The sequence below is a fragment of the Rhinopithecus roxellana genome, chromosome 12 (genome assembly GCF_007565055.1).
Source record: "Rhinopithecus roxellana isolate Shanxi Qingling chromosome 12, ASM756505v1, whole genome shotgun sequence".
In the NCBI taxonomy this organism is placed as follows: domain Eukaryota; kingdom Metazoa; phylum Chordata; class Mammalia; order Primates; family Cercopithecidae; genus Rhinopithecus; species Rhinopithecus roxellana.
In genome coordinates this window covers 96,076,568-96,191,861 of record NC_044560.1, presented here as the reverse complement: position 1 = coordinate 96,191,861, position 115,294 = coordinate 96,076,568, and the positions used below count along the sequence as shown (strand labels likewise).

Here is a 115,294-nt window from a genome sequence, read left to right as displayed (position 1 = left end):
ACCATCCATGCTCACCATTCACTCCCTCACCTCCCAGCCTCTAGCCATTTTCCCCAGTTCAACTAATATCCCTTGAAGACTCTGAACAGAAGCAGGGGCAGCCCCTGCCTAGCCAACAAGTCTATTCCCACAGGTTTTAGTAGAGATAAGAACATGAAGAGCCATGGTTTGAGCCAAGCCAGACCCCGCTGCACCTCACCTCACTGAGGTTTGCCCAACCTGGGAAGGAAGAGCCAGAAACCTGTATCATGACTTGAAATTCCTTCTGACTGTCCTCCACCTGCACTCCTTTATATCCTAATTCTGCAGACTCTCCTGCTTCAGATAATTGAGGAATGAAATTTCCATATTCACAGCCCTTCTAGAGGCATATCCACCTTCCCTCCACCACCCCTGCTTCCAAACACACATTCACTCTGCTCTCTCCCTGAATTGCTTTTACAACGTGCAGGTGTTTGGTGGAAGATAAAAGTGGTTCCTGGGGTGAGATTTCACCTCCTAGAATTATCAAAGTAAAGGTTTCTCTTGATGTCTTCACTGTGGGTGGCAGTAATTAGAAAGAATTATTTGAAATACTGGTTTCTGCATTGCTTCAAAAACCTCAAGGCTCTCAAGTTTACTTGAGTAATCTTGCCTATCTTAGTCACAGAACTTGTGAGAGACTCGATGAGTATTTCTACCCTGGGGGATCTCCACCTCTGTCAGCCTTCTTGAGAGCCCTGGAGCTCCACATTCCTCCCACTGGTCAGAACAGGGCTCCTGAAAGTTTGCCCTAATCAGGGAGGAGCTGAAATGGCCCGGCAGAAGTGGTTGAAACCACTAGGGCTGAGGGGGATGTGGGGATAAAGAGCTGTGGTGGTGCCCAGCATGGTCCCCTTTGGAACCAAAATTAAATTGGTGGGGCCTAGATGGTGCTGGAGACAGAGTCCTGGCCTGGGTGGAAGAAAATCTGTCCTCTGTAATGTTGTTTGGTTTGGGTCAAATCACTCTCTCCTCTCTGACCTTGAGTGTTTCCATCTGCAAAATGAGAAAGTTAGACTGCTTGACTGTTAAAGGCCCTTCTGGTTCTCAGGTTTTGTCCTCTTTCCCAGAACTTTCTTCCCCTTAGGGCCTGGGTCTCCCAAGGAGCCCTTGACCACAGAAAAGGGTTGGGAGGGAAAGTGGGGTGGAGGAGTAAAGGGCATTGATTACACTGTCTCAGAGCCCTCCTCTACACTCTTTCCTGTCCTTCCCCACAGAGGCCTTAGAACCCCTGACAGTGACACAGAGGAAAAACCTCTCCTGTGCCTTCCCTCTGCATCAAGGAAAGGAAGGAGCTGGAGAAAACAAAAGGTAAAAGCTTTCCCAGAGGAAGGCGTTGTTGAGTTTGAGTCCCAGCTGGGAGCAGCCCCCAGCTCAGGACACTGCTGCTATTGTCTGACAATTTCAGGACTGGCTGGGTGCCCAAGACGCTTTGATTTGATTTTTCTTCTCTTTGCTCTGTTTGTCTGCCAGAAGGCAGGGACAGTTTTTGTTTTCTTTTGGTAGCAGCTACAGAGGGGTTGAGTATGTCTGAAACATAATGAGCAACTGAATGTCCACTGGCCGGCCACCTTTCCATGGACAGAAATCAGAAAAGCCAGGCAGACAGAAGAGTTAATAGAGCCTGCCCTGCCCCTCCCAGTGATGCTCAATGAGGGGAGTAGAGGAAGAGGAGAAAGGGGACCTCGAATGCTGAATCAGGGAGGGCCCTGGGGATGTGCTGAGAAACAGGGTTCCGGGAGCTTGCCATCTCAGACAAAACTCGACAGCTGCTACTCCAGGAATCCATCCCCCAGTTACAACTCATCCTTCCCTGCTGGCAAGAGTTCCTTGAGCCGAGAAGACTGCTGCTACCCAGGATGATGGCATCAGGGGCCTTCTGCCATGGATAAATGGGGAGCTGCTGCATTGGTTCTTAGCCTCTTCCCTTTCCCCATACTTGAAGTGAGGGGCCATAAGCTCCTATGAGCCTATAAGACTGCCAAGATTGCCCTCCAAGCTGTTTCCCAAGGCCAAAGGTCAAACTTCTTCCCAGTTCTTAACTACATTACTATTACTACATTATTATTACCATCCTACTTCCATAACCAATGGAGGGAGGGAAATTGTGTTTAGCTGAAGCCCCAACAGGAATCTAGGGCCTTCGTGGCCTAGTTGAGAAGTTGTTTCTATTTCCAGAGAATTGCAGGGGATACACTGTCTTTATCCATAGCTATCCCTACTCCTAAGGAGGCACATAAACCAGGCCTTTGTATGCAGCTTTCTAAGTAGTTAAATATGTCTGAAGAAGGGGGAGGCCCATGGAAAGGACCACCCAGACAGAAAGTCTAGAAAGCTCTGCTCTAATGAAGCGGACCCAGAGGGAGAGAGACTGGGCAGGAGAACACATTCTATTGGAAGCCAGTATGACCTGTCCCTGGCCTGAGCCATCTGCCACTACCCAGGATGATTGCATCAGGGGGCTTTCTGCCATGGATAAATGGAGAGAGGCTGCATTTGTTCTTAGCCTCTCTCCTTCCCCCACACTTAAAGTGAAGGACCATTCCCTAATCTCTGCTTGTAGCCCTGGTACCAAATACTTGATAGGTGCGCCAGGCACGGTGGCTCACGCCTGTAATCCCTGCACTTTGGGACGCCAAAGCGGGTGGATCACCTGAGGTCAGGAGTTCAAGACCAGCCTGGCCAACATGATGAAACTCTATCTCTACTAAAAATACAAAAAATGGCCGGGCGCGGTGGCTCAAGCCTGTAATCCCAGCACTTTGGGAGGCCGAGACGGGCGGATCACGAGGTCAGGAGATGGAGACCATCCTGGCTAACACGGTGAAACCCCGTCTCTACTAAAAACTACAAAAAACTAGCCGGGTGACGTGGCGGCGCCTGTAGTCCCAGCTACCCGGGAGGCTGAGGCAGGAGAATGGCATGAACCCGGGAGATGGAGCTTGCAGTGAGCTGAGATCCGGCCACAGCACTCCAGCCTGGGTGACAGAGCGAGACTCTGTCTCAAAAAATAAAATAAAATAAAATAAAATAAAATAAAATAAAATAAAATAAAAATACAAAAAATTAGCCCGACATGGTGACAGGTGCCTGTAATCCCAGCTATTCAGGAGGCTGAGGCAGGAGAATCGCTTGAACCCAGGAGGTGAAGGTTACAGTTAGCCAAGATCACACCACCGCACTCCAGCATGGGCAACAAGAGCAAAACTCCATCTCAGACACACAAATACTTGATAGATGCTATTGGCCTCAGCCTGCCCACAGGGAAGGAGCATACATACCCAGGCTTGGCCCCTAAATGTAACAGGTGGTGATGGGGCTGCCCAGGACCCCCACTTCCCTCCTCCACATCTCAGGGTCATTGACTCTGCTTGGCCTAGATAACAGAAGCAGCCAAAAGCTGGTGAGTGAGAAGCCTAGAGGAATGCCAGAGAAAGAAAGCCTGCCTTGCGTCCACCATGAATTAACTCCCACATGAACCCACCCCTGAAGCCACACTGGTCACTTTACCCAGCACTGTGTGTGTGTGAGTGTGGTCCACCTCACTTTTCCTGGCACTGTTCCTCAGCCATATGGATTATCTCATTTAATCCTTATGTTAATGTCAGAGATTATGTGACTTCCCCAAGATCTCACAACCAGCAAACGAAAGATCCAGACCATGAGCCATTCCTTTTCATTTTAGATTCTGTCATCCTCCCACCTCTCCCATCCAGTTCCTTTCACTTCTGGAAACATCGCTGAGTACCCCCAACTCAGTGGTTTCCCCTGTGGTCCCTGTGCTCCCCCCCAGGCTATGAACTTCTAAAAAGCAGGTACCCTGCAACACCAGAGCCCAGCAAAGGAATGGACATAAGAGATCCCAAGGCCGGGCGCGGTGGCTCACACCTGTAATCCCAGCACTTTGGGAGGCCGAGGTGGGCGGATTGCCTGAGCTCAGAGTTCAAGACCAGCTTGGGCAAAATGGTGAAACTCTGTCTCTACTAAAATACAAAAAATTAGCTAGGCATGGTGTCACGTGCCTGTGGTCCCAGCTACTTGGGAGGCTGAGATGGGAGGATCACTTGAGCCTGGGCGGTGGAGGTTGCAGCACACCAAGATCGTGCCACTGCACTGCAGCCTGGGTGACAGAGTAAGACCCCGTCTCATTAAAAAAATTTTAAAAAGAGATCCCAAGACATGTTTGTCTCATGAGTCAGTAATGAGATTTAATTAGATTGCTTTTCTCCTGTTATTTGGAGAATATCTCTAGTTTAGGCCCAAAACACATTCCCAGGACCAGTGGAAGTGACAGTGAAACAAGCTGTTCTATCATAAAGGAGGCTGCTTGCAGAAAGAGAAGCCTCTTTATCCCTTCCTATTCCTAGGGTCTATGGCTTTGGTTCTGGCTGAGCTTCGCTGGGCTCAGGAAACCATTTTGTTTGGGAGAAGAGAAGTCATTTTGTAGCTTGGAGCAGCCAGACAGCACTAGGCCCTAGGTTGGAAAGGCTGGAAACTGTAGACCCATTTCTCCCACCCTAGTCTTTCAATTATAAGGCAAGAGGTTTCCTTAATAACAGGCTTTGCCTTGGAAGCATCCATAGAATGATCAACTTTGCCACAATTGTTAGCAGTGATGGGCCTATGATGAAAGCAGAGTCCCAAGGCCCAAGTGGTTACAAATTTATTTCTCCATGGACCTTATGTCTTGCAGAGTCTGGTAAAAAAGGAAGGAGATCAAGAGCTACTTAAAGCATAGCATCAGGAGTTGCACTCCTGATGACAACCAGTGCTGATTCCAGGCTTCTCCCTGTCTTCAGCTGTTGCCCCAAGAGCAAACTATGGGCCCATACAGACTAAGTTAGAGGCTGTTTCTATTTCAGAGACTTGCTAGGGATACACTTTTTTTTTAACCTTAAATTTTTTATGTTATCATTATTATTGTTTTTTGAGGCAGGGTCTCACTCTGTCGCCCAGGCTGGAGTGCAATGGCACAATCACAGCTCGCTGCAGCCTCTACCTTCTGGATTCAATCAACCCTCCTGCCTGAGCCTCCCAAGTAGCTGGAACTACAGGTGTGCGCCACCACACCCAGCTAATTTTTTATTTTTGTAGAGATGGGGTCTCACTATGTTGCCAGGGCTTGAACTCCTGGCCTCAAGCAATCCTCCTACCTCAGCCTCCTGCCTCAGCCTCCCAAAGTGCTAGGATTACAAGTGTGAGCTACCATGCCACTTTATCCTCAGCAGGACACACTCTATAACAGGGAGAAGAAAGTACTATTCAGGTAGGCTGCTTTTCATGTGCAGTTACTATTTGGCCAATAGCATCATACATATATTAGTTCCTCCATAGGCATTTTTCTGCGTGAATGGACAAATGGAAATGGCAAACCCCTTAGGTGTTCACCCCCTCAACCTAAATGTTCCTCTTCCCCAGAACTGAGGCACTGGAGATGATGTTAATTTGCACAAGCTTTCAAAAATCAGTTGAGCAGTGTGTAGCAAGAGCCATAAAAATGTACATACTCTTTGACCCAAACAACCCCACTTCTGGGAATCTGTCCTGAGGATATTCTCCAAATGATTGATTACAAAAACTATGTAGTGGCCGGGCACAGTGGCTCAAGCCTGTAATCCCAGCACTTTGGGAGGCCAAGACGGGTGGATCACGAGATCAGGAGATCAAGACCATCCTGGCTAACACGGTGAAACCCCGTCTCTACTAAAAAAAAATACAAAAAACTAGCCGGGCGAGGTGGCGGGTGCCTGTAGTCCCAGCTACTCGGGAGGCTGAGGCAGGAGAATGGCGTAAACCCAGGAGGCGGAGCTTGCAGTGAGCTGAGATCCGGCCACTGCACTCCAGCCTGGGCGACAGAGCAAGACTCGCCTCAAAAAAAAAAAAAAAAAACAGCTATGTAGTAACACGAAATATTTATGATGTAATGATTTTTTTTTTTTAAGTCTGGAAGAACTGACCAAGAAATTGGCCAGAGATAATAGTAGTTGTGTTAGAAAAATGACCTTATTGTAGATTATTTTCCTCTTTCCCAAACTTTACATATTGGAATATTGATTTTACCCTACTCTGCCACTTGGGGTTTATCAGTCAGGAACCCAATAGAAACAGCACACTCAAATAGGATAGTTGAAAGTTTAATAGAGGGACTATTGCCTCTATTCTTCCCTGTTTCCAATCCTTTGCACCCTGAATTCTGCAACTCTTAGTGACTCACTCAACAATTATTAAGCACCTATTTATTGTCTGGTGAAGAAGGCAGACTTTCAAGTACATAAGTTATTGTGTCATAAATGCAATTATACATATATAAATTGAGTTGTTATAGAGAGCACAAATAAGCAATTATCTGCCAGGAGAGAGACATGAATCAAGGAAGGTTTCAAAGAGGGTGTAGGCTGGGTACAGTGGCTCACACCTATAATTTCAGCACTTTGGAAGGTCCAGGTGGGAAAATGACCTGAGCCCAGGAGTTCGAGACCAACCTGGGCAACATGGCAAAACCCTGTCTATACAAAATTACAAAAATTAGCCGGGTGTGGTGGTGCACACCTATAGTCCCAGCCGTTTGGGAGGTTGAGGTGGGAGGATCCTTTGAGACTGGGAGCTCAAGGCTGCAGTGTGCTGTGAAGGCGCCACTGCACTCCTACCTGGGCAACAGAGGGAGATCCTGCCTCAGAAAAAAAAAAAAGCGGGGAAGGGGAGCAGTGATTCAAATTCAGTTTTTGAAGATTATCTGCCAAGACAAAAGGGCCAAAACATGTGCAAAGGTAGGAACGAGGGAACACTGATGTGAGGGAACTATGGGAGAGAAGGCTTTAGCTAGCTAGATCACACGGGGCCCTGTGCTCCAAGTGGGTCTTGTGCTTTGGAGCTATCAGATTTGCATGTTAGAGAAATGACTCTGGTCTCAGTGGAGAGAGTGGACTGAAGAGGGCAAGAATGGAGGCCGGAAAGAGTGAACAGAAATCTTGGGCTTTGATTGGGTCGGAAAGAAAGTGTGACCCTCGCGCTTTGATGCCATCTCTAAGACCTACAGCTACCTGACCCCCGACCTCTGGAAGGAGACTGTATTCACCAAGTCTCCCTATCAGGAATTCACTGACCACCTCGTCAAGACCCACACCAGAGTCTCCGTGCAGAGGATCCAGGCTCCAGCTGTGGCTACAACATAGGGTTTTTATACAAGAAAAATAAAGTGAATTAAGCCTGAAGAAAAAAGAAAGAAAAAGAAAGTGTGGCCCTAGGCCAGGCGCGGTGGCTCACTCTTGTCATCCCAACACTTCGGGAGGCTGAGGTGGGCTGACAGCCTGAGCTCGGGAGTCTGAGACCAGCCTGGGCAACATGGCGGAAACCCGTTCTCCACCAAAAATACAAAAAGCCGGGCGTGGTGGTGCACGCCTGTGGTCCCAGCTACTCGGGAGGCTGAGGTGGGAGGATGGCTTGAGCCCGGAAGGCGGAGGCTGCAAGCCGAGATGGAGCCACGGCACTCCAGCTTAGGTGACAGAGTGAGACCCCGTCTTACAAAAAAGAAAAAAAAAGTGTGGCCCTAACAAGAGCCCGCAAACGCCCTTTCTCAGCGTCAGCCTCTGGACTTACACTTGGCCAGCGCTGCGCCTCTCCGGGATCTCCCTCCCTCCTCCTCCCTGTGGCCCCGCGGGCGGGAGGGAGGCGCAGGGTGGGCCAGCTTGGGTGGTCTCCTGCCCCGCCCCCTGCGGCGCCGTTACCTAGCAGCGGGCCCGGCCGCACGCCTAGGGTAATTTGCGGGCCCCTCAGCCAATGGGAGGGCGTCGCCCCGGCCAGCTCCCTTTTCTGGCGCTCCAGCCGCCTCCCGGGCACTGCAGTCGCCACTTCGAACCCTGCTGTGCGTCTCGGGACAGCAATTCCGCCTGCGCGCGGAACCCATGCCTCCTCCAGCCGCGGCGGCCCACGGCCCACAGAGCGGGTGAATCCCGGCGCCTCGCCCCGGGCCCGCAGCTCCCTGCACTCCTCCCTCGCAGCCGCCTTAACACCGGCACCCCACAGTCTCTCCCACGCCCGCGCCTTGGCGGCCCCACTGAATCCCCACGCGGGGCCCAGCGGTACTGGGAGACCGGGCTAGCCTATGGGAGCGCCCAGATAACGCGGGTTGGGGGCGCCCGCGCCCCCCATCCCAGCCAGCATGACTCGATCGCCGCCCCTCAGAGAGCTGCCCCCGAGTTACACACCCCCAGCTCGAACCGCAGCACCCCAGGTGAGTAGAGGGGGAGATGGAAGAAGGAAAAGTGGGGCCAGGTCTGTCACTCGGGCCTCTGCAAGGTTTGTGATGTCTTCAAGTGCCGTGTGTCATTGGGTGTCTGACACTAGCGAGAGCTAGCACGGCAAGCAAGTTGTGCGTGTGTGTCCGTGTGTCTGTGCTTGTGTCTCCCCCTTGTCTGGCCAGTGAGAATAAATGTCTATGGGTTTACCTCTGTCCACCCGACGACAGGTGTGTGTACATATGTATTCTGCTCTCAGAAAATGGGCCTATGCCTGCCGGGCGTGGTGGCTCACACCTGTAATCTCAACACTGGAAGGCTGAGGCAGGCGGATCACCTGAGGTCAGGAGTTCGAGACCAGCCAGGCCAACATGGTGGAACCCTGTCTCTACTAAAAATAAAAAATTACCAGGGCATGGGTGGCAGGCGCCTGTAGTCCCATCTACTTGGGAGGCTGAGGTAGGAGAATCTCTTGAACCTGGAAGGCGGAGGTTGCAGTCAGCCGAGATCACACCACTGCACTCCAGCCAGGGCTACAGAGCAAGACTCCATCTCAAAAAAAAAAAAGAAAGAAAGAAAGAGAGAAAAACGAAAAAAAAAAAGAAAATAGGCCTATGCCTTCCTCAGGTGTGTGCTGGAGGTGGTGGGTGTTACATCTTCCAAGTGTGGGCCTGTGTCTGTGTTGGTGCTCCCTGTCCCACATCCAGAAATCAAGAAGCTAGGGCTGGGCAGCAGATATATAGGGTGAGAAGGGAAGGATTTCATGCATTGTTGCAGTGATGCCTGGCTGACCCTTCTCTTTCCATCCCAGATCCTAGCTGGGAGCCTGAAGGCTCCACTCTGGCTTCGTGCTTACTTCCAGGGCCTGCTCTTTTCTCTGGGCTGCGGGATCCAGAGACACTGTGGCAAAGTGCTCTTTCTGGGACTGTTGGCCTTTGGGGCCCTGGCATTAGGTCTCCGCGTGGCCATTATTGAGACAAACTTGGAACAGCTCTGGGTAGAAGGTAAGTTGTGGCCACTGGCCATAGCTGCTCAGGTATGGTGAGCCCAAGACAAGAACGGGGTGAGGAGCTTGGCTACTGAGCTCTAGTAGGCCTGGCCCTGGGGCTGGCGGGGCACCTGCTGGCCAGAGTCTGTACACCTGGGCATCTAGGAACACTATTCCCTTCCACAACCATAAATGGACATCTGCAGATGGTAGACCCTATGAATTGGCTGTATAGAATATTTGTCTGTGATTTTGTATGTGTTTATTTAGCATTTATTGTTAACTTTCTATGTGTGTTTTTGACAATGCATCAGGGTTTGCAAAAGCAGCTAAAACAAGATTCATTTTTCAGTAGCAAGGAAAGTAAAATATGTGCTGGAATAACTAAAATACAATACAGAGCATCCTGTGATTATGCTGTATAAGAGAAGGCAGGGAGAAATCACTTATGACCAGGAGTATCAGAAAAGTTAAAACTAGAAGGCTGGGGAAACTGAGTAAATCATCTGGCCAAGCCTCCAGGGAGAGGGCTTAGGCACCCAGGCCCATTTAATGGAAAAGCAATACAGAATCCACACTTTGAGGCAATAGCCAGGGTCAGATGGGATCAAATCCTCACTTTCTTAAGGAAGCATAAAAGAATGATTTTCTTGGGATTTTTTTTTGCGGGGCAGGGGCCGGTTTTGTTTTTTGTTTTGTTTTGTTTTGAGATGGAGTCTCACTCCGTCGCCCAGGCTAGAGTGCAGTGGCACGATTCTAGATCACTACAACCTCCGCTTCCCGGATTCAAGTGATTTTCGTGCCTCAGCCTCCCAAGTAGCTGGGATTACAGGTGCCCACCACCACGCCTGGCTAATTTTTGTATTTTTAGTAGAGACAGCCTAGACCTCCAGGGCTCAGGTCCTCCCACCTCAGCCTCCCAAGTAGCTGGGATTACAGGTGGGCGCCACCATGCCTGGATAATTTTTGTATTATTAGTAGAGACCAGGTTTCACCATGTAGGCCAGACTGGTCTTGAACTCCTGGCCTCAAGTAATCCACTCACCTCAGCCTCCCAAAGTGCTGGGATTACAGGTGTGAGCCACCGTGCCTGGCCAGAATGATTTCTTATAATAATTTCAGCAGGCCAGGCGCAGTGGCTCCCGCCTGTAATCCCAGCACTTTGGGAGGTCGAGGAGGACAGATCACAAGGTCAGGAGTTCAAGACCACCCTGACCAACATAGTGAAACCTCATCTCTACTAAAAATACAAAAATTAGCCAGGTGTGGTGGCGGGCCTGTAGTCCCAGCTACTTGGGAGGCTGAGGCAGGAGAATCGCTTGAACCTGGGAGGCGGAGGTTGCAGTGAGCCGAGATTGTGCCACTGCATTCCAGCCTGGGCGACAGAGGGAGACTCCGTCCCAAAAAAAGAATTTTTTTTTTAATTAAAAAAATTTTTTTTCAGCATGACTCTTCTTTACTGAGGGCTGGTTTCATATAGCAGCCCTTTGATAGGAGTCAAACTCCAGTCTGTTTTTCCCTGGGAAGTTTGCGTTTTGTAGGCTCCCTCAGCCCTGGCCCATACCCAAAGGCAGAGCCCACGTTGGAGTCTCACACCCTTGAGTTATTTCAAATACTGGCAAGTCCTAGGATCCAGAGCAGATGTTTCTCAGAGCTTGCCTGCCTGTTGGGCTCTCACACGCCGTCCCCACCCTATCTACCCACAGCCCTGCAGACTCTCACATCCATACACACTCTAGGCCAGCCCTGGGGTCCAGAGCAGATGTTTCGCTCTGCCTGCCTGCCCCCAGCCCCAGAACACAGATGTGCATACATGCACATACACATACCCCCACCCACACCACTGCTGCCTGGGTGGTCCCAGATGACTCTTGGATTTCCTGCCATAACAGAGGCAGTCTCCCTTCCCTTCCTCCCTCTCCATTCCCCACATTTTCCCCATCTAAACACTGCTTGAACCTCCATGTTTCCTCATCTCTCCTACACTCCAGCATAGGATAAGCTAGACCCCAGCAGTTTTTTGCTGTTGTTCGGGGGAAGGTTTTATAAGAGGGTGGTAGCCAATTCCTAGGCTTTTTTCTTTTATTTCAGAATATCATTCTTGTCCTGTATTGGCTGGAGGTGAGGTAAAAGCAGTGATCATTTTTTTCTTTCTTTTTTTTTTTTGTTTGAGAATGAGTCTTGCTCTGTTGCCCAGGCTGTAGTGTAATGACGCGATCTCGGCTCACTGCAACTTCTGCCTCCCAGATTCAAGCGATTCTCCTGCCTGAGCCTTCAGAGTAGCTGACACTATAGGCCTGCGCCACCATACCCCGCTAATTTTTTTGTATTTTTAGTACAGACAGGGTGTCATCATGTTGGCCATGCTGGTCTTGATCTCCTGACCTTGTGATCCGCCCACCTCGGCCCCGCAAAGTGCTGGGATTACGGGCCTGAGCCACCGCGCCTGGCCAATTTTTTTTTCATAGAGATGAAGTCTCACTATGAGACCCAGTCTCAAAGAAAGAGTAAGCAGGCAGGGTGCAGTGGCTCACATCTGTAATCCCAGCACTTTAGGAGGCCGAAGTGGGTGTATCACCTGAGGTCAGGAGTTCAACACCAGCCTGGCTTACTTGGGGAAACTCCATCTCTACTAAAAATACAAAAATTATCCAAGTGCGGTGGTTTGCGCCTATAGTCCCAGCTACTCTGGAGGCCGAGGCAGGAGAATCGCTTGAACCCAGGAGGCGGAGGTTGCAGTGAGCCAAGATTGCGCCACTGCGCTCCAGCCTGGTGACAGAGCGAGACTTTATCTCAGAAAAAAAAAAAGAGAGAGAAAAGGAAAGGAAAGGGAGGAGGAGGAGGAGGAGGAGGAGGAGGAGGAGGAGGAGAAGGAGAAGGAGAAGGAGAAGGAGAAGGAGAAGGAGAAGGAGAAGGAGAAGGAGAAAGCAGAGGAAGAAACCAAACACTGGCTATCAGTGTTCCAGACTGGTGTTCCAGACCTCCTTAACTTTGCCATGGTGAGACTTGGAATGCGACTTGTTTGACTTTCCTGGCCAACTGTAAAGTCAAGGGTTCAGAGGTAGATTGTTCTCTAAAATGAAAATTACAAAGGCCAGGCATGGAGGCTCACGCCTGTAATCCTACCACTTTGGGAGGCCGAAGTATGTGGATCACCTGAGGTCCAGAGTTTGAGACAAGCCTGACCAACATGTTGAAACACTGCTTCTACTCCAAATACAAAATTAACCGGGCGTGGTGATGCATGCCTGTAATGCCAGCTACTCGGGAGACTGAGGCAGGAGAATCGCTTGAATCCGGGAGGCAGAAGTTGCAGTGAGCCGAGATCGCACCATTGTACTCCAGCCTGCGCAACAAGAGTTGCCATTCTATGTAGAAGACGGAGGATGGCCTTATATCAGTTGGTAGAATCACCACCCACTTAAATATCTAAAGCTAAAACCTTAGGAGTCATCTTCAGTTCTTGTTTACCCAATTGTTTTATTTATTTATTTTTGAGACAGAGTCCCGCTCTGTCGCCCAGGCTGGAGTGCAGTGGCACGATCTCGGCTCACTGCAAGCTCTGCCTCCTGTGTTCACGCCATTCTCCTGCCTCAGCCTCCCGAGTAGCTGGGACTACTCAGGAGCTCCTGCCACCATGCCTGGCTAATTTTTTGTGTTTTTAGTAGAGACGAGGTTTCACCGTGTTAGCCAGGATGGTCTCGATCTCCTGACCTCGTGATCTGCCTGCCTTGGCCTCCCAAGTGCTGGGATTACAGGCGTGAGCCACCGCGCCCGGCCCGTTCACCCACTTGTTTAGTAAATTAGTAAATCCTTGCTTCTTAACCTCTCTCATAACAGACCCATCCTTTCTACCTTGTGTTTACTGCTTTAGTTGAGGTCTTGTTCCATCCCTGGCAATACACTCCTGATTGTATCATTTAGAATGATTTTAGGCCAGGCGTGGTGGCTCATGCTTGTAATCCTAGCACTTTGGGAGGCCAAGGTGGGAAGCTTGACTGAGCCCAGGAATTCAAGACCAGCCTGGGCAACATGGCAAAACCCCATCTCTACTTCTAAAAAACTTAAAAATTAAAAAATAAGGCTGGCGCAGTGGCTCACACCTGTAATCCCAGCATTTTGGGAGTCCAGGGTGGGGTGGATCACCTGAGGTCAAGAGTTCAAGACCAGCCTGGCCAACATGGCAAAACCTTGTCTCTACTAAAAATACAAAATTTGGCCAGGCGTGATGGCATGTGCCTGTTATCCCAGCTACTCGGGAGGCTGAAGCAGGAGAATCACTTGAACCTGGGAGGCGGAGTCTGCAGTGAACAGAGATCGCGTCACTGCACTCCAGGCTGGGTAACAGCAAGACTCTGTCTCAAAAATATATATAAATAAATAAAATAAAATAATAGAATGCTTTTAGCAACATGAAAGAGAAAAAAAAGGAAAGGAAGGAGGGAAGAAGATTGATTTATTATTCTCTGTAACAGGAAGCCTAGTTGATTTTGTTAATTCAGCAGCCCAAGGACATTAGCAAGGACCCAGTTTCTTTCTTTCTCCTCTGCCATCTTCAACATGTTGGACTTTTGTCCTCAGGCTTATCTCAAAGTGGCTGCTGCAGTGTCAGGAAAAAGGTCATTCTTGTCTTGCATGTCTTTTTGTTTTTGTTTTGTTTTATAGAGACAGGGTCTCACTCTTTCACCCAGGCTGGAGTGAGGTGACACAATCACATCTTACTGCAGCCTCGAACTCCTAGGTTCACACAGTCCTCCTGCCTCTTTCTCCATAGTGTCTGGGACTACAGGCACATGTTACCATGCGCAGCTAATTTTTTTGTTTGTTTGTTTTTTGTAGAGACGCAGTCCCACTATGTTGCCCAGGCTGGTCTTTTTTCTTTTTTTTTTTTTTCCATCCCCTGAGATGAAGTCTTGCTCTGTCATCCAGGCTGGAGTGCAGTGGATCAGTCTCAGCTCACTGCAACCTCTGTCTCCCAGGTTCATGCGATTCTTCTGCCTCAGCCTCCTCAGTAGCTGGGATTACAGGTGCGCACCACACCTGACTAGTTTTTGTATTTTTAGTAAAGACAGGGTTTCACCATGTTGGCCAAGCTAGTCTCAACGTCCTGACCTCGTGATCCACCCACCTCGGCCTCCCAAAGTGCTAGGATTACAGGTATGAGCCATGAGTTCAACCCCTAGGCTGGTCTTGAACTCCTGGTCTCAAGCGATCCTCCTGCCTTGGCCTCCTGAAGTGCTGGGATTACAGGCATGAGCCACTATGCCTGGTCTTGCATCTCTTTTTGAAAGTGAGGAAAAATTAATTAGTAGCCTCCCAGCCAACTTCTCATTTGTTCTTTTTGGCAAGAACTGTGTAGCATCCTATGCCGAAATCCTTCACGTGGCAAAGGCAATGGAATTACTGATTGGCTTCTTAAACTAATCAAGTTTCACCTTCTGATGCTGGGGAGGAGCCCAGCTGTCCCTAATCGCTAGGCCTTTCCGAGGATGGCCACCGAAATCAGGGTCTGTTAGAAAGGAGGAAGGTGCCGACAGCCTCACCTTCAAATCTGCCTCCACAGCACCACCCTGTGGCCAATCTCCATCTGGCCAAGTCAGTCCCCTTCTTAGTGCCCTTCCACCAATTTCCACCAGATTCTGTAAAATCAAATATAAACTCCATAGCACACACTCTAGGCCCTCCATAATTGGACTTGATTGCTTCTCCAGCATTGCCGCTGGCTCCTCCCTGGCTCACTCTTAGCAGTACCGAAACACGGAGTCTTTGACAGTTCCCTGCACACACTTCGTCCAGGACACCTTTCCTGACTTCTTCTCGTGGGCACCTATTATCATTCACAACTTACAACCGTGTATTCACAAAAATACATTGTTAGGTGATGAAAACGTCAGATCCTCTCTGCCCAAAATCTCCCATGACTCCCATTTCACCCAGAGAAAGCTTAAGTCCCTACAATGGTATATAGGCCCTTACACGTGAAACTTCTGGACCAAAGATTATGGAACCTACATATTGCAATGATGCTTTCCCCCAAAGAGTATACCATGTTACACTCCCATAGTGGGTTAGAGTGTACTCCTGTAAACCAGCAATGAGTGCTATCAATTTTAAAATGTTTGCTAAATTGTTAGATAGTAACTTATTGATGTTTTTATTTGCATTTAGAGGATTACTTATAAGGTAGACTCTTTTTCCATATTGGTTAACCAGTTATATTTTCTCATTGGTAAAGACATAAAAGTTTAGCTGAGCACAGTGACTCACACCTGTAATCCCAGCCCTTTCAGAGGCTGAGGCGGGAGGATCACTTGAGCCCAGGAGTTCGAGAATAGCCTGGGCAACAGAGGGAGACCATGTCTCTACAAAAAATACAAACATTAGCTGGGCATGGTGGCACACACCTGTAGTTCCAGCTACTTGGGAGGATTGTTTGAGCCAGGAGGTCAACGCTACAGTGAGCTGTGATCGCACCACTGCACTCCAGCCTTGGTCACAAAGCAAGACCCTGTCTCAAAAAAAAAAAAGGGACGAGCTTTTTTTAATGTATCAATCTTTTATTTTTTATTTTTTATTTATTTATTTATTTATTTTTGAGACGGAGTTTCACTCTGTCACCCAGGCTGGAGTGCAGTGGTGCAATCTTGGCTCACTGCAAGCTCCGCCTCCTAGGTTCATGCCATTCTCCTGCCTCAGCCTCCCAAGTAGCTGGGACTACAGGCGCCCGCCACCACGCCCGGCTAATTTTTTGTATTTTCTTTTAGTAGAGACGGGGTTTCACCGTGTTTGCCAGGCTGGTCGTGAACTCCTGACCTCGTGATCCACCCGCCTCGGGTTCCCAAAGTGCTAGGATTACAGGCGTGAAACACCACGCCTGGCCTAATGTATCAATCTTGATATTCTCCCTCCTCTGTCCTATTTCCTCCCCTGTCACCTGCAGTCTTTCTTTCCTTCAGTTCCTTCTCATTTTTCTGTCACATCATTTCTCTACCAGCAACCATTGAAAAATAACTCCACATCTGTACCTACTGTGTGCCATGCAATTTCCTAAGTACTTTGCCTGCATTGATGCTAATTCTACCAAGGTAGTCACTGTTGCCATTTGACAGATGAGGAGCTGGAGACCCAGAGAGAATAAGTAATTAGCCCAAGGAACAGACTAAGCATTATCGTCTCTTCCTTCCTGCATCACAATGCATCCCAGTTCATCTGTCCATATCTATCTTTGTCAACTAAGGTTTATCTTTTTCTCTTCCCCATTTTCTCCCCTGAGGAGTCTTTATTGTCTTTGATGCTCCATTTTAAATTATCCATGTTTCTTTCTCTTGCTTTCTTGTCAGATCTCTCTGGGTTCCTTCCTCTTCCCATGCCTCCTTCCTCTCAGCAAACCCACTTACTATGGAAAGCTTATCTCTGTCCTCCTCTTCCCCTACATGCGGCAGTCTTTGGCCTAATCCTGGTGAAATAAACACTGCAGTACAGGCCTGGCAAAGGAGTGGGGAGTAAGGAAGAGTCAGAGAAGGAGAGGCCAGGCATGGTGGCTCATGCCTGTAATCCCAGCACTTTGGGAGGCCGAGGCTGGCGGATCACCTCGGGTCAGGAGTTCAAGATCAGCCTGGCCAACAGGGTGAAACCCCATCTCTACTAATAATACAAAAATTAGCCGGGCATACTGGCAGGCACCTGTAATCCCAGCTACTCAGGAGGCTGAGGCAGGAGAATCGCTTGAACCCGGGAGGCAGAGGTTGCAGTGAGCCGAGATTGCACCATTGCACTCCAGCCTGGGCAACAAGAGTGAAACTCTGTCTCAAAAAAAAAGGGAAGGAACTGGCAGTGTGGGGAGCAGGACAGGAAGACTGTTTTCGTGAGGTGAAGGCCGGGAATGTGACTTTTGGGGCACGAGGGCACATGTGAGCATATGGGTAAGTATGTGTTGGGGGCTACCAAGGATTTGGGGCTTTTGTGAGTGAGAAGATTACATGGGTTTGAAAAAGAGATTGGAGGGGCCAGGCACAGTGACTCACACCTGTAATCCTAGCACTTTAGGAGGCTGGGGTGGGAGGATCGCTTGAGCCCAGGAATTTAAGACCAGCTTGGGGCCAGGAGCAGTGGCTCACGCATGTAATCCCAGCACTTTGGGAGGCCAAGGAGGGCCTCCCAAAAGGGAAGTCAGGAGTTCAAGACCAGCCTGGCCAACATAGTGAAACCCCGTCTCTACTCAAAATGCAAAAAATTAGCTAGGCACAGTGATGGGCGCCTGTAATCCCAGCTACTTGGGAGGCTGAGGCAGAACGTTGCAGTGAGCCAAAAAAAAAAAAGACCAGCTTGGGCAACACAGTGATGAGACCGTCTCTCTACAAAAAATTTAAAAATTAGCCAGGCACGATGGCGGGTGCCTGTGGTCATAGCCACTCAGGAGGCTGAGGTGGGAAGATCACCTGAGCCCAGGAAGTCAAAGCTATAGTGAGCTGTGATCAGGCCACTGCACTCCAGCCTGGGCAACAAAGCAAGACCCTGTCTAAAAAAAAGGAAGGAAGAGAAAAAGGAAAAGAGATTGGGAAACATGACGATCTCAGAAGGGACTTGAGTCTCAGAGAAGCAGTACGTGTGGGTCCCAGCAGGCAGCAAAGACTAACAGGAGGAGACCCCCAGACAGGTGGAAACAGCGCAGGGTCTGAGATCAGACCAAATCCACAAAGCCTCCAGAGGTAGATTTGGCCCTCACTCTCCCCCACATCATAGTTAAGTGCTATCCCCTCACAATGTCCCCACCTCCCCCAGGTCCCAGTTACACAGCAGGAGCCTGTGGCCAGCATAACGCAGGACTGGAGGGGTGCTAAGATCCAGGACACTAAGGCAGGCCTGGCACCGGGACTCCCTGTGGTCTGGACAGTGAGGGCGGTGAAAGGGATCTGGACACCTCCCTCCCCTGGGCTCACTTTGATTTCACCCCTGCCAGGGTTTGTGAGCTGATTCCATGCACTTCCTGCCTGAGCAGGAGCAGCACACTGAATGACTGTCCCATCCCCCACCTTCCCCACACCAACACAGGGCCCACTACCATCACCCATTATTATCAGACACTCCTATCCCTGCCCTCTCCCCAGGACACTTTGCAGAAAGGTGTGTGGATATAAATCACTGCCCAGCGCAACCTGAACTAAGAACCAGCCTCAGCCCTACACCTGTTCTTTCAGGAAACCCTCCCAGCAGCAGCCTCCCTATTGGCCCTCCTTGTCCTCCCTACCAGAGTAGAGAGGGACTGAGTGAGGGTTCCCTTACCAAGATGCCTCTACAACCCCCCCAGCCCACGGCCAGCTCATGTTGATTGTCATTTTTAAGTTTATGCCCAAAACCCAGCCAACCTGGTTCATGCTTAAACCCTAGACCACACAGGAAATCCACAGAGCCGAACAACTGAGGCCTCTCCACTTGCCTAGCAGAGCTCTAGGACCCAGAAGCCTGGGGAGTCAGCCTGGGCCATGACCAGGCCCTCGGGGATAAGGCAGGGGCTACTCTCTGCTCCCCCTCTCCCACTTGTCTGGGGAGGCCTCAGAGTTTGAAGCCCCCTTCCCAAGTTCTGACGCACCTAGGCCCTTTCCCCCCAGCTTTCTCTCTTTGCTCCTGCAGTGGGCAGCCGGGTGAGCCAGGAGCTGCATTACACCAAGGAGAAGCTAGGAGAGGAGGCTGCATACACCTCTCAGATGCTGATACAGACCGCACGGCAGGAGGGAGAGAACATCCTCACGCCCGAAGCACTTGGCCTCCACCTCCAGGCAGCCCTCACTGCCAGTAAAGTCCAAGTATCACTCTATGGGAAGTGAGTCTGGCTGAGCCCCTGAGCAGCTGGGGTTGAGGCGTGCTGTGGGGTTCTGGAGTGGGAATCCCCCTCTTCTGCTGATCTCCTATGCCCCTGGCTATTGCAGGTCCTGGGATTTGAACAAAATCTGCTACAAGTCAGGAGTTCCCCTTATTGAAAATGGAATGATTGAGCGGGTAAGTGTCCTGAGAGGGAGTAGAGGCAGAACCTCTTCTGTGGCGTGGAAGGACTCAGAGAGACCGAGCAAGCCCCACAGCCTGCAATCCGCCCCCTTAAAACTAAGGAGGGGATTGCAGAGGGCATCCTACAAAGGTTGTGGGGCAGGACTGATGTGGCCCGGGGTATCCCTGGCAGATGATTGAGAAGCTGTTTCCGTGCGTGATCCTCACTCCCCTCGACTGCTTCTGGGAGGGAGCCAAACTCCAAGGGGGCTCCGCCTACCTGCCGTGAGTGCTACTCCCGGGCCCTGCTGCATCTCCCGCTGGGGACTCTCCCAGCAGAAAGGAGGGGTTGGGGGAATGAGAATGATCAAAACCTTACCAAGGTCCTAAGTACCTCCCAGGCCAGCAACAGAGAGCACAGGCTTCCCCAGGGCTCTCTCAATATCCCCCTTCTCCTTCCCTCTGAAGGAAGGAAGACCTGACTTATTTACACAAAACTAAACACAAAGATCTGTTAAGATCTGAGTAAAGGAGAAAAAGATCCCCAGAAAGAGGCTTTGCTGGGGTGAATTACCTAGGTGTTTGCTAAGCTGTTGCCCAGGTCAGAAAAAAAACCTGCTACAGGCGTGTGCCTGCTGGTTATATATTAGAACCAAGCACACAGCTTGGTAAGGGACTCAGTGGGGCCTTTCTAGGCCCTTTCTATGTATTAGGTAACCCTGCCCTGATATCCGTCTCAGCCCGTTGTAGTCATCTACCGCTCACTGTAGCACCCTGGTGGGCCCATGCTGCCTGGCAGTTCTGAGAAGCTGAGGCTTGCACACCCTCCATATGGAGGGACAAATGGGCAGATAAGAGGAGAGTGGGGTACAGCATGGGACCCCAGCAGCAGTTTGGAGCCTGGGTTTTCATCCCTGTGTTCCCTCACCAACTATGGGCTTTTCCCTCAGTGGCCGTCCGGATATCCAGTGGACCAACCTGGATCCAGAACAGCTGCTGGAGGAGCTGGGTCCCTTTGCCTCCCTTGAGGGCTTCCGGGAGCTGCTAGACAAGGCACAGGTGGGCCAGGCCTATGTGGGGCGGCCCTGTCTACACCCTGATGACCTCCACTGCCCACCTAGTGCCCCCAACCATCACAGCAGGCAGGTGGGTTCCAACCAGGTCTGCCAGGGACTGTTTTCCTTCCCTCATACACTCCTATGTTCTGGAGGAGCTGACTGCTCTGTGCCCTGACCCTCACTTCCTGGCATTACCCTGCTCCCACAGTGCCAGGCCCCCAGTTCCATTCCCATTCAGTTATCCTACGGAGCCCTGGAGTGGTATATGAATCCCCTTTTCTTTTTCTGAGCCTAGATGAGGCTGGACTTTTTTTTAATTTTATTTATTTATTTATTTTTTGAGTCTCACTCTGTCGCCCAGGCTGGAATGCAGTAGCTCAATCTTAGTTCAAGCAATTCTCCTGCCTCAGCCTCCTGAGTAGCTGGGATTACAGGTGCCCGCCACCATGCCTGGCTAATTTTTGTTAGCCCTCTGGAAGTGCTGGGATTACAGGCGTGAGCCACTGCGCCTGGCCAAGGCTGGACTTTTTGTCAAAATAGACTAATACAGGGAAACTAAGAACACAGTAGGTAAGCATGAATATCATACCTGGTCTCCCTGGTTTCTTTATGGCCCTGCCAATGTGGTACTTTTCCCAGAATCCGCCAGTTACACCAGTTCCTCCCAGAAGCCTACTTCCAGGCCTCTGCTCCCCCTTCAGGCTTCCTGTCTTCGGGATACTAGCTGTTCACTTCTGCAGAGCAGTCAAGAGGCTCAGAATAGTTACCTACACTCCAGGCCCACTGAGCTCCATGGTGGCTTGGTTCCTGGAGGTGGAAGCCCAGGGACACTCAGTTATCCGCAGCCAGGGCCTTGAGCATTAACCCCTCCTATTCCCCTCCAGGCTCCCAATGTGGCTCACGAGCTGAGCGGGGGCTGCCATGGCTTCTCCCACAAATTCATGCACTGGCAGGAGGAACTGCTGCTGGGAGGCATGGCCAGAGACCCCCAGGGACAGCTGCTGAGGTACAGTCTCCTCTGGGAGTTGATGAGGGGACTCCGTGCGTGAGAACCCGTACTGTAATGCCAGGCAGCTCTGGCAAAAGGCCCTGCACATCCCTCACCAGGTGTTTGGGCCAGCTCTGACCCCTGGTTCTCCCGTACCCCCACCAGGGCAGAGGCCCTGCAGAGCACCTTCTTGCTGATGAGTCCCCGCCAACTGTACGAGCATTTCCGGGGTGACTATCAGACGCATGACATTGGCTGGAGTGAGGAGCAGGCTGGCACAGTGCTACAAGCCTGGCAGCGGCGCTTTGTGCAGGTCGGTATGGACAAGGACAAGGTGGGTGCCCTGAGGCCACTCCCTCCTCCTGCCCCCCCCCAATCCACCCTGTTTCTCCAGCTGGCCCAGGAGGCTCTGCCTGAGAACACTTCCCAGCAGATCCACGCCTTCTCCTCCACCACCCTGGACGACATCCTGCATGCGTTCTCTGAAGTCAGCGCTGCCCGTGTGGTGGGAGGCTATCTGCTCATGGTGGGTTTTGCACCTGGCACCTTGCCCCACTCCACCTCCAGCCAGTGCCCACCCTGGGAGCCCCTGTCTGAGACTGCCCTTTCTCCCCACAGCTGGCCTATGCCTGTGTGACGATGCTACGATGGGACTGCGCCCAGTCCCAGGGTGCTGTGGGCCTTGCCGGGGTACTGCTGGTGGCCCTGGCGGTGGCCTCAGGCCTTGGGCTCTGTGCCCTGCTTGGCATCACCTTCAATGCTGCCACTACCCAGGTACGCCTGGACTGCAGGGCAGATTCGGTGCCAGTCACCAGGCTTCACAGGTCCTCAGATGCCCGCTCCTCTGCCCCTCTAGGTGCTGCCCTTCTTGGCTCTGGGAATCGGCGTGGATGACGTATTCCTGCTGGCGCACGCCTTCACAGAGGCTCTGCCTGGCACCCCTCTCCAGGTGGGACCTTGTCCCCCAGGGCTCATCTGAGGCAGCTCAGCTTACTGGTTAAGAGCCTCTTGGTTCAAGTGACCCTGGGCTGCTAATGAACCTCAGTGCCTCTTGTCCCCATCTGTAAACAGGGGAAATAATAGTGCTGTGTCCTAAGGGTTGTGTTTGGATCAGTGAGGTAACTCAAGCTGAATGCTTAGAACAGCCCATCACACGTACATGGTAAATGCTAGCTGCTGTGTTATGACTGCCCCACCTCTGTACCCCAAGTTCCTGAGCCTCCCCTTCACTCCACCTTGACACAGCCCCTCCTTTGTGACCTGAGGGCAGGTCCCCACTCTGTCCTGGCAGGAGCGCATGGGCGAGTGTCTGCAGCGCACAGGCACCAGTGTTGTACTCACATCCATCAACAACATGGCTGCCTTCCTCATGGCTGCCCTCATTCCCATCCCTGCGCTGCGAGCCTTCTCCCTACAGGTGAGGCCTCTTACATGGGCGGCTCAGGGTGGGTGTGGGGCTGAGGCCAAGCTTCATCCAGCCTTCATGCCCCTCCTGTCCGTCCCCCAGGCGGCCATAGTGGTTGGCTGCACCTTTGTAGCCGTGATGCTTGTCTTCCCAGCCATCCTCAGCCTGGACCTACGGCGGCGCCACTGCCAGCGCCTCGATGTGCTCTGCTGCTTCTCCAGGTACTGCCTGCACCCCAGCCCCTTCCTCCCGTGACCCACGCCAGCCTGTCCCCTCACCAGCATTTCAAGGCACAGACCTGTCATCCACTCTCTACCTCTTCCAGTCCCTGCTCTGCTCGGGTGATTCAGATCCTGCCCCAGGAGCTGGGGGATGAGACGGTTCCAGTGGGCATTGCCCACCTCACTGCCACAGTTCAAGCCTTTACACACTGTGAAGCCAGCAGCCAGCATGTGGTCACCATCCTGCCTCCCCAAGCCCACCTGGTGCCCCCACCTTCTGACCCACTGGGCTCTGAGGTCTTCAGCCCTGGAGGGTCCACACGGGACCTTCTAGGCCAGGAGGAGGAGCCAAGGCAGAAGGCAGCCTGCAAGTCCCTGCCCTGTGCCCACTGGAATCTTGCCCATTTTGCCCGCTACCAGTTTGCCCCCTTGCTGCTGCAGTCACATGCCAAGGTAAGACTGGGCCGAGCAGGGCAGAGACTTAGCATCTGTGGGCCCAGAAGGGCAGAGGGCTCAGTCCACCCCTGAGGGGCTGGGGGCAGCCCTGGGGCCTCCAGCTTAGTTGCCACTTCCCACAGGCCATTGTGCTGGTGCTCTTTGGCGCTCTTCTGGGCCTGAGCCTCTATGGAGCCACCTTGGTGCAAGACGGCCTGGCCCTGACGGATGTAGTGCCCCGGGGCACCAAGGAGCATGCCTTCCTGAGCGCCCAGCTCAGGTACTTCTCCCTGTACGAGGTGGCCCTGGTGACCCAGGGTGGCTTTGACTACGCCCACTCCCAACGCGCCCTCTTTGATCTGCACCAGCGCTTCAGTTCCCTCAAGGCAGTGCTGCCCCCACCGGCCGCCCAGGCACCCCGCACCTGGCTGCACTATTACCGCAGCTGGCTACAGGGTGAGAGGCGAGGGGACCGGCAGGGAGGGTGCTGCAGGGAGAAACACCCTGGCGCCACCAGCCAACAGAGCCCTCCCCTGGTCTCCCCTAGGAATCCAGGCTGCCTTTGACCAGGACTGGGCTTCTGGGCGCATCACCCGCCACTCGTACCGCAATGGCTCTGAGGATGGGGCCCTGGCCTACAAGCTGCTCATCCAGACTGGAGACGCCCAGGAGCCTCTGGATTTCAGCCAGGTTGGGAGAGGGCTGGAGGGGTGGAGTAGCACAGGCGCTGCAGGCCTCCTGGGCCCAGGCCTTCAGCCCTCTCTGCCTCTGCAGCTGACCACAAAGAAGCTGGTAGACAGAGAGGGACTGATTCCACCCGAGCTCTTCTACATGGGGCTGACCGTGTGGGTGAGCAGTGACCCCCTGGGTCTGGCAGCCTCACAGGCCAACTTCTACCCCCCACCTCCTGAATGGCTGCATGACAAATACGACACCACGGGGGAGAACCTTCGCAGTGAGTCCTGGGGGGAGCTCAGCAAGAGCCTCAGCCTCACCCACACAAGCCCTGAGCCTGAGGCCCTGCCCGCTCTGCCCCGTGCTCACCGCCCCGTCCCTCTCCCTCTTCTCCCTTCCCCTCCCCTCTGCAGTCCCACCAGCTCAGCCCTTGGAGTTTGCCCAGTTCCCCTTCCTGCTGCGTGGCCTCCAGAAGACTGCAGACTTTGTGGAGGCCATTGAGGGGGCCCGGGCAGCATGTGCAGAGGCCAGCCAGGCTGGGGTGCACGCCTATCCCAGTGGCTCCCCGTTCCTCTTCTGGGAGCAGTATCTGGGCCTGCGGCGCTGCTTCCTTCTGGCTGTCTGCATCCTGCTGGTGTGCACATTCCTCGTCTGTGCCCTGCTGCTCCTCAACCCCTGGACGGCTGGCCTCATAGTGAGTGCTTGCAGGAGTGGGGACAGAGAGACCCAGCGGCACCCGTACCCTTCCCTGCCCAGCCTGTCTTCCCTCCTGCCAGGAGCCCTCTGTGAGCCTTGTCTCCCCCAGGTGCTGGTCCTGGCGATGATGACGGTGGAGCTCTTTGGTATCATGGGTTTCCTTGGCATCAAGCTGAGTGCCATCCCCGTGGTGATCCTCGTGGCCTCTGTAGGCATCGGTGTTGAGTTCACAGTCCATGTGGCTCTGGTGAGCACAGGCACCCCGGGGAGGGACCAGTCAGCTGATTCAGTATTCAACACATATTGTTCAAGCGCCTACTATGTGCTAGGTACTGTTTAAGAATTTGGGGCCAGGCACGGTGGCTCATGCCTGTAATCCCAGCACTTTGGGAGGCCGAGGCGGGAAGATCATGAGGTCAGGATATCAAGACCATCCTGGCTAACATGGTGAAACCCTGTCTCTACTAAAAATACAAAAAATTAGCCGGGCATGGTGGTGGGCGCCTGTAGTCCCAGCTACTTGGAAGGCTGAGGCAGGAGAATGGTGTGAACCCAGGAGGCGCTGCTTGCAGTGAGTCAAGATTGCGCTACTGCACTCCAGCCTGGGTGACAGAGCTCGCTCCATCTCAAAAAAAAAAAAAATTTGGGCTGGCCGGACGTGGTGGCTCACGCCTGTAATCCCAGCACTTTGGGAGGCCAAGGCAGGTGGATCACCTGAGGTCAGAAGTTTGAAACCAGTCCGGCCAACATGGTAAAACCCTGTCTCTACTAAAAATACAAAAAATTAGCCAGGCGTGGTGGCACATGCCAGTAATCCCAGCTACTTTGGAGACTGAGGCAGGAGACTTGCTTGAACCTGGGAGGTAGAGGTTGCAGTGAGCTGAGATTGAGCCATTGCACTCCAGCCTGGGCAACAAGAGTGAAACTCTCCGTCTCAAAAAAAAAAAAGAAGAAGAAGAATTTGGGCTGGGCACGATGGCTCATGCCTGTAATTGGAATAATGATGCTGGGGCATTTTGGGAGGCCAAGGCAGGAGGATCCCCTCAAGTCAGGAGTTCAAGACGGGCTGGCCAACATGGCAAAACCCCGTCTCTACTGAAAATACAAAAATTAGCTGGGCGTGGTGGTGCATACCCGTGATCCCAGCTACTCAGGAGGCTGAGGCAGGAGAATCGCTTGAACCCAGGAGGCGGAGCCAAATTGCATCACTGCACACTCCAGCCTGAGCAAAAGAGCAAGATTCAATCTCAAAAAGGAAAAGAATTTGGAAAATAAAAATAAAAAAGAATACGAGATATAATAGCAATACAGGTTTTACCTCCAAGGAACTTATATTCTAGGGATTGAGACGGACAATAAGGGCTGGGTGCGGTGGCTCATGCCTGTAATCCCAGCACTTTGGGATGCCGAGGTGGGCACATCACTTGAAGTCAGGGGTTCGAGACCAGCCTGGCTGACATGGTGAAACCCCGTCTCTACTAAAAATACAAAAAAATTAGCCAGGCGCGGTGGCGGGTGCCTGTAGTCCCAGCTACTCAGGAGGCTGAGGCAGGAGAATGGCGTGAACCCGGGAGGCGGAGCTTGCAGTGAGCCCAGATCGCGCCACTGCACTCCAGCCTGGGCGACAGAGCGAGACTCTGCCTCAAAAAAAAAAAAAAAAGAAAAGAAAATTAGCGGGGTGTGCGGGTGAACACCTGTAATCTCAGCTACTTGGGGAGGCTGAGGCAGGAGAATCACTTGAACCTGGGAGGGCGGAGGTTGCCATGAGCCAAGACCACGCCACTGCACTCCAACCTGGGCTGCAGAGCAAAACTCCATCTCAAAAAAAAAAGAGAGAGACAATAAATAAGTAGACAAATAAATAAGCAGCCATTTCAGTAGAGAGGAGTAGACAAAATCCTGTCTGGAATGTGTTAAAGACAGAATGGAAGATGAGAAAATGGGAATCAATGATTCTTTTGAATGGTTTCACTGTGAACCATTGTGGGATGGGCTAGGCATGGTGACTCACACCTATAATCCCAGCACTTTGGGAGGCTAAAGCTGGTGGATTGCTTGAGCCAGGAGTTCAAGACCAGCCTGGGCAACATGGTGAAACCCTGTCTCTAATAAAAATACAAAAATTAGCCAGGCATAGTGGTGGGTGCCTGTAATCCCAGCTACTCAGGAGGCTGAGGCAGGAGAATCGCTTGAACCTGGGAGGCAGAGGCTGCAGTAAGCCAAGATTGCACCACTGCACTCCAACCTGGGCAACAGAGCAGAACTGTCTCAAAAAAAAAAAAAAAAAAAAAACAGAAAAAGTAAATAATTAGCTGGGCATGGTGGCGCATGCCTGTAGTCCCAGCCAGTTGGGAGGTTGAGGCAGGAGGATCACTTGAACCTCAGAGTTTGAGGCTGCAGTGAGCCATGATTACACCACTGCACTCCAGCCTGGGCAACACAGTAAGATCCTGTCTCAAAAAAAAAAAAAAAGGGATAGTAGCGGGATGGCAATGTGGGCTTAATGGAGGGGTTCTACAGAGATACCAGAGATACAGAGATGCCGGAACCAAGGAGGGCCTCACCCAGGGCTGCATATTCTCTGACAGAGGAAAGGGGGGACCCACAGACCAGCCAGACTCCACAAACCACTCCCTTCCCTTCCCCCCACCAAATATCTCTATTATTATTCTGATTGTAAGAACAATATATGGTCCTTGAAAACAAAGTCAGTATGCAGAAAGGTACAAAAGAATAATAATTAGAAATCCTCTGAAACACTACTCTGAGAAATACCTGTTATCACTTTGGCATCCCTCTTCTAGATGGACTAGTGGTTGGCAAACTTCTTCTATTTATAGGACCAGATAGTAACCATTTCAGGCTTGGTAGGCCATAAAGTCTCTGCTGCAACTCTGCCATAGAAACACAAAATTGTCTAGATAATACATTAACCAATGTATATGGCTGTTTCAACAAAATTTCATTTACAAAACAAGTAACAGGCTGTAGTCTGCCCAACCTATTTTTGTTGTTTGTTTGTTTGAAACAGAGTTTCACTCTGTGGTACAGGCTGGAGTGTAGCAGTGCAATCTCAGTTCACTGTGACCTCCACCTCCCTAGCCAAGCCATCCTCCCACCTCAGCCTCCCAAGTAGCTGAAACTACAGGCACAAACAACCACACCCAGATAATTTTTGTATTTGTTATAGAGACAGGGTTTCGCCATGTTTCCCAGGCTGGTCTCGAACTCCCAACCTCAGGTGATCCACCCACCTCAGCCTGGGATAACAGGCATGAGCCACCGCGCCCAGCCTTGTTTGTTTTTAGACAGAGTCTCACTCTGTTACCCAGGCTGTACCCTATTTTCTACACGTCTCTGTGTCTAAGCTCACCAAACCCATCCATACAGTGTTACCTAAAAGGGCTCATGCATGCTCCCTGTACAGTTCCCATGAACTTAGTTCACCACCTGGCCTTAGGTGGGCCAAGGTATTGTTGAGCTCTGAAGACAGATACAGCTGGGGACATGGCTGAGCTGGCCATGACTGGCAGAGGAGCAGCTCCAGGGCCACTCTATTTTCCCAGGGCTTTCTGACCACCCAGGGCAGCCGGAACCTGCGGGCCGCCCGTGCCCTCGAGCACACATTTGCCCCCGTGACTGATGGGGCCATCTCCACATTGCTGGGTCTGCTCATGCTTGCTGGTTCCCACTTTGACTTCATTGTAAGGTAGGGAGGGCTCGGGGCGGGGAGGCAGGGCTCAGGGCAGGCCTGGGCTGACTCCCCCCGCCCCCAGGTACTTCTTTGCGGCACTGACGGTGCTCACGCTCCTGGGCCTCCTCCATGGACTTGTGCTGCTGCCTGTGCTGCTGTCCATCCTGGGCCCGCCACCAGAGGTGACCACACCCTCGGCACCATCCCTCTGCTCCCAGCCCAGGGGATGGGGTAGGGACAGGCAAGGGAAGGGACAGAGCCCTGTGACCCACAGACAGGTGCCTCCCCAACAAGTGCCACCAGCTGAAGGTGGCGGCCTCCTTCTTTCCCCAGACACCATGTTCCTGCCCCTCAGCCCTCCTGGTTTCTTCATGGGACCCACCTTAGCCTTTTAGGATCCAGAGCAAGGTGCAGGGTTTGCCCCAGGCCTCAACGTCCTGTCACCTGCCAGCTCTCATATCCTGCTGGAGACCAACAAGGACCCCCGCTTCCCAACAGTCATGATGATCCCCAGGGAGATGCTGAAGGGGACGGGAGCCCCAGGGGCCCGTGTGCTTACTGTGGCTGGTGTCTCCCCACAGGTGATACAGATATACAAGGAAAGCCCAGAGGTCCTGAGTCCACCAGCTCCACAGGGAGGCGGGCTTAGGTGGGGGCCATCCCCCTCCCTGCCCCAGAGCTTTGCCAGAGTGACTACCTCCATGACCGTGGCCATCCACCCACCCCCCCTGCCTGGTGCCTACATCCATTCAGCCTCTGATGAGCATCCTTGGTCCCCTGCTGCCACCAGCTCTGGCAACCTCAGTTCCAGGGGACCAGGTCCAGCCACTGGGTGAAAAGAGCAGCTGAAGCACAGAGACCGTATGTGGGCCACGTGGGGTCACCGGGAAGCACTGGATCAGGTGTTAGATGCAGGATGGACCCCTGGAGGGCCTTGCTGCTGCTACACCCCCTCTCCCGACCCAGCTGTCATGGGCCTCCCTGATATCCATACAGAACAGCCAGCACCTTGCACACCCAGGCCTGTGTGAGCCTATGTCTGTGTCACTTGAGAGTGAAAGCCAGCACTTAAGGCTGCAGTGCAGCCATGTCCCCTTTCCCACCCCACACCGCTGCCCGCTCAGCTGACCAAGCCTGAGAGACCCTCCAGCACCCTTCCTCAGTCCTGGCCCCACCGCCTGGTGACTCCTGGGCAGGCTCTTCATATCCCTGCCCACCTCCTACCACGTCCATTATTTATATGAAAATGTCTATTTTTGTAGTGTACATAGATGTTAGCTATGTTGAAAGTTTTATTTTTTAAAGAATGAAATATATTCTATGTGAACTCATCTCAAATGACTTCAGTGCTTTTTTTTTGGACAGTGGGGAGTTTGCAAGTGAACATTCGCTATTGGAAGGGGCTTTGGTGCCAGGACCTGAGGTATTAGCTTCTCTAGTTCTGGGTGGAAAAGACCCCAGATTCTGGATTTTTGTCATATACTTGGTAACATCATCTGGATTAAGTGCTTAGTATACAAAACGATAACAAACTTTGTTGGTGTGAAATCCTACTGGGTTCAATCTGGAGACCGGGAGCAGGAAAAAAAAGCCCCACCATGTGGCTTTCCAAGCCACCATATTCCAGCCCGCCCACCTCTGCAGACTCACCTCCATCTACCTGCTTCACCCGCACGGGAAATGGCAAGGCGGAGGGGCAAGGCCATGCAGCAGCTGGAAGGTGAGGTGGAGGCAGATCAGGAAAGCGGTCAGTTGAAGCAGAGAGAGGGCAACAGGGTCTGGGGAGCTTCTCAGGAGGTTTGTGGACCGAGGGAAAGGAGCCAGTTCCCAGAGCAACCTCCAAGGCAAAGGCCTCTGCAAGTTGGTGGTTGGCCTGACAGCCGAGAGGCATCTTTGGCCAGTCAGCCAGTGGATCAGTTGCGGCAACTGCCCAGAAACGAAGTGCTAGCAGCTAGTGAGGACACAATTTAAGCTGTTTGTTCCGTGAAGGTTGAACAGCCCCATTGAGCACAGGCCTTGAAGAGTGGCCACAGCCCTGGAATACAGCACAGAGCCTCACCCAGAGGTGTGGGGAGGTTTGCAACTGCCCTTTCCCAGCCATAGCTTAGGACCCATAGTCTAGTTCGCATAGACCCTGGGCTCCAATCACCCACTCACCAGGAATGATCCCACCCCACCAACAATGCCTTCTCACATCCCACCCCACCTGGACAAAGGCCAGGAAATCATGTTCTGACCAAAAGATACAAAAAAAAGGAAACGCCTATTGCAATTGAATCCACACTAACATGCCTAAAAAGCTCAAGAGAAGCGGGTAGCTGGCAGAGAACCTACAGTAGGGGGTGCAACCAGCAGGCCCAAGGGAGGGAGGCTGGATTTGGGTCCAGCAGTGTTTGGGTCACCAAGGAGGGCCTTCTAGGCGGAGCAGAGAGAGCTCACCAGGTTAGAATAGTGCAAAGGGCTTCAGCCCTCTGTGCCACTTACCAGCGGAGTAACCCTGGGCAAGTTAGCCAGCCTCACTAAGCCTCCTCATCTTCATCTTCCCAGGCCCGAGGAGATCTAGCCTGTGCCTCCCACCCTAGCACCCCTTCATCAGACACACGGAGCGCCACTGTCTGGACAGGCTGAACTGGTCTTCGGGTCCATAATTTCTCATACGCCATTCCCTCTGCCTAGAACACTTTCCCACATCCCCTTGACGTGACTTCTTATCACCCTTCGAGGTGAAATGGATCGGATGCCATCTCCTCCAGGAGAGATAGTGTCGTGCCTCCTGTGAGTTCCCACTGCCCCTGAGTGTCTGTGCCCGTCTGTTTCCCCGTCCCTCTCCCTAAGCCCGGAGGCTTACTGCGGGTAAGGACGGCGGGACAGGACCTTAACCCCTGGGACAAACACCAGCTCCGCAAGGGACTCGGCACCCACGGGGTGCGGGTCCCAGGAGGACCAGCAGAGAGGAGAATAGGAGAGCAAAGGAGACCACTGATCCGCGGGTCCCCAGGGTGCCGCCCCGGAGACCCAGTCCCTGTGGTGCGGAACAGCCCGGAGTCGCCTGTGATTTGCATACCCATGGTGCACCACGAAAAGATCCCCTCACGATGCTTGCACTCCCTCCGTGCGGGCGTTTCCGCACTATTTTAGGGCATGATCCCTCTTACACACATCTTTGTGCATAAACCATATGCAGGGAGTGCGTACCACGCAAGCATCCAACAACCATAAGTGTGTTAAGTGTTAGCTCTCCCCGCGAGGTTCGTAAGCCAAGGTTACTAGCATACTCTGGTTTCTCTTCAAATCGTATAAATCTTTCGCCTTTTACTAAAGATTTCCGTGGAGAGAAACACTTTTGAGTCTTACATCAAATTTTTTGTAGGCCTTGTGTTACGCGAGGCTAAATTTTTTAGTGTTGAAAATTAGACTATGGTTAATCAACTGATAAAATCTAGTTTTTGCCATGCGTCTCGAAGACTACACGGTTGTGATAATGCAAGTCTGTAATATCAATTGTTCAAAAGACTACTGCAGGAAAGTCTCATGAATCCCAGAACGGAGGTTGCAATGATCCGAGATCACTCCACTGCACTCCAGCCAGGGCGACGGAGACCCCGTCTCAAATAAAAGCAAAAAAGTAGACGTTTGCGTGACACCTGGTTTTGAGCTGCATTTGGGGTTTTATTGGCTTGTGCAGTGTGTAGTAAGACTGGCTTCTATTGTTTATTTTTCGCGTTTCTGTTGCATTTCGTTGCAGATTTAAAAGATAAACAGTGGAAGGCACTTTCAAGTCGTCCGGTCATTAATTAAGCCTTAGTTAGTGTGGCTAGAGGTTCAGGAACGGCATATCTCACCAACCAAACTCCTTGTTCTATCCCCAGAGATAGGAGCTGGTTTGGTGTGACTCTTCCAGACTGATTTTTTTTTCCCCAACTCGACTGCGAATCCAAACACAGTTTATGTGGTGAAGATACAAGGTTCCTTCTCCTACAAAGCTGTTTTTTTGTTTGTTTGGTTGGTTTTTTTTTTTTTTTTTTTTTTGTGAGATAGAGTCTGTCTCCCAGGCTGGAGTGCAGTGGCACAATCTCGGCTTACTACAACCTCCGCCTCTCGGATTCAAGCGATTCTCCTGCCTCACCCTCCCGAGTACCTGGGACTACAGGAGTGCTCCACCATACCCAACTAATTTTTGTATTTTTAGTAGAGACGGCGTTTCACCATTTTGGCCAGGCTGGTCTCAAACTCCTGACCTCAGGTAATTCGCCCGCCTCGGCCTTCCAAAGTGTTGGGATTACAGGCATAAGCCAACGCGCCCGGCCCCTATGGAGCTTTTCTAATGGAACCAAACACAAAAAAAATTGAATAAATAACATAAATCCCAGATGAATAATATCTCAGTGAGAAGTGTCCTGTAGAAAGAGAATTTTGATAGAATGGTCTACCTCCTTCCTATTCCCTCTCCATAAGGCAGCTCATCTACTTCCATGGCTTTAAGTAAATGCCATCTGATAGCTAGTGACCCCCCAGTTTACAGCCATCAGCTGGTCCTGTTGACTCCCTTCCATCAGCTGGTCCTGTTGACTCCCTTCCATCAGCTGGTCCTGTTGATACCTTCAAAGCTTATGCTTCATCCAACCACATTTTACCACCTCCACTGCTGCCATCCTGGTCCAAGATCTCTTGCTGGATAATTGCAATGGCCCCTAACCATTCTCCCTAGACGACTCTTCTACCTCGCTCTTGCTCTTCTTTATCCCAGTCCTCCACATAACAGCCAAACTTTTTTTTTCCCCTGACAGGGTCTTGCTGGAGTGCAGTGGCACAATATCAGTTCACTGCAAACTTCACCTCCCAGATTCAAGCAATTCTCTCACCTCAGCCTCCCAAGTAGCTGGGACTGCAGGCGCATGCCACCACACTGGCTAATTTTTGTATTTTTTTTTTTTTTTTTTTTTGAGACGGAGTCTCGCTTTGTCGCCCAGGCTGGAGTGCAGTGGCCGGATCTCAGCTCACTGCAAGCTCCGCCTCCCGGGTTTACGCCATTCTCCTGCCTCAGCCTCCTGAGTAGCTGGGACTACAGGCGCCCGCCACATCGCCCGGCTAATTTTTTTTTTTATTAGTAGAGACAGGGTTTCACCGTGTTAGCCAGGATGGTCTCGATCTCCTGACCTCGTGATCCGCCCGTCTCGGCCTCCCAAAGTGCTGGGATTACAGGCTTGAGCCACCGCGCCCGGCCTAATTTTTGTATTTTTTGTAGAGATGAGATTTCGCCATGTTGCCCAAGCTGGTATCAAACTCCCGGACTCAAGTGATTCACCCACCTCACCCTCCCAAAGTGCTGGGATTACCACACAGGAGCCACTATGCCCAGCCGAAATTATTCTTTTAAAGTAAATCTGATCACACATTATTGTCCTGCACAAAACCCTCCAATGCCTTTCCCCATGACACATGGCTCCCTGCAGATCTCTCATCAAATGTTATCTCATCAGAGGTCTACAATCACTGCCCTGTATAAAATAGTCCCACTCCCACCACATAGCTATTTTTTAACCAAAACAGGTGCTTTTCTTCATAGCACAAACTACTCCCTGAATAGATCATACATTTCTTTACTTGTTTACTGCATGTTTCTCCTCTTAGAATGTTAGCTCCATGAGGCAAAGACTTGACTTGTTCTCTGATGTATTTATTCCATGACCCTAAATCAATGTCTAGTGTGTGGGCACTCAGTGAATAGTTGGGGAACAAATGAATGAATATGTTTCTAAACACATATACAGAATTTAATCTGTAATACTACAATTCTAAGTATTTTATAAAATTAATTTCATCTTCCTAAAAACTCCACTAAATAGGTTCCATTACCTCCATTTTATAAACAAGGAAACTGAGGCAAAGAAAGGTTAATCACAAAGACAATATGTGGCGGAGCTGGGATTCATAGGCAAGCATTCTGGCTCCAGGAGACACGCTCTTAATCATTATGCTACCTTTTTTCTTTTAACAAGAGGAATCATGCTGTAATTGGTCTATTCTGTCCTTTTTTTCACCAAAGATCATGGATTTTTAAAATATTATAGGAATATACCATAGTTAACATAACTAGTCCTCTGGTAATGGACATATAGATGATTTTCAATTTCCACTATCCAACCAATGCTGTCATGACATGGTACTACTGAGTAAGCACATTTTCTGTCTTGAGAGATAATGCTAAATAACTATTTTTAATCCCTGTGCAATATATATACACACACGTGTGTGTGTATATATACATATATATACATATATATATATATATATATATTTTTTTTTTTTTTTTTTTTTTGAGACAGTCTCACTCTGTTGCCCAGGCTGAGTGCAGTGGCACAATCTCAGCTCACTGCAACCTCCGCCTCCCAGATTCAAGCAATTCTCGTGCCTCAGCCTCCCAAGTAGCTGGAATTACAGGCATGTGCCACCACACCTGGCTAGTTTTTTGTGTTTTAGAGACAGGGTTTTGCCATGTTGCCCAGGCTGATCCCAAACTCCTGAGCTCAGGCGATCCACCCACCTTGGCCCCCCAAAGTTCTAGGATTACAGGTGGGAGCCACAGTGCCTGGCCTCCTCCTGTACGGCATATTTTTGTATGAAGTCCCTGAGACAGAAATCTAACTTTATTTTCTTCTAAATAGTCAACTGTCTCTCATTTTAGATTGACAGTATCTTGCTTTGCAGCACCTTTAAAACTCTTTATGGAATAAAGTGGCATTTAAATGAGGAAATAGGCTGGGTGTGGTGGTGCTTCATGTAATCCCAGCACTTTGGGAGGACAGAGTGGGACGATGCTTGAGCCCAGGAGTTTGAGACCAGCCTGGACAACGTAGGGAGACCTCATCTCTACAAAAAGAAGAAAAAAAATTAGCCGAATGTGATGGAACATGCCTGTAGTCCCAGCTGTTAGGCAGGCTGAAGTGGGAGGATCGCTTGAGCCCAGGAGGCTGAGGCTGCAGTGAGCTGAGATCACACCACTGCACTCTAGCCTGGGTGAGAATAAGGTTGTGTCATAAATAAATAAATAAATAAATAAATAAATAAATAAAATCATTTACTTAACATTTACGTAACACTGTTTATCTGACAGAGACTGAGGAAGCAGAAACCAGTAAGACACCACTCCAGGCCCCAGGGATCTTTCTTGAGGGAGATTCACATCCTCGGGAAAACAAGATGTATGGTGAATGAAGAAGGTGGCAGAGGGGTCTGCAGTAACTGAGTAAGTATGGAGCTAGAGGCCGGGTGCGGTGGCTCAAGCCTGTAATCCTAGCACTTTGGGAGGCCAAGACGGATGGATCACGAGGTCAGGAGATCGAGACCATCCTGGCTAACACGGTGAAACCCCGTCTCTACTTAAAAATACAAAAAACTAGCCGGGCGACGTGGCGGGTGCCTGTAGTCCCAGCTACTCGGGAGGCTGAGGCAGGAGAATGGCGTAAACCCGGAAGGCGGAGCTTGCAGTGAGCTGAGATCCGGCCACTGCACTCCAGCCTGGGTGGCAGAGCAAGACTCTGTCTCAAAAAAAAAAAAAAAAAAAAAAAAAAAAAAAAAAAAAAAAGGTATGGAGCTAGAGGACTAATACCTCCAGGATAAGTGAATTTATGCAAAGATCGTATTTGAGAGAAGAGGTGAGGAACCACTCACTAGTAGTTTTGAGTGCCCTGAAAGTGAAATAGATTGAATTTTGTCCTGGAGGTCAATGGGATGTTCCAGGACTTAAGTCCCATAGGACTGACAATCAAAGACTGGTCTGGTTGCACTGTGGGAAATGGATTGAGGGGGCGCTGGAGTGAAGGCAGGAAGGCTGTGAGACGTGTCAGACAGGACAGGTTGAACCTGGGGCTGTGAGAACTGAACCAACTGGAAAGGTCTCCTACAAGGTAAAAGAGACCTAAGGCAGGTGTGAGGAAGAGGGATAAGGCAAGGATGAGATCCAGATTTCTGGCGTGTGCACCCACGGAAATGAGAAACACGATGAGGTAAAGCTGGGGAAAGCTGGGGAGATCAATTTCACACCGAGCCTGTGGTGTCTGAGGGGCATTCAGGGAGCGATCTCCAGTGGGGCAGGAATGTAATGAAAGAAGGAGCTGAAGCCGGGCGCAGTGGCTCACACCTGTAATCCCAGCACTTTGGGAGGCTGAGGCCAGCGGATCACATGAAGTCAGGAGATCCAAACCAGCTGGCCAACATGGTGAAACCCCGTCTCTACTAAAAACACAAAAATCAGCAGGGCATTGTGGTGCACGTCTGTAATCCCAGCTACTCAGGAGGCTGAGGCACAAGAATCGCTTGAATCAGGGAGGCAGAGGTTGAAGTGAGCCGAAATCGCACCACTACACTGCAGCATCGCAACAGAGCAAGACTGTCTCAAAAAAAAGGAAAGAGAGGCAGAGGGAGAGAGAGAGAGAGGGAGAGAGGGAGAGGGAGCGAGGGAGCGAGGGAGAGGGAGAGAGAGCGAGAGAGGGAGAGAGAGAGAGAGAGAAGAAAAGAAAGGAAGAAAAAGAAAGAAAGGAAAGAAGAAAGAAAGAAAGAGAGACAGAAAGAAAGAAAGAAAGACAGACAGACAGACAGAAAGAAAGAAAGAAAGAAAGAAAGAAAGAAAGAAAGAAAGAAAAGAAAAGAAAAGAAAAGAAAAGAAAAGAAAAGAAAAGAAAAGAAAGAAAGAAAGAAAAAAAAAAAAAAAAAAAGAGGGAGTCGGCCGGGCGCGGTGGCTCAAGCCTGTAATCCCAGCACTTTGGGAGGCCGAGGCGGGCGGATCACGAGGTCAGGAGATCGAGACCATCCTGGCTAACACGGTGAAACCCCGTCCCTACTAAAAATACAAAAAAACTAGCCGGGCGAGGTGGCGGGCGCCTGTAGTCCCAGCTACTCGGGAGGCTGAGGCAGGAGAATGGCGTGAACCTGGGAGGCGGAGCTTGCAGTGAGCTAAGATCCGGCCACTGCACTCCAGCCTGGGCAGCAGAGCGAGACTCCGTCTCAAAAAAAAAAAAAAAAAAAAAAAAAAAAAAAAAAAAAGAGGGAGTTGAGCTGAACAGATAGATATGTGGGAGTCATCAGAATAGACTAGTAGAGGACAATGCCCAGGGGCAGGGCGTAGAGTGAGAGCGTGGAGCGACGGAAATCCTCGTTTTCGAGTTTCGCCCCCCGCAGAGAGGCCCAGCCCAAGCCCTGCCCGACCCTGCCCCGACCCACCTCGCCCACTCGGGTTTGACCCCGCACAAGAGGCTGCGCGTGGCAGACAACGATTCTTCCGGCGCCCGGCTCACTGGGCACGCTGGGAACGGAAGCCCGCTCCAAACGCCGAGCACTTCGGGAGCTGTAGTTTGGGGCAGACTCGACTGGGCGGGTCCGAGGCTCCCCGTGAGTCCCGGCGTTGGATCATTTAAAGGACAGGTCCAGAAAGCGGTGATGCTCCCGGGGCAGGGTGCCTCTCCGGCGGCGACACGGGGCGCCCCGGGCCTCATCCCCTCTCCGCAGGGCATGGCATTTCCACGCCTCCACAATCTGCTCCACCTGCACAGCAAGGCCGGTCAGTGCGCAGTCCCGCGGTGGCCCCTCGCCCCGAGGACCGGGCCGCTCCTGCCCCCTCCCAGAGCCCTGTACCCCCTGCTGAGTGGAGCTGGGCCGGTTCCCCGCGTCCGCACCGGGATGAGTGGTTCCTGCCGGTTCTGCTCTTCCAGGGCGCTCAGCTCCGCCGGGGCCAGCAAGGCTAGTCTCAGCTCTTTCACCACCGGGGCCGCCACCTCGGCCACCGGCCTCTCCAGCACTGCCTGCGAACGCCAGCCCTGAGTCGGGCACCTGTCCTGCCACCCGCTCGCTGGGCTCGTGGCCCGCACCTCCTTCCATGCCCTTGCGCTCCCCCAGCCCCACTCACCGCGCCCACGCGCGCCCAGCTCCGGGCCGCGCGGACCAGTTCAGCCTCGTCCACGCAGAGTTTGTCGCTGCGGAGTAGGGGCAGCAGCGCGGCCGCTGACAGCTCCAGGAAGCCTTGGGACCTGAGGGCCTCCTGCAAGCCGGCAAATGGGTCAGGGAGGAGCAGAATGCGGTGCGTGGGGTAAGGAGTATGAAGGGAGCAGTACCTGGCTGTGGGCCTCTATGAAAGCCACGCAGCGCTCCTGCAGCGGCCCCAGGCCAAAGGTTACGGCCACCTGCGAGCAGAATGAGGGAGATCAGGTTGGAGACTGGAGAGGCCGTGTAGCCCAACCTGCTCACTGGGACCCACCACTGCAAGCCTGACCCTAGCCCTAGCTGGGGAGGCTGACAGGGCCCTCGGCCTTCCAGGAAACTAGACCCAGCGAAAGCCTGGTACACACACACACATACACACACACATATACGTGGACTCACTGTACAACCTGCTCTTCCCTACAGGAGACCACCCCGTGGCCTTCAAACCCCACCTGGGGCCTAGGCTTGGCCTTTTTTTTTTTTTTTTTTTTTTTTTTTTTGAGACGGAGTCTGGCTCTGCTGCCCAGGCTGGAGTGCAGTGGCCAGATCTCAGCTCACTGCAAGCTCCGCCTCCCGGGTTCACGCCATTCTCCTGCCTCAGCCTCTGGAGTAGCTGGGACTACAGGCGCCCGCCACCTCGCCCGGCTAGTTTTTTGTTTTTTTTTTTAGTAGAGACGGGGTTTCACCGTGTTAGCCAGGATGGTCTCGATCTCCTGACCTCGTGATCCGCCCGCCTCGGCCTCCCAAAGTGCTGGGATTACAGGCTTGAGCCACTGCGCCCGGGTTTGTTTTTTGTTTTTTGTTTTTTTTTTTTGAGACGGAGTCTCACTCTGTCACCCAGGCTGGAGTGTGCAGTGGCGTGATCTCAGCTCACTGCAACCTCTGCCTCTCAGGTTCAAGCAATTCTCCTGCCTCAGCCTCCAGAGTAGCTGGGAGCATGCCAGTACACCCGGCTAATTTTTTGTATATTTAATAGAAATGGGGTTTCACTGTTTTAGCCAGGATGGTCTCAATCTCCTGACCTCTTGATTCACCCACCTCGGCCTCCGAAAGTGCTGGGATTACAGGTGTGAGTCATCGTGCCTGACCCAACTTGGCTTCTAAAGTCTATAGCCACCCTTCCCCTACCCCAAGTCCAGCTGAGAACCATTCCCCAGCCCTGATAGAGAGAAGACCAGCGAAGACCTCCAGCCCCTTCAACACCTACTCCTGCACCTGACCCTGATGATATACCCAGGATCCCACATATCTAGGCACAGAATTCATCCTGTAAACCTCCTTGGAGCACCGCCACCACCACCATGTACCCAAGTTATTTCAAGGCCAGACACAGCAGGCCCAGGCTCCCAGCACCTGGGAGCCCATTTCCACACACACAGCCAAAGTCCTCCCATGCCTGTCCAGCAGCACCCACCTGCAGGGCCTCACAAACCAACTCCACATCCAGCACCTTCACCACAAACTGCAGGCACAGCTGGGAACAGAAATGAATGTGGGCTGTGTGGCGGTGTCCCTGCTCCAAGGCACTAGTTCCACCCCAGAAGCAGTGCGCAGGCTTGGATTGGTGAGTCACCCAGCAGCCCCAGACCCCATCCTGACCTCCCAGGCCAAGGGAGGCAGGGAATGGCTAGAGCCTGAGACAGCAGGCTCACAGGAACTGGAGACTAGCAAAACCAAGCCCAGCCACCCACCTTCTAGCACATTTGCCACTAAGCAAGACCAGATAAAAGCCATGCAAACTTCTCCCCTTCTTTCAGGATGCTTATCTTCCTCCACTTGTTCCCTTCCTGACTCAAGGATACTTCTATTTTTAGCAGAAACTTGAATTTCATCCGTGACATCTCTCATCTCTTGACTGCTACACTCGCCTCCTGAATGGACTAACGAGTCCTCTCCACCTCTTTCAATCCCTTCTCCCCTGAGCTTCCAATTCTTCACTCCCTTATGGGAAACCTTCAGTGAATCTCCACTGCCCTCTGCTTAAAAGAAGTCCAAAAGCTTAAGGGCCCTACATGAATCAGGCCCTGGTGTCCTCTGCAGTCTCATCTTGCCCTCTCCTCACAGTCCAGACACACCAAATGTCTCACTGGCTCCTTTGGTGCCTCTGTGACTAGAATGCCATCTTCCCACTTCCCCTAGGAACAAAATCCTATTTGTTCTACCAGATCCAACACATATGTTTTCTCCTCCAGGAAGTCTTCTCCTCTCCCTAGTGGTGGGACTGGAGAGGCCCCCCCATACAGTCTCCGCACCATTCACGCTTCTCTGTCACTTTTTTTTTTTTTTTTTTTTTTGAGACGGAGTCTCGCTCTGTCGCCCAGGCTGGAGTGCAGTGGCCGGATCTCAGCTCACTGCAAGCTCCACCTCCTGGGTTTAGGCCATTCTCCTGCCTCAGCCTCCCGAGTAGCTGGGACTACAGGCGCCTGCCACGTCGCCCGGCTAGTTTTTTGTATTTTTTAGGAGAGACGGGGTTTCACCGTGTTAGCCAGGATGGTCTCGATCTCCTGACCTCATGATCCGCCCGTCTCGGCCTCCCAAAGTGCTGGGATTACAGGCTTGAGCCACCGCGCCCGGCCTTTTTTTTTTTGAGAGCAACTCTTGATCTGCCACGCAGGCTGGAATGCAGTGGTGCGATCTCAGCTTACTGCAACCAGGTTCAAGCGATTCTTGTGCCTCAGCCTCCCAAGTAGCTGGAATTACAGGTGTATGCTACCACACCTGGCTAATTTTTGTGCCTTTAGTAGAGAAGGGGTGTCACCATGTTGCCCAGGCTGGTCTGGAGCTTCTGGGCTCAAGCGATCCACCTGCTTCAGCCTCCCAAAGTGCTGGGATTACAGGCATGAGCCACCGTGCCCGGCCTCTATCACACTTCTTATGCCACCCAGATAAGTGTTTTCATGTGTCTGTCTCCTCTCCCTCTCTGGAGAACAGGGATCAAGGCTGATATCTTTGTATCTACAGCACCAGCCATAATCACTCCCTCTTGGCCACACACACACAGGGCAGGCATGCATGGATCCTTTTGCACACAGGCACACATACATGCCCTCCTTACACGGGAGAGACATACATACTTCTCTCTGTGTGGGCACACGTTCCTCTCCAGGCCACAGTGTGTGTGAGGCAGGGCGGGAAGTGAGCCGGTGAGAAGCAAGGGAAATGAGACATGGACCTGGCACACAAACCCACCTCTCTCAGTTCCTCCAGCCCATATTCCACAGCCGCTGTCAGCACTTCTAGCACCTGTAGAGTGGGTGGTGGGGGGAGTGGAAGGGAGTTTCCCCTGCCCTATGCCCACAGTGTAATGGGCAAACTCTTGCCTCTGGCACCCACCGCCTCTCCCACCCAGGACCCTGGTCAGCAGGCTCACAGAGTGACGGTGAAGCTTGACACTGTTGGTATATAGGAACTCCAGCACTGCCAGGAAGGCCTCAGTTGGCACAGTGCTTAGCACCACAGGACTAGGCACCCCGGGGCCTGGCTCTGTGCCCAGAAGTCGCTGGAAGAAGTTGCATCTACAGGCCAACAAGCACCGATGGGCAAATACCTCCTGCTGTTCTTGACCGACCACGAAGCGAACATCACTGTGGGAGAGAGGCAGAGAGCCAGCGGAGAGGAGGCCAGCACCTGGAGTGCAACTTGGGCTGTGCCTTTGCCCACTCTGGGTCTTAGTTTCCCATCCAGAATGTAAGAGACAGGGCTTGGTCCCTCCAGCAGAAGGTCTGGGACCCAAAGCCCTGAGTTCTAGTCCCAGCTCCACCTGGTGACTTCCTATCTTTGAATCTCAGGTTTCTCACCCATGAAATGGGACAATAATCCTAAACCTCAGGTCGCAGAGGAGGTGACTATGCTTGATTACTGAGGGGCATCTGGACTAACAGAAGCACGGTTGATCCCACCTTCCCCTCTCCTCCCCAGCCTGAGTCTTGGGGGAAGGGAAGCTTCTTTTGGCTCCTCCTCCACCAGCTGCAAACTCAGCTTTTTTCAGCCCTCCTCCAGACAGGCGGGTGTGGGGGCGTGGGGCACAGAGTGTGCACTCACTGCAAACAGACACAGCAGTGATGCACCATCATGAGCCAGACCACAGTTTCCATCTTCATGATCACTTCCGGCCCCAGCTCTGGGCCTCTAAACAAGGCAGGGGATAGGAGGCAGATGAGGCTGGAGGCTCCTAGAGCCTCTTAGTCCCAGGTCCAAAGCCTGGGGGGTTCACATTACCCAGACCAGACTGTGACCCCGAAGAAGCAAGGTGATGGAAGTCACCACCCTTTGGGGAAGAGCTCAGATCTGAGACCATGAGGACAGAGAGCTTCATTCTAGCTCTCCTGAGCAGCCCGGCCTCCTGTAAACTCTACCCCTGGTTTCAGACACCACTGGCATCCTGGCCAGCAGGGAGCAGCCAGCACTCCCGAGGCTTCCTGTCAGGGACTATGGCTCAATCCCTCGAGCTCTGTTCTTCTTGTGAAGCCTCAATTCCCAGAACAGGTCATCTGTTCCTTTTCTTCGAGCAGGGAGGCCTCAATACCAAGCTGAGTGAATGGAGGGAGGAGAGGAATCATGACCCACCGTCTCTCAGGATCCCAGGGCCTGAGAATCATTCTCTTCTGCCAGGAGCCCAAAGTCCAAAGAAGGAAGGGCTTTGCCTGAGCTCACACAGCAGCTCCAGGTTCTAGCCCCCAGGACCCTGCCAGCCTTGCCTCTGGCCCTCAGGGTCTCACAGACACTGAGTGACCGGTAGCCATGTTCCACATTTGACTTCCCCACAGCGTGAGTTCACCAGGGAGGACGGCCAAGTTCTAATTCCCAGCCTCTTCTCACCAGGGCCTCCTTAGAGTCCTGGGGCCCTCAGAGCTAGCTAAGGAAAACCCGCAGGCAGGGCCCACCCCTCACCTGTATCGTGGGTTGTTGACGAGGCTTCGGAGTGCTGCGGAAAAAGGTTCAGCTTTCCCATGCACGACCAGTCCCAGGGGCTCCATGGGTGAGAAGGGGTGGGGGTGGAGGAGGGAGCCTAGGAGGCCTGGCCAGGTCCTAGAGCTGGTGAGGCTAGCAAGGCCCGAGAGGGAGAAGCAGGGACTTGGGAGGCCTGTTTGCTGAGAAGCTGAAGTTTAGGAGTAGAGCAGGAGAGGCCCAAGCTACTGAAGGCATCAGGGGCCAGACGCTCAGGGACAGGAACAGACACAGGGAGGGGACCAGGAGAAGCTGAGGCTGGAGTGGCCTATGGTCCTGGGAAGAGGGTGGCTGGCTGGCGGCGGCGAAAGAGGCCCTGGCTGGGAGTCTGCCCAGGCAGCCGCCGGGTGGGAAGCCTGTGGGTTTCCATGGAAACTGGAGCTGGCCTGAGAAGAGACTCCACCCATCTCCCAGGCAGGCCCAGGGAAAACTTCAGCCCTTAGAGGGGCATTAAGCGCCGTATGAGGGTCTTAGCCCCCGGAAGCCGAGCCTGCCCTAGGTTCAGAGTTCAAACTCCTTACCCTCGTAACCCGTCCCTCCTCCACAGGCACACAGGGTCAGGATCTGCTTAGCCAGGCCTGGGAATCCCCCACTCAACAGGGAAAATCCTCGCCCCCATAGATGGGTCAGGGCCCAGACCTGGCTTGTTTGGGAGGGGACAGTCCCATCCCTGCCAGAGGGGGAGTCACATGAGTTGTCAGCTCTGGCAGAGGTGTCACAGCCTCTGCCATCTCTGAAATGCAACATTGGGGAAATCTAGGTACTAGGGCACACAAGAGGTGTAGCCAGCTGGGGACAAGCCCCAGGACACTTGGGTCAGCAAGGGTCACGAGGCTGGACTCGGTGTTCACTGCCGAGTCACTGCCACTTTGTAAGGCCTGGTTCCTACCAGCTGAGCCAATGGACCTCCCCTCCCCCGCACATAGCCCTGAACTGAGGAAGTCATCCAAGCCCCACCCTAACTCTGCGCCGGGAGCGGAAATGTTTGTCCTTGTCGAGGCTGACTGACGGGGAGACAACAGAGCCATGACGTGTTCCTTCCTGTGGGCCCAGACCCTGGATTCCTGAGCCACCGCCCCCGCAGCCTCAAGATCTCCCCCTATCCTAGGCCTCTGTGACTTGTTCATAATGGCCAGTCTCCACAAGGGGAGAAAACGGGCCCTGGCTCAAGCGCCCTGGGGCAGGACGAAGCCTTTCTGACCACAGCCTCGCTCTACATCTGCCCCTCTGTCGCCTGCGCTTAGGAAGTTTGCCTCTGAGCTGCAAGACCCTGTCGGCCGCTCTCCCTGATGACCCCACGCTCAGCACATGCTCACAGTAACAGGGCTCTCAGGTTAAGCCAGAGCCGGACTGGAGGGAGGGATCCTTGGAGGGAGAAGTGTTTGCTCCAGCAACCATGGCAACTCCACAACACAGGTCCTTCCCCTCCCACTTGCCCTTCAGGCCAGTGGGGCCAGGGCTGTGGAGCCTGACAGAACTCAGAAGCGAAAGCCTGCAGGTGACTCAGGTGCCTGAGGGAGTTTCGGGAGCAGAGGGCGGCCATCCCAGAACTGATTCTGGAGGAAGTGGGATCAGAGGCCAAAGGCAGAAGGCGGAAGGGGCTTCACAAGTCGTCTGCCCTCAGCCTGGGCCAGGTGTAGGGGAGATCTTTGTGCCAGCCACTCTAGAGTAGATCTGGGTGGAAGATGACTGGATTCAACACCCCCAGGGCTGGAAGGATCTGTGGGGTTGAAAGAGGTGATCTGTCAGTCTTTCCTGGTTAGGGGTTGGAGGCACTGCCTCCATGGTCCAGGCTGAGGCAGAGGCCTGCTTCTCCTTCCAGAGAAGTAGGGTGGCAGGGAGAAATGGCAGTCTCTAAGACTCTGAGCGTACCTGGCTAACCTCCATAGTGCCCAGAGAAGGAGCTCAGCAGGCAGGGACTAGCCCAGGATCCCAGTCCCAGCAGCCTCCTGTCCCTTGCTCATGTGTCTAACAACCTTTAACCTTCTCAGCACCTAGGAACCCAGGCAGCCTGGTACTATCTGATCCACTTGTTCTAAAACACAGGTAAGAAGGGAGTAGAAGGTAAAAACCCTTGACATCACTGAGCAAGAGGCTGGGGTGGGTAGACAGATGCCCAGTGAAGGTCACCCTGAGTGTAGGTCCTCTAGCCAGCAGGTCCATGGCCAGCAGGCCTCTGCCCCCGGGACGCCAGGAGGAGGAGAATGCCAAAGACTACGGGCCGAAACCCTCACCAGTGCAGCCCCGAGGCCGCCTGCCCAGCATTGATGAGGCGCGACCGGCAGGTCCAGGTCCTGGCCCGGCCTCTCGCCGGGGCTCCATGCTGGGCCTGGCCGCGTCCTTCTCCCGTCGCAACTCGCTGGCCGGGCCAGGCGCGGGTCCTGGGGGTCGGCAGCCATCCCTGGGCCAGGTGCCCCCTCTGGGCTCACGGGTCAGCTTCTCAGGGTTGCCTCTGGCGCCCGCCCGTCGGGTGGCGCCCTCCTACCGCGCGGAGCCGGTGCCCGGGGAGCGCTGGGAGGCTGCGCGCGCACAGCGTGCCCTGGAGGCGGCACTGTCCGCAGGGCTGCGCGACGCGTGCTACTCCAGCGCCGAGGCCGCGCGGCTGGTGCAGGAGCTCTGCGAGCAGGTGCACGTTCGCCTGCGCGAGCTCAGCCTGCCGCGCTACAAGCTGGTGTGCAGCGTGGTGCTGGGGCCGCGCGCGGGCCAGGGCGTTCACGTGGTCAGCCGCGCGCTCTGGGACGTGGCGCGCGACGGGCTGGCCTCGGTCTCTTACACCAACACCTCGCTCTTCGCGGTGGCCACGGTCCACGGGCTCTACTGCGAGTGAGGGGGAGTCCAATTCTGCAAAATTGTTTATTATCCTAGGAGGAGGCCCCCCTGGGGCTCACATCCCAATAAATAAGTGTCTGACAATAAATAAAAGTGGTCCATAAATAACGCCCCCTAGCTGGGAGCTAAGGCTCAGGCTTATCTTGGAGAGGGGGTAGGAGCCAGCGAAGACAAGCTGCCCCCAACTCCAGTAAAGCTGGTCCCTGATTCCCTGGGGGATTCGGCCCAAAGCCCCCAGTGAGGCACCAAAGGAAGGGGGAGGGCCACAAAGGCAAGGGCCAGAGCCTTACAGGCACAGGCCTCAGGCCTCAGGGCTTGGGTCCTAGGCTGGGCTGCGGTCCCGGAGCAGGCGCAGAGCATAGCGGAGTCGCTGCCGCAGGTCTGGAGAGCAGCCCAGCTGCCGAAGGTGGGAAGCGAGGTAAGTACAAGCACTACGATTTCGGGCTACAAAAGTCACAAGGAGGGGCTCCCAGCCACTGAGAATCAGCTTGGTGTGATCCCCGTAGAAGTTCACCTGCACACAGGAGCATGACAGTGGTCAGGACCTAGGCTGCGGGCCCAGCTTTCTCCCCAGCACCCTGGGCCTCCCAGACCTTCCCGGAAACTCCTGGATAGGCTCTTACCTGGACAGTGCCATCACTAAACAGCATGAGGAGAGCCTGATCCGTCTTGACCCACTGCAGCAGCAAGGGTGGAGCAGGTACCTCTACCTCTTCCACACTGGGCAGATCTCCACCCTGGGAGCAGGATCGGAGCAGGTCACTGATCCAGCGTGAGACAGCCCCCTCCCCATTCGTGTATGCCTTATCCTCTAGCTTTGAGCACCCCCACCACCACCAAGGGGGAATCAGAGAGATCAGGATAGGTTAGTTTTCAATGTACCACAGCCCCAGCCCTCACACCTTCATGAGGTGCTGCTCCATGTAGGAGGTGAAGTACCGCAGGATACCCAGCTGAGGCTGCAGGGCCCGGGGCACAGCACCCACGGAGAAGGAGAAGTGCTTTGTGCTGGTGGGGTTGTAGTGCACAGTCCTAGAATGGGGAGGCAGAGGTCAGAGGGAGCCCTGCACCAATGCCCCTCCCCTGAGAAACCCAGACCCCTGAGCCCAGGAGCACACAGGAGGGTGTGGCACTGCTGGGTTAGTGGCCTGAATACAAGGCACCCCATACCAGCACTTACTTTCTGTTAGCTGACAGGGCCATATGTGTGCCATCGTTGAAGAGCACAGCCACACGGCGGCTGGACAGTTGATACCCAAAGCCGAACTTATTGGAGTAGTCAACCCACTTGCTGACCCACACCAAAGGCTCTGGCTGGGCCAGCGGGGCTGGGTTCTGTTCCGCTGTCATGGTAAAGGAGGGAGTCAGGACCTGCTCCTGGCTCCCAGGAGCAGAACTCCCAGCCACAGAACTCCCACCACAGCAGCATGTACCAGACCCCAGCCTTACCTGGGGGCATGAAGGCCACACAGTTTCTCAGCGCACAGAGGGCTGACTCTACTACTGTGGCCACAGTCAGACCTTCTTCAAATCCTGAAGGAGACAGGGCACGGAGATTTAGGAATTAGCACCCCAGGACCCAGGCCAGGCCCCTCTGCCCACTCCTTCCCTCTGGTCCCTGATCTCAGCTCCAGCAACCTCTGGCACCTCTCATCCTCCCTGGCTCCTCACCATCTCCACTGCTTGCCAGTGTCCCACGGGGTGAGCTGTCCTCAGGTGCTGTCTCTACCAGGCTGACAGGGGCTGGGCCAGAAGCTGCTGGAGCCTGGAGGGTTGGGCAGGAAAAGGGAGTGAGACAGGCCCCAAAATCCAAACCCTTGAGTCCATGGCCCAGCCCTGCCCTGGCTCCCAGGGCACCCCAGGTCAGCCCCGCCAGGCTGGTGACACACAGCCAATTAGGCCACCACGAGGTTGGATGCTTCAGCAGCCTTTTATCCTGGGCTTCCCTCAGCTGCTAGGGTGGGGGTGAGTCAGGGGAACAGTGTCCACGTGAGCGCCTCACCTCTGGCCTGGCATCCTGATGGCCAACCGACGTGCGCATGAGGCCGCTTACCAAACAGGAGACCTCGTCCCTCTCCTGGGCATGATTCTTACCTGGGGGTGAAGGATGATACCATCCTCAGTATCCTGCCCAGCCTCTCCACTTCCCACAGGGATGACACAGAGATTGGCCTCCCCAAGTGCCTGTACTGCACATGCTCTCCCCAGGAGTTGCCAGGCGCCCACACTCACACACCCGAGACAAATGTGACAAGCTGCTCTGCTGCTCTGCCCCCTCAACTCACTGACACCCCAGACTCACTCTTGTTCTTCTTTCTGCCAAAGAGGCTCTTGGTAACTTTGGCAAACAGACTCCTAGCCGGGTTGGGGGGTGTCAGGTCTGGGACTGTCACGCAGCTGCTGATAGGGAGTCGATCGGGGGTGTAGCCCTAGGGAGGGGAGCCGTGTGAACAGAGAAGAGAGGCTCCAGGGGCCCTGTCACCTGCACCCTTTCAATCCCTGGGAATACGCAGATGGACTTAGAGGTCCGGGGAGCCACAGACCTTGGTAAAGAAGTCATGGCGCAGGATCTGGTCAATAGAGGGGCGGTCTCGGGGGGAGGCCCGAAGGATGGCAGCCAGGAGCTGCCGAGCAGGCAGTGAGAGGCTGGCAGGTAGCGTGTAGTGAACCTGCTTGATGCAGCGGTACGTCTCCTTCAGGTCAGCTGTCTCAAAGGGAGGGCTCCCGCAGAGCAGCGTGTACCTATAGGGCAGGGCCAAGGGGTCAGGAGTAAAGTGGAGGGGATACCCCACCCACACACCCACCACCTGTCTGCTGCCAAACCTGGACCCTGCGACTCACATGACACAGCCCAGTGACCACACATCCGCCTCGGGCCCGTGGCCCTGTCTCAGTAGCACTTCTGGAGCCACATAGTTGGGGGTGCCACAGATGGTCCTGAAAGAGGGTGGGGAGGAGGAGAAAAGGCTGAGACTCAGCCCAGCAGCCCCCCCACCCCTTCCCCCACTGTGAGTCCAGACAAAGCAGCTGCCTGTCACCAAAGGCCAGAGGACTCCTGCTTGTCCTGGGACAATGGATGCCAGGGATGGCAGCTGAGTCCCCGCCCACCCGCCTGGCCCAGCTGCTCAGCTGCTCTTCATGACAGGGGGAGGGCCTGACCCCCAGCCCAGTCCCCTCCTCCAGGGTCAACACAGAGAGTCCACAGCTGATCCCTTCCCCCTTCCTGCACTCCTGTCTGTCAGACAGTCATCAGGCTGTCACCTCCCACGGTTTGTGCCACACACACACCAACACCAGCTGTCACAACCCCCATAAACACTTATCTGCCACATATGCTGTCTGTGTCACACACACAAAGTACGATGGCCACAGTAGGGTCTTCTTACACCCAGTGTCATATCCTACCATTCCCACACTCTCAGTCTGTCTCTCACACACACACACGCTGCCTGTAACCTTCCCCCATCCACACGAAGGGTAAGTCGTATGCCTCCAAGAATCTGTACACCCCCATCTGTCTCAGGGACTCAGGGTCACCTACCCTATCTGTGTCACACACCTATAGGATCCTACCCCTCTCCACTGGTCCCGGTAACACAGGCTGCCACCTCCACCTTCACACATGCATAAGCAGACCCTCATCCCTTCCCATTTATCTCATGCACACATCAAGCAGTCACCTTGCCTCCCACATACATATGCACTGTCTGTCACGCATGTCATCTGTATCACACACAGGCTCCTTTCCTCAAAACTCACTTCTTCCTCTGCTCCGGAGGCTCCAACCGGGCTGCCAGCCCAAAATCCCCCACCTTCAGTTCCATGTTCTCAGTGATGAAAAAATTTCCTAGATGGGGAAAGAGAGGTGTGTCAGATTCTTTCCTTCCTTCCTCCCTCCCTCCCCAACCTCCCATCCTCCAGGCTCAGGAGTCTCACCCAACTTGAGGTCCCGGTGCAAGATGCCGCGCTGGTGCAAGTACTTGAGGCCGGAAAGGATCTGCCGCAGGTAGTAGCGCACTTCTGGCTCCAACAGGGTGTGCCGGGCCTTCCAGATGTGGGCCAGGGACTGCAAAGAGCCACTGCCTCAGCCCCTGGTGAGCCCTCCCTCCCCCTCCCCCTCCATCTGTGCTCCCTGAAGAAGAAACAGGGCCCGAGCTTTGGGTCTTAAGACTCTCTTCTCTCCCTCACCCTCATCCCTGCGGATATCACCATCTTTCACCTTTCGACTGCAGAGCTCCAGGAAAATGTAGATGTTGTCAGCGTCCTCAAAGTGGTGCGAAAAACGCACGATGTGGCGGTGTTGCAGGTCTCGGTGCAGCTCAATCTCATTTAGGATCTGCGATGAGGGCGCGGGGTCGTCATCCTTCCATGGTTCCCATGCCACCGTCCCCACCCCACCCCTCGCCCGCTGAGCCTGGACCTACCTTCTCACGCTGATGCGGCTTGGCGACGCGGCTCTGCGGGATGACTTTGACAGCATAGGCGCTGCCAGTCTCTGTGTCAGTGGCCTCGTAGCAGCGGGCGAAGCCCCCCTGTGAAGAGGGGGCGTCAGGCTGGGTGTTCCAGGGGGGCCGAGTCTGGCCCGCCGGCGTCCCCGCGTTGGGGGTCAAGTGCCCACGCCCGGCTTGGTGCCAGAAATGAGGCCGGCCGAGACCCCCACCTCCACCATCACCACCCCGCGAACGTCCCCCGGCCCACCTTGCCCAACAAGCGGCCTTTGAAGTAGGTGCGGCCGCTGCGCGGGTCCGTGATGAGGCGCCCGGGGTCTGACGTTGGTAGCCCGGCCAGCATCTCCAGCTCAGGTCCGGGCAAGGCACTCGGAGGCGGCCCGGGCCCGGCCGGGGGAGCGGGCTCGGCGGCCGCACGCTGGAAGGGGCGCGGGGACGGGAAACTGGTGGCGGGCTCCATGCGGTCGGCGCGTCGCAGCGCGGGCCCGGCTTCTTCTCGGTTCCGCCCGGCCCCGGCCGCGCGTGGCGCTGCCTGTATTTGCTACGCTGCGCTCGCGCCCGGGGGAGCCCAGCGTTTTTATCAATGAACGCCTGCCCCCTCCCCGGCGTCTCGTCACCAAGAGTCCCGCCCCCTTCCTGGCAGCGAGTCGAGGAGAGGCCCCTCCCATTCCCGGCCTTACATCACCCAGAAGCTCCTCCCCCACCCAACGCACTGCCAGGCCTCGCCTCCTGGCTGCGCCCCGGGGCGCAGCCCGGCAGCTAGTCACCATGCAGGTGCGACCAGGCCGCCGGGGCCAGCTGATCTCCTGTCCGCTTCTCAGCCCTCCTTGGCCACTGCGAGTCCCGCTCATTGGGGGCCTCTTTCTTTCCCCATCCTTCGGGGCGCGTGCTGAAGGCCGAGTGGGGCCCGGGCATCTGGGGGTGTCCCCCGAGCAACTAGATAGATCAGCGTTCCAGCCAGCAGCGGAGAGGCAGGGGCGGCGCTCGCTTTTCCCCGGGCGTGTCACCCGACACTCCCCTTTCAGTGTGCCGGACAGCCTGTGTCGCTCGCCCTCGCTCGGGGCCCGGCCCAGTGCTGCCCTCTTTAGGGCCTGGAAGGAAGGCACAGTCTCGCGCCTGGCTTGCCTGGCCTGAGGGCTGCCTTGCCAGGTTTAGGAGTCAAGCAGAGACTGGAATTTCAAGGCTTTTACCATGCTCCAGGCCACATCTTCCGCTACCCACTTCTACACTCTTGAGGGGCAGATTTCGGGTTCCTGCGGGGTCCCCAATTCCCTTCCTCTGAAAATACCCGCGGGCCTGGGTCAGCAGCCAGAAGGCCAGAGAGTGAATGGGAATTGGATTTTCTTTTTTCTTTTATTTTTTTTTTGAGACGGAGTCTCACTGTATCGCCCAGGCTGGAGTGCAGTGGCGCAATCTCCGCTCACTGCAAGCTCTGCCGCCTCCCAGGTTCACGCCATTCTCCTGGCTCAGCCTCCCTAGAAGCTGGGACTACAGGTGCCCGCCACCACGCCCGGCTAATTTTTTTGTATTTTTAGTAGAGATGGGGTTTCACGTGTTCACCAGGATGGTCTCGATCTCCTGACCTCGTGATTCGCCCGCCTCGGCCTCCCAAAGTGCTGGGTTTACAGGCGTGAGCCACCGCGCCCGGCCCTTTTTTTTTTTTTTTTTTTTTTGAGACGGAGTTTCGCTCTTGTTGCCCAGGCTGGAGTGCAATGGCGCGATCTTGACTCACCCCAAACTCTGCCTCTCAAGTTCAAGCGATTCTCCTGCCTCAGCCTCCGGAGCAGCTGGGATTACAGGCGTGCGCCATCACACCCGGCTAATTTTTTTTTTTTTTTTTTTTTTTTTTTTTTTTTTTTTTTTTTTTTTTTTTTTTTAAGTAGAGGCAGGGTTTCTCCACGTTGGTCAGACTGATCTGGAACTCCCAGCCTCAGGTGATCTGCCCACCTCAGCCTCCCATTGTTGGAATTACAGGCGTGAGCCACCGCTCCTGGCCGGGAATTGAATTTTCTCAAATGCTAGACACGGGCAATTGGGCAGCTAGTCTCTGGACCATGTGGACCCCTAGACCCCTGCGCAATGCCGTAGACAGAGGCCCAAGACCACAGGTCTCCTGGCCTTGTCTCTCACCTCCCTGCCCTCCCTCTGCACCAGCCAATCAATTACCATGCCATTCCTCAAAAGATTTATTGAGAGCATCTGCTAAGTGCTGGACACTATCTCAAATAAAACTAATCAAGCTTGCAGCCCTCATTTAGTTTACATTCTGCTTGATGGAAACAGACAATAGGCAAGCAGATAAACAAGGTAATTGCAGGCTGTGAAAAGTGCTCTGGAGGAAGAATAAACAGAAGAGCTAACGAAGAGTCTACTTTAGAAAGAGTAGCCAGGAAAGTCAACAAATATTTGCTGAGTACCTGATTCCTGTCAATTTTATCTCCCAAATAGCTCTGATATCTATCCCCTTGGCTCTATCTTCCCTCACACCCTGGCCTGGGCCACAGTCTCTCTTGTCAGGATGATTGCCACAGCTCCTTGCTGCTCCCCTGGCCTTTGGTCTCATGCCCATTTCATCCCCCTCCATATGCTGTTACAGGGATCCCACCCAATCCCTCATCAGACCCATGAGCGCCAACTTCTCCAACCTTGTCCTTCATGACCACTGAAGGGAGACCCAGGACAGTCTCAGATGTGGAGAAACACTAGTAGCCAAAATGACTGAGGGCGAGTGGGGGATAGGGATGGGCAGGAAGACCCTAAGTGTCTGCTCAAGTGTCTGGTCTTTATCCTTACAGGTCAGCAATCTTCCAGGGGGAGATGGTGGTGGGGCTAGAAAGGACAAATCCCTAGGTTAATGGATCTGAGGCATTTAGAGAGTCAAAGGGCATATTCAATTTTGCAATGTTATTTATTTTGTTTTGTTTTGTTTGTTTTTTGAGACGGAGTCTTGCTCTGTTGCCCAGACTGGAGTGCAGTGACGCAATCTCTGCTCACTGCAACCTCCGCCTCTTGGTTTCAAGCGATTCTCCTGCCCCAGCCTCCAGAGTAGCCTGGATTACAGGCTCGTGCCACCATGTCCAGCTAATTTTTGTATTTTTTAGTAGAGACAGGGTTTCACCATATTGGCCAGGCTGGCCTTGAACTCCTGACCTTGTGATCCATCCACCTCAGCCCTTCCAAAGTGCTGGGATTACAGGTGTGAGCCACTGTGCCTGGCCCAAAATTCATATATATATATATATATATATATATATATATATATATATATATATATATTTTGAGACAGAGTCTCAAAAAAAGCGATTCAAGAATCACTTGAACCCAGGAGAGGGAGGTTGCAGTAAGCTGAGATCGCGACACTACATTCCAGTCTGGCAACAGAGGGAGACTCTGTCTAAAATAATAATAATAATAATAAAATAAATAAATTTTGGGGCCGTGCAGTGGTGGCTCATGCCTGTAATCCCAGCACTTTGGGAGGCTGAGACAGGCAGATCACTTGAGTCCAGGAGTTTGAGACCAGCCTGGGAAACACAGTAAAACCCTCTTCTCTACTAAAAAAAAAATACAAAAATTGGGCCAGTCACAGTGGCTCTCACCTGTAATCCCAGCACTTTGGGAGGCAGGCGGATCACCTGAGGCCAGGAGTTCAAAACCAGCCTGACCAACATGGTGAAACCCCATCTCTACTAATAATACAAAAATTAGCCTGGTGTGGTGGCACCCACCTGTAATCCCAGCTACTCTGGAGGCTGAGGCAGGAGAATCGCTTGAACCCAGGAGGCAGCATGCCACTGCACTCCAGCCTGAGTGTGACAGAGTGAGACTCTGTCTTAAAAAAAAAAAAATACAAAATTTATCAGGGCCTGCTGGCTCACGCCTGTAGTCCCAGTTACTCGGGAGGTTGAGGCATGAGACTCACTTGAACCCAGGAGGTGGAGGTTGCATTGAACTGAGATCACACCACTGCACTCCAGCCTGGGTGACAGATGGAGATTCTGTCTCCAAAACAAAACAAAAATTAGCTGGGGTGTGGTGGTGCACGCCTGTAATCCCAGCTACTTGGGAGGCTGAGGTGGGAGAATCCCTTGAGCCCTGGAGGTCTAGGCTACAGTGAGTCATGATCATGCTGCTGCACTCCAGCCTGAGCAACAGAGAGCTTGTCTCAAATATATATATAGGGCTGGGTGCGGTGGCTGATGCCTGTAATCCCAGTACTGGGAGGCCAAGGTGGGCAGATCACCTGAGGTCAGGAATTCGAGACCAGGCTGGCCAATGTGGTAAAACCCTGTCTCCACTAAAATACAAAAATTAGCCAGGCATAATGACAGGTGCCTGTAATCCTAGCTACTCGGGAGGCTGAGACAGGAGAATTGCTTGGACTCGGGAGACGGAGGTTGCAGTAAGCCGAGATCGCGCCACTGCACTCCAGCCTGGGTGGCTGAGCGAGACTCTGTCTCAAAAAAAAAAAAAAAAAGTATATATATATGAATTTTGGAAGGGGGCACAGTTCTGCCCATAATGGCCTCTTAATTATATCACCAAGTCTAGCAAGATCTAACACACTCTGTTTTTTTTGTTTTTTGACGCCAGGTTTCACTTTGCGGCCCAGGCTGGAGTGCAGTGGCATAATCATGGCTCCCTGAAGCCTCCACCTCCCTGGCTCAGGCAATCCTCCCAACTCAGCCTCCCAAGTAGCTGGGACTACAGCTGGTGCATGCCACCACACCCAGCTAATTTTTTTTTTTTTGAAACAGAGTCTTGCTCTGTCACCTAGGCTGGAGTGCAGTGATGCAGTGACAGGATGGCAGGTCACTGCAACCTCCACCTCCTAGGTTCAAGCAATTCTCCTGCTTCAGCCTCCCGAGTAGCTGGGATTACAGGCATGCACCACCACACCCAGCGAACTTTTTTTTTTTTTTTTAGACAGAGTCTCACACTGTTGCCCAGGCTGGAGTGCAGTGACACAATCTCAGCTCATTGCAACCTCCGCCTCCCGGGTTCAAGAGATTCTTGTGCCTCAGCCTCCCAAGTGGCTGAGGTTACAGGCCCCCTCCACCACGCCTGGCTAATTTTTGTATTTTTGGTAGAGATGGAGTTTCACCATGTTGGTAAGGCTGGTCTTGAACTACTGACCTCAAGTGATCCGCCTGCCTAGGCTTCCCAATGTACTGGGATTACAGGCATGAGCCACTGCGCCAGGCCAGTTGTCCATTTTTTCAACAAACGTTTTCTTGAGAAGCCTCTATGTGTCAGGTCCTATGCTGCACCCTGGAGTGACCTGTAGGTAGGACAACAACACTGGACTGCAATTAGTGCTATAGTGGTGAAGACAGACAGGTTATGGGGGTGGCCTATGGGAGCCCAGAGGTGGGATCACACCCAGTTTGGGGAATGCACATAGGCTGAAATTTCTAAGTTGAAACCTGAGAGCTGAGGAGGAGTTAGCCAGGAACAGGATGGACAGGAGGAGAAAGTATTCCAGAAGAGGAACCCTGTGCTCCTTGAGGCCTGGAGTGAGAGCTGTTGGTCCTTGGAAAAACTGAAAGTTTAGAGTAGCTGGAGGAAAGGGGGAAGGGTGACTGGAACAATCCAGGGGCCAGACCTCCAAAGGCTTTGCAATGTGTGTGGAGTAGTGAAGGTCTACTTGCTCCTTCCCCAATTTGCCAAGTTCCCAAGCTGCCCTAAGCTTTGAACCTGGTGAGTTCAGGTGAAGTCTGACAATATAGCCAGGCAGTGGGTCTGGGAAGTGGGAAGGAGGGGGCTAGGACAGGCTCCTTGGGGGAGAAAGCTGATTTGCCCTCGTGGCCTGGTTCCCTAGAGCCTCCTCCCCAAAGCTGAGGAGCTCCTGCCAAGCACATACGTGCTGAGCCTAAGACTGGGTTCCCTTCTCCTCCCAGGCTGGGATTTAAGGTTGAGCTCAGGCTGTCTGATCCATGGCCATGTAACCTCTCTAACCTCTGCCACACAGGACCCTGGCAGGGTCCACCACTCAGGCACAAAATGAAATCCCATCTGGCCTTTCTTGCTGTTGTCTTGTGGCTCCCTCAACCCAGGCTGGGGCTGTGAGCTTATTCTCTTGTCTTCTTGTTCTCTCTGTCTTTTGTTGTTGTTTGTTTAGATGGAGTCTCACTCTGTCACCCAGGCTGGAGTGCAGGCGGTGCAATCACAGCTCACTGCAGCCTCAACCTCCTGGCTCAAGCGATCCTCCCACCTCAGCCTCCAAGTAGCTGGGACTAGAGGCATGCGCCACCACACCTGGCTAATTTTTTGTATTTTTTGTAGAGACAGGGTTTTGCCATGTTGTCCAGGCTGGTCTCGAATTCCTGGACTCAAGTGATCCTGCCTTGGCCTCCCAAAGTGCTGGGATTACAGGCATGAGCCACCATGCTTGGGCCAGAATCTCTTGAGTGTCATGTCACAGAGGTCAACGGAGTAGGGTCAAGAATGAGAGATGCAAGGTAAGGTTAGGACTTGGGAAGGGCTATTGACTTCAGCAATAAGGAGATGGCAGGTGTCCTTGGTGGGTGCAGAGGTGGAAGGGATAAAGGCAACCTGAAATAAGAGATGTGCTGATAGCCACAGTAGCACTTCCCACTTACCTGGTGCCATTGTGAGCACTTTATACTATTTTTTTTTTTTTTTTTTTGAGACGGAGTCTCGCTCTGCCGCCCAGGCTGGAGTGCAGTGGCTGGATCTCAGCTCACTGCAAGCTCCGCCTCCCGGGTTTACGCCATTCTCCTGCCTCAGCCTCCCGAGTAGCTGGGACTACAGGCGCCCGCCACCTCGCCCGGCTAGTTTTTTTGTATTTTTTAGTAGAGACGGGGTTTCACCGTGTTAGCCAGGATGGTCTTGATCTCCTGACCTCATGATCCACCCGTCTCGGCCTCCCAAAGTGCTGGGATTACAGGCTTGCGCCACCGCGCCCGGCCGCACCTTATACTATTAACTCACCTAATATTCACAACCACTCCATCCGATAGGCATTATCATCCACATGTCCCCATGGGGAATTTTTTTTTTTTTTTTTTTTTTTTTGAGATGGAGTCTTGCTCTGTTGCCCAGGCTGGAGTGCAATGGCATGATCAGGGCTCACTGTAACCTCCACCTCCCAGATTCAAGTGATTCTCCCACCTCAACCTTCTGAGTAGCTGGGATTACTGGCACCTGCCATCAAGCCCAGCTAATTTTTGTATTTTTAGTAGTGACAGGATTTTGCCATGTTGGTCAGGCTGGTCTCACTCCTGACCTCAAGTGATCCACCTGCCTTGGCCTCCCAAAGTGCTGGGATTACAGGCATGAGCTACTGCACTCAGCCTCTCATGGGGAATTTAAAAGGTTCAATGGCTTTCTCAAGGTCACAAAGCTTGGTGACTTTGGTGGCCATGGTGAAGCATGGACTTGGGAACCTGGGCAGTGTGGCTCCAGAATCCATTTCACTGCCAAGCTATACAACCACCTCTCAGTTGTGAGGAGGGGACAGAGGAATGGGTGGGCAGGACCAATAGGGAGGGAGAGGCAGAGCTGGAGGATAAGGAAAGGTGGGGCAGGTGATTTATGGGCTGAGTGGTTCCCTCTCCTGCACCATAAACAAAGGGACTGGTCAGCAGCAGAGAAGGGAGATAAGGTGATTCAGGAGGTAGGGACTGGGTGGACCTGGGGACCACCCTCTTCCTCTGGCAGAGGCTTCAGGTCATGCACTTTTATCCTGGGCTCTGTGGGAAATTCACAGTCCACAGGGCTGGGAACAAGCAGAGGTGTGAGGGCCACAGGTGCGGGTGGGGTGCAGGACTGAAATGCAGCCAGCTGGTCTTCCTGCGGTAGAGCTGTCAGGGAGACACAGCCTGAGCTCTTGCACTCCCAGGACCTGGCTTTCCAAGTCCTAGAACATCTTTAAGTGGTAAGCAGCCCAGATGCTCTAGGAAAGCCACAGATCACAGCATGGGAATGAACTGCCTGGCCATGATGCCTGAGGCCCAGGAGCTGGTATCTCACCCTCCCCAGGTCAGGTCCTAGACACACACACATTCATTCTCTCTCTCTCTCTCTCTCTGTCTTGTTCTTTCCTTATATTGACATCTCACATGGGAGACCTGGAAGGAGAATGTAACTCCAGTCAGGCCATGAGTAGTTTTCCACATCTTGCCTCATCTGGGAAATCTCACAAAATAGCAGGGGTGGGCTGGGCGACCAGATGTCTTTCATCTTAAAAGGGAAGAGAGAAATGGAGAACAAAAGAGTGGGTGGAGGGAGGTGAGAAGGAGAGAAGGATGAGAAGAAAGAAAGAAAAAGAAGCTTGCTTGGTTTCGGGTTTTCCTCCCCAACTTTTTCTTTTCTTTTTTTTTTTTTTTTTTTTTTTTTTTTGCTATTTTGTTTTGTTTTGTTTTGAGACAGGGTCTCACTCTGTCACCCAAGCTGGAGTGCAATGGCTGTATCATGGCTTACTGCAGCCTCAAACTCCTGGGCTCAAGTGATCCTCCCACCTCAGCCTCTTAAGTGTCTGGACTCTAGGCGCACACCACCACACCCAGCTAATTTTAAACAATTTTTTGTAGAGACAGGTCACACTATGTTGCCCAGGCTGGTCCCAAACTCCTGGGCTTAAGTGATCCTCCCACCTCAGCCCCCCAAAGTGTCAGGATTTTAGGCATGAGCCACTGTAATCTAGCTTTACCTAGATGGATCAGATTCAAAACTTCTCAGGCGTCTCACAGGCTAGAGGGGAGATCTCCCTGTGAACAGATCATAGACCACTGTGATTAACTGCTGCAAGAGAGAAAACCCAGAGGGTTTTGAGGAGTAACCTGGGAAAGATCATGAAAGGCTTCCTAGAGGGTGCTCTGAGCCGCACCTTGAAGGAACAGTTACAAATGAGCTAGGCATATACACCTACTATGCACTCACAAAAATTAAAATAAAAAAAATTAAAAATGAGCTAGGCAGAGGCTGGTGATGAGGGTAGAGGTGGGTAAGGCTCAGAGGGCCTTGTGTATCCAACTTAAAAACCAGGATCCAGCACTGTTTGGTCTGGGGCAGGTTAGCAGGACGTGAGGAAAAGGTCTCTGCCTCCTCATTTCTCAAGGACTGTCTGGCTTGGAAGGCTTGGGAGGCAAGAGTGGACCAGTAGTAGGAAACCAAAGAGAACAGATTCAAATTTTCATAGTAACAGCAGCCCAAGCCAATCACCCACAGTGCTCTAGGCTGTAGGCATTGTTCCTGTGAATACTCAAAATTGCCCCATGAGGTTAGGCATTCTTGATCCTGCTTTGCAGAGGAGGAAACTGAGGTTCAGAGAGATAGGTAACTTGCACAGTTACAGAGAGCTGGGATTCAGACCCAGGTTTGTCCAGCTCCCAAGCCTGTGCTCCTAATCACCTCTCTGTGCTTCTTCTCTTTTTTTTTTTTTTTTTTTTTTTTTTGAGACAGAGTCTCGCTCTGCCGCCCAGGCTGGAGTGCAGTGGCCGGATCTCAGCTCACTGCAAGCTCCGCCTCCTGGGTTCACGCCATTCTCCTGCCTCAGCCTCCCGAGTAGCTGGGACTACAGGTGCCCGCCAGGTCGCCCGGCTAGTTTTTTGTATTTTTAGTAGAGACGGGGTTTCACCATGTTAGCCAGGATGGTCTTCATCTCCTGACCTCGTGATCCGCCCATCTCGGCCTCCCAAAGTGCTGGGATTACAGGCTTGAGCCACCGCGCCCGGCCTTGTGCTTCTTCTCTTTAGGAAACTTGCAGAAGAGAACCAGCTCACGGTGCGGGGGGAGGAGCTTCCCAAAGCAAGACAGAGGCAGGACCACTCCTCTTGGGATTTTTCAGTATTCACTTACCTCAGCACTGGGACGGTAAGTGAGCTGCCAGTTCTCTTCCATTTTGAGGTTCTATTTCTTTGTTCTTTTCTTTCTTTCTTTTTTTTTTTGAGACAAAGTTTCACTCTTGTTGCCCAGGCTGGAGTGCAATGGCATTATCTCAGCTCACTGCAATCTTTGCCTCCCGAGTTCAAGCAATTCTCCTGTCTCAGCTCCCAAGTAGCTGGGATTACAGGCTTGTGCCACCATGCTTAGCTAATTTTGTATTTTTCGTAGAGATGGGGTTTCTCCATGTTGGTCAGGCTGATCTCAAACTCCCGACCTCAGGTGATCTGCCTGCCTCCGCCTCCCGAAGTGCTGGGATTACAGGTATGAGCCACAGTGCCCAGCCTTTTTTTTTTTTTTTTGGAGACAGAGTCTCGCTCTGTCACCCAAGCTGGAGTGCAGTGGCACGAACTCACAATCTCAGCTCACTGCAACCTCTCCCTCCTGGGTTCAAGGGATTCTCCCATTGAGATTCTCTTTCTTTCTCTCTTTCTCTCTCTCTTTCTTTTCTCTTTTTTCTTTTTCCCCAGGCCGCAGTGCAGTGGCACGAGCTCGACTCATTGCAACCTGCGCCTCCCCAGGTTCAAGCAATTCTCCTGCGTCAGCCTCCCACGTACCTGGAACTACAGGTTCGTGCCACCACGCCCAGCTAATTTTTCTATTTTTAGTAGAGACAGGGTTTCACCATGTTGGGCCAGGCTAGTCTCGAACTCCTGACCTCAAGTGATCCGACTGCCTTAAGGCTGCCCAAAGTGCTAGGATTACAGGCGTGAGCCACCTTGCCTGGCGGTTCTATTTCTATCCGTGCCTTAGGTATTACTTCCTCTGTTTGTTAGATGAAGAAATTGAGGCCCAGAGGTGAAAGTGGTCACTCAAATCCTGGGCACCCCTAGGAGTCAGGATGTTGGACACAGGGCTTAACGGGGCCTGCACTCCTAGGCCTGAGCTTCCAGATCTGTGGCTGTCAGCCCCATGGCATGGACGGGGAAGAGCCTGACCAAGACCTCCAGACCCTGTACAAGAAGCCTGGGAGTGTGGCCAGTGCACAGGATGGGTCCTGGAGCTCATGCCCTTGCTAGACCACTTCCAGCCTTGGAAGTCCATCAGCCCTAGCTTTGAATCCTGCCTCCAACATGTTCTAGCTGTATGGCCGACTGCGAGCAAGTCATTTACCTCTTGGAGCCTCATCTGTGAAATGTGGATGATTGATTCCCTACCTTATGGGGCTGTGATGAGGATTTCATGAGAGGATGACCTAGTAGTGCCCTTGGCATGGTGCCTGTCACTTAGTCAGTGCTCTGTGATCAGCAGCTGGTATTATTATAACAATTTATCATGCATCTGTCTTCCCACCTGAAACGTGGGACAATAACCCCTGTCACACTGGCTTGAAGGACATGGTGTCATCTGTGTGAGCGGTGGGGTCAGTATAGGTGGCAATTCTGTCACTCAAAGGCCAGCCCAGCCCTACAGGCGTAGAGAGACACACCCAGTTCCCAGCACCAGGGGAAGCTGGATGACAGCTTCAATCCATCAATGATAGGCCTTGGTCCAGCCTAACTTTATGGACTGTAGAGGTACTTAAGTCTGTGGGGGGTGAAGTCTAGCCCAGTTCTTCCACACGGGCTGCTGCCCAGACCAGGTAGGCAGGTATGGGATGGGGGTGAGAGTGCTCTGGGCCCTGGTAGTCTAGTTAATCAGCTTCCAGAGCAAGGCCCCAAGGAATAGCAGTGGGTTTGGGCTGGAGCTGCGTCTCTTGTCCACAGCAGTTCAGGATCTGGTTATCCCTAGCCCTGCAGGCTGAAGAGGAGCTTGAGGAAGCCTCATGCATGAAGGGACACAGATCTCAGTTCTACTTTGTCCAGCTCTAGCCTGGCTTTGCCTATGTACTGCTGAGTTCTGCAGGCAGTGGGGTGTGCTTTTCTGCTCTGCAGGCTCCTACCCCTTTTCCACTGATGCAGGGTGAAGGTTGGAGTGTGTGAGATCAGAGTGGAAGGGACGTTGTCTGGGGAACTAAAGGACAGCCCTGGGGGCAACTCTTGTGACCTTCTGCCCCAGGCTCCCAGCACCATGACGGTTTCATATACTCTCAAAGTGGCGGAGGCCCGCTTCGGCGGTTTCTCTGGCCTGCTTCTCCGTTGGAGGGGAAGCATCTACAAGCTCCTCTACAAGGAGTTCCTCCTCTTCGGGGCCTTGTACGCTGTGCTTAGCATCACCTACCGGTAAGGGCAGGGTCTTAGAGCTGGCGGAAGTGGGGAGACTGGGCCACCCACCTCCCTCTAACCCAAGCCTACGCCTGCCTTCCCCAGTCTGCTGCTGACCCAGGAACAGAAGCACGTGTATGCTCAGGTGGCCCGGTACTGCAACCGCTCAGCGGACCTCATCCCCTTGTCCTTTGTATTGGGTAAGGCCCCCTTCTAGTTTTCCCTGTGTCCTCCTTACTGTGTTCCCTGACCTCTGGGTTGGGTTGACAGCTCTGAGGGTCAGAATTACCCAACAGATGGTGTGGTGACGCACCTGCAATCTCAGCTACTTGAGAGGCTGAGGTGAGAGGATCGCTTGAGCCCAGGAGTTCCAGTCCAGTCTGGGCAATGTAGCGAGACTCTGCTTAAAAAAAAAAAAAAAAAAAAAAGAATTACTCAATAGAGTGGCAGAGCCTGCCTGGTCAGCCAGAGCAGGCCCAGCAGGCACAGGAGCTGGGTGCTGGGTCCAGGACTTCCGGAGGGCAGGGCCCTATCACTTGCCGGACCCTCACTTCCAGCAATGCACAAGACATCTGCTGGCCTCACAAGCCCACGCTGGGCACTGGAGGAGAGCTGGACAGAGGTGACAGCCCCTTCCCTACCCTCCTGGGAAGCAGTCTCCTGGCTTTGAATCCCCATTTTCCCTTTGCTGAAGGAAGTTTGCCCTCCTCCCTCCTCCTGGCCTCGCACAGCAGGGTACTGGAGCTGAATGTTTCCTTCCCCCTGCCACGATTCAACTGGCTTGGACGAGGTCCTTTGCTGGGGGAGGCGAGGCACTCTGACCCCCAGGCTCTCCACCCTCCCTTCCTACTCCCTCTACCACGGTGGCCAAGCAGGTTTCTATGTGACTCTCGTGGTGAACCGCTGGTGGTCCCAGTACACAAGCATCCCGCTGCCAGACCAGCTGATGTGCGTCATCTCGGCTAGCGTGCACGGCGTGGACCAGCGGGGCCGCCTGCTGCGCCGCACCCTCATCCGCTACGCGAACCTGGCGTCCGTGCTGGTCCTGCGCTCCGTCAGCACCCGCGTACTCAAGCGCTTCCCCACCATGGAGCACGTGGTGGACGCAGGTGCGCCGCCCGCCGGGAGCCTCTGGGGGCCAGGCGCACGGCTGGATGCAGGTGCCGCCTGGGAAAGTCCTGGGAGCAGGGGCCTCCAGGGAAGGGTCTGGACTGCGGCAGGAATGGGGAACCGCGAGTCCTGGGACCGCCGATAGACGCGAGGGAGGGGAGCCAGACGGCGGAACAGCAGGCCCCCATGGCGGCAGAGGTTGCAACTGCACCCCTGCTGCTTTACCCCCTCAGGTTTCATGTCCCAGGAAGAGAGGAAAAAGTTTGAGAGCCTGAAATCCGACTTCAACAAGTACTGGGTCCCCTGCGTCTGGTTCACCAACCTGGCGGCCCAGGCCCGGAGGGACGGGCGAATCCGTGACGATATCGCTCTCTGTCTACTTTTGGAAGTGAGTGGGCCCCGGACCAGACCCATCTGCCCTCCTCCCTCTAATTTTGAAGAGGAATAATAATTTTAGTACCTAACACTTGTATGGCACCAACTGTGTACCCCGGCCTTTTGGAAGCCCTGTACCCATGTTAACTCATTCATCCCTTACAGCAACTCCTGAGATAGGTACTATCATCCTCCTTGCACAGTTGTGGAAACTGAGGCACAGAGTGGAAAATAAATTTGCCTAAGTTACACAGCTAGTTAGCAGAGCTGAGATTCAAGCACCCCAGCCTAATACACCTCTGAGAGCAGAATGAGAAAAAGCCTCCTGGCCGGGCCCAGGCCTGGTTTGTGCTGGGCACCCCTGTTCCTTCCTCGCTTCTGCTGACTTCCTGTTCCTGCTGTTCCTCCAGGAGCTGAACAAGTACCGAGCCAAATGCAGCATGCTATTCCACTATGACTGGATCAGCATCCCCCTCGTCTACACCCAAGTAACTGCCTCTCCCCTCCCCAGTCCCAGTGCCTACTGTATGTCCTGTGCTGTGTGTGAGATGAGAAGAATTAGAGATGGTACTTGCCTGGCCATTTCAGTCCCCTGAGGCACTGGGTTCATCCTCAAAGCCTTCCACCACCCCCACCAAGGTGACCCTGTCCCCACTGGTACTGCCACACCAGGATATATGTTTGATTGCTTGTCAGACTTCCCATAGATCCTTAGAGGCAGGGGCGGCATTTCTCCCTGTCCCACTGCATCCTGCACTGAGCCTGGCTCTTCCTTCTCCAGGTGGTGACCATAGCCGTCTACTCCTTCTTTGCCCTCTCCCTGGTTGGCCGCCAGTTTGTGGAGCCAGAGGCAGGGGCTGCCAAACCTCAGAAGCTTCTGAAGCCAGGCCAGGAGCCAGCCCCAGCCTTGGGAGACCCAGACATGTATGTGCCTCTCACTACTCTGCTGCAGTTCTTCTTCTATGCTGGCTGGCTCAAGGTGGGCACTGCAGATGGGCATGCCAGCCTGCTCTGTGGAGATGTGGGCACAGGGGCTGCCCCAACTTTGGGGACAAAGAGTGGGGCTCTGAGCTCAGAAAACACTATCTCTGCCACCTATAGGTGGCTGAACAGATCATCAACCCATTTGGTGAGGATGATGATGACTTTGAGACAAACCAGCTCATAGACCGCAACTTGCAGGTGAGCAAGCATCAGGAAGGATCAGGAGTCCAGGGCAGCTCCTGGGCCCCCTCTCCCGGGCAGCTCTCAGCCCGGCCGTGGGAAGGAGAGGAGAGGAGGATCCTTATAACTTGCTGGTGGCCCAGGTGTCCCTGCTATCTGTGGACGAAATGTACCAGAACCTTCCCCCCGCTGAGAAGGACCAGTACTGGGATGAGGACCAGCCGCAGCCACCCTACACTGTGGCCACGGCGGCCGAGTCTCTGCGGCCCTCATTCCTGGGCTCCACCTTCAACCTGCGGTGAGTGGCCTGCGCCGGCGGAGACCGGACCTGACTCGGCACGCGGGTACTCGCTCAGCCTCTGGGGCACCGATGCCTCCGTCCCTCCCCGAGAGCCGACCCCGCGTCCCCGCTCCCGCCCTGTGCCCGGGTTCAGCCCACCCTCCCGCCCGCAGCATGAGCGACGACCCTGAGCAGAGCCTGCAGGTGGAGGCGTCCCCCGGATCGGGTCGGCCCGCGCCCGCCGCGCAGACCCCGTTGCTCGGCCGCTTCCTGGGCGTAGGGGCGCCCTCCCCGGCCATCAGCCTCCGGAACTTCGGCCGCGCGCGAGGGACCCCGCGCCCCCCGCATCTGCTACGCTTCCGGGCCGAGGAGGGCGGCGACCCCGAGGCCGCAGCCCGCATCGAGGAGGAGACGGCGGAGTCCGGGGACGAGGCCCTGGAGCCCTGAGGTCTTGCCTGCCCCCGCCCGGTTCCTCCCACCCACTGCCCCCCGTCCCTCCCGTGCCTGGTCCTGCCAGCCAGCTCTATTAGAGCAGCTTTTCCTGTGTGCCTGGAAGGCCAGAGCATTTAGGGACAGAACTTGAAAGAGAAGATGGCGAGAAGGGCCTGAGCCAGGGCTAGGAATGTGTCCACTTTGGTGGGAGAGAAGGTCGGATGGGCTGTTTGGGGGAGGTGAAGCTAGACAAATAAATGAGCCCAGGCACAGAGGACTAGAGCCCAGGTGCACGGTTAGCTTCACAGCAACAGGGAGCTAGGCCAGTGGTTCTCAAACTTCAGGAAGGATCAGCATCACGGAAGATCTTGTCAAAAGAGTGCCGAGCACCACTCCCAGCATTTCTGGCACATTAGATTTGGGAGGGCGCCCAGTAACTTGCATTTCTAACAAGTTCCCAGGTGATGCTGTGCTGCTGGTCCAGGAAGCACAATTTGAGAGTCACGTGAAAACTGCTTGAAGGGGTGGTAACCTTACCCAGAAGAGGGGTCAGTGTGTGTTGGGGGAGTTTTGCCTTGTCTGTAATGTTCAAGTTTTTGTTTACATTAAGAATATATTCGGCCGGGCGCGGTGGCTCAAGCCTGTAATCCCAGCACTTTGGGAGGCCGAGGCGGGCGGATCACGAGGTCAGGAGATCGAGACCATCCTGGCTAACACGGTGAAACCCCGACTCTACTAAAAAAATACAAAAAACTAGCCGGGCGAGGTGGCGGGCGCCTGTAGTCCCAGCTACTCGGGAGGCTGAGGCAGGAGAATGGCGTAAACCCGGGAGGCGGAGTTTGCAGTGAGCTGAGATCTGGCCACTGCACTCCAGCCTGGGTGACAGAGCGAGACTCCTTCTCAAAAAAAAAAAAAAAAAAAAAAAAAAAAAAAAAAATATATATATATATATATATATATATATATTCAAGTTTTTAAGTTTTGTTTTTGTTTATATCGAGAATATATTTATTACTTGTGCAGTTATGATTGTTTAAAATTGAATTGGCATGCATGCAGTAGGATGAAGATGAAGGAAGGAAGGGTTTGGGAATCTGTCTTGGAGGCTGATTAAAATCAGATGTGAAGGCAGCTATTCACCACCCACCCTAGACCTAGCATTTGGACTTCAGTGTGCCAAACTCTTCTCCACTCCCACCAACCACACAGGGGGAAAAGTACAGTTTACGGGTGGAAGCCTAGGCCCATCTCGATGGTGGGCCTGCAGCGCTGGGGGCACTTGGCTGATGTCAGAAAAAGCCTTCTGTGGCCGGGCACAGCGGCTCACGCCTGTAATCCCAGCACTTTGGGAGGTTGAGGTGGACAGATCCCCAGAGGCCAGGAGTTAGATACCAGCCTGGCCAACACGGTGAAACCCCGTCTCTACTAAAAATACAAAAATTAGCTGGGTGTGGTGGTGGATGCCTGTAATCCCAGTTGCTTGGGAGGCTGAGGCATGAGAATTGCTTGAACCTGGGAAGCGGAGGTTGCAGTGAGCTGAGATCACTCCACTGCACTCTAGCTCTCGGTTACAGAGCCAGGCTCTGTCTCCAAAAAAAAAGTCTTCTGGAAACAGTCTGCCACAGACCACTACATTGGAATTGTGGTAAAACTATGCTCCTCTAAGATTCTTGCCTTCTAAATCCCAGTCTCCACCTAAAGAAATCGGTGAAGGCCAAAACTGAATATTAAAGCCACAGGATGAATGCCAGAACAGAGGAGGAAGACAGGGGGGACACTAGAGTGCAGTTGAGTAGACTCCAGCCTCTGGCAGGGTCAGCTGACTGGATTCTAATGCTGTCTTTGCTTCTATCTGTATGTCCATGGGATAGTGAATATTTCTTTTTTTTTTTTTTTTTTTTTTTTTTTTTGAGACGGAGTCTCGCTCTATGGCCCAGGCTGGAGTGCAGTGGCCGCATCTCAGCTCACTGCAACTCCGCCTCCCGGGTTTCCGCCATTCTCCTGTCTCAGCCTCCCGAGTAGCTGGGACTACAGGCGCCCGCCACCTCGCCCGGCTAGTTTTTTTTGTATTTTTTAGTAGAGACGGGGTTTCACCGTGTTAGCCAGGATGGTCTCGATCTCCTGACCTTGTGATCCGCCCGCCTCGGCCTCCCAAAGTGCTGGGATTACAGGCTTGAGCCACCGCGCCCGGCCGAATATTTCTTACTTATTTATTTGAGATGGAATCTTGCACTGTCACCCAGTCTGGAGTGCAGTGGCGTGATCTCGGCTCACTGCAACCTCCATCTCCTGGGTTCAAGCAATTCTCCTGCCTCAGCCTCGTGAGTAGCTGGGATTACAGGTGTCCACCACCACGCCTGGCTAATTTTTTGTATTTTTAGTAGAGACAGGGTTTCACCATGTTGGCCAGGCTTGTCTCTAACTCCTGACCTCAGGTGATCTGCCTGCTAAGCCTCCCAAAGTGCTGGAATTACAGGTGTGAGCCACTGCGCCCAGCCAATAGTGAATATTTCTAAGCCTCAGTTTCCAAATCTATAATGTGGAGACAGTAGCACCTCACAATGATAGCCATTCATTCACAAGGTATTTGAGGGTTGTTTTATTTTTGTTGTTGTTGCAGCTTTTACAAGCCTTGTTCCATGGTGAGAACGGTCATCTGTGAAAGTGGTAGAAATGGAGAGTGGATGGATTTCAAGACTTCAGAGAAAAGAACCCACTGGTTTTATGGACAGATCTTGGCTCACTGCAACCTCCGCCTCCCCGGGTTCAAGAGATTCTCGTGCCTCAGCCTCTCAAGTAGCTGGGATTACAGGCACGTGCCACCATGCCCCGCTAATTTTTTGTATGTTTAGTAGAGATGGGGTTTCGCCATGTTGGCCAGGCTGGTTTTTGAACTCCTGACCTCAAGTGATCCACCTGCCTCAGCCTTCCAAAGTGCTGGGATTACAGGCATGAGCCACAATGCCTGGACAAACTTCAAATTTAATAAAATCTCAAGACTTTTTTCCCAATTAATCTTGCATATATCTGAGTATCTAGTATACGTCCATACACTTTTCCAGGTGCCAGAGACACAGCAGGAAACAAATATCCTCGTTTCCCTGGAGTACCATTCCAAAGGGAAAAGAGCAAACTTTGTCAGATTAAGGAATAAAGAGAAAAATATGGGCAAAGTGTAAGAATTCAGAGGGGCAACTGCAACTTAGAATATTGTGATCCAGCAATAACTCACTAGGGTGACATAGCAAAGACCTGGAAGAAATGAACCATGTGGGGTTTTTTTGTAGAAACAGGGTCTCACTTTGTTGCCCAGGTTGGTCTCAATCTCCTGGCCTCAGGCAATCCTCCTGCCTTGGCCTCTGCCTCCCAAAGTGCTGGGATTACAGACATGAGCCACCAGGCCCAGTGTCCAGCCCCAAGTGGATATATGAAGGAGTGTGCCTAACAAAGGGAATAGCACGTGTACATGTATGTTCAGTAAGCTAGGGTGGCTGTGTGGTTGATGGAGGGAGTCACTATAGGAGCTAGTTCACATCAAGTCATAATACTTGGTAATGATTTTCATTGATGAGACAGGAAGTTGTTACATTTAAAATATAATCTTGGTGAGGTACAGTACCTCACATGTGTAATCCCAGCACTTTGGAAGGCCAAGGCAGGAGCATTGCTTGAGGCCAGGAGCTCAGGATTAGCCTGGGCAACATGAAACCCCATCTCTACAAAAAAAAAAAAAATGATTATTCTGGGCCCTGCACCATAGCTGTAGTCCCAGCTACTCAGTAGGTTGAGACTGCAGTGAGCAATGATCGCTCCACTGCACTCCAGCCTAGTGTGAGATCCTGACTCTTGAAACTGAGGAACATAGCAGATGGGGGCAGACAAGAGTTCAGTTTTGAAAATGTTGGCCTTCGAGAGCCCTATTACAATATCCTGTAATAGGATATTGTAATATCCTATTATTACAAAAGCTGGGCGCAATGGCTCATGCCTATAATCCTAGCACTTTGGGAGGCCAAGGCGGGTGGATCACTTGAGGACAGGAGTTGGAGACCACCCTACCCAACAGTGAAACCCTGTCTCTACTAAAAATACAAGAAGTCAGCTGGGCGTGGCAGTACACGCCTATAATTCCAGCTACTCAGGAGGCTGAGGCATGAGAATTGCTTGAACCCAGGAGGCAGAGGTTCCAGTGAGCCGAGATTACACACCACTGCAATCCAGCCTGGGGAACGGAGTGACTGTCTAAAAACACCCAAAAAGCAAACTAACAAAAAACCCAAGTACAGGCTGGGTGCGGTGGCTCATGCTTGTAATCCCAGCACTTTGGGAGGCCAAGGTGGGCACATTACGAGGTCAGGAGACCCAGACCATCCTGGCTAACAAGGTGAAACCCATCTCTACTAAAAACATACAAAAAGTTAGCCAGGCATGGTGGCAGGTGCCTGTAGTCTCAGCTACAGGAGGCTGAGGCAGAAGAAATGGCATGAACCCAGGACGTGGAGCTTGCGGTGAGCCAAGATCGTGCCACTGCACTACAGCCTGGGCGATAGAGCAAGACTCCTGTCTCAAAAAACAAAAAACCCAAGTGCAAAGCTGGGTGTGATGGGTTATGCCTGAAACCTAGCACTTTGGGAGACAAAGGTAGGAAGACTGCTTGAGCCCAAGATTTCAAGACCTGGGCAATTAAGTGAGACCCTATCTCTACCAAAAAAAAAAAAAAAACTCAAAAAAATGGGTATAGGCCAGGTGTGGTGGCTCATGCCTGCAATCCCAGCACTTTGGGAGTCTGAGGCAGGTAGATCATCTGAGGTAAGGAGTTCAGCACCAGCCTGAACAACATGGAGAAACCCGTCTCTACTAAAAATACAAAATTAGCTGGGCGTAGTGGCGCATGCCTGTAACCCCAGCTGCTTGGGAGGCTGTGGCAAAAGAATTGCTTGAACCCAGGAGGCGGAGGTTGTGGTGAGCTAAGATTGTGCCATTGCACTCCAGCCTGGGCAACAAGAGTCAAACTCCGTCTCAAAAAAAAAAAAAAAAAAAAAAAAAAAAAAAAAAAGGGTGTAGTGCCTATCATCTCAGCTACTTGGGAGGCTGAGGCAGTATTACCTGAGCCCCAATGTCAAGGCTGCAGTGAACCATGATCATGCCACTGCACTCCAGCTTGGGTGACGGAGATCTCAAAAAAAAAAAATCCAAAAGTGCAGATATCAAGCAGGTCAAGACTAAAGGTAAGCATCTGACAGGGCAACTTTAAGTCAAAGTGACCCTTGGAGACCAAGCAAGGCAGAAATCACTGTTAATCTTACAGTGGGTGCAGGATCCTTACAACTTTTTAGAAGCCATATAGCCTGAGATTCTAATCATGACTCAGTCAGCACAACAATATTGTTGAACCCCAAAGTTAGGATACCCCTTCTCATAGCCTCTGCCACATCCCCATCCCCACCAAAACGTGGAGAAATGTTCCCACTATAGACACAGACCACATAATAAATCTAGCCTTCAGGGACATGGAGTTGAGAACAGGGACTTTACAGTGTGGTGAGTCTGGATCAGGACAGTAGGAGGTAGAGGTAAAGCAATGGGTTGCAGCCACCCACCCAGATCAGTTTTGCAGGGCAAGGAAATAAAGCAGACAGTCAAATATTCAGGCAACACAAATGGGGGAACAGAACAATAAACACCTTTATTACACGGGTGAAGACAAAACGAGGATTTATTTGCCTTTCCGGGCCTTGATTTTCCTAAGATAGAACTCCAACTCTTTGCCCTCTAGCACATAGCCATCTGCTCGGCCACACTGTCCCGGCCTGGAAGCAATGCATGCTGGAAGAGAGTAGGTGATTCTTAGCACCATGACAAAGTGGCCCCACCCAAACCTCTCCACCCCCTTAAGAATCTCTGTGGGTTCAGGTATCCTGGGGGCAAGCATGAAGCCAGCTGTCTCCTCAGACACACTTTATCGTCACTTACTGTCAGTAGCAGAACTGGACAAAGTTTTCATCACTGAGACAGCCCCCTCAGCCTGGGAAGGGACTTCCCCAAATACTAAAACTCCAAGCACGGGCCTGTGCAGACTCTTCTACCCAATGCTTTCCATTTCAGCCTCACATGAATAGGACGGTGAAACGTTCCCCTTTTTGCTCACAGCCTGTTATCGGCGAACCCTTTAGACCGCATGGCTGGCAAAGGACTTAGACAAGGGAAAAGTGACTCAACACACTCGATCTCTGCGACTCCCCACCTCCAACACAACAGCCTTCTCACCAAGAAGCTTGCCCTGCTGGAACTGCTCCTCCAGGAGACTGCTGATTTTGGCATTCTTTTTCCTTTCATCATATTTCTTCTGAATTTTTTTAGATCGTTTTTTGTTTAAAATCTCTTCTTCCTCAGGAGTCTGAAAAGGGGATACAAATTTATGAGCTCAGGGAAAGCAGGCAGGCCTTGGGAGCCTTTTCGAACCCTGCACACCCCAGTGCTGGCCTTCCTCAGCCTAAAGGCTCTCATCTCTCTCCTTTCAGTAGCAGAACTGGACAGTTTTCATCACGAGAAGGCTGGAGTCAGGCTGCCCTTCCCACAACCCCCACAGAGAAGTAACACGCACCAGCTTGGCTCCCTTCTTGCGGCCCAGGGGCAGCGCGTAGTGGGACTCGTACCACTGTCGGTACGGTGTGCTGTCGATGAGCACGATGCAATTCTTCACCAGAGTCTTGGTACGGACCAGCTCATTATTAGATGCATTGTAGACAACATCGATGATCCTTGTTTTACGAGTACAACCTGCTCACAGGAGAAATTTGGCATCAAGTAAACTGGAGGACAAATGGCTCTGGCACACTCCTCCAGGTTCTTCAGCCCCATGAGGCCTTAAGGAGAAATAAGGGAACACCCAGCCTTTACAAGCCATGGGGCACCAGTTTGTTTTCCATAAACCCCTAACCCACGTTTCTAGTGATGTTTGGCAACCACAGTCTTTATCAGCCCCAATCTCTCAGGCTGCAGAATTGAGAGAGATCAGAGCAGGTCGGGCACAGTGGCTCACGCGAGGCCAAGAATTTGAGACCAGCCTGGCCAACATGGTGAAACTCCTTCTCTACTAAAAATACAGAAGTAGCCAGGTGTGATAGCGCATGCCTGTAATCCCAGTTATTTGGGAGGTTGAGGCAGGAGAATCACTTGAACCCAGGAGGTGGAGGTTGCAGTGAGGCAAGATCACACCACTGGCACTCCAAACTGGGCAAGAGACTCAATTCCAAAAAAAGAGATTGGAGCAGGACAGCCTGGGTGGAGAGAACCTCTCCAGCTACCTTAAGATCTCTCAGCAAGAAGAAACCTCAAATGCTTTGGTCTAAGCCACAGACTACCTGCTAAAAGCACTTGAATTTTTTTTTTTTCCTGAGAGTCTCGCTCTGTTGCCCAGGCTGGACTCGAACTCCTGACCTCAGGTGATCCGCCCGCCTTGGCCTTCCAAAGTGCTGGGCGTACAGGCACGAGCCACCGCGCCAGGCCCACTTGGTAAATCTTAAGAAAGTTTAGGTGCATTTTCCCACCTACTCCCAAAGGGCCTCACTCACACTCTGAGCCCCAGGAGAAATTCCCTACGTCCAGCCTCAGGGCACGGTATTTCTTGTTACCTCCCCGCACACGGACTGTGTGGATGCGGCGGGGGCCAATCTGGAAAACACAAGGTTACAGGAACTAGGTTACCAAGGAGAGCAAGGCAAGAAAGGGAGAGGAACCGGGGCAGGGAGGAGGCAACAGTCAGTGTAACTATGACAAGTCCTTGCATTGGCAAGTGGCACACAGGTGACCAAGACGGCCACAACCACGCCTAAGGATTCTTTTTCATCACCTTACTTGCCTCCAAAAGGAAAGCCTGACCCCAAATGCTGAAAATTAAGTCTCTGTTAAAAAAAAAACCCAAAAGACTAGGATTCTATTACCCGAGATGCCACCCTCTCCAGAAACTCAAGTCCCCCACACAGTATCCTTCTGAGACCCTAAGCCCCGGGGTTGGGGGCCTGAGGGAGCATTCCCTCTTTGGTACTTATCCAACAGGTAAAGGGGGACAGGACACCCAGGCCCTACTACAGAGAAATCAGAGCCCGAGAAAGAACGAACAACTGTCACACGGAAAGACCCGAGGCCGCTGGAGAGCCGGGGAAGGCGACCTCCCGGGCGGACAGGCCCACGCTCGCACCCACCTTGGTGTTGGCAGCCGGGCGCCCCAACTCATACTTCCGCTTCTTGTGGTAGGGCTTTCTCTTGCCCCCGGTTTTGCGGCGTTTGTGCCAGTTGTCCCGAGAAATGCCTGCATGTGGAAGCGGGGAAGGAAGCTTGAGCCACTGTGACTCGGTGGTAGCGACTCGCCAGCTCCCGACCCCCGCGCCGGCAGGCCGCACGCTCAGCTCTCCAAGGTTGGCTTCCCCACCGCGTACTCGGGAGTATGCAGCATTACCGAGTCGTCATCATACACGTGCGGCCCGGCCGGGGCCTCCTCCGCGCGGCAGCCATGTTAGCGCCGCTTGGAGCCTGCAGCCCGCGGCCCGGAACTCGGAGTCCAGAGCCTTCGCAGCCCCCAGAGAGGGGCTCGGCGGCCGAAACCCGAGGGCCACCACTCCTTGTGGCTGTCCCTGGCCGGGGGTCGGGGCGCCTGGACTCCTCAGTAGGCTGTGAAGCAGGATGGGGCCTGATTGAGCTCAACCCCCCATCACGCGCCTAAACGCAGAGCGACACTCACCCATCGCTCGGCGCTGGCTGGAAAGAGAAATCGCAAAGATTCACGGTACGGTTTGTAAAACGCTGCCCCGCCCTTTTACTTTACGTTGTTTCTGAGCGCCGAAACAACGTCGGGCGACTAGACTTACGTGTTTGCTGCCGCGCCTAGGGCCATGAGCCTGGGAGGGTCCCGCAGGCTGCCTGCCTCCGCCGACCCTAGCCGACCCGCCTCCGACTTTGGGTTGGGGGAAGGGGGTCTGCGGCGTCGGCAGATCCGGGCGTGTTGAGACTAGTTTCAGAGGCTGCTGCGGTCGTTTAGGATGAGATGTGGGTGCGGCTGCGTTGAAAAAGGGTGGAAGGCAATGGAGTTGGAAACGGGTGTGGACTTGGGTTTTGTTTTGAAGGGTTTGGTGGTAGATTGGACATGGGGATTGAGGGAGAGGGTGGTGTCAAGGATTCCTAAGATTCTCACTTGATCAATCGAATAAATATTGGGGCCGCTTACTGAGATGGGGTAGGCTCCTAAGGTAGGAGCTGTTTTGGACACGTTCATTTTGAGATCTTGCTAAGTCATGTAAGTGGGAATGACAGGTAGGAAGCTGGTCATCCTTATAAGGGACCTGCACTGAAGATGTTTTGGGAGTCGGTGGTTTATAAATGCCACCATAATGAACGGAACTTAGGGACTATAAAGAAGGGATCAGCTAACTTTTCTGAGCTAGAAGGATGTATATATGTATTTTTTTTTTTTTTTGAGACGGAGTCTCGCTCTGTCGCCCAGGCTGGAGTGAATGGCGCTATCTCGGCTCACTGCAAGCTCCGCCGCCTCCCGGGTTCACGCCATTCTCCTGCCTCAGCCTCCCGAGAAGCTGGAACTACAGGCGCCTGCCACCACGCCCGGCTAATTTTTTTTTTTTTTTTTTTTTTTTTTTTTTAGTATTTTTAGTAGAGATGGGGTTTCACCGTGTTCGCCAGGATGGTCTCGATCTCCTGACCTCGTGATCCGTCCGCCTCGGCCTCCCAAAGTGTTGGGATTACAGGCGTAATCCCGGCCGGATATATATTTTTTAATCAAAAAAAATTTTTTTTAGGCCTGGCGCGGTGGCTCACGCCTGTAATCTCAGCATTTTTGGGAGGCGGAGGCGGGCGGATCACGAGGTCAGGAGTTTGAGACCAGCCTGGCCAACATGGTGAAACCGCGTCTCTACTAACAAAATACAAAATTTAGCTGAGCATGGTGGCGCGCACCTGTAGTCCCAGCTACTCAGGGAGGCTGAGGCAAGAGAATCACGTGAACCCGGGAGGTGGAGTCCAGCCTGGGCAACAGAGGGAGACTCCATCTCAAAAAAAAATTTTTTTTTATCTTTGTGGGTACATAGTAGGTATGTATATTTTGGGGTACATGAGATATTTTGTTTCAAGCATGCAATGTGAAGTAAGCACATCATGGAGAATGGGGTATCCATCCCCTCAAGCATTTATCCTATGAGTTACAAACAATCCAATTAATCCTAGCACTTTGGGAGGCTGAGGTGGGCAGATCACTCGAGGCCAGCAGTTCGAGACAAGCCTGGCCAACATGGCTAAATCCCGTCTCCTAAAAATACAAAAGGTAGCTGGGCGTGGTGGCGGGCGCCTATAATTCCAGCTACTTAGGAGGCTGAGGTGTAAGAATTGCTTGAACCCAGGCCGGGCGTGCTAGCTCACGCCTTTAATCCCAGCACTTTGGTAGGTCGAGGTGGGCAGATCACCTGAGATCAGGAGTTCCAGACCATCCTGGCTAACATGGTGAAGTCCCGTCTCTACTAAAAATACAAAAATTAGCTGGGCATGGTGGTGTGTACCTGTAATCCCAGCTACTATGGAGGCTGAGGCAGGAGAATCGCTTGAACCAGGGAGTCGGAGGTTGCAGTGAGCTGAGATCGTACCACTGCACTCCATCCTGGTGAGAGTGAAACTCCGTCTCAAACAAAACAAAACAAAACAAACAAAACAAAAAAAAATTAGCCAGGCGTGGTGGTGGGCACCTGTAATCCCAGCAAGTCGGTCGGGAGGCTGAGGAAGGAGAATCGCTTGAACGGGGAGGTGGAGGTTCCAGTGAGCTGAGATGCACCAGTGCACTCACTCCAGACTGGGTGATGGAGTAAGACTCTGTCTCAAAAAAATAAAATACACAATTAAGTTATTATTGATTACAGTCACCCTGTTTTGCTATCAAACAGTAGGTCTTATTTATTCTGATATTTTATTTTTGTATCCATTAGAGATCCCCACTGCCCCCCCACCCTCCCACTACCTTTTCTAGCCTCTGGTAACCATCCTTCTACTCTCTAGAGGTCCATGAGTTCAATTGTTTTGATTTTTAGATCCCACAAATAAGTGAGAACATGCGATTCTCTTTGCATGCATTTGTCTTTCTGTGCCCGGCTTATTTCACTTAACATAATGACCTCCAGTTCAACCCATGATGTTGCAAATAACGGGATCTCATTCTTTTTTATGGCTGAATAGTAATCCATTGTGTATATGTACCACATTTTATCCATTCATCTTTTTTTTTCTTCTTTTTGAGATGGAGTCTTGCTCTGTCACCCAGGCTGCAGTGCAGTGGCATGATCTCAGCTCACTGCAGCCTCTGCCTCCCAGGTTCAAGGAATTCTCCTGCCTCCTGAGTAGTTGGGATTACAGGCATGCGCCACCATGCTCGGCTAAATTTTTGTATTTTTAGTAGAAACGGGATTTCACCATGTTAGCCAGGCTTGTCTCGAACTCCTGACCTCAGGTGATCTACCCAACTCGGGCTTGGCCTCCCAAAGTGCTAGGATTACAGGTGTGAGCAATCACACCCCTCCCCATTCGTCTTTTTTAACTTTAATTTTAATTTTAACTTTTTTTGAGACAGTCTTGCTCTGTCACCCAGGCTGGAGTGCAGTGGTGCGACATTGGCTCGCTGCAACCTTCATCTCCTGGGTTCAAGTGATTCTCCTGCCTCAGCTTGCCAGGTAGCTGGGGTTACAGGTATGGGCCACCATGCCTGGCAAATTTTTGTATTTGTAGTAGAGATGGGGTTTCACCATGTTGGCCAGGCTGGTCTTGAACTCTTGACCTCAAGTGATCTGCCCGCCTAGGCCTCCCAAAGTGCTGAGATTACAGGCATGAGTCACTGTGCCCAGCCTGATTTCCTTTCTTTTGAGCATATACCCAGCAGTGTAGGAACCTCCAAACTGTTCTCCATAGTGGTTGTACTAATTTACATTCCCAACAACAGTGTAGGAGGGTTCCCTTTCCTCCACATCCTCACCAGCATTTGTGATTGTCTGTGTTTTAGAAATAAGCCATTTGAACTGGGGTGAGATGATATCTCATGGTAGTTTTGATTTGCATTTCTCTGATGATCAATGATGTTAAGTACCTTACATATGCCTGTTTGCCATCTGTATGTCTTCTTTTGAGAAATGTCTATTCAAATCTTTTGCCCATTTTTTGATCGGATTATTAGTTTTTTCCTGTAGAGTTGAGCTCCTTATATATTCTAGTTATTAATCCCTTGCAGATGGGTAGTTTGCAAATATTTTCTCCCATTTTGTGGGTTGTCTCTTTACTTTGTTGATGATATCCTTTGGTGTGCAGAAGCTTTTTAACTTGATGTGATCCCATTTGTCCATTTTTGCTTTGGTTGCCTGTGTTTATGGGGTATTGCTCAAGGAATTTTTGCCCAGACCGATATCCTGGAGATTTCCCCCAATGTTTTTTTTGTAGTAGTTTCATAGTTTGAGGTCTTAGATTTAAGTCTTTAATCCATTTTGATTTGATTTTTGTACACATTCAGAGAAACTTTCCTAGCAACAAACTATAGAGATGATCCCTAAAGTATAGTCTTTAACATTTCTTAAAAAGAATATGTAGGAGGCCAGGGGTGGTGGCTCAAACCTGTAATGCCACCCTGTCGGGAGGCTGAGGCAGGTGGATCATGAGGTCAAAAGATCAAGACAATCCTGGCCAACATGATGAAACCCCGTCTCTATTAAAAATACAAAAATTAGCTGGCCGTGGTGGCATGCATCTGTAGTCCCAGCTACTTGGGAGGCTGAGGCAGGAGAATCGCTTGAACCCGTGAGGCAGAGGTTGCAGTGAGCCAAGATCACACGATTGCACTCCAGTCTGGCGACAGAGCAAGACTCCGTCTCAAAAAAAAAAATAAAAATAAAAAAACGTAGCAGCCAGGCATGGTGGTATGCGCCTGTAGTCCTAGCTACTTGGGAGACTGAGGCTGTAGGATTACTTGAGCCAGCAATTCAAGGTTACAGTGAGCTATGATCATGCCACTGCACTCCAGCTTAGGCAACAGAGCAAGATCCTGTCTCAAAAAAAAAAAAGAAAAGAAAAGAATTGACCTAAGCAGCCTCTCCAGCTGCCTTTAAAAAAAGTAATAATAAAATAATAAAAAATAAAAGAAATACAAGAAAAAAGCATAGGTCCAAGGCTTTAGGAATGTCTACATTCCGGCCGGGCGCGGTGGCTCATGACTGTAATCTCAGCACTTTGGGAGGCCAAGGTGGGCAGATCACCTGAGGTCAGGAGTTGGAGACCTGCCTGACCAACATGGCGAAACCCCGTCTCTACTGAAAATACAAAATTAGCCAGGCATGGTGGCACACGCCTGTAATTCCAGCAACTCAGGAGGCTGAGGCAGGAGAATCGCTTGAACCCGGGAGGCAGAGGATGCAGTGAGCTGCGATCGCGCCATTGTACTCCAGCCTGGACAACAACAGCGAAACTCCATCCCAAAAAAAAAAAAAAAAAAAAAAAAAAAAAAAAAAAAAAAAAGGCCGGGGCGCGGTGGCTCAAGCCTGTAATCCCAGCACTTTGGGAGGCCGAGTCGGGCGGATCACGAGGTCAGGAGATCGAGACCATCCTGGCTAACACGGTGAAATCCCGTCTCTACTAAAAAAAAAATACAAAAAACTAGCCGGGCGACGTGGCGGGCGCCTGTAGTCCCAGCTACTCGGGAGGCTGAGGCAGGAGAATGGCGTAAACCCAGGAGGCGGAGCTTGCAGTGAGCTGAGATCCGGCCACTGCACTCCAGCCTGGGCGGCAGAGCGAGACTCCGTCTCCAAAAAAAGGACACAGAAAGAGAAATTAAGAGTGGCTAGAGGAAAGCCAGCACAGGGTGCTGCCATAGCTTAATGCTGCTGTGGATGCTAGTTAAAATGAGGACTAAAAAGTGATTATTAGGCTGGGTGCGGTGGCTCACACCTATAATCCAGCACTTGGGGATGCCGAGCGGGTGGATCACCTGAGGTTAGGAGTTCGAGACCAGCCTGGCTAACATGGTGAAACCCCATCTCTACTAAAAATACAAAAATTACTCGAGTGTGGTGGTGGACGCCTATAGTCTCAGCTACTCTGGAGGCTGAGGCAGGAGAATCGCTTGAACCTGGGGGGCAGAGGTTGCAGTGAGCCGAGATCACTTCACTGCACTCTAGCCTGGACGACAAGAGCAAAACTCCGTCTCAAAGGAAAAAAAAAAAAAGGTGATTATTGGATTTAGTAACCTGAAAGTCCTTGGTGATATTGGTGAGAGCAGTTTCTGTGTAGTACAGTGGGAAAAATCTTGAAATAGACTGGGAAGTTAAAAAATCCAATGTATGTAGACGATTCTTTTGAGAGGTATGACTTTAAAGGGGAAAGAGAGAATTAGGTTGTTGACTGGAAAGGAATGTAGAGCAGAAGGGTAGTTTTCTTTTCTTTTTTTTTTTTTTTTTTTTTTGAGACGGAGTCTTGCTCTGTCGCCCAGGCTGGAGTGCAGTGGCCGGATCTCAGCTCACTGCAAGCTCCGCCTCCCGGGTTCACGCCGTTCTCCTGCCTCAGCCTCCCAAGTAGCTGGGACTACAGGCGCCTGCCACCTCGCCCGGCTAGTTTTTTTGTATTTTTTTTAGTAGAGACGGGGTTTCACTGTGTTAGGTAGGATGGTCTCGATCTCCTGACCTTGTGATCCGCCCGTCTCGGCCTCCCAAAGTGCTGGGATTACAGACTTGAGCCACCGCGCCCGGCTGAAGGGTAGTTTTTTAAGGGAGTAAACTGATGAGTAGCTTCTACTACACTTGGCTGCAGATCCTGTGGAAGAAATTCTCTTTATCCCTTATTTTTTGTGTGTGTGTGATGGAATTTTGCTCTTGTCCCCCAGGCTGGACTGCAATGGCCTGATGTTGGCTCACTGCAACCACCACCTCCCGGATTCAAGTGATTCTCCTGTCTCAGCTTCCTGAGTAGCTGGGATTATAGGTGCACACCACCATGCCCAGATAATTTTTGTATTTTTAGTAGAGACAGGGTTTCACCATATTGGCCTGGCTGGTCTTGAACTCCTGACCTCAAGTGATCCACCCACCTCAGCCTCCTAAAGTGCTAGGAGTACAGGAATGAGCCACAGTGCCCAGCCTATCCCTTCTTTCTTGTATCTTCAACCTTCCAGTGGTTTCCCAGCACATTTAGAATAAAATCTAAATTCCTTACTTGGGCCTAGACAACCCCAGTGTTAGGCCTCTGCTTATCTCTGCTTATTTCCTGCCTCTCTAATCTCTCGCACATGGACATTGCTGTTCCTGCCTTAAACCTTCAGGCTGTGCCTCAGGCCTTCTTGCTCTGGCAGGAAATGCTCTTCACCCAGGTCTTAGCATGGCTCGCTCCTTCAATTCATTCAAGTCTGCTCAAAATGTCACCCCTCTACACACACTGGGAGGCCTTTTCTGAGCCTGTTTTTTGTTTTGTTTTGTTTTGAGACAGAGTTTTGCTCTTGTTGCCCAGACTGGAGTGCAATGGTGCAATCTCGGCTCACCACAACCTCTGCCTCCCAGATTCAAGCAATTCTCCTGCCTCAGCCTCCCGAGCAGCTGGGATTACAGGCATGTACCACCACGCCCGGCTAATTTTTGTATTTTTTTTCTTTTTTTTTTTGTAGAGATGGGGTTTCTCCATGTTGGTCAGACTGGTCTTGAACTCCCGACCTCAGGTGATCTGCCTGCTTCAGCCTCCCAAAGTGCTGGAATTACAGATGTGAGCCACCATGCCTGGCCTTTTTTTTTTTTTTTTTTTTTTTAATTTTCGACACAGGGTCTCATGATACTGCTCAGGCCAGAGTTCTGAGTCTGCTTTCTAAAGTAGCGACACTCCCTCATCTTTCTCTACCTACTTACTACCTATCATTTGTTTACATGTACATTATCTGTTTTCTCCACTGAAATACAATGTACATAAGGGTAGAAACTAATTCTTATTCACTGCCATATTTCTAACACCTATACATAGAATAATGATTGCTATTTAATAAGTACTCAATACTTTTTTTTTTTTTTGGAGACGGAGTCTCACTCTGCCTCCCAATCTGGAGTGCAGTGGCGTGATCTCAGCTCACTGCAAGCTCCGCCTCCCGGGTTCATGCCATTCTTCTGCCTCAGCCTCCTGAGTAGCTGGGACTAAAGGTGCCCACCACCACGCCCAGCTAATTTTGTGTGTGTGTGTATATTTTTAGTAGAGACGGGGTTTCACCATGTTAGCCAGGATGGCCTCGATCTCCTGACCTTGTGATCTGCCCACCTCAGCCTCCCAAAGTGCTGGGATTACAGGCATGAGCCACCGCGCCCGGCCTTTTTTTGTTTTTGATACGGGGACTGGCTCTGTCGCCCAGGCTGGAGTGCAATGATGCAATCTCAGCTCATTGTAACCTCTGCCTCCCAGGCATAAGCCATCCCCCACCTTACCCTCCCAATGAGTTGGGACCACAGGCACATGCCACCACGCCTGGCTCATTTTTGTATTTTCTGTAGAGATTGGGTCTCTCTCTTTTTTTTTTTTTTTGAGACAGCCTCACTCTATTGCCCAGGCAGGAGTGCAGTGGTGCGACCTCAGCTCACTGCAGCCTCTGCCTCCCAGGTTCAAGCGATTCTTCTGCCTCAGCCTCCCGAGTAGCTGGGATTATAAGCGTGCGCCACCACATCCAGCTCATTTTTGTAGAGACAGGGTTTCACCAGGTTGGCCAGGCTGGTCTCCAACTCCTGGCCTCGTTTTCCACCCATCTTGGCCTCCCAGAGTGCTGGGATTATAGGTGTGAGCCACAGTACCCAGCCAAGACTGGGTCTCATTTTGTTGCCCAGGATGGTCTTGAACTCCTGAGCTCAAGCAATCTGCCCGCCTCGGCCTCCCAAAGTACAGCACTCAATAAATATTTAAATGGCACTTAAATATTCAATCTAATTATTGTTCTACTCACATTGTATTTACTTGGTTTTCCCAGGTTTAATATACCATATTAATGGAGTAAAGAAACAAAACCACATGATCACTTCAAAACACAGAAAAAGCATTTGACAAAATCCAATACCCTTTGGCGATTAAAAGACTCAACAAACTAGAAATAAAAGCAAACTCCTGGCATAGTGCAGTGGCTCATGCCTGTAATCCCAGCACTTTGGAAGGCTGAGGTAGAAGGATTGCTTGAGGCCAGGAGACTCTGTGACTGAGGGCTTCCCAAACACTCATTTGCTTGTATGGTTCCTAGGTTAAACCTTTTAGTGGCACCTCATTACCATTCCGATAATCCATGCTCCATGACAGGGAATATAGAGTTCTCCAGTTCCTAAACTGTTCATGCCCTGTGACTGGGCCCTCAGTCCACTGGGCAGACTTTTTCTTCAAGACCAAATTGGTGTTTCCCTTTGGATCCTTCCCTGTCCAGCAAGTTAAGTGCTTTATTCAGCCTTTGTGTGAATGGTAATGAGGTATCACTAAAAGGTTTAAGGCTAGGAACCATACAACCAAATGTGTGTTTAGGGAGCCCTCAGTCACAAGACTCCTTGCCTCAACCCCACAGAATCTAGTCAGGCCCTGGGCTGACTATAAAAGGGTGCCTTCTTCTTTTTTTTTTTTGAGATGGAGTTTTGCTCTTGTTGCCTGAGCTGGAGTGCAATGGCGTGATCTTTGCTAACCACAACCTCCGCCTCCTGGGGTTACAGGCATGCGCCACCATGGCCAGCTAATTTTGTATTTTTAGTAGAGACAGGGTTTCTCCATGTTGGTCAGGCTGGTCTTGAACTCCCGATGTCAGGTGATCTGCCCGCCTCAGCCTCCCAAAGTGCTGGGATTACAGGCGTGAGCCACCGGGCCCGACCTCTTTGTTTCTGTTTTTTGAGATGAGTCTTGCTCTTGTTCCCTAGGCTGGAGTGCGATGGCACAATCTCAGCTCACTGCAACCTCCGCCTCCTGGGTTCAAGCGATTCTCCTGCCTCAGCCTCCTGAATAGCTAGAACCATAGGCGCGCGCCACCATGCACTATACCCGGCTAATTTTTGTATTTTTAGTAGAGATGGGGTTTCACCACATTGGCCAGGCTGGTCTCGAACTCCTTACCTTGAGATCTGCCCACCTTAGCCTTCCAAAGTGCTGGGATTATAGATGTGGGCCACCACGGCTGGCAGCCATCTTCCTTCTACTTAGAGTTCCTGTTCCCAGGCCTAGTAAGCATCTCATAGACATCAAACAAGTCACAGGAGTCTTCAGCTTGTCATTGGAATGGTAGGCGTGGATATGGCCTCCTGGAGTACAGAATTAGTACTACCCAGAGGCCAAAGGTACAGTCATGTCCTTAGTCCCAGAAGGCCCAGACACATCCCAGGCCCTTTCCACACACTTAAACAGCTAATTTATTTTTTTCTCTTTATTGTTACATACAATGTATAAACACATAAAACGGAAAACAGTAGGGATCCTCTTGGATCTCCAGGAAGACAGTAAGGTAGAAAGTCATCTCAAACATTTTTTTGAAGTACAAGACATTCAGTGCTCGGACCAAAGGTGTAGAAGGTTTAGAGCCAGCAGATAGCTGGACTAAAGGCTCCTTCTCTCTCCCCAGAGCCAGGACAACCCCAGGGAGCTCTCCATTAGCAGCCAGTCCACACAGGCAGGATGCTGTGGAGAAAGCTCTATGCTGAGAACATTCCCCTTGATGGAAAGAAGGGCAACACAAAAGAGTAACTAAGAGCTCCTTCCTCCCACGAGGGCGACAACTGAGGAAAAGAAAAGGAGTGTTCCATGTCACTCTGACCCCTCCCCAGCTGCCTTGGGCCCAGATGCCCCCATACGTGGCGTTTACCAGAACCTGTCCCAGCTCAGACCCTGCCTAGACCCACCAGGTGCCCAAAATTCTCTGGGGAGGGCCAGGGAAGAGGCTGGGTGTCAAAGCAAACAGATCTTTATTTGCAGTCATCACTGGGGCCGTTTCTTGCTGCTTATTTGTCTGCTAGCCTGCTCTTCCAGCTGCATGGCCAGGCGCAAGGCCTTGATGACATCTGGAAGAAAGGGGTAGTGGTAAATATGGGGTTAGTGAGAGTCTGAGGAGCCCCCATTCACTCCAGGCAGAGCTGCTATCACTTGCAGCTGCCCAAAAGCCAGCAGAGGCCACCATCGTCCACCTGCACCCCATCCAGCCACACCCACCTTGCAGGGCTGAGAAATGCTTGGCTTGCTGGGCCAGAGCAAATTCCGCTTTGTTCACAAAGGTCTCTAGGTCATAGTCCGGCTGCTCAGTCATCTCAGAGAGCTCAAGCCAGTCTGGTCCTTGCTACAACACAGGGAGGACCTTGTCAGTTCAATAACCATTTAGCAAATCATTGCTGGGTCCTAACAACTGCAATGCAGACACCTGAGCAAGATGCCTTACCTCTGGTCCATGACCCATACCCTGCCTGTGCACCCTCTTCCCAAGGAAATCTTTAGCTTGAATTCACCCTCTTCCTACCCCAAGCTTGTTTTTTTCTTTCTTTCTTTTTTTCTTTGAGATGGAGTTTCGCTCCTGTTGCCCAGACTAGAGTGCAATGGCGCGATCTCAGATCACCACAACCTCCACTCCCTGAATTTAAGGGATTCTCCTGCGTCAGCCTCCCAAGTAGCTGGGATTACAGGCATGTGCCACCACGCCCAGCTAATTCTGTATTTTTAGTAGAGACGGGGTTTCTCCATGTTGGCCAGGCTGGTCTCGAACTCCCGACCTCAGGTGATCCACCAGCCTCAGCCTCCCAAAGTGCTGGGATTACAGGCCTGAGGAAACATTCCCGGCCTCCTACCCCAAGCTTATCCCCATCTCTTATATCAAACGAATAACATCATTGGTCCTGATGCCCAAGCTACAAATTTGAGTGATTTTATTTTATTTTTTGAGATGGAGTCTCACTTTGTCACCTAGGCTGGAGTGAAGTGGCGTGCAATCCTGGCTTACTGCAACCTCCACCTCCCAAGTTTAAGCGCTCCTATCTCAGCCTCCCAAGTAGCTGGGACTACAGGTGCACGCCACCACACCCAGCTAATTTTTTTTTTTCTTTGAGACAGAGGCTTGCTCTGTTGCCAGGCTGGAGTGGAGTGGCGCGATCTCGGCTCATTGCAACCTCCGCCTCCCGGGTTCAAGCGATTCCCCTGCCTCAGCCTCCCAAGTAGCTGGGACTACAGGTGCGTGCCACCACGCCCAGCTAATTTTATTTTAGTAGAGATGGGGTTTCACCATGTTGGCCAGGATGGTCTTGATCTCCTGACCTTGTGATCCACCCGCCTTGGCCTCCCAAAGTGCTGGGATTACAGGCGTAAGCCACCATGCCCAGTCCGAGTGACTTTATTCTTTCACCCTACTTGTCACCAAATCCTCCCCAATTCTGCTCCCTAAATGGTTCTTTTTATTACAATTTTTGCTGCTCACACCACCTTTGGGATATTTATTTATTTTTATTTTTTGTAGAGATGGGGCCATGTTGCCCAGGCTGGTCTCGAACTCCTGGGCTCAAGTGATCTTCCTTCCTTGACCTCCCAAAGTGTTGAGATTACAGGCATGACCCACTGCACCTGGCCAAATGATTATTTTATTTTATTTTTGAGACAATCTTGCTCTGTCGCCCAGGCCGGAGTGCAGTGGCACTATCTCAGCTCACTACAACCTTCACCTCCTGGGCTCAAGTGATTCTTCTGCCTCAGCCTCCCAAGTAGCTGGGATTACAGGCACCTGCCACTACACCTGGCTAATTTTTGTATTTTTAGTAGAGATGGGGTTTCACCATGTTGGCCAGGCTGGTCTCGAACACTTGACCTCAGGTGATCACCTGCCTGATCACCTGATTCTTTTTAAATAATAAATATACGGCCGGGCGCGGTGGCTCACGCCTGTAATCCCAGCACTTTGGGAGGTCAAGGTGGGTGGATCACCTGAGGTTGGGAGTTCGAGACCAGCCCGACCAACATGGAGAAACCCTGTCTCTACTAAAAATATAAAATTAGCAGGGCGTAGTGGTGCATGCCTGTAATCCCAGTTACTTGGGAGGCTGAGGCAGGAGAATTGTTTGAACCTGGGAGGCGGAGGTTGCGGTGAGCCATGATCATGCCATTGCATTCCACCCCCAACCCCAAAACAAGCAAACATAAAACAACCAGATAATAGGCTGAGCATGGTGGCTCACACTTGTAATCCCAGCACTTTGGGAGGCTGAAGCAGGCAGATCACTTGAAGTCAGGAGTTCAAGACCAGCCTGGCCAACATGATAAAACCCCATCTCTACTAAAAATACAAAAAATGGCTGGACACAGTGCCTCAAGCCTGTAATCCCAGCACTTTGGGAGGCCGAGACGGGTGGATCACGAGGTCAGGAGATTGAGACCATCCTGGCTAACACGGTGAAACCCTGTCTCTACTAAAAAATACAAAAAATTAGCTGGGCGTGGTGGCGGGCGCCTGTAGTCCCAGCTACTCGGGAGGCTGAGGCAGGAGAATGGCGTGAACCCGAGAGGCGGAGCTTGCAGTGAGCTGAGATCCGGCCACTGTACTCCGGCCTGGGTGACAGAGCAAGACTCCGTCTCAAAAAAAAAAAAAAAAACAAAAAAAAACGAAAAATTAGACGGGCATGGTGGCAAGCACCTGTAATCCCAGGTACTCAGGAGGCTGAGGCAGGAGAATCGCTTGAACCCAGGAGGCGGAGGCTGCAGTGAGCCAAGATTGCACCACTAAACTCCAGTCTGGGTGACAGAGTGAGATTCTCTCAAAAACAAAAACATATATATAGAGAGTACATATTTTGGGGGGTACCTTTTAAGATTTTGATGCTTGTATATCTAAATGGTTCGTGAATCTCATGCCCTCATTCCAATCCCACAAACACGGACACAGCTTGGTCTAGGCACTAGTTTCTCTTTTTTTTTTTTTTCCCGAGATGGAGTCTTGCTCTGTCAACCAGGCTAGAGTGCAGTGGTGCAATCTCGGCTCACTGCAACCTCCACCTCCTGGGTTCAAGTAATTCTCCTGCCTCAGCCTCCCAAGTAGCTGGGATTACAGGCACCCACCACTATACTTAGCTAGTTTTTTGTATTTTTAGTAGACACGGGGTTTCACCATGTTGGCCGGGCTGGTCTCGAACTCCTGACCTCATGATCCACCTGCCTCGGCCTCCCAAGGTGTTGGGATTACAAGCATGAGCCACCGTGCCTGGCTGGCACTAGTTTTTCTTGAACCCTTTCCAACAATCTCCTAACTGCCTCTACTTTTGCTTTTCCCAAGCTCCCAAACCAGGCTCCACATGGTGACCATATGATATATCTAAAGCTCTGACATGCCCATGTCACCACTCTGCGCAAACACCCTCCAAAGGCTTCCACTGTCCTCATGATGCAGTCCAGGCCTGTGAACATCTAGAAGGCTCTTTAGCATCAGATGCCTGCTGACCTGTCCACAGCCTTAATTACCCTCCATCACCTGTTCATTCCCTTTGCTTTGACCACAGTGAGCCTCTCATTCATCCTGAAAGTGCCATGTGCTTACAAAACTCAGTACCCCTGAGCACTCCAGGAAGGGGAGGACAGGCCTGAGCACTTACTCTTCACAGTCCCTCCTCAGTTACACCTGCCCCTAGTTCTTCCTTTCTGCTCTGCAATCCTCTGAGTGCCCCACCATTAGGATGTAAATTCCTGCCTCCCAGTCACTTCCTCTTCCACAGTAGGGATTACAGTAGCAGGGACACCTACCACTTACTAAACCCTGGCCACACACTGGGTACTGTGCTGATGCTTTATAAGCCTATTACTGAACCCTCAAATACAACCATCCTACCTTGACGATTTCAGAGATGCAAAAACTGAGGCCCAGTGAGCCTAAATGACTTTCACAAGGAAATCAGCTTGTTAATGGAAGAGACAGGATTGATCTCAAGTCACACCCTTAGGGCCTATTACTTATACTTCATGTTTTTTGGCCCTTGGATCCAGCACAAGAGTTGCAACATTCACCAAAAAAAAAAAACAAGAGAAAATCCCTGCATATGGATCACCCTTCAAATCCTCTATCAGGAGCATGCAGGAGAGACTGGCTCTGATTAGTGTGATGTCAAAAAGCCTACGTGTGCCAACCTGCAGAAGGAGTTGTGATAATTAGAAGAACAGCTGGGTTAATAGGCAAAGCATTAAAGAGTGCTGGTGTAGAGGGCTGCTTCTTGCTACCCCAATGAGAACACCTGTGGGAACAAGACCTAGGTCATGTTCTGGGAATGGTACGGAACACACTGAGAGCTGTGCTGCATCCAGTTCTCTGGCCAGGGCCAGCTGCCTACCTGAATGATCTCCTTGAGCTCTTCCACAGCCCTCTCCTCCAGCTCCCTGATCTGAGTCATGGCTTCGTTAAAGCTGGACATCTGGGAAGACAGTTCCTCCTCTTCCTTGGATAACTGAGAGGGCCAAAAAGAAAGACAATTGTGTGATCAGTTGCCACCTCAGCAGGCCACACTTCTGTCTTGCTTGGCCCCATCCTGGTCCTTACATTGCCTGGAATCAGCGCCCCTTTAGAGCAGGCCTCCATCTCTTCTGTTTCCATTTGAATCAACTGCTCTCCACTGGGCCCACTGTGGGGGCTCAGCTCCTTGACCCTGAGGAAAGAAGGAGATCTCAGATCCCACAGCAGCCTCCTTGGTACTCACCACAGGAGTGCGGTACCACCCAGGCTTCAAGGCTTGAGGCTCCAAGGGAATGGAATGGCAACCTTGCCTTCAGCCAGGAGAGAGTAAACTAAAGCTGGACTGGAAAAGCCCCTCACCCTGCTGACTCCCCAGCAGGGCCCAGAGAGGACTGGGACAGACCTAGCTTCATGGCTGAACTCCCAAGTCTCAGGTTCAGGAGTCACAGAGGAGTATACAGTAGGCCCCAAGGCTCCAGAGCCTCCTCCCCTCTCATCACTGCCCTTCCCTTGCCCAGTCCTGTTCCCCATCCCACCTAGCTGTAGGTACTAGTACCTGTCTGCATATCTCAGTGTGTTTAAAGTATATTCACAGGAGCTTATGCCCGGTGAGATCGTGGCAATCTGCAAAAGAGGGATGGGTGATTAAAGGCTGAGAGGCACAGTGAGGATGCTAGATAGCCTGCCCCCGAGGGGCCTCCACTCGGAGAGTTTCTTCAAGCTTCAGAGACCCACATGGTATTGATGGGAGGGCTCATTTAGCATTGTGCTGTGCTAGGCCACTTGCCCCATGGGCATTGCAAATTAAGATGCCTCAGACTTTGGTTTCCTACTTTCAAAGACACATCTAATTATCTTTCGCTTCATTATTCCTTTACTGAGACAGTCTTGCTACCAAGGTCCTATCTTTTCTTTCTTTTTTTTTTTTTTTTTGAGACGGAGTCTCACTCTGTTGCCCAGACCAGAGTGCAGTGGTGCGATCTTGACTCGCTGCAAGCTCTGCCTTCCGAGTTCATGCCATTCTTCTGCCTCAGCCTCCTGAGTAGCTGGGACTACAGGTGCCTGCTACCACACCCGGCTAATTTTTGTATTTTTTAGTAGAGACGGGGTTTCACCACATTAGCCAGGATGGTCTCAATCTCCTGACCTTGTGATCCGCCCACCTTGGCCTCCCAAAGTGCTGGGATTACAGGCGTGAGCCACCGCGCCCGGCCCAAGGTCCTATCTTAAAGCTCTGTGGCTTCTACTGGAAACTTCAGTTTCCTTAGGCCAAGGGATAATGTCTGAGGTACAGGGTTTAGAGCTTAGTCAGAAAATCCCACCTTCCTTATGAAAAGGCCCCCACCCAAAGGGTAGGGGAGAATATTCTCTTGAGGGGAAGGATGGCAGATCTCACATACAAGGGCTTGGGGATAAAACAGGGAAGAGGAAGTCATTCAAGAACACAGCTTTATGATCCAGGCTATTTCTATTTTCTAGGCTGGGAGCCAATGAACCTGAGGGTTCATGGAAGAAACAAGGACTTCCCTCTCCTGCTGACCCAAAGGCCCATCTTCTGAATTCTGGAACCCCTTTTTCATCTGGTAATGGAGGAATGACCTCTCCCAAAGCAAGAGCTGCATCTACACATCTTAAAGGGAATAGATCCCTTCCTCCCCAGTTGGTTAGGCCACGAGGAGGCTGGTGCATTAAAGCAGGATCTGGAAGCTCAGTCACAGTAGAGCCTGGAAACGCAGGCAGCCGGCAGTGCTGAGCTTCCCGCCCAGGGACAGGACTAAGTGTCTCTGTGGAAGGCAACTCTGTCTCCTCTTGCACCATCACCTTCAAAGTGACCCTACTCACCATGCAAGTCCTAGAGTTCTCCCCAATGAAGGAGTCCCTCAGCACCTGTGTCAGCTTGCTCTCACGGAACGGGGTGTGAGCCTTGTTCTGTCCCAGGGCCCTGATGCACTCCTGTGGGGGCAGCAGGAACAACTGAGGTCCCTTCTTTCCTTGCACTGACCCCTCCCCATCCCTTCCCAGCAGCTCTTCCAGCCAACCAGCTCTAGCTGCCCCACTACCTTCAGGGCTAAGAGACTCTTGTTGATTTCTGCACCCTCCATGCGGGTCTGCCGGTCAGCACTGGAAGTGTCTGCACCTCGCTCATTCCCTGCCAGATCTACCAAAGAGAACTTGCCATGCATTCTCCCTTTAGCTCGAAGAAGAATCTGGAAGCAGGCGTGGGAGCGGGAGGAATTGGAGTTGGCAAATGTCTGCCCAGAGGTTCTGTGGTAAAGAAAGGGTTATGAGATTCTGTGGTCACCAGCCCCCATGGCACCCAAGTCCACAGACGTTCTCTAGGAAGGGAAGGACACAGGTTAGGAGGCGAAGAAATCCTGTGTCTTCCTGTCCCAGGCTTCCCTCTTGCCCTCCCTGGGTAGCAATTCTCCCTCCAGCTCTGGACCTAATACATTTTCCTGGCAGCCAAATTAGTACTGGATTCTGGACTAGGGAATCCAGTCCTTTGCCAGACCTGGAGCCCTAGAAGGACATGGGGAAGGATAAATTGCCTCTGCTACAAAGGGCCCACAGGGAAGGGGGAAGCTGTCATGAACCACCTGCCACAGCTTGAGGACCCTGTAGAGGGCAGCCCCCTCCCTGGGCCTCCATAGCTGCCTAGCGCTCCACTGTACCAATACCCACAGCCCTAGTGGAAAGTGCTCCCCTACTTCTGTGCAGAGGGGGTATGAACCCATTACTTCCAGCCCAGAACAGACCCAGAGCTCCTGACTTCCACCACAAAGGGAGGGAAGAGCAAGGAGGAACTCAGAGAAGCCAGGAAGCATGACTTTGGGGTAACACTTTGACTTGTTTTTTTTATTTTTTTGAGAGTCTCGCTGTGCCATGCAGACTGGAGTGCAGTGGTGCGATCATAGCTCACTGCAACCTCGAACTCCTGGTCTGAAGTGATCCTCTTGCTTCATTTTCCCAAACTGCTGAGATTATAGGTGTGAGCCACTGTACTTGACCTGACTTGGTTCTGATTAGCCTCTGGCCCTGGGGTCGTATGTCTTATAGAGACCCTATAAAGCAGAGGCCTTCGCAGCCCTTACCAAACTGGGCAAAGCAGCACTCTGTGTAAACAGAAATGTGCTCAGTTAGACTTTACTCATGAACCAGACATGAGAAGGTCGCTCCTTCCCCCGCACCAGGACTCTGACCTGCAGGCGCTGCCCATGTCGAGCATCTTAATGACGTCATCAGCAGAGTTAACCAGGTGCTCCTGCAGCCCCACCACTTGCACCTGTTGCTTGCCATCCTCCAGCACACGCAGCTTGGCCTTCTTGTTGAGCAGGTCAAACAGCTGTGCCAGGCAGGGGGAATGAGGCTAAGGCCACTGGGCACCAGGCACCCTACCCGACTGCTCCCTCCTACAGAGCCTGGCCAGCTCAGACAAGAGCCAGCAGCAGGAAAGGCAGAGAACATGAGATGATGGATGTCAGCCTAGCAGAGGGCAATATACTTGGGATCTGAGCCAAACTGCCTCAGTTTGCTGTGACTCTGGTACCTTACTAGCTGTGTGAGCCTGGGCAAGTTAATAACCACTCTAGCCTTGCATCTCATCTGTAAAGCCGAGACAGATAGCGCTTAGAATAGCACATAGCTCCTAATATCTTGTTATTATTATTTTGAGATGGAGTTTAGCTCTTGTCGCCCAGGCTGGAGTGCAATGGCGCAAGCTCTGCCTCCTGGGTTCAAGCGATTCTCCTGCCTCAGCTTCCTGAGTAGCTGGGATTACAGGTGCCCACAACCATGCCCAGCTAATTTGTTATGTGTTTTTAGTAGAGATGGGGTTTCACCATGTTAGCCAGGCTGGTCTCAAACTCCTGACCTCAGGTGACTTGCCTGCCACGGCCTCCCAAAGTGCTGGGATTATAGGCGTGAGTCACCACGCCCAGTCCCTAATATCTTATTAATGATAAATATTAGCTATTTTTATTATCTAGATCCCACTCTAGGGAAAGCAACTCTGTAGAAGCACACAGTGCATACAGAGAGGGGTGGAAAGAGATATTTGGGGGTGCGGGAAGGGAAAGAATGAATATGAGACTGAATGTGCACAATCAGGGAAGAAGGGATGAAGGAAATAGGCTGAGGGAGGTCAGGACACACACAGGCAAACCTGGCACCTGAGAGGGGGCCCTGAGGAGTATTCTTGCCGTATTTGTTGAACTTAGGTGCCATCTCACCATCAGATGAAACCCCCTACATGTGCATGCCAGGGCAGAGTGGCCCATCAGTGGCTTGACAGCTAATAGGTTTTTGGCTTCAACTTCTAGCCAACTTCAAGGTTTTAAAATGTGCTGGGTCCCAACAGTGTAAACAAGGGGCTTCCCACCAGCTACCTTCCCATTGTAGATCTCGAAGAATGTCACATAGACTTCCAAGCCCAGTTTCCGGTAGCAGGGTTGATTCTTCAGGAGGAAGACGTCCCGGGCTGAGGGAGAGAACCTTGCTAAGCAAACAACATGCCTTTTGGTGCCCAACCCTGAAGCAGCAGTACACAGTACTTACAGGCCATGGCGTAAATCCCTTTGGATGCATTCTGGGCTTTCCCAGAGAGGTCTCCACCCATAGTCTGCAAAGGGAAGGGGTAGACGACCATGGAAAAGGGCCGTTGGCCTAGGGCAGAGCACTACTGGCCCATCACCACAGTGGGCCACAACAAAGCCAGAAGGCTGGACCTAAAGCCCCTCCCTGTGTCTGACATGGCAAGGCTATCTGGTGATGGGGCATCTGTAACAAGGGGCCTTTTTTTTTTTGAGATGGAGTCAGTGTCACTGTGTCACCCAGGCTGGAGTGCAGTGGCCGGATCTCAGCTCACTGCAAGCTCCGCCTCCCGGGTTTATGCCATTCTCCTGCCTCAGCCTCCCAAGTAGCTGGGACTACAGGCACCCGCCACCTCGCCCGGCTAGTTTTTTGTATTTTTTAAGTAGATACAGGGTTTCACCGTGTTAGCCAGGATGGTCTCGATCTCCTGACCTCGTGATCCGCCCGTCTCGGCCTCTCAAAGTGCTGGGATTACAGGCTTGAGCCACCGCGCCTGGCCGGGGCCTTTCTTAAGAAACTCATGGTCTCCTTTTATAGGGAGCCAGGGATGCACAATGGAAACGCTCTTTCCCTGCCAGGCCTCAATACTCACATGTGTCTTGCCACTTCCTGTCTGGCCATATGCAAAACAAGTTGCTTTTCCACCTTCAAAGATTGTCTGTACCAGTGGCCTTGCTGTGAACCTAGAAGAGGGGTAGAGTATTTGTATCTGTTCCCAAAATGTGCTCCTTGGAACACGTCCTGCCACCCTTCCACTGCAGAGTTCTCAGGGTCGATTCCTCCTTCGAAGCATAGCACTGCTCTCCTGCCTCAGTGGTCCCACCTGACCCCAACCCCACTTACAAATCTAAATACTCCTAGCAAACTGGCAGTGGGATGGGGGTTGGGGGATCCCTGGGCTGACTACCCAGGAGCAAGCTAATGGCCCATACTCTAAGTCATCCAACCTTTCCTCTGACCCTGGAGACAAAGGATGAAAGCCTAAGCTCAGCATCCAAATTCCAGCAGAAGAGACACTACTGGCTGGGCATGGTGGCTCACGCCTGTAATCCCAGAACTTTGGGAGGCTGAAGTGTGTGGATCACCTGAGCTCAGGAGTTTGAGACCAGCCTGACCAACATGGTGAAACTGTCTGTACTAAAAATACAAAAAATTAGCCAGGTATGGTGGTGCTTCCAACTACTTGGGAGGCTGGGGCAGGAGAATTGCTTAAACCCAGGAGGCGGGGGTTGCAGTGAGCTGAGATCTCGCCACTGCACTCCAGCCTGGGTGACAAACTGACTGAGACCCCGTCTCAAAAAATAAATAAATAAAAATAAAATAAATATCCCTATGAGGGTACTGGGTGCTGTATTAGAAAGAGCAGATCCGGGGCCAGGCGCAGTGGCTCACGCCTGTAATCCCAGCACTTTGGGAGGCCAAGGCGAACAGATCACCTGAGGTCAGGAGTTCGAGACCAGCCTGACCAACAGGGGGAAACCCTGTCTTTACTAAAAACACAAAATTAGCCAGGTGTGATGGTGGGCACCTGTAATCCCAGCTACTCAGGAGGCTGAGGCAGGAGAATTGCTGGAACCTGGGAGGCGGAGGTTGCAGTGAGCCAAGATTGTGCCCCTGCATTCCAGTCTGGGCAACAAGAGTGAAATTCTGTCTCAAAAAAAAAAAAAAAAAAAAGCAGCAGAGCAGATCCCAATGGACAATGGGATGGCTGCATAAGGCACAGGAAGAACCCCTGGAGCCTGCCCAGCCCTGCCTCAGCGCATAACGGGTAATACCTCATTATTCAGGATCCACTCAAGGATGGGCCACTAAGCTGCCAAAGGGTATGACCCAAAGAAAACACAGAGGCAAGGAAGAGCCTCAGAATTTAGCATGTCTGTGAGTAGTATGACCACCATGTCCCACAACAAAAAGGGTATGGAAGGGCACAAGGAGGGAAAAATGGATGCAAGGGACTAACCTGTAGACAACTTCATTCGAAGCTGTTTCATCAAATGCAAAGTCAAAGCAGAATGCTTGGTTCTCCAGATACTTTGTTAAGTCCACTTTCAACTTGGGTTCATGTACCAAGAGGAGACACTTACTAGGAATGGAAATCACATCAATTTCTTTCTTGGCCAATTCTGCAGAAGGAGAGTATTTCAGGGGGTGCTCCCTGGAAACAGAAGGCCCCTTAGTCAGTCTGAAGCCTCTTCCTGACTGAACAGGACTTACCTTGCTTATTCAGTGGGCGTTTCCTAACACAGACACATATTCTGTGCTCTTCGATCTGCAAGTGGATGAGAGGAGGCAACCAACAGCAAAGGGTCAGAGCAATTTCAAAAGCAAGTTTGTCCAGAACTTCCACCCCTTCCAATCCCATGTCTGGCCCAGTCAGAGGACAAGGTCTAACACTAGGACCCCTGCATCCTCCATTAGATACTCCAGAGCACAAGATGAGAGCACTGGATTTTGTTCCCATTTTTCTCACTCTGCTGTCTACAGGAGTTTCAGCACTACTTTCATGATTCTTACTAATGCAGGAATCTAGCCAACCTATGGTAGTGGGAGTGGAACCCAGTTTATAAAGATCAGACCCCTCCCATGCGGGCCTCATTAGCTTCAGCCCACCAAAGGATATTAAAAAATAACCTCGGCTGGACACATTGGCTCACGCCTGTAATTCCAGAACTTTGGGAGGCCAAGGTGGGCAGATCATGAGGTCAGGAGTTCGAAACCAGCCTGATCAACATGGTAAAACCCCATCTCTACTAAAAATACAAAAATTAGCTGGACTTGGTGGCACATGCCTGTAATCCCAGCTAATGGGGAGGCTGAGGCAGGAGAATTGCTTGAACCCAGGAGGCGGAGGCTGCAGTGAGCCAAGATCATGCCATTGTACTCCACCCTGGGCGACAGAGTGAGACTCCGTCTCAAAAAATAAAATAGCCTCTTCCAGGCTTACACCTGTAATCCCAGCACTTTGGGAAGTCGAGGCGGGCAGATCGCTTGAACCCAGAGGTTCGAGATTGGCCCGGGCAACGTAGTGAAACCCTTGTCTGCCAAAAATACAAAAAATCAGCAGGGTGCGGTGGAATGCATCTGTGGTCCCAGCTACCTGGGAGGCTGAGGTAGGGAGGATCACTCAAGCCCTGGAGGTTGCAGTATTCAAGATCACACCACTGCACTCCAGCCTGCGTGAGAGTGAGACCCCATCGCAAAAAAAAAAAAAAAAAAAAAAAAACGCTCAAAGTGAGTAAAGATTCCTGCATGCCCTCATTCCTGTAAAGAGAAGTTTTCTATCCCTCAATTGTACACTTATTCAAGAAAGAGAAGTTCTTTAGATGTACTTACAGGATCAGTCATAGTAAGTGGATGACATTCCAAAGTAGCCTGAAATTCTTTAATCATTCGGGCAAATTCCCCGTTTGGAAAACTACTGTCATACTCCTGGTTTGAGACGAGAGTGAAAAAGGGCAGACTGTTAAGATATAAGTGCTCTCAGATCCCTATGCGGCAGCAGCAATAGCTCTTTGCTCACCACCCTTCACAGTTGTCAAAGTCCCCGCCCTGGCTGTAGGTTGAGAAGCCAGGTACGAAGCACTGGGGAAGAGACTGGCAGAGGGGCCTAAGCATACACCAAAGCATGCTAGAAACTGGGACTAGGGCCAGTTCCACATTTTAGGAGGCACAGCAGCAGACTGGGCTACCTAGAAGCAATGAACCCAAGTAAGGGGACTGTACTGCAGTCCCTACCCTCCAAATACGTACAACTCGGGGGAGGGTGGGAGAAAGCAGACCAATTATGCCCTCCAGCCCCTCTGGCCATCCTGCCATGTGAGCATGTGATGGGCTTGCTTACTAGACAATCTGCATGAAATATTCCTCATCTGAAGACCTTCAGAAACATTTCTGAATTACTTGTTCTCTGAATCCTGATAAACCAGTTAAATTTCCAGGATATCAGAATTGGAGCCTCAGAGGCCAGGTGCAATGGCTTATGCCTACAATCCCAGCACTCTGGAAGGCCAAGAATTCCAGACCAGCCTGGGCAAAATAGCGAAACTCTGTCTCTACTAAAAATACAAAAAAGTAGCTGGCACACGCCTGTAATCCCAGCTACTTGGGAGGCTGAGGCACAAGAATCACTTGAACTCAGAGGCGGAGGTTGCAGTGAGCCGAGATCACACCACTGCACTCCAGCCTGGGCAACAGAGCAAGACTCTGTCTCAAAAAAAAAAAAAACAGAATTGGGGCCTCAAGAACTGGAGCCTCAGAAATGCTGGGGCCCAACTGTATCTCGACTGCGGGCCCAACTGTATCTCGACTGCGTGTAGGGTTTCGGTTAAGGACACCTGTCCAAAAACCCTTGCCCTAGCCTCCCAAGAAAGGTACCTGAGCTCGTTTCATTCTCATTTCAGAGTTCTGGGCCTTCTTCTCTTCTCGCTTGTTCTTCATTTTTTCCACTTCCTTCACAATACATGATTTCCTCCGAACTACAAAAACATTAAAAAAAAAAAAAGGAAGCCCACTCTGTTACCAGTCTAAGCCAGCCTACTCTTTTCTGGCTATTTATTGAGTACTGGGCCTTTCCCAGGGAGAGGCCTTCTCTAGATCCTTACTCTTAAATTACTATATGCAAAAAGAAGTAATAGATGTGACTCTTGGGATGGACAAGTCCACAAAGTAGTGGCCTGGCCAGTGTGAAGTCAAATAGTGATAACTGTACTCCAGTTCTAACCCAAGCTTTCCCTAAGCATCTTGGCTACTTTCTCAACAACCACAGAGGTGGGACAGTTCTTGTTTTGTCTTGATAATGAAAGACTGATTCCATGGCCAAAGGAAAACATGCCCCCATGTGACAAACAGGGCTTGAACTCAGGTGCCAAGGTAAGCCAGGTTTAGGATGGAATGTTAACTATCTGTGCCTCACTAGAAACAGAACAGCAGACAGCTCAGTGTGTCTACCTGAGTTCACAGGGTTTGCAGAAGAGCTGCCTCGGATGGAATGGACTTGCTCTTCCACCTCCTCGCTGACCATCCTCAATGGTATTTCAGCCACTGCGGGGCAGGAAGGCCTAGGGTGGGCAGCTGTAGGGGAACAAGAGTCACTGGAGAAGCAGGCAGGTATACCACAGGCATCTCACCTGAGCCCATGGCCCTGCTTATGGGCTGGGAGAGTGACCTGCGTGCTCAGCAAGGCTCTTTTTTTTTTTGAGACGGAGTCTTGCTCTGTCACCCGGGCTGGAGTGCAGTGGCCGGATCTCAGCTCACTGCAAGCTCTGCCTCCCGGGTTCACGCCATTCTCCTGCCTCAGCCTCCCGAGTAGCTGGGACTACAGGCGCCCGCCACCTCGCCCAGCTAATTTTTTGTATTTTTAGTAGAGACGAGGTTTCACCATGTTAGCCAGGATGGTCTCAATCTCCTGACCTCGTGATCCGCCCGTCTCGGCCTCCCAAAGTGCTGGGATTACAGGCTTGAGCCACCGCGCCCAGCCAGCAAGGCTCTTACAGTATGTGCAGAGCTTGTACTTTTCCCTTCACCTCAGCCCACACTCTCACCCTGACCACGTTTTCTGCAAGGGCTGGCTCCTGGGGTCAAAATACCTTAAAGGGTATGTGAACAGTTCAGTATGGGCTTTGATATGAAGGGAAAAGCCTCTGAGGACATGAACTCTTTAGACTTCACTCAAGCATGGGTTCTCAGGCCAGGCCAGGTCTGGTCTTAGGGAGAAAAGCCAGGCCTTTCTGACTTCTCCCAAGCCTCAGGAACCCAGGTGGTTAACAGGAGCAAAGACTGAAAAGCTAGGGTGACGGGGAACTGGGGAAACAACTAACCAGATTGATTCAATACAGAAAGGTCCAATCCACAACACCTCATTACTTCCCATACTTGGTCATGACCCATTCATTTACTTTCATCCTATTAGAGCTGAATTTGATACATGTAAAGTGTAATGGTTGTGTGTCTTACAAAATTTGCATCTACTTTATATAATCTATTAAAGACTGACAAACAATTTATATTAAAAATTTTTATTAGGGCCGGGCGCGGTGGCTCAAGCCTGTAATCCCAGCACTTTGGGAGGCCGAGACGGGCGGATCACGAGGTCAGGAGATCGAGACCATCCTGGCTAATACGCTGAAACCCCGTCTCTACTAAAAAATACAAAAAAACTAGCCGGGCGACGAGGCGGGCGCCTGTAGTCCCAGCTACTCGGGAGGCTGAGACAGGAGAATGGCGTGAACCCGGGAGGCGGAGCTTGCAGTGAGCTGAGAGCTGGCCACAGCACTCCAGCCTGGGCGGCAGAGCAAGACTCCGTCTCAAAAAAAAAAAAAAAAAAAAAAAAAAAAAAAAAAAAAATTTTATTTATATTTACTAATTTTCCACACCTCATCTGACTCACTTTAAAAAATTTTAAAATTGTGCAAACCCGGGAGGCAGAGCTTACAGTGAGCCGAGATCATGCCACTGCATTCCAGCCTGGGCAACAGAGACTCCGTCTCAAATAAAAAATAAAAAAAAAAATTTTTAATTTAATTCATATAGGCCGGGTGCGGTGGCTTACGCCTGTAATCCCAGCTGGGAGGCCGAGGCGGGTGGATAATGAGGTCAGGAGATCGAGACCATCCTGGCTAACACTGTGAAACCCTGTCTCTACTAAAAAAATACAGAAAAATTAGCCGGGCATGGTGGTGGGTGCCTGTAGTCCCAGCTACTCGGGAGGCTGAGGGAGGAGAATGGCATGAACCCGGGAGGCGGAGCTCATAGTAAGCTGAGATTGCGCCACTGCACTCTAGCCTGGGTGACAGAGCGAGACTCCGTCTCAAAAAAAAAAAAAAAATTCAATTTATATAAAGTACAAAAAAGGGCCGGGTGCAGTGGCTTACGCCTGTAATCCCAGCACTTTGCAAGGCTGAGGCGGGCAGATCACGAAGTCAGGAGTTTGAGATCAGCCTGGCCAATATGATGAAACCCCGTCTCTATTAAAAATACAAAAATTAGCTGGGTGTGGTGGCACACGCCTGTAGTCCCAGCTACTCGGGAGGCTGAGGCAGGGGAATTGCTTGAACCTGGGAGGCGGAGGTTGCAGTGAGCCGACATCAAGCCACAGCATTCCAGCCTGGGTGATGGAGCAAGACTCTGTCTCAAAAAAAAAAAAAAAGTATAAAAAGAGGGCCAGGTGCAGTAGCTCACACCTATAATCCCAGAACTTTGGGAGGCCAAGGCAGGCGGATCACATGAGGTCGAGAGTTTGAGACCAGCCTGACCAACATGGAGAAATCCTGTCTCTACTAAAAAGACAAAATTAGCCGGGCATGGTGGCACATGCCTGTTATCCCAGCTACTTGGGAGGCTGAGGCAGGAGAATCGCTGGAACCCGGGAGGCCGAGATTGAGGTGAGCCAAGATTGAGTCATTGCACTCCAGCCTGGGCAACAAGAGCAAAACTCCATCTCAAAAGAAAAACCAAGTACAAAAAGAGGGCTGAGCACAGTGGCTCACGCCTGTAATAGCAGCACTTTAGGAGGCCAAGGTGGGCGGATCACTTGAGGCCAGGAGTTCGAGACCAGCCTGGCCAACATGGCAATACCCCATCTCTACTAGACATACAAAACTTAGCCGGGCATAGTGGCACATGCCTGTAATCCCAGCTACTCAAGAGGCTGAGGTGGGAGAATTGGTTGAACCTAGGAGGTGGAAGTTGCGGTAAGCCAAGATCATGCCATTGCACTCCAGCCTGGATGACAGAGTGAGACTCCGTCTCAATAAATAAATAAAAAAATACAGAAAGAAAAAAGCTAATTAATGCTATTAGAAGTCAGGATTATGGGTACCCTTGAGGGGATTAGGAGCTGGAAATGTGCCCAACAGGGACTTTTGAAGTTCTGGTAATGCTCTGATCATGTTAGTTACGAGTCAGTTCTGTTTATGAAAATTCACTGAACTCAATGCTATGTGTACTTAGACCTTAGACTCCTCAACTATGTCAGAGGGCTTCTGCCCAGTCTTTCACCTCTTGTGAAAGACTGATTCCATGGCCACAGGAAAACATGCCCGCATGTGAGAAACAAGGCTTGAACTCAGGTGCTTTGAAGTACTGGTAATGATCTGATCATGTTAGATACATAAATGTGTTCAGTTTACGAAAATTCACAGAACTATATACTCAATGCTATGTGTACGTGTCTGTGTGTATGTGTGTGTAATGTTTCAATTAAGTTTTTTAAAAAAGAGATGATTTCCAAATAAGAAAGCCGTGTTGGTAGGGCAGGAGCAGACCAGTTCTGAAGCTGGGGGAATGGATGAATCTCAGGATATTCTAGCACAGGGACCAAGCAATGTGCTTCAGGGCCTCAACCATGGCAGGTGCGGGGCACTTTCGTTACTCACGAGGAACTGAAAACTGCTTGCGGGGGTTTGCAGCTGCAGGCAGCTCCACCTCCATGTCATTCTCCTGAGCAGTGACACGAAGCTCTGAGACAGTGGACATGCGAGTGGAGCGAGTTCGAAGACCTGGAGAACCGAGAGCAGTAGCCAGTCAGTGCTGCATGATTTGGAGGGTGGTCAGGGGCAAACCTCCAAGTTTTTGTACAAGGTGAAATAGGTCCCAGCCACCAGGAAAGGGCTCACCAACTTCCCATATTCCTTAGAAAGGAAAAATTAGACTAAGTACCAGTACCCCCAAAACCCTTTGTCCACATTGTGCAAATCCAGGAGCTCCTGAGGGCAGGGATATCTCCCACAAAGAGCATCTGTCTTGAGTAAGTACAGGGACCTATAGCTATCTTGAAAACATTTTTGGAGAGAGAGAGACCTAATCTAAGTCCTTGAGAAAAAGTATTATTATTACTTTTTTTTTTTTGAGGAGTTTCGCTCTTGTTGCCCAGGCTGGAGTGCAGTAGTACAATCTCGGCTCACTGCAACCTCCGCCTCCCGGGTTCAAGCAATTCCCCTGCCTCAGCCTCCCGAGTAGCTGGGACTACAGGCATGTGCCACCACACCCAGCTAATTTTTGTATTTTTTTTTTTTAGTAGAGACGGGGTTTCACCATGTTGGCCAGGATGGTCTTGATCTCTTGACCTTGTGATCCACCCGCCTCAGCCTCCCAAAGTGCTGGGATTACAGGCGTGAACCACCATGCCCAGCCCAGCTTTTTCTTGAGTCAGAGTCTCACACTGTCAGCCAGGCTGGAGTGCAGTGGTGCAATCTTGGCTCGCTGCAACCTCTGCCAAAACCAACTTCTATCGAGTTTCTGAGTATTTTAAGTTCAAGCTGATGGCTGTATATAATCCATATCTTGAATTTTTACAATCTTCCTGTTTCCCTAATGATTTTATTTTATTTTTTATTTTCATAATAAGATTGGGTCTTGCTATGTTGCCCAGGCTGGTCTCAAACTCCTAGGTTCAAGCCATCTTCCTGCCTCAACCTCCCAAAGCACTGGGCTTACAGATGTGAGCCATTACATCTAGCCCCAAATGATCTGTAATTTTTTTTTTTTTTTTTTAAGACCGAGTCTCGCTCTGTCGCCCAGGCTGGAGTATAGTAGCACGATCTCCACTCACTGCAACCTCCACCCCCAGGCTCAAACGATTCTCTTGCCTCAGCTTCCTGAGTAGCTGGGATTACAGGTGCCTGCCACCACGCCTGGCTAATTTTTGTATTTTTAGTAGAGACAGGGGTTTCACCATGTTGGCCAGGCTGGTCTCAAACTCCTGACCTCAGGTGATCCACCCGCCTAGGCCTCCTAAAGTGCTGGAATTACAGGCGTGAGCCACACCGCGCCTGGACAGTTTTTTGTATTTTTAATAAAGACAGGGTTTCACCATGTTGACCAGGCTCGTCTGAAACACCTGACCTCAGGTGATCTGCCCACCTTGGCCCCCCAAAGTGCTGGGATTACAGGCATGAGCCACTACTCAGGGCCTTAAAGACTTTTTTTAAATTTCTATTGAAATGAGCTGTGTAGCTGGGCATGGTGGTGTGTGCCTGTAGTCCCAGCACTTTGGGAGGCTGAGGCAGGAGGATTGCTTGAAGCTAGGAGTTCAAGACCAGCTTAGGTAACAAAGTGAGACCCCATCCTAAAAAAAAAAAAAAAAAGCTATTGGCTGGGCATGGTGGCTCACGCCTGCAATACTGGCACTTTGGGAGGCTGAAGCAGGAGGATCACTTGAGGCCAGGAGTTTGAGACCAGCCCAGGCAATATAGTGAGACCTTGTCTCTACAAAAAAACAAAAAAAAATTAGCCAGGTGTGATGAGGCACACCTGTAGTCCCAGCTACATGGGAGGCTGAGGTGGGAGGATTGCCTGAGCCCAGGAGTTCAAGACTACAGTGAGCTACGATCATATCATGGTATTCCAGCATGGACAACCAAGTGAGACCCTGCCTTTGAAAAACAAAAAACAAAAAGTTGTGGCAATATCCTTTGAGGACATGAACACGGAATGGGACTGCTGCGAGTCCCAACTCTCCTGCATGCCCTTATGGTACACCCAGCAAGAAAGGGCCAGCACCACAACAGTTAGGCCCAAGCTTGCAATGGCACCATCCTCCACTCAGGGCCCCCAGAACCTGAAGCTCCAGCCACGTATTCTGGGAGTCCCTGAGGTAGCTGGATATTTCAGGGCAATGATGACCCCTAGACCTGGAGAGCTGTGCAGGTCACCAGCCTTCAAGGTACAGTTGGCTTTAAGCTGGATCTTTTGGGAAGCTTACCCCCTAGAGTCACAGTCTATCATGTTGTCAAAGTAGGTTTTCAGAGACTACTTCTGCAGAGAGAGCCCAACTTCCTAGACCATGAGGCAATGCTGTTATTCTCTCCAGCCCCAGCCATCCCTCTCTATAGTGCCACCAACTGTACTTCTAAACAACCCACAGACCTAGTGTCTCCCTTTTGCAAAGCCTCTTTCCAGGGCATACTGTTCCCCTGAGGAGGCTGAGCCCTGAGGGAAGAAAACAGGCCTACCAATGGCTGATTCCCACTCTCCTTAGCATCAGGCTCTGGATTATACAGAAAAGGTTTCCAGGCCAGGCAGCAAATTTCCTAAATGCACCAGGTCTCTTAAAGGTTGGCCTGATAGCTGTAGGTTGGATTCTTCCTCATAGAGAAAGAAGCTTGGAACCTAGGCAGGACTCAGCCCACATAGAAACCATCTGCAAAAGAGGAGCTTCCACAACCCTTGAGTCCTAGAAACATAATTCCTGACACAAATTCCATGACAGTAAGCTAGTAGAAATCCACTTACTTTCTTTTGGAGCAGGAATTTTGGAGTTGACGGATCTCCGTTTTTGTTTCTGAAAAACAAATCAAATTGTCACAATATATGGCTCTTATCAATTCTCAAGGGCCTATCCTGGGCCCATGTACTATGCTAAAATGCCAGACAGTCAATCAGCAAAGAGCCAATAAGCAAAGTGAATCCTCTGGGGTACTGGCTGCAGCCAGATGACAGGCACCTACCTGGATTGTTACATTTTCCTGCAGGGGCAGATTGTCCTTTGGATGTAAGGGAAGAAGCTGTAAGAGTTCTGGGTTTATTGCAGCCACATCATCAAAATCAATCTGCAAGGAGCAAGTAAAAGTTTCAATGAAACAACATTGTTCAATCCAAATACATTTCTTTTTTCTTTTCTTTTTTTCTGAGACAGAGTCTCGCTCTGTCACCCAGGCTGGAGGGCAGTGGCGTGATCTCGGTTCGGTGCAACCTCCGCCTCCTGGGTCCGAGCAATTCTCCTGCCTCAGCCTCCCAAGTAGCTGGGACTATAGGCGTGTGCCACCAAGCCCAGATAATTTTTGTAGTTTTAGTAGAGACCGGGTTTCACCATGTTGGCCAGGATGGTCTCAACCTCCTGGCCTCAGGTAATCTCCCCACCTTGGCCTCCTAAAGTGCTGGGATTACAGGTGTGAGACACTGTGCCTGGTCCCCCCAGGCTGAGGTGGGAGAATCGCTGGAATCCAGGAGGTGGAGGTTGCATTAAGTTGAGATTATGCCCCTGCCCTCCAGCCTGGGCGACAGAGTGAGACTCTGTCTCAAAAAAACACAAAAACATTAAAAAAAAAAAAAAAAGTCTATAGACAGGGCTACCCCTAAATTCAAACTTTACCAGCTTTAAGTTCCACTAAGTATGAATAGCTATAAAACAAATAGTTACTCCTTAATAATGGTTTACCATCTAGATGGATATGGGTTTCTGATTTCCAAGCCAATGGTAGACGTCAGTGATGAGAATGAGGGGAAGAGGAGGGCAGACAGGCAGGCAAACTGGTGGGTACTCCACAGCAGATCTAGGCCACTTGGCTCCCCTGCTGTTTTGCTGGGCAGTGAGGTCCTGCTGGGCACAGCCCCCTAAGCACCTCTTGCTGGCTGACACGGAGGAGGAAACAAGTTCTAACTGTCTGGTGAGAGTCCAATGGAGGCCCTTTAGGATCTTATGGGCAGGGGCAAGTTCCCGACAGCTGCTACCTAACCCTAAGACTACCTACATTTTCTTCTGGGCCCAGAAACTTCTTCCCCAGTTATGGCTTCCTGCCCATGCCTTACCTATTTCCTGTTGATGCCTGCAATGAGGTCACAATTCTAAGTTTACATCATCAGAGTCCTGCAATCCTCCAGGAACAACTTCACCAGGATAACTTTACAACAGGTTCAGACATATCAAATTTGTCCCAACTTGTTATTTGTATTTTAAAATGTGACAGAGCTGAAGTATGTACTCCAGGGTGAGGGCTTTACTGCCTAGATATGAAACCTGCAGTTATTAGCTGCCTATTCAAGCATTTGTTAGGCACCACGAAGACAGCAGCCTGCAGGGGGAAAGTAGTCAAAGATAAATTACCACATATGTAGGCCGGGCACAGTGGCTCATGCCTGTAATCCCAGCACTTTGGGAGGCTGAGGTGGGTAGATCACCTGAGGTTGGGAGTTCGAAACCAGCCTGACCAACATGGAAAAACCCCGTCTCTACTAAAATTACATAGCCAGGTGTGGCGCATGCCTGTAATCCCAGCTACTCAGGAGGCTGAGGCAGAAGAATTGCTTGAACCTGGGAGGCGGAGGTTGCAGTGAGCCGTGATAGTGCCATTGCACTCCAGAGCAACAAGAGCAAAACTCTGTCTCAAAAAAAAAAAAAAAAAAAGCCAGGCATGGTGGCTCATGCCTGTAATCCCAGCACTTTGGGAGGCCGAGGCAGGTGGATCACGAGGTCAGGCAGGAGATTGAGGCCATCCTGGCTAACACAGTGAAACCCCGTCTCTACTAAAAATACAAAAAATTAGCCAGGTGTGGTGGCGGGTGTCTGTAGTCCCAGCTACTTGGGAGGCTGAGGCAGGAGAATGGTGTGAACTTGGGAGGCAGAGCATGCAGTAAGCCAAGATCGCGCCACTACACTCCAGCCTGGGTGACAGAGCGAGACTCCACCTCAAAAAAAAAAAAAAAAAAAAAAAGGATAGAATCACTAAACGCAAAAGCTGGCAAGCACTTCAGTAATCACACTTCTATTCACATTTCTGGGACAGCCACAGACTCTTAGTACACACCTCCCCCATTTCCAACCCCTAAATTACAGAGCATAAACAACAAAGAAAACCAGTTTTTTGTTTTTTTGTTTTTTGAGACAGAGTTTTGCTCTTGGCGCCCATGCTGGAATGCAGTGGCGTGATCTCAGCTCACTGCAACCTTCACCTCCCGGGTTCAAGCGATTCTCCTGCCTTAGCCTCCCGAGTAGCTGGGATTATAGGCATGCGCCACTATGCCCAGCTAATTTTGTATTCTTAGTAGAGACGGGATTTCACCATGTTGGCCAGGCTGGTCTTGCGCTCCTGACCTCAGGTGATCCGTCCGCCTCAGCCTCCCAAAGTGCTGGGATTACAGGCGTGAGTCACCGTGTCCGGCCTTTTTTATATGGAATCTCACTCTGTTACCCAGGCTGCTGGAGTGCAATGGCACGATCTCAGCTTGCTGCAACCTCCATCTCCCGGGTTCAAGCAATTCTTCTGCCTCAGCCTCCTGAGTAGCTGGGACTACAGGTGCCCACCACCATGCCCGGCTAATTTTTTGGATTTTTTTTTTTTTCTTTGGAGACGGAGTCTTGCTCTGTTGTTCAGGCTGGAGTGCAGTGGCCCAATCTCAGCTCACTGCAACTCCACGTCCTGGATTCAAGCAATTCTCCTGCCTCAGCCTCCCAAGTAGCTGGGATTACAGGCGCCCACCACCAGGCCCGGCTAATATTTTTTATTTTTAGTAGATACAGGGTTTCACCATGTTGGTCAGGCTGGTCTCAAACTCCTGACCTCGTGATCCACCCGCCTCAGCCTCCCAAAGTGCTGGGATTACAGGCGTGAGCCACCTCGCCCAGCCAATTTTTTGGAATTTTAGTAGACATGCGGTTTCACCGTATTGGCCAGGTTGGTCTTAAATTCCTGACCTCGTGATCCGCCCACCTCAGCCTCCCAAAGTGCTGGGATTACAGGCGTGAGCCACTGCACCCGGCAAAAACCAGTTTTAAGCCTTGCTCTGACAATCAGCTGATTCTCATGTTGATAATTCAGGGTGAACATCCCAGGAGAAAGGAATAAGCGTGTAAAGGCAGCAGGGAATTAGGCACAGTCACAGAGCAGTAAACCACCTCATTTGCCAGGGTATAGGATATGTGGAAGAAGAGTGGGTGGTACAAAGAAAAAGGGTGATTAGAATCAGAGCTCAAGCCAGGCACGGTGGCTCACGCCTGTAATCCCAGCACTTTAGGAGGCCAAGATGGCCAGATCACTTGAGGTCAGGAGTTTGAGACCAGCCTGGTCAACATAGTGAAATCCTGTCTCTACTAAAAATACAAAAATTAGATGGGTGTGGTGGCAGATGCCTGTAATCCCAGCTTCTTCGGAGACTAAGGCAGGAGAATCGCTTGAACCTGGGGGATGGAGGTTGTAGTGAGCCAAGATCGGCTCACTGAGGGAGATCGTGCCACTGCACTCCAGCCTGGCGACAGAGTGAGACTTTGTCTCACAAAAAAAAAAATTCAGAGCTTGAAAAGGCATGAATGCACCATTAAGAAGTTTGGATCTTATTCCAAAAGCAGTATTTGATCTGAGGTAAGACAAGGGATATATTTCTGAACAAACAACCAAAACAAAAAACAAATCACAAAGGACTGATAATAGCTGGCTGAAAGGAATTTTAGGAACCTCTTGATTCTTTAGCGGCAGATAATGGAAAGTATTCAATCCTTTATTTCTCAAATATACCACCTAAATATCTCTACTATATGTACTATGCTAAGCAAGCTTTTTACATGTTTTATCTTTTTTACTTTTTTTTTTTTTGAGACATGCCTGGCTAATTTTTTTTGCATTTTTTGTAGAAATGCAGTTTTGCTATGTTGCCCAGCCTGGTCTTGAGCTCCTCAGCTCAAAGCAATCTGCCCGCCTTGACCTCCCAAAGTGCTGGGATTATAGATGTGAGCCACTATGCCCAGCCAAGAAGACCAATTTTTTTTTTTGAGGAAAGGTCTCACTCTGTCATCCAGGTCAGAGTGCAGTGGCTCGATCATGGTTCACTGCAGCCTCAACCTCCCAGGCTAAATCGATCCTCCCACCTCAGCTTCCCGAGTAGCTGGAACCGCAGATGCGAGCAACCACACCCTGCTAATTTTTTATTTTTTGTAGAGACAAGGTCTCAACATTTTTCCCAGGCTGGTTTCGAACTCCTGGGCTCAAGCAATCCTCCAAATGAGGCCTCTCAAAGTGCAGGGATTAGAGGCAAGAGCCACCGCACCCAGCCAATCTTTTTTTTTTTTGAGTCAGATTCTCACTGTCGCCCAGGCTGGAGTGCAGTGGCACAGTTTCGGCTCACTGCAACCTCCGCCTCCTGGGTTCAAGCAATTCTCCTGCCTCAGCCTCCCGAGTAGCTGGGATTACAGGCTAGCACCACCACGACCGGCTAATTTTTGTATTTTCAGTAGAGACAGGTTTCGCCATGTTGGCCAGGATAGTCTTGAACCCCTGATCTCAGATGATCCACTCGCCTCAGCCTCCCAAAGTGCTAGGATTACAGGCGTGAGAAGGGCACAGCATCAGAAACTAGGCTCTCACAGATTCCACTTCTGCACAGATCCTTTATGCAGGAAGGCATTAAATGCGGTAGAGGAATTCTCACAGAACCTACCTCTTTGCCCTTTGTGGCACCTCCTTCTGCCCATTCCACTGAAACACAGGATTTCTCCAAGTTCACAGTCCTTACATTGGCACTGTGAATTAAACCTATAAAGTATGAAAAAACCAGAATTACCCTCTATTTCCTGAGAGCTTCACTTTTAGGATTCCACAGAGATTCCCAAAGTGGAGTTAACCTGAAGGAACAGGCAGCTGCCTTTAAAAAACAAAACAAAACCAAGCAAACAAGGCCGGGTGCGGTGGCTCAAGCCTGTAATCCCAGCACTTTGGGAGGCCGAGACGGGCGGATCACGAGGTCAGGAGATCAAGACCATCCTGGCTAACACGGTGAAACCCTGTCTCTACTAAAAACTACAAAAAACTAACCGGGCGAGGTGGCAGGCGCCTGTAGTCCCAGCTACTCGGGAGGCTGAGGCAGGAGAATGGCGTGAGCCCGGGAAGCGGAGCTTGCAGTGAGCTGAGATCTGGCCACTGCACTCCAGCCTGGGTGACAGAGCGAGACTCCGTCTCAAAAAAAAAAAAAAAAAAAAAAAAAAAAAAAAAAAAAACCAAGCAAACAAAACTAAGAGAAACAAATCTCCTGGGCTTCACCTTTAGAATATCCACAGAGAGGTGGGCAGGGGACAGGTTTTTAAATTGAGCTGCATGGGATAAGGACTCACCCCTACTCAAAAGAAAGCCTACAGAAGAGAACACACAAAAGTATGTTTGAGCAGGGGATTCCCTAAAGCCCTTAGATGAACTTTTCCTCAACATAGCATTAAGGATCTGGCCCTCTTGGGGTTTTCCTAACTCACTTCTGGCGGTCCTATCTGTCCATTTCCCTAATGACACGGGTATTAGACGTGCCAGAACTGCGGTAGCTGCTTAAGCAAAAGAGAGAACGACTACAAGCTCCTCAAGAGCAGGGATCTTGTCTGTCCCGTTAACCCTAAGTCCCAGTGCCTGACATACTGCAACTGTGCAATATTATTCGAGAGTAGAGGGGCCAGGAGACCGAGGTCCCCATAAGAGCAGGGCATTTTGCGGGGAGAATTTTGGAAGGGAAGTGAATTTAGAAGCCCCAACTTCCCTGGGTCTACCAGCCTTGGAGAAGGTCCTCCCACTCCCGGAGGACTGCGAAAGGGACCCACGTCCAGCGCAGACTCTCACCCCTGTGTAGGGAAGAATGACTGCCAGTGCAGAGACCAGGAGTTAGTGCGTGTGAAAAGGAAGGAGGGAGAGAAAGAGAGTGAGAGCCCATTTGTGTGTCTGGGGAGGGGCAGTAATTTCAGTCGTCTCACCGCTCACGAGTCCCCTTGACCTAGGGACCCCGCTCCTCACCATTACTGCGTTGGATCTTGATGGCGAGACCGGGAAACAGGCGGGCCTGAAGCGACGAGTCCATGACCATTCGGAGGGTCAGCAAGGAAAAGGCGCAATGCCAAGAAACCTCAATTCCGCTAACCCTAGGAAGTCTTAACGCCGCGTAAACCGCCGCAGTTTAAATCCCGCGCGCAAGCGTCCTTAAAACGTCATCCCGCTGTCCCCGCCCTCGCTTCCGCCAGTCAGCGGCGCCCTGTGGAGCCTTGGGGCATACGCAGTTCCGAACCTTCTTCCGTCGCCCGGCACCGCCCATGCGTCTGGCCACACCCCCGAGCGCTGTGCCTCTTGGGAACTTTGGCGCTCCGCGGGGTGTGGGGCTCCCGCTTCCTGGTATTGTGTTTGGTCATCTTGTACAGCCGGGTTCCCGAAAACTGGGAAACTTCAGTATGTATTTCAGAGTGAGGGCTCTGGAATCCTACAGACATGGGTTCGAATCCTAGCTTCTTCAGTTGCTAGTTCAATGACCTCGAGCAAATTGGAGACTTGGCCGGGCGCGGTAGCTCACTCCTGTAATCCCTACACTTAGGAAGGCTAGAGGTGGGAGTGATCGCTCGAGATCAGAAGTTCGAGACCAGCCAGGGCAACGTAGCCAAGACCCTGTTCTCTAATTAAAATAAAACCACAGGTTAGAAACTTGACTTAGTTTTTCTTATTGCACAGTGGAGAAGCATGTTTCCTCATTCAAGGAGTTACGTATACATTTCCAGGAAGACACGATTCACCAGATATTTATTGAGTGAATGTCTACCACGTGCTAGGCATGGTACTAGGAAATGGAGATAATAGTAGTCAACTAGACACACAGTTCCTGTCCTCCTTTTTTTTTTAAATTAGAGACAGTGTTCTTGCTGTGTTGCCCAGGCTGGTCTTGAATTCCTGGGCTCAAAGATCCTCCCTCCTTCGCTTCCCAAACTGCTAGGATTACATATGTGAACCACTAATTCCAGCCTCCTGTTCTTGACGATCTGCCTGCCTCAGCCTCCCAAAGTGCTGGGATTACAGGTGTGAACCACTGTGCCTGGCCAGGAAAGGTCTTGTTTGAAGAACTGATGGCTGGAAGGCAGTGGGGGAGAGGAACATCAGAAGAAGTTGAAGAGGTGGGCAGGGGCAAAATCATTGAGCATCTTGTGGCCTGTAGTAGTAATTTTGGCTTTTATGCTAATGAGAAGTCATTGAAAACTTTTAAGCAGGGGACTAAGAAGATCTGATTTACATTTTACTTTTTTTTTTTCTTTTGAGACAGAATATCACTCTTGTTGGCCAGGCTGGAGTGCAGTGGCGCGATCTCGGCTCACCGCGACCTCCACTTCCCAGGTTCAAGCAATTCTCCTGCCTCAGCCTCCAAAGTAGCTGGGATTACAGGGATGCGCCATCATGCCTGGCTAATTTGGTATCTTTAATAGAGATGGGGTTTCACCGTGTTGGTCAAGTTGGTCGTGAACTCCCGACCTCAGGTGATCCACCCGCCTCTGCCTCCCAAAGTGCTGAGATTACAGGTGTGAGCCACCGTGCCCAGCCTACATTTTACTTTTATGTCAGTCAAACTTGCTGTTGTGTGGAGAATAGAGTTGAAAGGGGCAAGACAGAGTGCAGAGAGCACTTAGTAGGCAAGAGATTATGCTGGCATAGGCCAGGGTAGTGATACTGGATTGGAAGTACGGCTGAGAGAATTGATTCAAGATACCCCATGTTTGGGAAGTGAAGTGAATGGATTTTGCTGATGAGTTGGATGTGAATGACAGGGGTGGTCATGGATGACTCCTGGTTTCTGGCTAGAGCACCTGGCTGGATGATGGACCATAAACTGAAAAGGGAGAGTGGGATTGTGAAGGAATGAGTTGGGGGTTAAGTCCAGGGTTTCATTTTGTTCATTTTGAATTTGAGATGTCTACAAGACATCTGAGTGTAGGTGTCAACTGAGTAGTTGGATGTACAAACTGGGAGCTAAGGTAGAGGTCAAAGTGAGAGATTGAGATTTGGCAGTCTGCATTATATAGATGATATTTGGAGTCATGAGCTGAATACTATCTAGGAAAAGAGCATAGATGGAGATGAAAAGAACATGTATACTTAAGCCATGGGACTTCCCAATATTTTGAGGTGGGGCAGGGGAGGAGGAGCCAGCAAAGGAGATAGGATTAGGGTGGTTTGAAGGGATAAAGAAAACAAAAGAGTTGGGGGGCAGTTCCTTAGAAGTCAAGGGATGGAATGAAGAAGGTGAAAGTAACTCTGGAGAGCTACTCAGAAGTCAAATAAGATGAGGACATTCTAGTATCCTTTGGATTTATTAGCACCTAAGTCATTGCTGACCTTTTGCAGTCTTGGTGAACTATTGAGGGTGAGAACCAGACTAGAAAGACAAGAATAGATGGAATATTGTTTAGGGATATGCTGTGGTTTGAATGAGTCCCCCAATTCATATATTGATGGCATTTGGAGGTGGGGCCTTTGGGAGGTAATTAGGATTAATAAAGTCATCAGGATGGGGCCCCACGATGGAATGGTAGCTTTATAAGAAGAAGAGGGACTTGAGCTGACATGCTCTTGCCTTGTCACTGTTATACTCTCTGCCATGTTATAATGTAGCAAAAAGGCCCACACAAGATCCAAACACCATGCTCTTAGACTTCTCAGCCTCCAGAACCATGAATGAAATAAATTTATGTTCATTATAAATTACCCAGTCTCCAGTATTTTGTTGTAGCAACAGAAAATGGACTAAGCTGGATGCAGTGGCTCATACCTGTAATCCCAGCACTTTGGGAGGCCAAGACAGGTAGATTGCTTGAGCTCAGCAGATCCAGAGCACCATGGGTGACACAGTGAGACCCCCATCTCGGCAAAAAATACAAAAATTAGCTGGGTGTCGTGGCACAGGCCTGTAGTCCCAGCTACTCAGGAGGCTGAGGTGGGAGGATCACCTGAGCCTGGGGAGTTCGAGGCCACAGTGTGCTATGATCGTGCAACTGCACTTCAGTCTGGGAAACAGAATGAGACCCTGTTTCAAACAAAAAAAAAGAACGTGGGCCAGCCGTGGTGATTCACACCTGTAATCCCAGCACTTGGGGAGGCTGAGGCAAGAGAATCACTTGAGGCCAGGAGTTCAAGACCAGTCTGGCCAACATAGTGAGACCCTGTCTCTACCAAAAATACAAAAATTAGCTGGGTGTGATGGTACACGTCTGTAATCCCAGCTACCTGGGAGGCTGAGGCAGGAGAATGGCCTAAACCCAGGAGGCAGAGCTTGCAGTGAGCCGATCCGGCCACTGCACTCCAGCCTGGGCCACAGAGCAAGACTCTGTCTCAAAAAAAAAAAAAAAGAGTCTCCTGCCTCAGCTTCCTGAGTGTCTGGGACTACAGGTGCGTACTTTTAGTAGAGGTGGGGTTTCACCATATTGACCAGGCTGGTCTCGAACTCCTGACCTGGTGATCCACCTGCCTCGTCCTCCCAAAGTGCTGAGATTACAGGCGTGAACCACCACACACAGCCTTTTTTTTTTTTTTTTTGAGACAGAGTCTCATTCTGTTGCCCAGGCTGGAGTGTGGTGGCACAATCTTGGCTAATTGCAACCTCTGCCTTTTGGGTTCAAGGGATTCTCCTGCCTCAGCCTCCCGAGTAGCTGGGATTACAGATGCCCGCTACCACGCCCGGGTAATTTTTGTAGTTTTAGTAGAGATAGAGTTTCACCATTTTGGCCAGGCTAGTCTCGATCGAACT

The 115,294-nt window shown here is 51.5% G+C and overlaps 7 protein-coding genes, 5 non-coding genes and 1 pseudogene across 19 annotated transcripts; 4 read left to right on the top strand and 9 right to left on the bottom strand.

Moving 5' to 3' along the window:
* The first annotated feature begins 7,942 nt into the window (after positions 1–7,942).
* On the top strand, positions 7,943–29,638 carry PTCH2 (patched 2). The gene is made up of 22 exons (XM_010383478.2): positions 7,943–8,251; positions 9,067–9,259; positions 18,874–19,063; positions 19,170–19,239; positions 19,418–19,509; positions 20,175–20,370; positions 21,167–21,288; positions 21,436–21,583; positions 21,665–21,796; positions 21,889–22,044; positions 22,127–22,219; positions 22,562–22,687; positions 22,778–22,896; positions 23,001–23,349; positions 23,475–23,787; positions 23,879–24,021; positions 24,106–24,286; positions 24,420–24,700; positions 24,812–24,949; positions 28,269–28,411; positions 28,479–28,578; positions 28,978–29,638. The coding sequence occupies exons 1-22, from the start codon at positions 8,180–8,182 to the stop codon at positions 29,230–29,232; spliced, it is 3,612 nt and encodes a 1,203-aa protein (XP_010381780.2). The 5' UTR covers positions 7,943–8,179; the 3' UTR covers positions 29,233–29,638.
* A 2,029-nt stretch (positions 29,639–31,667) lies between these two features.
* Positions 31,668–31,786, top strand: LOC115892449. Its single transcript, XR_004052331.1, has one exon. It is a non-coding gene; the product is annotated as a U5 spliceosomal RNA (small nuclear RNA).
* A 4,231-nt stretch (positions 31,787–36,017) lies between these two features.
* On the bottom strand, positions 36,018–43,477 carry BTBD19 (BTB domain containing 19). Its single transcript, XM_010383480.2, has 9 exons — positions 43,262–43,477; positions 41,742–41,955; positions 41,561–41,614; positions 39,786–39,845; positions 38,503–38,571; positions 38,298–38,429; positions 38,068–38,193; positions 37,616–37,936; positions 36,018–36,631 (listed from the first exon to the last, which is right to left on the bottom strand). The coding sequence occupies exons 1-8, from the start codon at positions 43,345–43,347 to the stop codon at positions 37,802–37,804; spliced, it is 876 nt and encodes a 291-aa protein (XP_010381782.1). The 5' UTR covers positions 43,348–43,477; the 3' UTR covers positions 36,018–36,631; positions 37,616–37,801.
* On the top strand, positions 43,120–46,235 carry TCTEX1D4 (Tctex1 domain containing 4). Of its 6 annotated transcripts, none has more exons than XM_030942173.1 (3): positions 43,120–44,651; positions 45,310–45,364; positions 45,473–46,235. In XM_030942173.1, the coding sequence occupies exons 1-3, from the start codon at positions 44,627–44,629 to the stop codon at positions 46,143–46,145; spliced, it is 753 nt and encodes a 250-aa protein (XP_030798033.1). In that variant the 5' UTR covers positions 43,120–44,626; the 3' UTR covers positions 46,146–46,235. The 6 variants fall into 6 exon arrangements, with proteins under 6 accessions (XP_030798033.1, XP_030798036.1, XP_030798034.1 ...); XM_030942176.1 differs by having other exon boundaries at positions 43,120–44,816; XM_030942174.1 differs by having other exon boundaries at positions 43,120–44,816; positions 45,469–46,235.
* PLK3 (polo like kinase 3) lies at positions 46,158–51,576 on the bottom strand. The gene is made up of 15 exons (XM_010371936.2): positions 50,846–51,576; positions 50,572–50,679; positions 50,367–50,483; positions 50,084–50,213; positions 49,907–49,994; positions 48,989–49,084; positions 48,691–48,889; positions 48,450–48,576; positions 48,150–48,241; positions 47,819–47,912; positions 47,597–47,680; positions 47,328–47,490; positions 47,050–47,179; positions 46,771–46,884; positions 46,158–46,661 (listed from the first exon to the last, which is right to left on the bottom strand). The coding sequence occupies exons 1-15, from the start codon at positions 51,053–51,055 to the stop codon at positions 46,470–46,472; spliced, it is 1,944 nt and encodes a 647-aa protein (XP_010370238.1). The 5' UTR covers positions 51,056–51,576; the 3' UTR covers positions 46,158–46,469.
* A 10,478-nt stretch (positions 51,577–62,054) lies between these two features.
* On the top strand, positions 62,055–68,756 carry BEST4 (bestrophin 4). The gene is made up of 10 exons (XM_010371941.2): positions 62,055–62,663; positions 62,751–62,845; positions 63,521–63,754; positions 63,989–64,143; positions 64,541–64,618; positions 64,912–65,109; positions 65,232–65,312; positions 65,438–65,592; positions 65,748–66,022; positions 68,627–68,756. The coding sequence occupies exons 1-9, from the start codon at positions 62,512–62,514 to the stop codon at positions 66,019–66,021; spliced, it is 1,422 nt and encodes a 473-aa protein (XP_010370243.2). The 5' UTR covers positions 62,055–62,511; the 3' UTR covers position 66,022; positions 68,627–68,756.
* Positions 68,757–71,667: 2,911 nt separating this feature from the next.
* On the bottom strand, positions 71,668–74,905 carry RPS8 (ribosomal protein S8). Its single transcript, XM_010371935.2, has 6 exons — positions 74,747–74,905; positions 74,211–74,317; positions 73,581–73,680; positions 72,611–72,786; positions 72,274–72,403; positions 71,668–71,832 (listed from the first exon to the last, which is right to left on the bottom strand). Exons 1-6 carry the CDS (start codon positions 74,748–74,750, stop codon positions 71,723–71,725), a joined length of 627 nt encoding a protein of 208 aa, XP_010370237.2. The 5' UTR covers positions 74,751–74,905; the 3' UTR covers positions 71,668–71,722.
* LOC115892548 lies at positions 71,950–72,018 on the bottom strand. Its single transcript, XR_004052418.1, has one exon. It is a non-coding gene; the product is annotated as a small nucleolar RNA SNORD38 (small nucleolar RNA).
* On the bottom strand, positions 72,491–72,557 carry LOC115892549. The gene has a single exon (XR_004052419.1). It is a non-coding gene; the product is annotated as a small nucleolar RNA SNORD38 (small nucleolar RNA).
* Positions 73,762–73,865, bottom strand: LOC115892550. The gene has a single exon (XR_004052420.1). It is a non-coding gene; the product is annotated as a small nucleolar RNA SNORD46 (small nucleolar RNA).
* LOC115892541 lies at positions 74,404–74,483 on the bottom strand. The gene has a single exon (XR_004052411.1). It is a non-coding gene; the product is annotated as a small nucleolar RNA SNORD55/SNORD39 (small nucleolar RNA).
* Positions 74,906–78,521: 3,616 nt separating the features above from the next.
* Positions 78,522–78,604, bottom strand: LOC115892441 (annotated as a pseudogene).
* A 5,794-nt stretch (positions 78,605–84,398) lies between these two features.
* KIF2C (kinesin family member 2C) lies at positions 84,399–111,718 on the bottom strand. Of its 3 annotated transcripts, XM_010371930.2 has the most exons (21): positions 111,535–111,718; positions 110,204–110,298; positions 105,505–105,606; positions 105,290–105,338; positions 102,433–102,555; positions 99,008–99,130; positions 98,435–98,535; positions 97,394–97,489; positions 96,275–96,329; positions 96,021–96,183; positions 94,653–94,743; positions 94,025–94,088; positions 93,856–93,947; positions 92,671–92,813; positions 91,531–91,735; positions 91,313–91,423; positions 90,027–90,094; positions 89,558–89,663; positions 89,352–89,465; positions 85,216–85,339; positions 84,399–85,067 (listed from the first exon to the last, which is right to left on the bottom strand). In XM_010371930.2, the coding sequence occupies exons 1-21, from the start codon at positions 111,602–111,604 to the stop codon at positions 84,985–84,987; spliced, it is 2,178 nt and encodes a 725-aa protein (XP_010370232.1). In that variant the 5' UTR covers positions 111,605–111,718; the 3' UTR covers positions 84,399–84,984. The 3 variants fall into 3 exon arrangements, with proteins under 3 accessions (XP_010370232.1, XP_010370233.1, XP_030798030.1); XM_010371931.2 differs by lacking the exon at positions 99,008–99,130 and having other exon boundaries at positions 84,416–85,067; XM_030942170.1 differs by lacking the exon at positions 110,204–110,298 and having other exon boundaries at positions 84,416–85,067; positions 111,535–111,671.
* Positions 111,719–115,294: the final 3,576 nt, after the last annotated feature.

Bases quoted from the DNA above. Each gene is read 5' to 3' on its own strand.
- KIF2C (XM_010371930.2), bottom strand. From the start codon at position 111,604: ATGGTCATGGACTCGTCGCTTCAGGCCCGCCTGTTTCCCGGTCTCGCC. The intron at 105,339-105,504 runs GTAGGTGCCTGT...TTTGTTTTTCAG, and splicing joins AGGAAAATGTAACAATCCAG to AAACAAAAACGGAGATCCGT. The intron at 96,184-96,274 runs GTAAGTCCTGTT...CTCCTTCTGCAG, and splicing joins ACGCCCACTGAATAAGCAAG to AATTGGCCAAGAAAGAAATT.
- PTCH2 (XM_010383478.2), top strand. From the start codon at position 8,180: ATGACTCGATCGCCGCCCCTCAGAGAGCTGCCCCCGAGTTACACACCC. The intron at 8,252-9,066 runs GTGAGTAGAGGG...TTTCCATCCCAG, and splicing joins CTCGAACCGCAGCACCCCAG to ATCCTAGCTGGGAGCCTGAA. The intron at 23,350-23,474 runs GTAAGACTGGGC...CACTTCCCACAG, and splicing joins TGCTGCAGTCACATGCCAAG to GCCATTGTGCTGGTGCTCTT.
- BTBD19 (XM_010383480.2), bottom strand. From the start codon at position 43,347: ATGGAGCCCCTGGGACTGGTCGTGCATGGGAAAGCTGAACCTTTTTCC. The intron at 39,846-41,560 runs GTGGGTTTGTGT...TTCTGTTCCCAG, and splicing joins GGCTGGAGGAACTGAGAGAG to CTGTGCCTGCAGTTTGTGGT. The intron at 37,937-38,067 runs GTGCGGACGCGG...CTTGCTGTGCAG, and splicing joins GGCAGGAACCACTCATCCCG to GTGGAGCAGATTGTGGAGGC.
- PLK3 (XM_010371936.2), bottom strand. From the start codon at position 51,055: ATGGAGCCCGCCACCAGTTTCCCGTCCCCGCGCCCCTTCCAGCGTGCG. The intron at 48,890-48,988 runs GTGAGTCGCAGG...CCTGCCCTATAG, and splicing joins TGGTCACTGGGCTGTGTCAT to GTACACGCTGCTCTGCGGGA. The intron at 48,242-48,449 runs GTGAGTCTGGGG...CTTCACCCCCAG, and splicing joins TGGCAGAAAGAAGAACAAGA to GTAAGAATCATGCCCAGGAG.
- BEST4 (XM_010371941.2), top strand. From the start codon at position 62,512: ATGACGGTTTCATATACTCTCAAAGTGGCGGAGGCCCGCTTCGGCGGT. The intron at 62,846-63,520 runs GTAAGGCCCCCT...GTGGCCAAGCAG, and splicing joins CCCCTTGTCCTTTGTATTGG to GTTTCTATGTGACTCTCGTG. The intron at 64,144-64,540 runs GTGAGTGGGCCC...CTGTTCCTCCAG, and splicing joins CTCTCTGTCTACTTTTGGAA to GAGCTGAACAAGTACCGAGC.
- RPS8 (XM_010371935.2), bottom strand. The intron at 73,681-74,210 runs GTGGGTGCGAGC...TGTGTTTTCCAG, and splicing joins GCCCGGCTGCCAACACCAAG to ATTGGCCCCCGCCGCATCCA. The intron at 72,404-72,610 runs GTGCGTGTTACT...TCCCCTTTTCAG, and splicing joins GCAAGAAGGGAGCCAAGCTG to ACTCCTGAGGAAGAAGAGAT.
- TCTEX1D4 (XM_030942173.1), top strand. From the start codon at position 44,627: ATGCTCACAGTAACAGGGCTCTCAG. The intron at 44,652-45,309 runs GTTAAGCCAGAG...TAACCTTCTCAG, and splicing joins CACAGTAACAGGGCTCTCAG to CACCTAGGAACCCAGGCAGC. The intron at 45,365-45,472 runs GTAAGAAGGGAG...TCCTCTAGCCAG, and splicing joins CCACTTGTTCTAAAACACAG to CAGGTCCATGGCCAGCAGGC.